The sequence below is a fragment of the Lepidothrix coronata genome, unplaced genomic scaffold (genome assembly GCF_001604755.1).
Source record: "Lepidothrix coronata isolate B3197 unplaced genomic scaffold, Lepidothrix_coronata-1.0 Scaffold144, whole genome shotgun sequence".
NCBI lineage: Eukaryota > Metazoa > Chordata > Aves > Passeriformes > Pipridae > Lepidothrix > Lepidothrix coronata.
The window spans coordinates 384,624-524,124 of NW_016690324.1; the positions used below are offsets into that span (position 1 = coordinate 384,624).

General features: G+C 50.7%; 6 protein-coding genes and 1 pseudogene across 9 annotated transcripts in view; 2 read left to right on the forward strand and 5 right to left on the reverse strand.

Moving 5' to 3' along the window:
- Window positions 1–6,922, reverse strand: part of SLC6A7 (solute carrier family 6 member 7) — a 14,180-nt gene extending 7,258 nt beyond the window's left edge. For 2 of the 3 annotated variants that reach the window (XM_017827846.1, XM_017827844.1), the window contains exons 1-2: window positions 6,220–6,559; window positions 479–659 (exon numbers count right to left, since the gene is read on the reverse strand). In XM_017827846.1, coding sequence (XP_017683335.1) covers window positions 479–659; window positions 6,220–6,252 — 214 coding nt within the window. In that variant the 5' untranslated portion in view covers window positions 6,253–6,559. Of the gene's footprint in view, window positions 1–478; window positions 660–6,219; window positions 6,560–6,870 lie in introns of those variants that run through there. The other variant, XM_017827845.1, reaches the window with a different exon arrangement.
- A 4,909-nt stretch (window positions 6,923–11,831) lies between these two features.
- On the reverse strand, window positions 11,832–23,860 carry CDX1 (caudal type homeobox 1). Its single transcript, XM_017827856.1, has 3 exons — window positions 23,388–23,860; window positions 12,378–12,523; window positions 11,832–12,146 (listed from the first exon to the last, which is right to left on the reverse strand). Exons 1-3 carry the CDS (start codon window positions 23,812–23,814, stop codon window positions 11,940–11,942), a joined length of 780 nt encoding a protein of 259 aa, XP_017683345.1. The 5' UTR covers window positions 23,815–23,860; the 3' UTR covers window positions 11,832–11,939.
- Window positions 23,861–31,710: 7,850 nt separating this feature from the next.
- PDGFRB (platelet derived growth factor receptor beta) lies at window positions 31,711–64,196 on the forward strand. Its single transcript, XM_017828006.1, has 24 exons — window positions 31,711–31,726; window positions 31,927–32,083; window positions 45,074–45,150; window positions 46,253–46,549; window positions 46,987–47,256; window positions 47,416–47,543; window positions 47,863–48,037; window positions 48,606–48,798; window positions 49,008–49,123; window positions 49,669–49,795; window positions 49,943–50,154; window positions 50,873–50,967; window positions 51,227–51,359; window positions 51,751–51,855; window positions 51,964–52,074; window positions 52,443–52,596; window positions 53,898–54,064; window positions 54,281–54,399; window positions 55,472–55,594; window positions 57,031–57,142; window positions 57,430–57,529; window positions 57,644–57,749; window positions 58,222–58,460; window positions 58,954–64,196. The coding sequence occupies exons 3-24, from the start codon at window positions 45,102–45,104 to the stop codon at window positions 59,102–59,104; spliced, it is 3,282 nt and encodes a 1,093-aa protein (XP_017683495.1). The 5' UTR covers window positions 31,711–31,726; window positions 31,927–32,083; window positions 45,074–45,101; the 3' UTR covers window positions 59,105–64,196.
- Window positions 64,197–68,262: 4,066 nt separating this feature from the next.
- CSF1R (colony stimulating factor 1 receptor) lies at window positions 68,263–87,640 on the forward strand. Its single transcript, XM_017827943.1, has 21 exons — window positions 68,263–68,448; window positions 73,095–73,340; window positions 74,142–74,426; window positions 75,166–75,302; window positions 75,988–76,147; window positions 77,017–77,206; window positions 78,205–78,320; window positions 78,568–78,688; window positions 79,309–79,499; window positions 80,097–80,209; window positions 81,624–81,750; window positions 82,237–82,341; window positions 82,665–82,775; window positions 82,975–83,137; window positions 83,681–83,781; window positions 83,926–84,044; window positions 84,779–84,901; window positions 85,021–85,132; window positions 85,444–85,543; window positions 85,666–85,771; window positions 86,246–87,640. Exons 1-21 carry the CDS (start codon window positions 68,400–68,402, stop codon window positions 86,375–86,377), a joined length of 2,907 nt encoding a protein of 968 aa, XP_017683432.1. The 5' UTR covers window positions 68,263–68,399; the 3' UTR covers window positions 86,378–87,640.
- Window positions 87,641–88,006: 366 nt separating this feature from the next.
- Window positions 88,007–108,383, reverse strand: HMGXB3 (HMG-box containing 3). Its single transcript, XM_017827942.1, has 20 exons — window positions 108,356–108,383; window positions 107,083–107,230; window positions 106,506–106,680; window positions 105,531–106,094; window positions 104,730–104,828; window positions 103,114–103,245; window positions 100,633–101,039; window positions 100,099–100,274; window positions 99,700–99,797; window positions 99,033–99,131; window positions 98,345–98,494; window positions 96,412–96,692; window positions 94,940–95,067; window positions 94,239–94,370; window positions 93,786–93,970; window positions 92,997–93,216; window positions 91,804–91,937; window positions 91,294–91,410; window positions 90,674–90,883; window positions 88,007–89,965 (listed from the first exon to the last, which is right to left on the reverse strand). Exons 2-20 carry the CDS (start codon window positions 107,226–107,228, stop codon window positions 89,495–89,497), a joined length of 3,924 nt encoding a protein of 1,307 aa, XP_017683431.1. The 5' UTR covers window positions 107,229–107,230; window positions 108,356–108,383; the 3' UTR covers window positions 88,007–89,494.
- An 8,821-nt stretch (window positions 108,384–117,204) lies between these two features.
- Window positions 117,205–118,026, reverse strand: LOC108503669 (annotated as a pseudogene).
- A 7,343-nt stretch (window positions 118,027–125,369) lies between these two features.
- LOC108503709 (neuropeptide Y receptor type 2-like) lies at window positions 125,370–132,893 on the reverse strand. Of its 2 annotated transcripts, none has more exons than XM_017827945.1 (2): window positions 132,830–132,893; window positions 125,370–126,698 (listed from the first exon to the last, which is right to left on the reverse strand). In XM_017827945.1, the coding sequence occupies exon 2, from the start codon at window positions 126,679–126,681 to the stop codon at window positions 125,497–125,499; it is 1,185 nt and encodes a 394-aa protein (XP_017683434.1). In that variant the 5' UTR covers window positions 126,682–126,698; window positions 132,830–132,893; the 3' UTR covers window positions 125,370–125,496. The 2 variants fall into 2 exon arrangements, with proteins under 2 accessions (XP_017683434.1, XP_017683433.1); XM_017827944.1 differs by lacking the exon at window positions 132,830–132,893 and adding an exon at window positions 128,244–128,408.
- Window positions 132,894–139,501: the final 6,608 nt, after the last annotated feature.

The following is a 139,501-nucleotide window of genomic DNA, read 5'->3' on the forward strand; positions in this document are numbered from 1 at the left end:
CTTTCTTTTCTCAAATACCGTGGCATTCTCCAGTTATTATTGTGTGAAACAAGCAATTGCTCTGGGAGTAGTTGAATCAGCACTTTGCGCCATCACCCCGGACTCTTGCCTTGCAAAAAGCTCCCTCCTTCGATAGCTGGGAAGAATTTGCTGACCCTGCTGAGTCCTGAAGGACACCAGGCCAAGAAACTGTTGGACACCAGGAGAGATGGTCAGGTAGTGTTCAGTTCAGCATTGAGCCAGGGATTTCTCTGGGTCCAGGAATACAGAGATGTGTTGGCACATCCTTTCCCACACAGGGGTACAGGTGGTTAATGCCCTAAACTAGCATGGGGGGCAGGAGGAGGCATCACCTCACAACAATGACTAGTGCTACTTCCCAGCCCCAAGAAGGGTAAGGGACACCTCTTTAGGGACATGTCCCACCAGCCCAGCTCAGTGATGGGGGAATCGGCCACTCCAAAGGATGCCCAAGTACCTCCTCCATTGGTGTAAGCCCTGTAAGGGAACCTCCAGACGTTTCCAAGGCCAACGCAGTATCCGATGCAGGAGAGGAGGAAATCCAGCCGCCCCGTCCAGTTCCCTCTGTCTTCTGGGCACTCGGAGCCCAGGTCCCCATCCTGGCTGCTGGGGCTTACCAGAAGATCTGGTGTCACGGGCTGAGCGAAGGAACGGGGTATGGGGGAAGGCAGGCAGGGGTCAAGGGGGGAATAAAAACAGAGAATGAAGAATGGGAGAGTGGGAAGGAGTGCCAAGAACTCCTGTGTGAATTTGTAACCCCAAGTCGCAGCACTGACACTTGTCCCTTGGGGACACCCCATTACAGCAGCTCTCTGGTCACCACCCCAGGCAATGTCCTGCTATGCCACTGAGCAAGGAAAGGGGATAAATGTAATCTCATGTGGCCAGAGCTTCCCTGGGAAAGGCAGGATGGTCCTGGTTCATGCTGGGAAGCCTCACCGGGACCCATCTTGCAATTCCAGGTTCCAAAGACATACTTTTAAGGGGCCACAATAAACTTTCCAGATATCCTGTAGAACATGGGCATGAGGACAGCAGGAGAACACTATGGTGTGCCAGAGAGTGTGACACCCCATCCCCATGTGCCACTGCCATGCCAGGCACTCAGCTGGCTGCTATTAAATGCTCCATATATTTTTCACACTTTTCCAACTGGCAAAACACTGTGGGGATTCTGTGATGCTCCCACTTGTCCCTAAGTCACCTCCTTCCAGCTTTCCTAATATGCCCTATATCAGTGCAGCACAGGCAGGGGATTAACCCATTCCCTTCTTTCCCACTGTCTCAGCTCTGCAAGAGGGAGGTGTGGGTCCTGCAATCCATTTAGGCTGGGGTGATGCACTGTGAGGACTCCTTGCTGTTTGTGTGTGGGTGTATATCAGGCCTGCAGTGAGATGTTTGGTCTGAATTTCCCCAGTCTCCTGATCTCGGGAGAAGGGGGAAGGCATCCCTACTGGCTTTCATCCCTCCAGAGCTGAAAGCCTAAGCCAGCAGCTGCTGGGTGAGATCCCATCATAGATATCCCCTCAGCAAGACCAGGCAGCAAAAAAGGGGTGGGATGAGGATCCTGTCCCTGTGGCACCATATGTTGCTGTGCCCTGGCGTGGGAGTATATCACATTCATATTGAAGCACAGGAAGATTCTGGGGTCCCTGCTGACAAGGCACCAGGACCAGGGCAGGAAAAACCCATTTGGGAACCTTCTCTTCTTCTTTGGCTCTCCAAAGAAAAAAGCAGCTCTCTCCACGTCCCTCTTCACAGTCCTAGGGAACAAGTCTATGGATGTGGTTGAGGGAGAGGAGTCTGGATTTGGAGGGATCAGCCAGAAGGAGTTGTGGGTTCCCTGCACCAGCGTGCATATGTGTTCAAAGCCTGCAGCAGATCCCAATTCCCCTGGAGACCAGAGCTGGCTGCTGAGCAGAGCTCAGCACTGCCCTGCCACAGCCTCCAGGAAGGTGGCAGCCACCTTCTCTGCTCTCCTCCTCCTCTCTGGCTGGACTGGACTGGGAGATGCTCTTGCTGCTGGTTCCCATGGAGACACTGAGCCGTGTTGTCAATGGTGAGGGCTTCCAGCTCCCATCCTTCACAGGGTGCACCCCAAACCCCCAGCCACTGGCACCACAGACGTGCTGCTTGCAGCCCAAAGGCACCAAATATGGAGGCGAACTCACCCCCGTCCCCACTTGGTGTGAAAACCCCCTGAGGGACAGGACAAGCCAGGGCAAACTCTTCCCAAAGCCAACCTGAAACACACAGCCCCAGCAAAGCCGTACACCAAACCCCTCCATGAAAAGCCCAGCCCCACTGGATGCCACCATCACAAGGCAAGGACCAGAAGAAAAAAGTTTCAGAAACACAGGCTGAAAAGTCAAAATATGACCCAAATATAATACTGTTGCTATAAAACTGTTGCTACCTGGCAGCCCTCCTGCAGCGGTTCAACACAGCTCTCTGGCTTTGCAACATCTCCAAGCCATGGCCATGCCTGCTAATTAGCCCAGCACGCACAGCAGGCGTGACCTGCAGCTGCCTCTGCTTGCAGGGGATGGACAGGCTGCTCCACAACACCTTCCCAAAAGTTTCAGCAGATAAAACCTGTATTCAAATATCCCTGCTTAGTGGGGACCATCACAGTTGGGTCTTTCCCCCCAAAATGCTTTCCCGTCCATCACACTGCCTCGGGGGAGCTTTTGATTTCCAGGTTTGCATCAGAGAAAACCAGCAAGCAGGGATGCTGGGAGATCATTAAATCCTCTGCCTGACTCCTGCATCTCTGTCTGAATCCTAAACACCTACGAGAGGGCACAGGTAGAGCTGCAAGAGCTGATTGCATGCTGTGCCCATCCATCAGATATAGCACAGAAATCAACACAGAAGCAACAACAAGGAGAGAAAGGAACCAACTGGACCTTTTCCAATCTGTAAATGGCCCAGTCCCCATCTCAGCCCTCTTTTCAAGGGCTGTAGGATGTAATCTGTCACCTGTGTCTCTGTAATGACTGTCCCCCTTATAAATATATTTAGCTGGAGCTCTGCAGTTTAAATTTGATACCCCACAGCAGAATGCAGAGACTGCTCAAGCGTCAGGTAGACCCTGAAGACAATGAGAGTGTGGTCCCCACTGGGGATGTTTGGGAGGCACAGGCCAGGAATGCCCCTGGAAAACACACAAAAAGGCTGCTCCATGACCAGAATGCTCAAAAACACCCCAAATCCCAGCCTTTCCATAGAAATCACAGAAAAACTGGCCTACTTGCCTGGCTTAAAATGAATTGCAAAGCACAGTATTTAAGGATTCTAGCCCATCTTTGTCCCAAATAGCAGACAAAAGCACACCTCCCTACTTCAGACTGCTGGAAATCTCACACACCGGTTCGATTCCAGATCCTTTTTTAAGGATTATTGCTCCCTTTCAGCCTCTGTCATAACAAGAATTTTCTTTTTCAGCAGCAGCTGAAGTGCTCCAGTGCTACAATATTGCTCTAGTGCTTTCCACCATCAACTGCCATCCTTCAAACCGGGCTCCCGTCTCGCGGTTATAAACAGACGGGGACCAACAGCTCCCTTGGCAACCACGGCCTCTTTGAACACGGCATCACTTTTCATTATTCACCAAAAGATGTTCCCGAAGAAGTCAGCAAATCAAAGGTCACCAAGAAAAAAAAAAAGCACTTTAATCTCTGCCAAGATAAGAGCCCACGTCCGTAAGAAAATCGCCCTGTGCTAATTATTTTCTGTAAACCAATTTACTTAAACCAGTCCAAAACTCAGCTGCATCCATGAAAAAACCAGCCAGATCAAAGTTACTTTTTCATCACATTTTGTCTCCTCTCAAGATGGCATTGTGGGATTATTTTGCCAGTGTTTCGTGCATGGATCACAGCCTTTGATAGGGGGAAATGCCACCCGGCACCAGATTTCTCCCCTGCGGATCTGAGCACAGCGAGTCTCTGAAGTGTGAGTCACTTCAGATTACCTCAAATTGCTTGTTAATCTCCGAGAGAAAAAACCAACAGAACAGCATAAAAATTAGTTCAAACGTAATATTGCTTAGAAAGTGAAGTAAATAAAGCATCGCTGTGGTGTGGGAGAGCCCCTCGAAGGGCTGCACTGACCCCAGGTGCCCCCAGCCCACGCCATGAGAGGGAGCAAGAGGTGGTGGAGTCAGCACAGGGGACTTTGGGGGCTGGAGATGGCTGAGGCTGAAGCAAACTCATGACAGTGATGTCCAAAGTTCAGGGAGTACACATGGATACAAATGCTTATGGTCTTTCATCCAAAAACCCTGGGGAAGTTTTGAGGCAGTTTTTGGCAGGCAGAGGGGGGCAGTGGCTCAGGCAGGAGGAGGATGCTCTGCGGGTATGGGGAGGGACAGCCCAAACCATGGCTCCCACCACTGGCTCCTGTGAGCTTTAGCCCATTTCTACCAAATAACCCTCCAAAGCAAATCATCAAATTAAAACATCCACTCATAAATACTGTTATGCAAAAGCCAACCTGAAGTCCTTAGAGCCTGGGAAAGATCTTCTCCATTAAAGAGGCATTTTCATATATCTAAAACATGTCTGGTGAGAAGGCTTAAAACTCCTGACTCGCCAATGGGAAGTGGATCATAATGAGAGGGAAAGGAGGCTCTCAGGGTCCTGGGTGGGTGCTGCAGTTGGGCTGGGCACATCTCTCCATCAGCCACCACCAGCTCCAGGCAAGCCCAATGCCAGCGTTGGACACAGGGGTCCCAAGGTGGCTTCGAGCACGGGATTTTCCCTCTGGAGCTCAGCAAGTGGTTTTGGGTAATGGAGGAGGGAGGGCTCTGAGCAGCACTGGGAATGGAGAAAATAACTCCAGAGACATCTGCTTTCCATACCAGCTGATTGCCATGGTATGAATTCCTGAATAAATGCTAAATGAATTCCTGAATAAATGCTAAACAGGATCACCAGCATCGAGTAACTCAGAAAACCATTGGAAGGGACAAAGACAACTTTTAGTGGATCTTGCAATCACAAAGACATCTGAAAAAGCAATTTTTAGGAAAGAGGAGGAGAGAGAAGAGGCCAGACAATGACTCCAAACAATGGAGAAACAGCAGAGTGCTGCTGGCTGTCACCAGGCCACTGCTGGCTTTTTTACGTCATGTTTCAATATCCTAGGAATTTCCTGGCAGTGATGAAACTCTCTTGGGTTTTCATTCATCAGGATGCTGGCACAGGTTGGAGTCACCCTGCCCTGTGGTTAATGGGCATGGATTGGCAGAGAGGAGAGCCAAAGTGGCTCCCAGCCCTGGGTGTCTGCCTGGGATGCTCCAGGAAGTGCTGACCCACTGGCAGCAGCAGTGCATTCCTATGATGGAGCTGTGGCTGACAGCCTCTGCCACCCTGCTCCACCATGTCCCCAAGGGGGACAGGCATGAAAAAGTCCCCAAAGTGGGGGGAAATGGGAACTCAAAGAGGCTGTAAGAGCAAAGTGGCAGCAGAGGAAAGCCTGGGATGGGAAAGCCTGACAGCTGGGTCTAAAAAGGGTTTCCAGCAGGATGGAAAAAGGATTTGTAGCTCTGTCAGCTCTGCCCTGAACCCAGAGTTCAGTGTTCAGCTGGCCCCCCACCACCCAGACCCCTTTAAATCCTGCGGAGGAGGATGAGGAGGCAATCCAAGCTGCAGGTGGGAAAGTCACTGCCCAGCTCCCTGTGTGGGACTCCTCATCCCTTACCCCTCACCCCTGCTCCGAGCCCAGGGGCTGGTGGGAGCAATGTCCCCGGGGTGCCAGGCTGCGGGGAGCCAGCTCTGCTCCCGGTGCCACCCCCGGCATCTGTCCAGACACAACGTGAGTCACCCACCGCCGGCAGCACCTGCTGGCACAGGAGGGTCGGGGATGCGGGCAGCGGTGCCTCCCGCTCAGGGCAGCGAGGCAGGAGCGGTGGGCACGAAACGCCCCACCCCTCTGCTCACAGTCCCGCTTTGGCCCCGCGCACGGACACTGTCCCTTAATATCCGACTAATCCCTGTCGGCTGCCCACGAATGCTCCCGAGGACAGGATGCAGGGCGATAGACATGCCTCCCCCTCTCCCCGCTCCGAGCCCGGGGGTATCCTTGCTCCCCGCTCCCAGCCCGAGGGTACCCTCGCTCCTGGCTCTCCTCTCCCGGGGGTAACCCCTGCTCCCCGGCTCCTATCCCCGGGGCACCCCCGCTCCCGGCTCTCACCTTCCGGAGATGCTGCTGCCGAACCTTCTTCATGCCAGACCCTGTTGCTATGCGCTCCCCGCTCCGACACTTTTCGTCTCGCTCTCTCCGGCGCTGGGGAGGGCCGAGGGGGAGAGGGGAAGCGACGGCCAGCACGGAGGGTGTCCCTCTGCTACCGGGGGGGAGCTGGGGAACAGCAGGAGCGAGGCTGGAGGAAAGGTTTGCCTCGAGTGGAGGATGGCTGCGTGCGGAGCAGGGAGGGAGGAGGGAGGTCTGTCTGTCAAACGCACTCCTGGCGGGGTAAGGGGGGCTCTGGGACCTCAGCCCCAGACCTGAGCAGCAAGGGGGAACGGCTGCTGCCTCACTCATGCCACGAATGCATCGGGTGTCCCTAGGGATGGACCTGACTTTGCAGGCACTCTGCCACTGAGCACCCCACGTGCCCCAAGCAGCGGTGGCAGCACCATGAGTGCAGATGCCAGAAGCTCACAGCATTTTCCTGCACAGTGGGTCTTTCTGAGCTAATATTTACCGATATTTCCCATCGGGAAAGGAGGAAAGAACAAACTACATAACCTAACAAACACCTCTTTTTACACACTCACAGCTTCCTCAAAAATAAAACGATCTTTGGGAATTCACCCAGGCAAGTTTTACCTGCCTTGGACTCACCCATCAATTCTCCCTCTCCCGGGATACTGGCTGGGAATGCTGAGCCTGGAGCTGGCCAGGCTGACATCCAGGAGCTGCATCAGGCACTGTCCCTGCCTCACCCTTCATGCAGGGCAGGGATGCTTTGTTTGCCTTTCGTGCCAGTGCAATCTGAATCAGCTCTTTGACTTTTTCCCGTGGGATCCACCTAAAGAGAAGCATCCCATGGCCATCTCTATGATGTGGGAGAGGAGAAACTAATGTCACCTTATTACAACTGTCTCAGCCCTGTGTCACCAGCATGGACTGAACTCTGTACAAACAACCCAGCATTCCTGGGTGGACTTCAAGCCCTTGTCTTCTTGTGTCCAGGGCAGTATTTGTCAGCAGAGACATCCAAGGCTGATGGTGCCCTGAAATGTCCATGTTGATACCGCTGCTGCTGGGATGCTCTGTATCTGGAGCTCCCTTTCCTGGTTTGTCTGGTGCTGCTCTGAGAGCACCATCAGCTCTCCATTGCCTGGGACCACCAGGGGGTAGAGGTCCCACCTCAGGCACCTGGGATGCTCCAGGGCCTCATTGCATGGCTGGCTCAAGTCTTGCATTGCTCTGGAGCTGGCAAAAAGCCCACTTCATGGAACAGCACCCCCCAGAGGCAGTAGGAACCAGAAAGAGCAGTGCAGTCCAGGGACCCCAAAAACCCCAGGAGAGCTCAAGAGGAGTACAAGGGTATTGCACAGCTGTTCCCATGCCCTGATCTTCAAGAAGCTGGCACTAGGGAGCACAAACGGGGCTTGCAAGCATTTTCTAGCAAGTATTGCTTCCTCCCACCCCACCTCTGAGCCACCCCTGGGACATCAAGTAAACCTTTCCCTTCTCCTGGGCCGAAGCACGGATACAGCAGGCAAAGCAAAGACTTGTCTCTCCATCATGATGCAGAACTGACAGACACTGGCACTGTCTGGTGGGCAAGGAGAGGGTGGAACACAGGCTGGGGAAACACCTTTGCCCACCCTGCCTGGGCAGCCCACCCACATATGAGTGGCAGCCACCTGGGAAGAGGCGAGAAGGTGGGTGACAGCAAGATGGGACTGTGCCCAGATCCACGGTGCAGACATGAGGAAGGCGACAGCGGCAGTGGTGCTCTGGTTAGTCACTGCTGGGAAGTGTGCCATGCTGTAGGACGGTGGTGTGCTCGGCCACCTGCTGCATGTGGCCTTATTTTGATGATGATTTCAAGATTCCTCTAAGGAGGAGTGAAGCTGGGCAGCAGGAGCTGATGAAAAGGAAGGAAGAGGAAGAAACTGTGGGGGCTTGCTGGGGACATCCCCCAGGATCCTCTGGCCATGAGGGCAGGCTGTCCCCATAAGGACCAGGCTTCATGTGGGATGTATGACTCAGGAGGCAGCTGCTGCAGGTGCTGAAACCAGGTGTCAGTCACCTGCCAGGGGTGCAACCGTCAGGGTGACACATGTCCAGGAGGTTTGAATCAAAGGTTTCAAAGCTGATGGGCACATGGTGTCCACCGACCCCTTTCCTGGCACAGGGGGGACCCTGCAGGGTTTGCCCATCCCTGCCCAAATGGCAGATGCAGGGCGGCAGGGGAGGACATGGGAGTGGGGACACAGCAGATGCATTTCGTCACCCGGTCAAGGGGCGTGTGTGTGTGTAGGGGGAAGGGGTGACTGGGTGTGTGGGCGCATTTATTGCCTCTTCCCGCCAGCGCCGGCTCCCTGTGCACACACGGGTGGCAGGGACCCAAGGGCACAGCCCACGGCTCCCTGGACTTTTACCCTGCTGTGCAAACAGGCAGGCGCCAGATTAGGGTATCAGTTGGAATTTCATCCTGTCAATGGCACCCGCAGCCTCTCTGGGCAGGCAACAAAGCATCTTCCCTCTGTCCCAGCCCCTTGTCTACCTGCAGGCAACCCAACACTGCAGGTGAATTTGGGAGATGCACATTTCATCCCCCCAGGACTCTGTTCCTCCCCAGGCTCGCCCCTTGCAGACAGTAGTGATGCCCATGCTGGGTTGCCATCACCCCATCCCCTGCCAGAGCAGGATCCCACTGCTGGTCTCCATGTGGCAATGACAAAATTGGATGTCAAAGGCAGCCAAAACCCACTGAGGGAGGATGATGAGTGTGGAGGAGCCAGCCCCTGGTATGGTGACCATGCTGGAGTCTGCACACAGAAATGGCCCCACTTTCCCCAGTCCAGCCCAGCTCTTCAGGCAGGTGGCCCATCAAGTCTTATCCCTTTCTTATGTGGCACCAACTCCATTGTCTTTGTCTCCCCCCCATTTTAATTCCTGATTCCCCATGTCTCCTTGCAAGGGTGTGGAGAGGTGGTCCCATGCCATGGGCAGCCTGGCACCGTGCCAGTGAGTGCAGGGTCACCAGGGTCAGCGGTATTGCAGCTGCTATTGCAATTGCAGGAACAAACCATTTGCTCTGTCCCTCCCTCTGCAATGTCACTTCATCCTGTTCCCATTCCTCCATCTCCTCCACCCTTTATCCTGCTTCAGGTGTCCCTCCACAGCCAGCTGCCCTGCCCTGGCACCTTGGCACACACATCTCCACCTCTTCTCAGGCAGTGCTTGGCACTGGGAGGAGTTTTGGGGCTGGACAAACCATATTGGGTAGGGATTTGAGGGCAACCCCTTACTCAGTGCTCTTCTGGACTGGGGGGACACTCCTGGGATGGAGAGGGGAGAGTGTTGGGCACCAATGCCAGCTGTCCCAGGCACTATCTCACATCCTCGTTCTCTGTTTGTTCATCTTGGACAAGGAGGATATTCAGCCCATCGACAGCCATAAAACGAGATTAGAGACCAGGAGGCGCCAATGGGAGCTGGCCTTGTTCTTTGGCCTCTGCCAGCCCAAGCATGGCCTCACCCTTTCCCTGCTGTCTCCAGAGTTTGCAGCCACTGGGTCACCCAGCATTGCCATCCCTCTTGGTGCCAAAGGAATGAGACGTGGCAGCGCCAAGCCACGATATGAGCCATGACACCGCCAGCAATGCCCTTGTGGGATGGGCACAGTGTGTTACATGGGCAAGGCTGCTGTCCCAAGGCACCCTTCCCAACCCTGGGTGCGCTCAGCGGCATCGGCGCCAGTGTGACTCCTGAGACAGCACCCTCCCCTGCCACAACACCGTGGGCCAGGAGGGACAGCAACAAACCTGTGTCACACAGGATTCCTGCTTATTTTTATTTTCACTGATGCCTAAAAATAAAAAGGAAAACCAGTTCTGCCTTATATACACAAAAACTGAGCCAAAGTCCCAAGGTGATGCAAACATTTGTCCTCATCACTGTGTGCACCTGGCAGCAGTGGCTGTGGGAGGTGTTGCCAGCTCCTGCAGGAGGGACACCCAAAGCCTTTGAGGGCTGGAGCAGAGCAGTGGGTGCAGTGGGATAATGGACCCACTTGTAAAAGCCACAGCACACCTGGGCACCTTGTGTCCTGGGGTCTGTGAGCAGTGTGGGGCTGGCAGTGGACAGGGCAGCCAAGGGATGTGAGGCACAGGACACTGTTGGGTGGGATATGAGGGCTTGACTGGGTACTCTGCAGGCAGCAGGGACATGTCTGCTGCTCCATGTTCATGGAGCTTGGAGAGATGATGCTGGGAAAGATCACACAAGCCACCATGCAAGGCTCATGCTCCCTAATCCCTGTCTTGGACTTCGGAAGCCGCAGCTCAGGAGCAGCTGGCTCAGCCCTGAGCAGGAGACGCAGACACACCTGTGCCCCAGTTGTGCCCCACTGGCCTTTGGGTCTGCTGAAACTGGGCTGCCCATTACCTGGGCCAATACAGTGGTCAGGGGTGTGGGATGAAGCAACTGCTCAGCTGCAGCTCACCAGCAGGAATAGACAGGGGTTAGTTACTGGCCTAGGGCACAGAGAGGGTAAAAGGAGGTACAGTGCATGGAGGAGAGGGGAGACAGGTAGGACGAAATCTGTAGTCCTGTAATCTGTAGTTTTAAAAAAAAAATAGGAAAAAAAAAAGCTTCTTTGTCTTTCTGAAAACCAATTCTCCATCCCCTAACTGCAGAGTGCATGCCAGCCCCATTTCTCACATGCCTGAGGCGGCTCCTGCCCACCTGGCAGCAGCTCCCGGTGCCTGTGGTGACTGTGATCCCTTGGACTAACACACAGCCCTTCCTGGTGTCAGCCCTTCTGGACAGCATGGGGCTGGTTCTTGCACCTTATCCCAATGGCAAACTTTCTGTTCTCCTCCACTTCCCCACAGGAAGGTGGTCTCAGGGCTCAGCAGGATGGTCTGCCTCCAGTGTGCCTGTGCCCGGCTCCCTTGTCTCCTCTCCCTGTGCTCCAGGTGGAGGATGGCTGCAGTGCTGTCTTGCCATGGCACAGCTGGGGGCACTGGGACTGCTGGACACATCTCCATATGGCTCTTTGTGTCTGCAGGGGCAGAGCTGGTGATGGGACAGTGGGCATTGCCAGGGTGGTTGAGGACATGGACAGGGCTGTTCAGGGACTCTTGCCAAGGATGTGCTCCAGCTTGCCACCATCACTGTGGTTTGAAGGACTCCCCCATCATGTCCTACAGCCAAGTGTCTTGCCTGGTTCCTGCAGCCCAGCTCGCTCTGCCCTCCTCACCCCACTTCCCAGGAGACCAGCTCAGCAGAAACCCATTTTGCCTTGAGTCCAGCCAGGTCTTTTTTCTACTTCAGTCTGGTTCAAACTGCTCAAAAGCACCAGGCAGCTGCAAAGCCAGGAGGACCAAAGGAAGCATCCTTCCAGTTCCACCTGGAGCACCACAAGAGAGCCCTCCTCCACCACCGCCCCCTCTCTTCTGCTGACATAAGGACCTTGCCTTGGGCTACAGAGACCAGAGCAGTGTGTGTTTCCCATGGGAGAGCAGTACTACCTAACCCATTTTTTTTACACAGCCCACCAGTCCCTTGGGAAGGTCCCAGTGCCACCTTGCCCCCTCTCTGTCTGCCCCGTCGGTTCAGTCGGGGACCATTGTGTCTTTGGGAAGGGGCTGTCACTCTTCCGAGCACACGGACCGGCTGGGCTCTGTGCATAGTGCTTATCTCTTGGTGTCTGTAGCTGGTGAAGGGGGTTAAGGCATGAATTCTTCCTTGATCGTCAGCGGAGATGAGGAGACGAGGTTGGGGGCACTGCTGTTGCAGAGGCCCCCGATGGGTCCGAGCGTGCTGACAGCCGGCGGGGTCGGCGTGGTGGTGCTGGTGGGCTGGCTTTGCTGCTGCAGCTTCTTCTTGTTCACCTTCCTCTCCTTTGCCCTCCGATTCTGAAACCAGATTTTCACCTGCAGAAAGGAAAAGATGGATATGCAGAGCTGAGGATGGATGCAACTAAACATGACCACCCTCATGGTGCCCCTGGGGCAGGGAGGGCATCCCTAGGTTTGGAAAGGAAGGGATTTCTGTGGAGCAAGGTGGGGCCTCTGCTAACTGCTTGGGCCACAGCCCTCCCCTAACCCATTCCCAGCTCCCTCTCCCCCTGGGACGTGGTTTTCCCAGGACTCTGCAGCACTGACCTGCCGCTCAGTCAGCCCCAGGGCAGCGGCCAGCTCGGCCTTGCGGCGGATGGTGATGTAGCGGCTGTAGTGAAACTCCTTCTCCAGCTCCAGGCGCTGGTGGTCCGTGTACACCACCCGGTACTTGTCTTTTGTCCTGGTCTTGCCTGGCAGAGAGAGCAGAGTGGGAGGTGAGCCGTGGGGAGGGGGAGCAGTGGAAGGGAGGGAACATCCCCAGGGGCATGGAGGAGATACACAACCACTTGCAGAGAGCTCAGGAGAAATGTGGCAATGCCCTGGGGACCAGTGGGAAAGACAGTCCTGAGGCTCCTACTGGATTTAATGTCCATCCTGGTTAGCACCAAGGTGTTTCGCCCTGTTGGAAAGTACCTGAGCTTTGGTGGAATTGCTTGGTGGAAAGAGCAGGAGGGATTCAGAGGCACCTCAAGAAGATGGACCATAAATCCCATGTGTTATGACGCACAGTCCCTGAGAGGAGCAGAGCTGCAAGTCCTGTGGTGGACTGAGGACAAGCTGCCTGGGATTGCTGGGGAAAGCCCATCTCTTTGCCAGGAAGCCCAAAACCAAGTTGTCATCACTTGAAGGCACATGGATCAGGACACGGGAAAGACAGAAAACCCTAGAATGACAGCATTTCTCTGCCACTGAGAGGGTTATTTTCCTTTTCCCTGTACTGATCTAAGACAGAGGGCTTTCCGTGCATTTTCAAAGATCCATGGGGAGTGACTCCACGGGCCAGGGACTTTTGGCCAATGCCAATCTGAATCTCTCCTTGGCACCCCCAGATATGAACAAAGGTTGGGGCCATCAAGACTCACATCTCTGTGCACAGAGATGCACATCCCACAGGTCTGCAAACAGCACCTGCTGCTTTGTAGCAGAAGAATATAGTCAAAAGACAGCCGTGCTGTCTCCTCTGTTAGTTCCTTTGCTAACCCACCAACACACAGGATTTGTGGAACTCTGCCTGGGGTGGGGGCCGAGGGGTGCAGGTGGCACTCCAAGGAAGGACAACCATGCCTGGAAGTTTGCTGACAAGATCCTGGTGCTTTCCTCTGCAGAAATGCCCATGGGCAGGGAATAAACACAGCTGTGAATATTTGCTTCTCCACCCAAAATTACAAAATCCTGTTCCAAGGAGTCAAGAGGGATGGTGCTTGATCATTTGTTTGCCTGGCAGACACGTTTGCCCATCTTCTCCTGAATTTCTGCTGCTGAGAGCAGTGCTGCCATGGGGAGGAGTAGGAGCAAGTGCAGAACAGCTCCATGGATTTCTCTGGGGCTGCCCTGGGTGTACCAGCATGGACAAGATACTGCCCATCACTGCTGCAGATGTGCAGAGAGGGATTTCTAGTGACCCAAGGACCTATATGACCTCACTTGCAGCCTGATTATGCCAGGAAGGGGGATCTTTGTGTGCCTGCCATCCTGTTCATCCATTCCCCCTAAAAAGTCTTTGGCACCTCAGCCAGTTTGGGCCAAATCAGATGGACATTGGACAGTCTCAGCAATACAATTAAATTCTGAGCCTCCCAGTGGAAGCAGGAGTTTGGGTGGCACAGAGCAAAACTGGGCTCTAGAGACACTAATAGGACATCAGAGAATCTCCACAGAGAAAAACCCCAACCCTCAGGCTGAAAATCTGTTTCTCGACCAACTCAGTTTTACTTTTGACAATGTCTCTCTCTTGCTTTCCCATTGCAAGGAGATGGGGACTTTCCTAAGCCACTTCTTACACTGAAACATAAATGTAAAAGAGTGTTGGAGGCAGAACAACCCACAGCCACTGTATATTCCAGGTCCGAGAGGGGCACCCTCAGGGTCATTTCCCTTGCAGCATCCCATGGGATGTACAAAGACAGCTGTTTTTCTACTAAATAAGCAAGATCCACAAACCCAGCTCATATCATTGACCACTGAGCAAACCAGGCGTGGAAGCACATGAGTGGGAGCAAGTGGGCTGGCACAGAAGGCATCTTGCCCTGCTGGGACTTGACATTGGCACTCCAAGGCACACAAGCAGCAGTCACCCAATTCAAGTTAGCACCTGATTTCCATGAGTGTGCCACCCTTTGTCCTGCCAGTGCTCCTGGAGGTGCTGGCTGGGGCTCAGCACAGCATGAACGGAGTGATGGATGAGGGTCCCACCACAGTACTCAAGAAGCACCAGAGTTCTCCAGTGATACCAGGAAGAGGGAGCGAACCCATCAAGGCTGCAACGTGACCAGGAATAGAACCAGAGAGTCCAGGGCTGGACTTCTGCCACTAACTTGTTTTTGAGGGATGTAATGAATTCAGTGACCACTTCAGAGAGTGGGGAGCCCAGCTCATCCCAGGGCTGGTCAGAAGTGAACACCTAATCCCTCCTCACCACTGCCAGGTCAAACCTGCCTCTGGACACAGAGGGTGACTCTGCAGGTCAAAACAGGGTAAAAAAGGTAATTTGTTTGAGCAAGATGTGTGTGGAATGTCTGCAGAAACACGGCTGAAACGCAGCAAGTCAGTGTGCAAGGGGTCTATGTCAGCTTTGCTGAGTGCTTGTCTCTTATTTGGCACATCAGCTGTGACAACTCAAAGCAAAACTGCCCACAGAAGATACTGCTGGGCTGGAGTGATGTTGGAGGCACCCAGCCCATGTAGGACCCACACTCTCCCCTTGCTCTCTCACAGGACCCTTGTCCTTTCCGGGGGTTGCTGCCTTCTCTCGCCACCCCACAGGGGAGGAGTTCACCAGCATGAAAAGAATTTCTTCACCCCAACCCAGCAGGGACCTGTGCTGAATTTGCAAACACAGCGATCCTGGGAAGTTACAGAATAAACCAGATGCGCTGGTGGAGATTTATGTGAGGTTTAGCAGCTCTGTGAGAAACTGGGCTCCCTTTGGCTGCTCCAGGCTCAGGGGCTCCTACAAGTTTTTTTTCTTTCTCATACATTTATCTTTCTTTTTTCATTTGAAAGCAAACACTTTTCTAAAAAGATAATAACTTAAAAATGATCTTATTGGAAACATTGCCGTTTGAATATCCTACCTAAAAACACCTGGAAAGTGAATGAATTGACAGACACAGTAAAAAAAAAAATAATTAAAAGATAAAGAATAAAGGCAGTTTGCGAATACCACATATGCCATGAATTTCAGTAGGAGTTATTATTTCCTGCTGCAGCTGTAAATAGATCCATCACAGCTTGTTCTTTGTTATTCCCTCTTCATCGTTCATCCTGGATGGAGGGCTGTGCTTTGCCTCAGGGCTGGCAGAGCCATTGCTGGGGGAGCTGGGCACCGGGCTCTCGCTGCCCAATGTCAGGTAGAAAAGACTCAAAACAGAGGGCTCACTACCAAGCCAGAGATGGAAAGTTATTCACCTTGACTAATTGCTGTTTTCGGATGTTTGCTGAACTCTGGGATGTGCTGTGAGTGATTCACAAGGAAAAGAAAAGGATTCGAAAGAAATACTATTGACAATGAATAATTCAACTGCCTTGAATATGAATGCCAGGTTACACTTAACTCTCTCCTGGAGAGTTTTTATGGCTTTGTGAAAAAGAAAGAGGAAATTCAGGATGAGCCAGCCTGGTTCCTTATGAGGAGCCCTCATGCCTATGGGGAGACCCTGATGCTGCAGAAGGGAGCAAGGCTGAGCAGAGTGATGGAGCTGCTCCCACATTTACAGCCAAGCCTGGCAAAGGTGTATCAGGCAGTCCCATGGCTGAGAAAGTTTGGACCTGAGGCTGCTGTCCCAGGAGGGAGTGTGACTGGGGTGCATGGGGTGCACAGGGGGTGCTGGTGATGTCTCCTAACACAGTTGCTGGCCACTTCCAGCCCTGCTATGCATTTACAGCTCCTCCTGCTTGTCCCCAAAAGACCAGGCAAAGGAACTGCTCAGGCAGCCAAATGGAGCCATTCATGGGGCCAGTGGGAATGGTTTCGGCTTTGGGATCAAGGCAGGGCCAATGGCTGTGTGGGGAGAAGGGATCGTTACTACTGTTAATGTATAACCCTAATAGCACTCACCTGAGTCATGATTAGATAAGGGAATAGCTTTAATGTGCTGTGCAAACCCCAAGGGACGCGCTCCCGAGTGTGCACACACACACACACACACACACACTTGCACAGGGGGATGGAGTCTTGATCCCAGCCTGGATCTGCTCTCCACAGCAGCCCTGCCCCAGAACAGGGATGCTGGAGCTCCTGCCCTGGGCTGTATCAGGAGCTACCAGGGTAAAGGAAAATCAAACTAGATCCCTGTGCCCACCATCCACGGCCACAGCTGCCAGGGAGGTGGTAGTTCACCCTCTCTCTGACCTTGGCCTGTCCAAAGGATGGCTTTAATTAAGAAACTGTGCCCCAAAATCCCTGAGACATCAGCAATATGGGACATTGTGAGACTGGTGCTGAGCGGCTCTAAAAACAGTTGGAAAGGAGCTCATTCAAACCAGGGAGCAAAGAGAGTGCACGGTGGCAGGGGCACCCTGGGTGGAGCTGGAAAACAGTGAAGGAGCAAAAGCTGGCATGTGCTATACAGAACTTGTCTTTTCCCCAGTCCTACCTGGTCTAACCTTCCTGGTGATGCTCTGGCCACACAATGGCTCCCTCTGTACAGCCTTGTCTGCCTGTCTGTCTGTACTGGGTGCACGGTCCCACACTATCTGAGGGCATTACAAAATTGTAATGCTGAAAAACATCAGCTGTGTGTAAGTCCCATTACCAGTGAGCACCTAGGAAAGAACTGGTCTGCACTGGGGTTAAATGCACAAAGAAGGGCTCGAGGCTGTCCCCTCTGTGTAGGTGCTTCCTCTCCATGAAAAAGCAGCTTTACTCTGAATGAGCAGTCCTTCCATCCCAAAGGAATCAGTGCTCTATCAGGATTTGGCATTTCTCCCCAGGGAAAGGATCAAGGAAAATTTCCCCTACCCCCGGCAGAGCTTAGGCAATGCTACAGATGGAGAAACTGAGGCACAGAAGCAGTTCCAGAGCAGAGTGAAGCCCCAGGATCAGAGCCACAGCTCTGCTTGCTGGTGGGACCCCCTGGACGGCTTAACCCCCAGTCCTTCTGTAGGTCCATGGGTGGAAATGGAGCTAACCCTACCCCACACCTAACCCACACCTCCACAAAGACAGAGACAGCCAGCAGAGTGATGCCCCATGACAGAGACCCCAAGCCCAGAAGAGGGCTGGGATCAGCTCCTGAAGCCTAGGAGACTCCAGGCTGGCTGGAGCCATCCTCATCTGGCAGCCAGCTGTGCTCCAGCTGCCCCTGTGTGGAGGGGTCGATGCTCCCTCTGCCAAGCAGCGGTGACGGGAGCCTCACTGCACAGTGGTGATACTGAGGCTCAGGACAGACAGCCCAGCTCATTTCACCATCCCTAAACTGACTGGAATTGGGAACCCCAAAGTCTGCACCAACAGTGGCAGGGGCTGAGCCTCTGATGCCCTCTCTGGGCACCCCCTGCCCCACACTTGTTTGCTCCCCTCCTTTCCCCTCCAGCTCCAGCAGCCGCTCCAAAACACCCACACTCCTCTGTGGCCTGGGAAGGGGGGATAAACCCGAGCCCCCCACCCTCCCCGAGTGCTGGGAACCAGCAGCTCAAGCTTTTCACAAGCCTTCCCCTTCCCGTGCATACTTCAATATCCTCAGCTATTTTTCCTCTGCCGCAGGAAGCAGAGGAGTGATGGATGGGACAACCAACACGGGGCGAAGGAGCAGAGCCATGTGGTTTGCTTCATCTCGGCCAAGGAGAAACAACCCCCTCCGGAGGGCAGTCCTTCCCGAGATCCCTGGGATCATTCCTCTGCCAGAATGCATCGGATTTTGACAACTGCTGGGTGTCAAAAACTGGATGAGAGGAACCACCCCCCCCATATTTAATGTCTCTGTACTGCAGAGGGAGGAGATGCTGGATGAATCCTCACCTAATGGACCCTGCCAAAGCTCCCCAGTCTCTACTCTGGGTTGAGAAAATGGCCCTTACAGACATCAGGGTTGAGGCAAGACTCATCTGTGCCACAGAGTGCTGCAGGCCCCTTTAAGGACCCCAGCAACCCTCCTATCCCCAGGGTAGTTCCTTCCAGGCTGTCTGCTAACATTGACACAACCTGGTTCCAAAGACTTCAGAGCAAACAGCAATGCTCCTGTGGGCACCCACTAGCAATAAAACCTGTTTTGGCTTGGTGCAGCATGCACTGGAAATGTTTCACTTGCCAAACTGCCCCACTTGACCCAATGGCTTTCTAGTCTCCTGCTCACAGAGGATCAAACTCTGTGCTCCCAAAAATCCTTTGCTCTAAGTGCAAAGCTGTGGCTGGGGGTTGCATGCTCGGGGGTTGTGGGACTGGCAGAGCTGTGATGCAGAGCCCAGGCTTGGTGCACGGCACAGCTGCTCAGGGCAGCCAGGCTGCTGGGAAAGGACAGACACACAGACACACCTGGTCAAAGAGCTGGATTTGGAGAGTACAGACCGGTGCACCGGAGCACAGGCTGGCCCTGGCTGGGCTCTGCACTGCTGGCACTGTGACCGGGCCAGAACTGCACCCACACCCTGATACATGGGAAAAGGCACCTCTCTTGCAAGCCTCATGTTCCTCCCAGGAGGTGCAAACACCACGGGGATGAAGAGCTGGTTCCTGGTGTTTGCAGCGAGCTGGCAGTTCCCCATCACAACCTCATGTTCTTGGGCACGGACAGCACAACTGGAGATGCTTCAACTCCAGAGGCAGCAGCCTGAAGCTGGGTTTTGGGACAAGTCTTTACTGGCCCTGCTGTGATTCAATCCTTTATTTTGGCAACTGGCAGATTCCTTCAGTTGTTCCCATGTTTTATGGGTGCCAAGCTGAGTGCTGCCAGCCTGGCTGCTGTGATGGGTCAAAGACCACACCAGGGCGGGAGGGCGAGGAGTGCCGGGGCGACAGCCAGCGCCTGTGGGATGGGAACAGCCTGATTCAGAGCACTGCCTTCACACCAGCCCCGATCCAGCTCATCCTGACCTACCTCCTGAATGGATCTGGCCCATCTGCAGCAGGAGGAGGACAGCAAGGCAGTGGGGGTCCCATCTGGGCACCAGGATTCCTATCCCCCTTTGCAGCCCCACAGGGCTTGGCCCATCTTACCGTGGGGCAGCACAGGGGGAAGGATCCAGCCCCTTATCCAAGTGATCACAAAGCTAACAGCACTGGAGTGGGTGTCCTTGAAGGGTCCCCTATAGGAAAAATCTGTCATTGGCCAGAGGTTTAAAGTGTCCCTCTGCTAATCCTGGGGTATTAGGCAGCCAAGCCCATCACGTAGGTACCGCCAGTGCTCCAGGGAAGCCCTTTTTGTTCAAGGAAAGTCAATTCTAGGGAAGTTTAAGAGGCCTGTACCTTGGCCAGCAGGCTAAGTAGACAACAAACCCCAGATGGGGCCAGGAGCAGGTTGTGGGTTAATAATTCAAGGGGAGAAGACTGATGGGGCCCAACACACGGACACTGAGAGTCCTGGGAGAGCAAAGGGTCTCACAGGGAGTGACCATGTCCTAAAGAGGGGTCCCCCATACAGGGGCTGACCAGGGAAATCCACTGTCCTCCAGCCACCACCATCATCCCAAAATATACCAAGCACGGCATGAACCCCAGCAGTCCAGGGGAAATGTTTCTTCCTCATTATTGGGAATTTTACACATGGGCCTCACTAGGAAAATAAACAGAAAACTGACTTAGAAAGAGTGAAAACTGAGATGGAAAACTGCACACCCAGCAAATCGCCATTCACCCATGTTCAAAGCACTACTCTTTGCTCTCCATCACCCCAAAACCTGCCCAGGCACCACGGGCATTGGTGCCACGTGAAGCCCTGAGCACATTTGCCTCCCCAAGGGATGCCCCAATTGCACTTTCACTTGCAATATTTAGCACTGCTGCCTTGGCTGGATTAGTGACCTAAAAGCCAGACCCAAGGCAGTATCTAAGGATTTGCATGACTAATGAGCAGTGGGTGAATTTCAAAGTTCAGCCAACCCCCTTTCCAGCCACCTTCCTGAGCTTTTTATAAACCCAGGGTGCAATTCACAGGGAAGTTTGCAAATGATTGTGAATAAGGAGGAAGCATGAGGCTATGACACGCTGCTCATGAAGATTTTATGAGCAGAAAAAGAGGTGACACTGGAGAGAGAAATGAGGCTTGGGGACATCTTCCAGCTCAGTTCCCTTTAACTCCCCATTCCCAGCAACCGGTGCTGCAATCCCTTGTGCTGCTGAGTTATCTCGGCTCAGCCAGGTGAAGCACACATGTATGTAGCAACAGGTACATAAAATCATCCCCCTGCAAAGCCTGACTCTCCCAGTGAGTCACTGGGAGATTTCTCACTGATTTTCCTCAGGCTCTGGATCACGTTTGCAGAAGTCCCCAACACACTCATATTCCCTGCGTAACATTCACTCTTACCACCACACAGCTCTTCCCCAAAAGCTTTCAAACTAGGGCCAAGGGCTGTTTATACAAATCAAGACAGAGAGGGAACTTTAATTTACAACTCTCTGAAGCATCATGATTTATAGCACTCACAATGAAAGTGTTGATATTTATAGTGAAGAAGTCTGTGTATTCATTTCCCATTCCCACTGTGGTGAGATGGGTAGTTTATCAATCCAGATTGATTAAAGTCCAGCTTATTGATTCCAATAAAATGATTCATCTAAGAGCTTCACCCTTATCTATGTCAAACCTCTCCCCTGCACTCTTTCAAGCTTAATGGAGACTTTTATTTAAAGGGTAGCACTGGAAAACACCAGCTGCATCCCACCATCTCCCAGCACATGGTCCCACAGTGGCCAAATCCTGCAGTCACTTGGCACCAGCAGCGCTGGGCTTGGACCCAGCAGAGGTGCAAGGACAGGTCCTTAATCTGTAAGTGCCTTAGAAAGGGACTGTGTCATCCATCCTAAGGAAACCCCCACAAGAAAGGGCCTTTCACCCCAGCATCCAGCCCCGCATCGCTGTGGTGAGGCTGGGGCAGCTCCTCTGTGTGTGAGAGGAACAAGGCCGATTTATTTGTTCCTTTGTATTTGATCTAAGAGATACAAACTAAGCAACTAATGATATTTTTCCAGAATTTAATCAACTCAATTGTTGTCTGACTCAATCAGAGGCACTTTCAAGCCCCTGTTTTATCTCAGCCCCACTGCTGGGTGTAAACCCATGCCCTTGATCCACAGGAGAGGTGTGCTGATGGCTTTCCCCTCTCATTAATTTCCCCTCCCACCTCTTTCCTCAAAAGAAACCGAGATGTTCAAACCTACAAAACCTGCAGAAGTGGCGGGGTCCCAGCTGCAGGGGAGGGCTGCAGATCACATCCCCCTTCCACCCCAGGCAGAGGGCAGCCCTCAGCTCTGGCATGCCTGTGGGTCTCCATCACTGGGTGTGGGGAGAGGCATTTTTCCTAAATAGTTATATTCAGTGCTTAAAATGGGACAGGAAATACCAGCCTGCCTCTCCCCTCCTCTTTCCAGACTGGGGCTGGTTTTTTCCATTTATCGGGATGTTCTGCCTGCTCCGCTGCAGTCACTGGTCCCCATTCCTGCCACATGGATCCTAGGAGCACAAGTAGCTATTTTCCATGCTGGAAGACCCCAGGCACCTCTGCACAAGGCCCTTACATGGGCCTTGGCCAGTGGGAATAGTGTGGAGCCAAAAACAAGCCAAAACCTGGAGACACTTTGCGAACAGGGAGCCCTAGCCCTGATTCCAAGGATGTGGGGCAGCAGTAATTGAAAACACAGCCACTCCTGCAGTGAGTTTGGCCTCAGCAGAGCTCTGAGGAGCTCATGGCCAGCACAGGAGAGGAAGAGGGGTGGCAGGTCCAGGCAAGCCCTGTGGGCAGAGGGTCCCGCTGTGGCAGGACAGGACCAGGCTGGGAAGATGAAAGGGTGAGGGTAGGTCAGGACAAAGGGCCCCCAAACCTCACCTCGCTGCCAAAGGAGCCAGCCACCATCTCCATGACAAAGAGAAGCCTTTGTCAATTTGGGCTGGCCCCAAGGGGGATCTGCCCACTGCCTTTGAAGTGGGCAGCAGGGTGGGCAGGGCACTGGGGTCGCCCAGACGCTTTCCCCAGGTCAGGAGTTCAGCGGGGACAGGACCCCAGGGACATGGGGACAGGACCCTGGGGAAAGCACAACCACTTGGTGCCCATGCCAGAGGTGACTACAGGAACCAGGGCACCCTCTTCTGCAGTGCCAAGTACCCACTCATGGCGTGCTGCACCTGTGGCACCCATGTCCACCCTCCACGTGGCACTGTCCCCAACACTTTGCACACACACACTGCCTGTCACACACACACCGAGCACAGCACCATCCTCCGCACACAACACCCTGCACGCACACACTGAGCCCATAAAACCCCCCATACACACCCGGTGACACTGTCTGTACACATGTACTGCTCAGGGTACCTTGCACACACACAGAGGCTGTAGCACCTCACTAAATCCACCTTCTGTACACACACACACACACACATGGCCTGTATTTATGTACAGTACCTTCCCTTCACACATACACACACACAAATACATGCACACAGCGTGTGCACACCCACCATGCACAGGCTCTCACACAGCCAACTCACACTCTCACATACAGACACAGCCCCACACACTCACCCTTGCATGAGAACCCCCACCAACACCCCTTCGGGGTCCTGGGTGTTTCTGACTCTGTCCATCCCTACCCTGTGACTGCAAGTGCAGACAGGGGTGCCAGGATGGGGAAAAGGACTTTCCAACCATATAATCCCAGGTGCCGCCAATGCGGAAGGACAGCACCCTCCCTGCCCATCCTCAGTTCCTGCCACTTTGGTGGTGGGGTCCTCTGCTCTTTGGGGACTGGTACCACGCCAAGGGCAGGCCAAGCTTGCTGTCCCTCTGGCAGTCCCCATGCAGGGAGAGCCACAGAGCAGGATCCGGCCCCACAGGACTTCTAGCCTAAAGATCCTGTGCACTGAGGACGGCACAAGTGTGCAGGGTTGGGGATTTCCTTACCGTTGTTGCTGGTGCTGGGAATGCTGCGCCTCATCCACTCATACGGGGTGCGTCTCTGGGCATTAGGAGAGAGCTGGGGGACAGAGCTGCTAATGGGTGGAGGCAGGAGTCCAGAGCCTGGGGGCTGGATGGGGTTAAAATCTGGGGGGCTGAATCCAAACTGCCCTGGGCTGGCAGTGGAAGGCGTCGCCGTGGTCCCGTAGGAATGCCAGTCCTCCTTGGCAGGGGTGTAGGGAGACCCCCAGGCGGCCGCCGGCTGCCCGTGGTGCAGGTCGTTGTTAATCCCCGGCACATGGTGGTAGCTGGCGAAGTCCGAGTACTGGGGCGGCCCCGGCACGTAATTCTGGGGGTTGAGGTTGAGGCTGGGATGCCGGACTGGGCTGGGATACATGTTGGTGTCCTTATCCACAAGATAACCTACATACATCTTCCCCGGCCGACCCTGCGCACATGCTGTGCCACTGAGCCGCGACTGCGGCCGGTTGGGTTTGGCGGGGAGGCGGCCGCCCCTCCTTCCCCGCCACTCACCTGGGCGCCTTGGGGAGCCTGTCCTGGGGCCAGGCACCTCCCTGCCCACAGGCTTTTATTGGGCCCAACCTCTCGCAGCATTTGCATTGAAAGGCAGGTTTGCATTTCAAAGTGCAGGAACCCCAGCGGGTGAGTGGGACTGAGTTCAAACTTCCCACCCCGGCTGCAAGGAGGATGAGGTGGTGGGTAACCCTGGGGAACACCGAGGACCCCACGTTCCCTCCGTTGTCACCACCCCACAACTAAGCCCATGCCACCAGATGTGGTCCCTTTGTAGAAGCCAGCTTTGGGGACACTGGGGCAACACAGGTGTCACCTATAAGGATGCCCCAAGGAGCCCACCACCATCTGCACCCCAGGAGCAGGATGCCTTGGGCTGAGACCCAGCATTAAAACCTGGCTGTGGGCAGGGAACAGGCTGGGCTGTGCCTGCCACCTGCCTTGTCTCCACGCTGGGGAACACTTAACTCTTGCTCTGAACAGGGCTTTTCTGTGCCCAGCGGCAGCGTTTGGCCTATTTGGAAAAGGGGGGCTGGTGGGAAGCGAAGGTTCTGGATTCCTATTTGTTCCCTCCATCCAGGGGCAAACCCACCCCTTGAACCCTGACAGCAAAGCTCGCCCCAGTATCAGAGAGCAGGACAGATGGACAGACAGAGTCTGAGTGCAGGGGGAATGCTCTCACCATGGACACAACGAGAAGTCCCTGGGCTCTGACACATCTCCAGGGGGCTCACAACTGTGCGGCAAGAGGAGTTTCTCACCTGTTTTCAGCCTTAAGGAAGCAAAAACATTCCCATATGTTTGGTGATTGGGAAAACCAAGCAGAAAGGGGACTCTTGTGGAGCCGTGTCTGCCATAGGTGGGAGGTGGCCACCAGCCATAAACACCCCAGCAAAGATTGCCCACTCATCGACTGTGAGGCCAGACACTCCTCCACTCCAGAGGGGACAAGGGACCAAGGACCAGCGTTGTGTCATGCTGCCAGAAACTGCAGAAACTGGCATCCAGGAGCCTCCTCCGCACCATTTTCCCCCACCAGTGTCACGCTCCCAGCTATGCCAGACACCACCACAGCCACAGTCATCATTTGCAGGATGGTTTTCTCTCCTCAGTCACAAACACAGCCCACAGAGGGTCCAGAAGGGTGTTTATCACCCCTCCCCAAGGCCACCTCTGTCCTTTTCTCTGCACGAGCCCCTTCGCCTGCTAGAAACATGAGCAGGACAAGGACTGATCCACTCTCACCCTCCTGGGGCTGAAATAGCCTGGAATTTGACAGTAGGAAGTAGGGGGGGAGGGAAGAGAGAGCGAGAAATGCAGGGGAAAAAAGAAATTAAGGATGAAGTTGAGAAGAGGGAATAAAACCTCCAGCACAGGGTTGTGGACCTTCAGCAGCTCTGCATCAGTCCTGGGCACCTCATCCCATTGCTCCAGCCCCAATTCCAGCTAAGACTGTGTCAAAACAACACACAGATACTGACTGCTGTGCCACATCCACTCCCTGCAAGGAGGTGGGAGCCAGGATGAGATGGAAGGGCGATGGGTAAGAGGTAAGGGATCTGGTTTGCAAGAAAGGAGAAGAGTAAAACCCCGGCAATGGTAAATCACCCTCAGAGCTGACACTGCTGGGGCTCTGCATCCTGAGACCTCTCATGGCCAGAGGCACCACAAGAGCTGAGCACTTTGCAGCACCCTCTCTGTGCCCCCGGGGTTCCCAGCCCCTTGCTCAGCTTTGTGCTGGCTCCCTCCCTTGTGACAAAGGTGACTGTCATCACAGTCCCACCCCGTGATGATCTCAGCTCACTACGCAGCTCAGACTGCTTGATGTGCCATATAGCTCCATCTATCCTGGATTTTTCCCAAGGTCTCAGTTTTGTGTAAACAAGAGAGCCAAGGCCACCTTACTCCTCCTCTTCCTCCAACCAGCGAAGAGGCTCTGGCTCAGGAAGTGTGAAAAAAGAGAAGAAAAGAAGAAAATCCCCCCTGAGTGGATGGTGGGAGGTACTGAGGGATGCAGGTGGCTGCTGGGTGTCACCCCAGGGGCGGCTGCAATTCAGGGACTGGGATTATTCCTGCAGGCAGTGATAGGCAGCCCAGACCCCCTTTCACTTTTCCCATCCTGTGGGGCCAAGGCCAAGGGCTCAGGAAGCTGCTGGGGACTGGGAGGTGAGGTTCAGGGGTCTGGGCCAGGACCCCACACCTGCATCCTGCCCAAGTGACAGCAGGTGACAGGCTCACTGGGGTGCAGAATCACCATGTGCCTGCCAACAGCCGAGCCACGAGCTCCCTTGGTGGGGGTGAAGGGGGCCAGGGAAGACAATGAGGCCATAAAGATCCACTGATGATAATTTCCCTCTTTTCCTTTTCTTTGACCCATTTATTACTGGTGGGGATTACAGCTGGCAAAGTTTACGCCAAGGAAGAGCCAGGTGAGGAGCCCTCCATGGGCTCCCCTCCATGGGCTCCCTGAGGAGCATCTCTGCTGCTCAACTGGGGCTAAAGGACGGGGATCCTCAGAGCCCCAGGATACTGCCTGCACTGGGGGCCCATGGCTGAGCAGGCCAGGGACTGCCAGGGCGCCTGTAAGTCCCCAGCTGGATGATAGGAGGTGGCAGTATCCCCTCCATCCACCCTAGAGACCCCCAGCAGCAAATCCAGCCTGGGGACCTCCTGCTAGTTGTCCATATCTGATATTCCTGATGGTAACTAGGCAGACACAGTGGAGAGGGAGAGCAGTCAGGGTTCCCCAATGCTCCCTGGGGCTCGGTGCTCCTATCCGTGATCGAGTGATGCCATCTCCTGGAAGCAGGAGGGCTGGAAGGTCCCCAGGGCCAGGCTACAAGCAGCTATCACAGATGGAGCAGGGAGACCATTCCTTCACCTCCTCCTCCCATGGAGGAGGCATTCAATCTGGGAAACCAAGTCCTGTCTTGTCACCCAGCTTGCTCTGAACCCCACCATGTTTTCAGCAGGAAAGGGAGATGCCTGCAGAGAGTCGAGTAGGTGCCTCTCCTCACTACCCTTTCCCCCTCCCAGCCTCCTGCCCCACCACTTCCCCTCTCCCTCCAGCTCCTATTGCCCCCACAGTCAAATCTGTGGCTTCAGACCAGCACATCCCAGAGCTGCATGGCCCCACACACACCCCAGCCCAGCCATCACCTTTCTGTCATTCCCTAGCTTCTCCTGCTGCCCTCCCAGAGCAGGAGGAAAGGAAGAGCAGAACATGTCTCCCATGCATCATTCCTGTCACACATCTTTGGAGCAGCATCCCAAAGGGCAAGGGAGGGATGGGGCAATCACAGATGCCCCACTGAATTACCCAAGACCAATTCCTCTTCCCTGGCAATGGAGAGACATCAGTGCAACCTGCTTGCAAAGGACAAGCCCCAGACCCATCTCCATCAGCTCCATGTAAACTCCTGTGAGCCCTTTGGCTCTTCCCAGGTGCCTGAACCACATCTGTGCTGGCACTTGTGGCCCTGTGCCAAGTAAACTCTGCAGAGCTTGTCCCTGGAGGGGATGAGTGCTGGGATAGCCTGAATGGGTGTGCTGCCAGCACTGCCATAGAACTCCCCTCTCCCCATCCAGGGCTGTGTTCCTCTTGGGGATCTGGAGCAGCTTTCCTGGGAAATGCAAACGCCACAAACTTTGGGACTATCCTCAAGAGGGCATTGGACACATGCTGGCATCCCTCATTGCTTTCCAGCACAATGGGGTCCCTGCTTTCACTGTGTTGGGATGGGATTCCCCCTGCACTGGTGGGGAGTGTCCTGGCTGTGCTTCACTCCTTCACCGTGTTTCAGGCACTGTGTAAGCAGAGGGTTAACGATTCCCAATTCCCACATTAAGTGGCTGCAGATGTGTGGGAAAGTCTGGGGCGGCCGGACGGCATCGCTATTAGTATTCACCCAGGAGCCTGTCTCTGCCTCCCGGGGGCTCTGCCGAGCACATTTAATACCAAGGTTCGTTGTGGGGGTTAGGAAGAGTGCGTGGGATGGGGGCGGAAAGGCCCCGAGGTGGGGAAAGGCAGCGGGTTAGAATCCTCTGCCACTGCCTCCTCCCCTGCCCAAACCCAGGGGATGTAGGGAATGGGCCAGCATCTGCAGGGACACAGCACCACATGGTGTATGGCTCAGTGCTACCTTCTGACACTGCTGTCACCCTGAAGGGTCCATGGCTGGTATTCCTGGTGCTGCAGGACACTCCCCATCCCAGGATGCTCCCCAGTGCATTGTGCTCAGACATATGGTCACTTTGGAAGAAGTCCAGCACTTTTTGCCTCCCCTTCCTCTGGGCAGTGCTGTCACCCACCCTGGCAAAGCAGGACCATGCACAGGGTAGCTGTTCCTCCGGAGGCCAGGGCAGAGCTCTGGAGAGGCTGGATGAAGCCTTGGTGCAGCTCCCCCAGGGCTCGAGGGCTGGATTCAGCCAGGAGCAAGTGTTGGCAGCTGCCACACCAGATGGGCTGCCCAAATGTGGTGCTGTGCTCCCTGGCACCCACTGCTCCTCTCTTGTGGTCTGCGGCTTGACACCACATCAGAGCGATGCTGAAATTCCTGGGCTGTCTTGGAGTTGATAGGAACTTGGAGAAACCAAAGCCAGGGCAAATCTGGCTCTCGTTAAGCCTTCGGAGAAGTGGGAAAGGCTGACATCTGTTGCTTCTTTCCTACCTACCTGTCACCTGCTGGCACATGGGACCTGTTGCTGACTCCAGCATGGCTGTTTCCACCACTGTGTTGGGTCATCCTGGCTCTGGTCTCTCTCCTTGTCAGATGTGGAAAAGGGGCTTTTTGCTGGGGTCCCAGTTCTGCCTGGGATGGGGCAGGAGGTCGGAGTGCTGCTTTGATCCACATGATGCCAAAGCAGACCAAACAACCTGGAGTGTGCCTGTCTCAGTGGCTGATTTCCCCACCAGAGATGTGGCACTATGTGATCCCAAGCCCCCGTTAGCACTTAATGATGATTATTGAGGCTGGAAATCCCAGCTGAGAGCGGTCTGGCATCTCACACTGCAGCTGTCCTGGCCCCAGGGGGACCACTGAGTCCTGCAGCACCACTGATGGGGGGTGCAGGCGCCAGAAATAGAGGTGAGCAATGAAGGAGTGATGAGGCCGAAGTAGCAGAGCTGCTGCCCTCCACCCACACACTTGCACAAGCAAGTCCCTCTGGCTTCCGTGCTTCCTCCAAACTGGCCTTTCCCAGGAGCTGCCGTAACCCCAACGTGCTGTTCCTAAACAAAGTGTGCAGTCCCAGATGCTCCCTGGGGATGTACAACGCAGGCTGGGGATGTACAACTGTGTGCTTGCCGGGATGCTGTGGGCTCTCCAGGGCTTTCTCATCGTCCCAAAACAATGAATCCTGGCCTTTGCAGACTTCTCCTGAGAGAGGGTTTTGTTTACCCTGGTTCTTCCTGCTCCCAGCCTAGAGTATGTTAGCTCAGTTGGTTAGAGTATGGTGCTAATAATGTCAAGGTCATGTGTTTGATACTCATATGGGCCATTCACTTAAGAGCTGGACTCAATGATCCTTGTGGGTCCATCCCTTCCAACTCAGAATATTTGGTGATTCTGTGGTGCCATCTGTTTGCAGAGGGCAGAGGGGGAAATATGTCCCACCTCAGACTACAGATGCTTTGCCCTCAAACACAGTCTGTGCTAGCTTTTCCACCCCCTGCTCACCCCAGGCAGCCTGTCCCTGGACCGAGGGGCCCACCAGGATTGTACAGCAGGTTTCTCCCTCTCCCGCTCTGTTGGGAGCAGTAATGTTGTCCTTGGAGGGGGGACACTGCCAGGAAATAGCTCTGCTGAGCAATTCCAAGCAGCCCGTATGTCCTCACAGAAGGACCAGTCAGACACGTCTTTATCCCTTGGGAAAAGTGTTGGGAAGAGCCGTGTGTGCAGCACGTCCTCTCTGCCGCCTGCCCCCCATATGAGCTGCTCTCACGCTCAATGGCTCCATTTCTGCACAACAGATTGTCTTGGCTCAGGGGCAGCTGACAGGACCCCCTGACACATGGCCACCACCTTGACTGGAGTGGAGGAATCCATCTGCCCAGGGCTGCATCCCCCCTGCCCTGCCCGTGGCAGTACCTGCCCCTGTTCCAGACGCTGCCAGGCATGGAGCCAGCACACCAGCCCCATGCTGAGGGCTGCTTATCATGCATGGATAACCAGGGTGCTGCACCCCAGCTCTCCTCACCCTCCACAGCTGCACAGAATAAAGACCTTCCCCTTTGGTTTTCCATTGGTGTAAAGGAAACACGGAGATAACGGGTGATAAGCAGCAAATATCGGGCTGGTCCAGCTGGGGAATCATGAGCTGTGGCCATTGTGCAGGCATTCCTTCGGGAGGCAGGAGGGGATGAGTCTGCCTTGCAAACAAGGCAGGAACATGGATTTCAGCGGTGTTGTCTTTATGGGGAGGGCTTTTTAATTCTTAGAAAGGAAAACCAAGGAAAGATGGACAGGTATCTTTTTAAGGGAGACTCGTTTTTCAGGATAGCCAGTGCACTTCTGCAGTTTTCCATGTTTGGATCAGGGAGAATCACAGAATTGTTAAGGTTAGAAGAGACCTTTAAGATCATTGAGTTCAACCCACCACTGCCATCCTCACCGCTAAACTCTGTCCCCACGTGCCACATCTTGACATTTTTGAACAATTTCAGGGAGGGTGATTCCACCACTTCCCTGGGCAGCCTGTTCCAATGCCTGACCACTCTTAAGCGTCGCCAAGAAGAAAACAGTGGCCAGAACTGATGGGTCAAAAGGCGGTTCTGATCCAAAGATCATCTGCCCCTTGTTACAGTGCTGAAACAAACTGAAAAAAAAAAATCCTCTTTTGGACAAAAGATGTTTTGCCTATTGAGGGAGTCTCAGAAACTTGATTTGAACTCATCAAGGTGTGGGGAGGATTTAAAGCTGGTTCATCACCCCTCAAGGACAGGAGGCATGCGGGACATCTGAGATGATGGCATGGCCAAGGTGAAAACTCCTGCCACCTCTCCCAGCTCTGTACCTCTTGTCAGCCCCAACAGCCCAGAATTCCCGAATAAACCCACCCACCGCCACAGCATCTCAGTTGTACAAGACCTCTTATCCCCTCTTCCAAAAAGAAGAAGAGTTGTGAGGGTGCATTGGTGGTCAGCGGGGCAGGAGGTGCCGTGCCGGCACAGCAGAGCACTGGGAGGGATCCAGGGGGAATACGCGGAGCTGGTTCAGTACAGGCCTTCTTTAATAAAAACATGAGTCAGCTGCTGGCGTGGGCAGCGGATTTTCTAAACATCCCCTCATATCCTGAGAAAGGGGGGAAAAAAAAAGAAAACGGCGGGGGGGGGGGGGGGGGGGGGGGGTGGGATTTGAGGGAAAAATAAGAAAGAAAAGAAAAGAAAAAGAAAACAGGGAAAAAGGCCAGAATTGAAAGCAGACACAGGGAGAGAGCAGCTCCTTCCCTCCAGTTTAAGGAGGCGATAGTCGAGCTGGTCCGGGCTCCTTTTGTTTCCCGTTAGTCGAGCCCTCACCGCTCGCCCCCATCGCAGCCCGCAGCAAAACTCCCCTCTCCTTGCAGTCACTTTGGCTTCTCCTCCCTTTAAAAGCTTTTTTTTTCACCCATCACACTCGTCCGCCGGGCGTTAATCTCGAGTTCTGCTCCGCAAAGGGTCCCCACAGAGGGTGGAGGGAGGAAGTCGGAGGAGCTCCGCTCCTCATTGGTGAGGCAGCCTCCCCCCTTCTCCTCCTCCCGAGGTCTCTTTTATTTATACACGCACACACACACGCGTGCACATCCCTCGGCCCAGGGTTTTGCTCCACACTCAGGTCCGAGGCGGATGGACCCCCTCCCAGCTGGGCTGGGGCTGCCCGGGGCACTGCTGAAATGCACTAGAGGAGCAGAGCAGGGGCTTGGCTGCAGCCCAGCCCTGGCACAGCCTCGCCTCTCCTTTTGATTTTATTTTCTTTTTTTTTTCCCCTCCTCCCCTCCACTTCATTTCTTTCTTTCCCTCTCTTTCGCCTTTAAGTGGAAAAGCCTTGCCAGCTGGGGAAGGCTGGGAGGGCAGGGAGAGCCTCAGCAGGCAGCAGACAGAGAGTGCAGAGGAGGAGATCAAGGAATTTCGGGGCAGCCAGTGCCCGTGGGACGTACGGCACAGGCACTCGACCTGTGGGACCCTGCCCAAGGTAAGCTCCCGTGTCGCCCACCCCGGTGCCATCTCGCCTTCCCGCTCAGCTCCGGCCCTCCGGATGGGAAACCTCGCATGGGAGCTGGTACAGTCCCCATGGGCCCTCTCCCTGACCCAGCACAGTTGCTCTGGAAGGGGCTTTGCTCTCCTGCAAGGGGCTGACACCCCAAAAGGCCCTGCCGAGCCCTGGGGAGGTGGTATTTGGTAGAGAGTGGATGAGCTCTGCAGCATCCCACGGCAAAAGCCATCCCATCAGCTCTCACCATGTCCTGGACTGGGATGGCTGAGAGGAGTCAAGGGGATGCTGCGGCTGTAGGGCAGGAAGGGGAGACTCCACTGCAGCGAGAGTGGGGCCCAGGTGATCTCTGCTTCTCCCTGGATCAGGGGGTTGTCCTGGCTCTCCCTGCTCAGTGACTGTGGGAGGGCTGGGGTGTGCGTGGGGAAGAGGCTGCTCAGACTCTTCCAGCAAGGCATCCTTTGGAGGCATGAGTGTGCCCCACTGCAAAGCAGTGTCACCCTGTGTCAGCTCGTCAGAGCACACCCATGGTCATCTCTGAATTCAGGGTGCTCCGAGGACCACACCACCTTGGTCTGTTCCCATGGCAGGACTTGTGTGCCTGAGGGCCAGGCCAAGGTGGAGAGGGACATCTGCAAGCCCTGCCGAGGGTCTGTGCCCTGGTGTGCCAGGTACTGGAGGGGCAGAGTCTGGTAAAACCCTTCTAGGCATGGATGTGGGCAACAGCTCTGCTATCCTGAAAGCACTGGAGCTGAGGGCCTCCAACAGGATGGAGCTGGTCTGGATTGAAGCTGTGCTGAACTATGTAGCTCTGACAGCCTGGGAACAGGGGTTTGCATGATCTGCAAGGCTTTGATGCTCACACTGGGATCACTGTGGGCTCAGAGCTTCTGCCTCCTGAACTCACTTGCCAACTGGGAATCATTCAAAGCAGAATTTGTGGTGGAAAGGGGTTCTGTGTTCCTCTATCCTTGCCTCAGAATGGCTGGAGTTTACACTAAAGCATTGGGCAAATAGCTTAAAGTAGTTGGCCTGCTGTGCAAACCCTTGTGCAGAAGCTTTACATCCCCAAATCTTTTCAGAGGGTCTCCCGTCTGAAGGAGGACTAGCAATGTCGAGACCCAGTGTCCCCAGGGGCCATCAAGAAGTGGGTTGGAGGGTCATTTCCCCCTCAGCACCCTGCAGGACAAGGTGCCTGTGCACTCCATGCTCTCAGAAAAGAGGCAAGTTTCATTTGGGCAGGTGGTGCCAGTGCCAAAGACACAGCTCTGCCTGGCAGAGTGCAAGTGCCAGGCTGGCTTGGATGGGGAGCCACCAGGCAGCCACCCCAGCTGGCAGCCAGCCCTGGGCAGGGTCTGACATGAGGCTTGAAGTCACTCTTTGACATGGATGTCACCCAGGCTCGGGTGTGTTATGGCTTTTATAGCAGTCACCAACCCCGAGCAGTGTTCCTGAACCCAGGGAACACCCTCGAATCAGTCGATGCATCAAGAGAGGTCAGTGTTTTAAAGAAGCACAAAGTCACAGCAACCCACTTGCAGTATGCAAAGGACTTTTCTCTCTCCCTTAAGCCAGCTCAAGAGCATGGAGAGTCCTTGCTGAAGGACTCTCAGCTTGTCTCCCACATCCCTACACAGGACTGGGGGTTTGGGGTGCCCATGAATGGAGTGTGAACACAGGCACAGACAGCTGCAACACTGCAGTCAGGGAGAAGTTAGCCATGGCTTATTGTCCAAAGCCCTGGGCATATCCTGTGGGGTCCTGCAGGGCTCTGAACCATGGGCTGGAACCGAACTGGGTGGGCAGCCAGTGTGCACTGGAGCACAGGGGCATCCCAAGAGCTCCCGGTGGAGTCTGGCACCAATCAGGAAGTCTATAGTGGACACAAACCAGATTGCAGCATTGAGGCAGGAATCCCACAGCTCTTCCCAAGGGATATGCGGAAAGGTGCATGGCTAGAGGCAGCTCAAACAGGCAGGGTGGAGGGGCAGGTCCTCCCCAGCAAGTGATGCTGAGCACTTCAGCAGGGATGGATGTGGAGTGGAAAAGCTCGGGGAGAGCAAGGAGGGTGATGAGAAGCTCAGAAGAGGCTGCAGAGGACCAGGAGATGGGTTGATGGGGCCTGTTGCTCACTGGGTGTTGTGGGGAGGTAACACATAGTCTTCATGCACAGGAAAGGTCACCACAGAGAGAAAAGAGATTTTAGGGGAAATGTCTGTAGGCTTAAAGACACGAGGCTGGCTTCCTTCAGCCTGACAGATCTCAAAGGACATGTCAGGCAAAGCTCTGGGTGGGAAGATGTGGGCACTGTAACAGGACAATGACCCCATGATGTCTTTCAGCCTCATTTTTGATGGGTTTGTGACAGGATTTCCAAGGTGTTCAGAACAACACTGGTAGGGAGAGGAGAGCACTGAGGACTAGGGCAAGACAGGAATGTCTTAGTGAGCACCAGAGGAAAGCTGAGGTTAAGAAATGCTCCCTAGCTGCAGGAGTGATGCTGTGCAAGAAGAGACCACGATGGCTGGCTGTGGCATTGCCTGAATGACTGACTGCTGCCTGAGGGTTCTGTGCCTGGTCCCCAAGGTTCCTCTGGTCCCAGTGTTTGATGCCGTGCTGAAGTGGGATGGGATTGCAATGGTGTCCATAGGGACAGGCTCCAGCAAAGCATCTTCCCGGGTTGGAGTGGCAAAGGGCAGGGAGCAGAGGAGCTGTGTGGTGGCCAAACCCCGTGGGAGCACAGCCACTGGCGCTGGCAGCTGGGGCTGCCTTTGGCCCAGAGCTGGAAGGAGCTGGGGACCATGAGGGCTTGGGGTTGGCTGGATGTATCCTATCCCTGCGAGGGAGGATTGGAACTGAACACTTCTTGGAGTTTGTTTGTTTGTACTTTAACCAAAGGAAAGAAATCCCCTGGAGAAGAGCTTCAAGGGGAGGGTATAGACTGGGTATTGTTTCCTGAGGGGCTGGAGCAGCTCCAGGGAGCTCCTTCCGCTTCGCCACACAAATTGGACATAACAAGGCTTGTTTTAGGGGTGGTTGTTTCCCCTCCTCCTTTTCCCTGTTGCCTAATTAGGGTGCCCAAGCCAAGCACACCTCTGTTGTTCCTCTCCCACTGGGACACCTCCTCCTGAAAGGGCAGCATGTTCCTGGCACCACAGGGGACACAGAGCAGCCCCAGCTGTGACAGGGACAGGGACACGTGCTGGGGATGTACAGAGAGGTGCTGGGATGGGTCATGTGCTGAGCAAGGGGGTCCCATGGGTCCATCATCCCCTAGCCTGGCAACACAAGCCATACAGTGACGTGCTGCCCCTCACACCCTGCTTTTCCATCATCCCTGGGTGCACAACAGGCTGTGGCATGCCCTGATCTGTGCTTGTACTTTTGCCTTGCAACCACTGACGTGCAGAGCCAGAGGACAGTGGTGTGCAGAGCCTTTTCAGGGAGCAGGACCTCACAAAACTCCCACAGAAAGGCTGGTGCCAGGACAGCCAGGGTGGTGTAGTGTGTGGTATCTGTCCTGCACCCATGAATGGATTCATCCTCTGCAGGCCATGCCTGCAGGGGCACATCCAGAGCTCCACTAACACCCATCCCCGGGCTCAGCAAGAGCCAGTGTGTGATGGGGCTGGCAGGAGGCTGTGGTGTGCAGGAGCTGGAGCAGGGAAGGGTTGGAGAGTGCAGGGATGTATCAGGGTGCTGTGCAGGCTGTCAAATGGTGGGCTGCAAACCAGGAGACAGATAGAGAAGGAGGCACCCTCTCCCTGCTATGGAATGGTCCCCATGGGCAGCACAGGGCCGCTCAGGGGGAAAAGGCTCCTGAAGCAGCAGGAGGTGGGCCAGTTTTCCCCTCAGCCCCATCCTGCTGGTCCCTCTGCCTTCCCCCTTCCGGCCCATCTACCATGCGAAAGAGTCTGTGACTGAAATCTTAATGCTACTGAGACACAGCAATTGGCACCAATTAAATTGCTACATTCATGTTTGAATTGCTTTAACTGGCGAGACACACTGTCTTATTTATACAAAAAAATATGTTTGCTTGTGGGTTTCTCTGAACCGCTGCCAGCAGAAAATGCACCATTTCGAGCCCTGCGCTCTGCAAGCTCATTCTCACTCCCAAACTGGAAGTCACCTCGGTTTCAGCCTTTGCCAAGCAATGGTGGCAGAATAGAAACACTGCTTTCCTTGGGGCCAAGGGCTGCCAGCACCATGAGAGGGGTCCCCTCCTCTCTCCCTGCAGGCAGCTGCCAAGTTTCCTTCTCCAGCCTGGGAGCTGTTTGAGAGAATATGGTCTGATTCAGGAGCAGGAGTTGGTGCCCATTTTAAAGCTGGGCTCAGGGGAGGGCAGGGGGTGCTGGCAGCTGCTGATGCCAAGTCCTGCCTCTGCTTCTCCTCTGGAGGTTCTGTCGGGCTTTGGGCATAGTAGGGGCTGATTGCAGAGCATGGGTGCAGATGGGAACTGATTTCTGCTCTGTGACTGAGAGGAGAGGTTATAAAGGACCCTGCAAGCAGGTTAGCAAGCAAGGCTCGTGCTGCCTGGCCAGAGAATGTAGGAAGAGGTGATCCATTTCTGCAGTCCTGGTGCCAAGTGCCACCATCCAGGTCTTCCTGCCCCACATGTAAGCCTATGGAGGAGGGGGCAGGATCAGCCCATAGCACCAAGAGCTGCACCAGAAGTTGCATTTTGTTCCCTCTTAGAAACCCAGAAGTAACAGGGCCAAATAAACAGCCCCCTCTCTGAAAGCGGCCTTTGCCCTTTATGCCCAGATCTAGCAGCCCCCATCCTCTCCCACCCAGACCACAGTGCCAGGCTCCTCTCTGGATCCAGCAGACAGGCAAAAAGTGCCCTGACCACAGAGCTGGCGAATGCCTAATCCCAGCCACGAGAGCCTAAAACCCCATAACCAAGCAATTAAGCTCGGGTCCCTCACAGGAAGCTGAGAAGAGCCAATGCATCCACAGAGATTATCTCCTCCTCCCCCTCCTGCACAGATCCAAGTCTCAGGGAAGTGTTCACAAGAGGATCAGGTTGCTTGTTCTTTGCTGGTATGTGGGGCTCGTAAGACCACAACACCCTCCCTGCTCCTGGGGCTCGGCAAAGCCCTTACATCCTACTAAGACTCGGGATGGCTCCTTTTCTCATCCTGCCTCCCATCCCAGCTGATTAGTCGTTAATTAGAGCCATCTGGGACCTTTGGCTCCAGCCCTGACCCCACCATAGCAGCCACCCTTGACCAGCAGCCATGAGCAAATGATGGAGATGCCAACTGCTAAAGACTGTTTTTCTCCCTGTTCGTAACTTAGGAGAGTGCTTCCCTTGAATCACTACAGGAAGGCAAACACAGCTTTCTGGCAGCCATGGAACAAGAGTGAGGAAGGCCCTGTGGGTGCCAGGACATGGGATGAGCAGCCAAGATGGTACCTGACCTTGGTCCCATATTCCCTGCTTCTCCCATTCTCCACTTGGATGGGGAAAAGCAGCAGGTGAGCAGATGGGCTCTGCTCAGATAGGCAAGTCCCATCCAATCCCACATGCCCAGGAGCTGGGACCCCTGAATATGCCAGTCTGGGGGTGGAGGAATCAGAGAACTCTTTGAGTCACTGCTGCCAGCCAGCTCCCAGGTTTGGAGGGGCCAGCAGTGAAGCGATGCAGGAGCTGTGTGGGTTCTGGCCTGCAGTTTGGGTGCCCTGCAGCCACATTCATAATTCACATTGCTCACATGCTCATGAAGCAGCATGGTGTGTTCTCCCAAAAATGTCTTTGCTGTCGGGGCAATGGCAAAGTTAGGGGATAGTCATAGACAGCCCTGTCTGGGCTCTGTTGAACATCCTGCTGGAGAAGAGCATTGGGAAGGGCTTAAATGCTCCCAAGGGGCACATTTGTGCCTCCCCCAGTGGGTCATCACACTGCAAGGGGTGAGCCCTGAGGCTGCACAGAGCCCTGCTCCCCACACCCGGCATGAGCACCCCCAGCCGTGCGCAATGACAGACTTAGGGCTGTGATCCAAAATGCTGGCCAGCCCCCAGCACCACCACAGACCACTCCCAGTACCATCATGAGCCAGTCCCAGCACCACCAAAGACCACTCCCAGTACCATCATGAGCCAGTCCCAGCACCACTATGGCCCTGGCACCCACTGCCTGCCCTAGGGAGAGCAAGGCGGGCAGGATTTGACCAGGGCGAGAAGCGGAGTGCGCAGCAAGGGACAGGCAGGCATTGCCTGGCACGTGGCAGCCGTTCCTCCCAACACCCCCATCCCTCCTTCCCCAGTCCCAGGTGAGCCCTGGTCCTCACCCAGGGTTTTCCCACAGTCCGGGCCAAGCTTGCAGGCTCCAGGGAGCAACCCCCGGGGTCTGGCCTTTCCTCCGGCAGCGGAAGCGGGGGAGCATGCGCAGCCGAAAGGGCCACGAATACCATCACTGGGGCTGGGGGATTATTTATAACACTGGCACCTCTCCAAACAGATGTTTCTTTTTATTCTGAACTTGCACTAAATGGGTCACTCGTTTCCTCTGTCTCCCATGGGCTTAAAGCAGAGGGGGAAAGCAGAGGGGATTGGGTTGAGAGTGCAGGGCTTGCCCTGGTCCCACGTCCCCCTGTGCCGGCTCCTCACAGCGACGACGTGTTGCGGAGAGCCCACGGCTGGAGATTTGCTGAATTGTGTGTGTGGACATTTTGGTCCCCCCTCATTTGGAGAGGGAGGATGGCCATGGTCAAACAGGGCTGCGTGGGGCTCGCCACCCCACCCCATTCCTCACATGGTTGACCCCCGGGCTGCTGAGTCACCCTGCTGAGGCTCAGGATGGACTTGTCATCCTCCCCAGCAGCCTCCCCCTGTGCTTTAGGGTCATGGACCTCATTTTCAGCTTTCTGTCAGATGCTGTCAAAGCCTGTGATATCCCGTGGCAGGCTGGCCTGGAGGAAGCTGCTGTGCCAGCTCAGGCCCTGCCATCAGCTGCAGGACCCTCACAACCACACAACCACCTCCTCCAGGTGGTACCAAGGCTGGGGACCAGTACCTGGAGTCCTGGGCAGGGCCTTTGGTTGTGCTAGCCCCACTCCCTGCTGCAGAGGCAGGCAGAAGAGCCATCCCCAGCTGTGGTCACAGTGTCCCTGGGCTTGTATTGCCCCAGAGGTGGCTTCTGCCCCTGCTTTACCCGTCTTCTAGAGAGCTTGGTTCATACCAGGGCTGTGGCTTCAGTTACATCAGAGTCTCACAAAACCACTCGGAGTGTTCTGGCATTAGTGACCCTGCCTGTGAGTGCCTGCAGAACCTCAGCTTTCCCTGACTGAAACAGACCCACAGATCCAGCACGCTGCAAACAGGTACCCAGGGCTCTCGGCATCCCTTGGTTCCCCCAGTGTTTGGGTAAAGCCTCAGGTCTCCCTTGGCACTGGCACGTGACCAGGTGAGGAGGATTTTGCCCCCAGGGCAGGGATGGTATGTGGGACACAGGGACTCCCCAGCCCAGCTGCTCCTCAGCCTGGTTTCAGATTTCCTACCTCTGCGTTTTATCAGCAGCCCTTTATGGGCCTTGAGATGACAGGCTCCCCATGTGTGTGCCCTGCCTAATTCTAGGCATTTGCTGGGAAAAAGAAAAAGGGCTCTGTGATGATAATCTGGCCTGTGAGTAAACACGGTGTCATGGGAGCCGAGGGACCCCAGAGGAGAGATGTTGCAACTCCAGACAACTCCAGCCAAGGGGAAAAAAAAAACAACCACTCGGTTTTATTTAGATTAAAGGGTGGGAAAGAAGCAGTCATAGAGGCTGGAGGGAGGGTGGCAGAGGAAAACAGGACAAGCCAAGGAGTTTCACTGCTGGACAAGCAAGGCTTGAGTTTCAGGGGTCACCAGCCTTTGCTTGGGGAGGTTTTTGCCTTCAAAAGCAGGGGGTGATGTCCCCTTCCCCCTGCCAGGAGAAGCCTTTGCTCCCTGGCTGCGAGGGGCATTGATCATGGGATCCATAGGGGGAATTTTTCATTACATACGGGCACCCATGATCTCACTTAATGACTCAGATGCGCTTAGACAAAGAAGAAATAAAGTGTATTTGACTTCCCGCTAATTTGCACCAGATGTCCCTTGCCTGTTTGGCAGGATGGTGGGACCATTGAGCATTGTGGGAGTGCCTGGAAGCCCTGCAAGAAAAGGGGCTACAAATAGAAATCCAGAGGAAGAGAAAGGATTGGCGGCTGTGTGAGAGGCCTGACTTTGCCTCTCCACTGCTTCGTGGTCATGCTGCTGCCAGATGAGATGCCCTCATGGGCAGGGCCGGCTCCAGCAACTCTGCCCAGTGTCACAGGAGTGGGGAGGAGAGCAAGGAGAGCATAGATAGGAAGAAGAGCAGTGTGGGACAATATGTGCGGGAATTGCCCCTGGAAATGCAAATAGGATTTTCTGACAGGGGGCTGTGCACCCTGATTTCCAGCTGACAGCACACCCCCTTACTGGTGATCGATGGTCTGTAGGGACCAGAGCTCCTTGCAAGGTGGTTGTCACAGCAGCTGTGGCTGCTTTCCTGTTCCCCAGCATGCTGAGCTATCTCTTCCTTGTCCACCAGCTCTGCAGGCTGGTTCCCAGCTCCCACAGCTCTAGAGGTGCTTGTGGGACCTTCCCAGTGGTTCTGCACAGGACATTGGTTGTGGAGAGGCAAGAAACCTGGTCTAGGCATGCTGGGGAGGATGGCAGAGGACTGGGAGGGCATCCTTGGTGTGGATGTTCCTCTGTGTAGATCTCCCATGGTTTAAGGCATTTGCAGGGCTGGAAATGACCCTGTCCCACACGATCCATGATTGGGGACAGGCAATGCCATGCAATGGCTGCCACGTTTGCTGAAAGGATCTGCCAGGAGCCCTGTGCTGTACACATGCTGGGAGCAAGCACAGAGGGAAGAGGGCTCGGAGGTGTGGCACGGCATGCAAAGCAAAGTCAGAGGAAATTCTTGCCTTGTTACCCAAGAATAGTCAAGACTGAGCCCACATAACATATTTTGGCCATTAGCAAAGGCATCTTTGGCTTACTAGAATCCTTAAAGAGAGAGGTTTGGCATGGGGGAATATTAATAAATCAATAAGGTTTGGTGATGCAAGGCACTGTGAGGTGCAAGGAGTAGCAGAGGTGACTGAGGGAGAGGTCCTCCTCAGACAAAGGTGGTACCATCCCCAGCAGAGGCTGGATACTGCTCTTCCTTGTATCAAAAGCCCTGGGCGTAGCCCTGCTCCTGCTGCAGAAATTCCTGTCCAAGTTCATCAGCCACAGAGGCATCAGCCCCCATCCACACGAGCGAGGGAGTGGGAGAGGAGGCGGAGGAGAAAGCTCAGCTGTCATCAGATTTGGGATGCAGGAGAAATGGGAGCGGGCTGCTCTGGAGAAGCTGTGAAGTCATGAGATGGGGAATCATGAGACTTGAATCCCGGTCCTGGCGCAGCCGTGGCCCTGGCCGTGCTGTTTGACCTCTGCTCTGGCCCTCTTGCCTGTGTCCTGTCTGTGGGATCCCAGGCCATCAGAGCCCAGGGTGCTTTCTGCTGCTGCTGCTCAGGGATGTCAGGGTGACCCCATTTATTCCACTGCCCCATGAAACCCACTGCTGGAGTACGAGGCTAGAGATGCTCGAACACACACGCTTCCAACAGTGTCTGGCCCCAGCCAGCCATGGGACACTTTCCTTCGCCAGCGCAGCGGTGGGCTGGGAAAGCCGGCGGCCCCGGGGTTGTCTCTGATCTCTTCCTCCTGGCTGCAAACTCCACTCTCCGCTCTGGATGTCCGGGGGAGGAGCGGCCGCTGGGTGCATTCCTGTGACCACACGTGCGGCCAGGCTGGTGTGATTACAGAGGGGAGATAAGGACAGTGTCTGTGTCACCGAGCAGGGACAATTGCCTGTATCTGTGTCTCCAAACCCTCCCGGCGGTGCCCAGCTCTGGCCTCACTGGGCAGCAGTGTGGGTGCAAGCAGGGACACGCTGTGTTGGTTGTGGGGGAGCTGGCGCTCCCCACAGCCCCCGGCCGAGCCCCAGTCCGGCCCCTGGGACCTGAGCCCCCAGGGGAGCACAGCCACCCCACAGGCATGTGGGGCTGGACGTGGCGTGGATCTGTGTCACCCAGCCAGCCCGGCTGCCCTGCGAGCCAGCCGACCTCCTGTCTCCTCTCCCAGCCAAATTCCTCCTTTAGAATAATAAACAGTGCAGCTCAAGAGAAAAGCTCCCTCCCCTGCTTGACCAGGACCGGCTTAACCTCAAATCACAGAGACAGAGAAGGGTGGAGAGAAGGTCTGTACCTGTGCTGGCAAGGGACGGGAGGATGGTGAGGGGTATAAGGTGGGGATGGAGAGGTGGGACATCACCTCGGTGGCAGCAAGGGGGGAGGCTGCTGCAGAGCTGCAGGGCGGAGTGAAGGGTGCTGGATACGGCATTGCTGTGGGAGCTCCCTGGCCTCCAGGACTGTGCCAGGATGGGTGGAGGCAAATGATCCCAGGGCTTGAAAATACTCAGGTCCTGGCCTGTGGGAAGCATATAGGAGTCTGAGGGGTCCGTGGCACCCTGCTAACCTATTGGGGTGGGAGGAGACCATTCAAGGCAGCTGAGCATTGTGTAGGTACTTGTGTTTGGGTCCCTGGGTGGGATAATGTCTGCTTTTGGATCACTAAGTGGGGTTGCCCCTCCTTGTCTGGCACTCATAGTGGCACTTACAGTTCCTGCTGAGAACAAAAGCTGGGATTGAGGAGAGAAACAAGTGCTCTCCAGGTTGGCAGTGAGCTTGGGTGCATTTGCATCCCTTGTGAAATGCCTGCGTGCACTCACAAGTGCAAGCACATGTGTCCCCGTGACAGGGCGAGAAAGGCTTCTCCCTTCTGCAAGGCAGTCTCCCCGTGCGTCCTGCAGGGCTGGCAGAGCTCAGAGTCTCCGAGTCTGCCTCTAGCCCTGGCCGGAGCAGAAAAACAAGGGAGAGGTCACCACTCTCTGCGAGACGTTGCCACCCTCCCACTCTGCTTGGGAAGCATCTCCAAGAGAAATGCCTTTCTGCAAAAGCTGCAGCTTTATTAAAACCAGCTATGAACACAGCGGAGGCGGCCAGAGGCGGCAGGCGGAGGCTGTGGGGCTCTCACTGCTCGCTGAAGCAACACCCCTGCCAGCCCAGGACCAGCACACACTCGTGCCCGGCTCCCCAGCGCCGGCAGGGCAGGGGTTTACCCCATCAGTGATCCTGCAGAGATCACTGGTGGAGTGAGGGACCTGTCTTTGTGGGAAGAGGAAGACAAGATCTCGCCTGCAACAGGAGTAAGTGGCAGCCATGAAGCTGGACAGGCAGCTAAACGCTGGGCATGGGCTTGGGAAGATCTTAGCTGCTTACAGGAAGGTATTTGGGGGTTGGGGAGGTGAATACACCACCTGGCTTGTGCATGCAGGCAGGGAGGGGTGAAAGGAGAGGATCACAGTTGTCCTTACAACCTTGAACGTTGAATAATGGATGAATCACACACCTCTGTAAAGGAGAATTGGAAAACGAAGGTAATTGTTCTTCAGTGCCTTGGGGGCAGAGATTAGGTTGTCTATTCTTCTCCTCTCTACTGCAGCTTGGTGCTCTCTGAGGGTGGGTGCAGGGAGGTCACATTCATTTACAGCCTAAATTTCACCTCGGTCCTTTCATCCTACCCACCCCCAGCTCTTCCCCTAAGTGCTCTTATCCCCTCTGGCAAATGCAGAGAGAGAGAGTCATGGAGGGGTTTTCTGGCGGGGCGGGGGGGAGAGAGGGAAGTTGCTGAATAAGCTGGAGACCTGGAAGGATTTGCTGGTAGATCAGACTTTTGTTGAGCCAAAGTAAGAGAATAATAAAAACATCTGACAAACGCACGTCATTTAAAAACCATTTCCTCCTTAACATCAAGCAGACCGGGAGGCCACTCCAGGGCCAAGAGGCTGCAGAGAGCTCAGTAAGAGACGGTGCCTGGGGCCAGGTCAGCGAGTTCAGGTTGCCACTAAACCATCCTCGAGCCTGGTGAGCGGCTCCCCAGAGCACTGCTGGCACCGCAGGGGGCTTCTCTCGGGGTGTGTCCTCCCAGGGGCAGGGCAGGAGCTCAGCCCTGAGTTGCGGCGTGGCTGAGCCGTGAAGTTCAGCTCCGTGCAGGAGCGTCCCCAAGTTCAGGACCACTGAACTCATTTTCCCCCAGCTTTGCCCAGGCACAGAGAAAGCCTTTCCCCTCACTCTTCCCCTTGTTAGTGTGTTCATTTTGCTTTTCAGAAATACTCATCGCCACCCCTGCAGGCATGAAAAGGAGGGTTACCCGACACCCCAGTACACAGGGGACAGACTCCTGCTTTTAGGGAAATCTGGCCTCGTCTCTTCTGGGCTCTTGGTTTGCACCAGGAAGGGCTGAAAAATCTCTGTGGAAAAGATTCCTTGAGAAATTGTGATGAAAAGGATTTTTAACAAAAAAACCCTCTTAAATATTCTCTTAAATGTATAAATTTAAAAGTTAAATACAAGAAACTAATTTTTTGTGGGGTTTCTTCAGGCTTGTCATGTTTTAACAAGGCTTCCTTTATTTCATTGGAAGGAGCAAACAATGTGGGAGGGTTGGAGTGGGATCTGTTTTCTAGCAAGTTTTATCTCAGTGGGACTGAAGGAAGAAAAACTAAGGGAAAAAAAGGCAAGTGATAGAGCAGAGGGAGGGAGGAAGGGGGGAGAGCGGCATTTCCAGCAGAGATGAGCAAAAATTTACACAACTGCTGGAGCCTCCAGCAAAATCCCTGTTTACCAGAGGGAGATGCCTTAGAAACTGCTCCTTGTGGAGATCCAGTGTGAGGGGGAACCAACCAACCAACCACCCTGACAGGAGGGAAAGGCTGAAAACTGGAAAGAGATGGGAGGTTTCTGAGGTGGAGGAGGGAGCCCAGGGCTTGGGTGTGGGCTCAGGGATGGCTGAGGGACCCCTCCTCTGCTGAGTGCTGTGCTCATCCCACTTTGTTCTTGACAGGATTCAGCCACCAAGCCTGGACCCCACCATGCTGTGCCCTGCTCCAAACACAGGTCTCTGGCTCCTCATCCTCACTGGTGAGTGCTGTGGCTGGGGAGGGTGTGCAGGATCAGGGGATCCCTGGGGCTGTCCCCTGGCAGCTGTTCTGCCCACCCATGGGGACACCAGGGAGGAGCACATGTCCCAGCCCCACTGGGACATCTAGACAAAGGGTGAAGCAAGGAAGCTGGGAGAGACACAGGGAGCCATTCAGGAAGACCTTGCCTGCTCTATTGCTTCCAAAGGATTTCCTGCAAGGTTTTGCTTTCATTCCTTTTTCACTCTCTTGTAAACTGACATTGTTTCAGCCTGCTCTGTGTCCTGTCTGACACTGTCCCTGTGGAGAGGCAGCTATCAGTGCAGGGAATTGCCTCCTCTCCTCCTCTCATCCTTGCCTACTAAATGCATGGCCTTCCCAAACCTTTGAGGGTGCATCTGAGAGGTGCATACTCTGCTTTTACAGAGACAGGCTCATTTTGGGGTCAGCAATATGATCATATAGATTGTCATCTCCCTGGGCCATGTAGACCAGATCATAAGATGTATAAAAGCCAAAAACGTGAGAAATATGTGTGGGAGGCCCATGTCCCACCCATTTCCAGTTTTGTCCTCATCAAGGATGCTCCTTGGGCTGGTCCGACACCCAGCATCAGAGCATGGCTGCCTCCCTGACTCTGTTCAAGGCCCCAGCTTAACGCTGCCCCAAGTCCCTCCTGAGCCATCCTGATGACACTGGACAGCAGCACTTGGTGGCACTGAGGGTGCAGTTACCTTGCAGAAAGGTTGGATGAAGGCAGACTAGTTAAAGCATAAAATGGGAGGTCCTCCACCCAGCATTGCCACAGACAATATGGGCTACTTTGAACACTGCTAAACCTTGTCACGTCTTATTTGTTCTCCAATAAGTGTTGCAGGAGGTACAAGGAATGAAGGGTGAACCTCCAAGGTCTAGGCTGGCTGGACGTTTCTGAGGAGGGCTTGGTTTGTCAATGATGACAATGCCAAGGAGGACAAATCCAGGAAGGTTATTTTTCAGTGTAAAGGCCGACACAACAAAGCAATTACATTGGCATGAGGTGGTGCTCCAGCTTCCTTCTGCTTGGATTTCGGAGGAATCATCTCATCTCCCTCCTCTCTCAGGTCTGCTGGAGGTGACGTCTGGGGGCAGCAGGCTGCACATCGAACCCACAGACACTCAGCTTGAACTCGGCCTCCACAGCACCTTCTCCCTCTTGTGCTACGGGGACGGAGAGCTGGTCTGGGAACGGGAGGGTCAGCCCCTCTTTGCCTCACTGGAGCACAGGGATGGTGTCTTTGTCAGCAACCTCACCCTCAGGAATGTGACAGGCCATCACACCGGGGAGTACACGTGCACCTACAGCCCTGAGCAGGCTCCAGAGCCAGCAGAGAGGAAATCCCTGTACATCTACGTTCCAGGTAGGGAACAGCACACCCGTGTCTCTGCATTTCCACAGGGTTTAGCAACCAGGAGAAAGAGAGTTTTGAATTATTGTCTTATTCTGTGTCCAAGCACCTGGCCTCCAAAATCCCTCCTCCAATTGCAGGAGAGCCCTTATGGCAGGTCTTTCTAGCTGTGGCATGTCTCTGGTATGCCAGCTCTTGGAGAGACCCATGTGTGGTGTGCTGGGACAAGTGGTGGGGGACAAAGGTGGTTCTGGGTCTCTCTCACCCTTTCAGGAGAGGTTTGACAAGCCCACAGCATACAGGTGTACTTTGCCATGGGGTGTATGTGAAGAAGCATCCCACTAGTGTGGAGACAAGGCCCTGTTTTGGAACATTCCAGGAGGAGCAGAGAGCAGTCCTGGTTAAACTTCAAGCAGGTTTCTGTAACCAGTATTCCCTCTCTCCCACAGATCCCTCCCTAGTCTTCCTCCCTGCAGTCACCTCTGAAGAGGTTTTCATCTTCATCACGGGCTACACAGAGGCTGTCATCCCATGCCGTGTGACCAACCCACAGATGCAGGTGACCCTCTATGAGAAGAAGGTGGAGAACCCCATCCCAGCTGCTTATGATCCACAACAAGGATTTAAAGGCTTCTTTGAGGATAAGACCTATTTCTGCCGGACATTTGTGGATGACCAGGAGGTGGATTCAGACACCTTCTACGTCTACAGGATCCAGGGTGGGCTGCCATTGTCTTAGCACAGCTGTGTGCCTGCTGTGGCTGTTCCTTCAGCCCAATGGCAGGGGACACCAAAACTCTCCCTCTGCTTCCTCAGTGATGGCCCTGATCAGTTTGGAGGCTGGATTTAGTCCTGTCTTTCTTCCACCTTTCCCACAGTGTCGTCTGTGAACGTCTCCATCAGCGCAGTGCAGACCATAGTGCGTCAGGGAGAAAACGTCACCGTGCTGTGCACCGTGAGTGGCAACGAGCTGGTCAACTTCAACTGGGATTATCCCCGCAAGCAAGTGAGTGCTCCAGACCCACAGGATCCAGGCAGCAGCGCCAGCCTTTGCCCAGATGTCCCATGGCAATCACTCATCAATATCTCATGGCAGAATCCCCATGTGGGATGATGCTACAGCTGCGTAGGGAGGTTTGATGGGGATATCCTTGGATTGAGGCTGTCTCAATGGCCTCTCATCTGTGCATGTTCCCCGTCCCTGTGGCAGCCAGACTGGGGTACTCTACCCTTTTCTGATCCCTCCCTGTCAGCCCAGCTTTATAGCTCCAGTGGCAGAACATGCTCTTCAGTCCTCAGACCATGTCTCCTGTCCCATTGTGCAGGCAGGGAAGGCTGTGGAGCCGGTGACCGACTTCCTGCCCGGATCCACCCACGAGATCCGCTCCATCCTCATCATCCAGAATGCAGAGCTGGAGGACAGTGGGACCTATGTCTGCAATGTCTCCGAGGGCTACCATGAGAAAACAGACCGGAAAGACATCACAGTCCAAGTGATCGGTGCGTTGCTGCCCACACGCCCAAAGCCAGCAAACCATGTGGGCGTCCAGGCAGGGAGTCCCAGTGACCCCCTCTCCTCTCTGCACACTCTTCCCTCCCCACCTCTGCTCTAAGTAACCATGGCAAAGAGCAAATCCTCACCCCATGTCACCCCTGCCCACTTCTTGGCTTCAAAACATCCCAAATCTCCCATCATGGCTTTTGTGACCCTTTAAGGCACTTGAGGGTATGGGTAAGAGCTCTTCTGCACTGCACAGTGCCAAGGTAATGTGAAGACATATTGTCACCTCCCATCTGCATCTGTCCTCTTTTGTGTAATTTGAGGGAACCTGCCCCATCCCTTTTATCTCCCAAGGCAACACCCACATGCTGCTGCCCTGTGAGAACCTCTGCTCCAGTGTGGCTCTGCAACCACACTCCCCTCAGACACAAGCTTGAAGCCTCGAGGGATGGATCTGGAGCTGCTGGGTGTTCAGAGAGTTTTGTTCCAGATCCATGTTTGTCCAAAGGGATGGAGAGGGGTTTATTTCTCGATCTGATCCCCCTTATCCCTCTTGCCCCCTCTCAGAGCGTGGCTTTGTGCGTTTCCACACCCACCTGCCCAGCACGGTGTACGCCGAGGTCCACAAGAGCCGTACCATCCAGGTGGAGGTGGAGGCCTATCCCCAACCCAGCATTGTGTGGCTGAAGAACAACAAGACATTGACCATGGAGAGCAGCAGCGAGTTCACCATCACCAGCAGGAACCTCTCAGAAACCAGGTTGGAGCCCATAATTTCTCACCAGGGTGCAGGGAGGGGATATTTCACAAAGTAACCTCCAAACTGCTGGTTGGACACAGTGGTTGAATGCTTTTCCATGGGTGGATTTCAAGCACACCTCAGGTGGGTGGGAGCTTGGTTGCCTCCAAGCATTATCAGTCCCCAGGTACCTTCCCACACCCATCACTCCGGGACTGTGTCTCCCCCAGGTACCAGACAGCTCTGGTGCTGGTGCGGGTGAAGCAGGAAGAAGGAGGATTTTACACCATCCGGGCTTTCAATGAGGATGATGAGCAGGAGCTGTCCTTCCATCTGCAGATAAATGGTGAGGACTGGCATGGAGATGCCGGGCTGAGGAGTTTGGGAGCAATCTCAGGTGGTGGCACCGTCCTTTGCTGCAGAACCCTCAGGCTGAAGCCCTTATTCCTCTGGCTACAGCTCCAAAGTGGTTTTGGTTAAAGTAAGAGCATTCCAGCAAGAAACATGCTCATTTGAAATATCTCACACTTTGTCTCAGAGCAAGGGGGACAGGGAGATAGCATAGACATCAACAGCTTGACCTTCATGCCCTGGCCCAAGGCAGTAGATGAAGAGATGATTGCACAGCTCTGATGTCCAGGACTTTCCTCACACTCACCTATGCTTTCCAAGCAAGCTAGATGGGGCAGATCTCCTCCACAACCCCCTCAAAACTTTCTCTTTTTGCTGTTGGCTTTCAAAAATAAACCACAATTGATGTGATGAGTCCTGCCTCATCCCTAGGCTATGGCAGGGATGCAGTAGAGTCACATTCCCTAGTAGAATCACTTTGCCCTTTCATCCTGCAGTCAGAAAGGAGGATTAATTCCCACCACTGTCTTTTGGTTTCAGTACCAGCCAAAGTGGTGGATCTCAAGGAGAACAGCAGTGCCAGCAGTGGGGAGCAGACTGTGACATGCTCTGCTGAAGGCATGCCCCAGCCAGAGATCAGCTGGTCTGCTTGCAGCGACATCAAATGGTGAGTGGAGCGACGGATCCCAAGGGAACAGCTGGATTCTTGCATTTATTAGAATAATAGACTATTACTTACATGTATCCTGCTGGCCTCACACCTGGGCGTGGTCCCAGCTGCCTCTCAGGTGCCTTTTATCTTCCCCTGGACCAGGTGCAGCACCAAGGGTCAGCCCACCCGGCTGCTGGGGAACGAGTCTGCCGAGATCGGGCTGCAGACCAACGCCACATACCACGCGGAGCGGCAGGTCTTCCGCGTGAACAGCACCCTGCAGCTGCACAGGGTGGACGAGCCCATGCTCCTGAGGTGCACCGTGCAGAACTTCCTGGGCACCAACTCCCAGGACATCACTCTGGTCCCACACGGTGAGGGCTGAGGGAAGTGGGCTTTTCTCTCTGTGGCTCCAACTTGGAGGTGCTGGGAGCCAGGACTGCAGCCCTCAGAGGCAGAAAACCTGGGTGTTTCTGACCAAAATGAAGCCTCCTTTGGGTTGAGCAGAAAAGGTTGTTCCAGGGGAAGTCTGGAGCCCTTATGTCCACTGGCCACAGATATCCTCTTCCCACCATTGGCAGGGTCATCTCTCCAGGCAGGCAAGACAACAGACCTGAGCAGGTCCTAGGTGTCTTGTTATTAGCCCACGAGTCACTAGATGGTGCCAGGGACTTGAACATCTGTATGCTGAACATCCCAAATATGAGGAAGGATGGTCTAAGCCCAGTCCCAGGGCTGCCAGCTCTCTCCCAGGCAAACCAGCCCCTCTAGCTCCTTACACCCTCCCATGGCCAAACCCCTCCTGCAGCAGGCCCTTCAACAGGTGGTAACAACCTATGGCTCCATCATCCCTGGGGAGCTGGCCCTGGAAATGCCGGGCAAGTCTGCCCAGGAAGAGAGTCCAGAGACAGTCCCCACACAGAGGAGAGCTCAGGGTCAAGACCTTGGGGGAAAGAATGTAGCAGAAGGGGGGCAGTGACCAGAGGGAGGGAAGGTGAAGGATGTGGGGACACCTCTGTGTTGCTGTCCCCTCCTTTCCCCAGAACATGCAGGAATAGAGGAGTCTGACTGCTGTCCCTGTTTCCATTGTAGCCTTGCCATTCAAGGTGGTCATCATCTCTGTCATCCTGGCCTTGCTGGTCCTCACTGTCATCTCCCTCATCATCCTGATTGTCCTGTGGCAGAAGGTAAAAGAAGAGAGTGTTCCCAGGCTGACACAGTGGTACCTCCACGTTAGGGTGGTTGGCCTTGATGATGTCCCAGCCATGCCAGAGGCCATGGGCTTCCATCAGTGCCTGTATGCCCCTGACATCTCCAGACTACATGGGAAATGAGGCAATGGCTGCAGGGATCAAATATTCCCTGAAAAAGCCCACTGACATCCCCCATGGCTTCTCTGACCCTCAGCCTCTTAGGTGTCTCTTTTCCCTTTGCTCCCTTTTCCAGAAACCTCGTTATGAAATCCGCTGGAAGGTGATTGAGTCAGTCAGCTCCGATGGGCACGAGTACATCTATGTGGATCCCATGCAGCTCCCTTATGACTCCACCTGGGAGGTGCCCAGGGACAAGCTGGTGTTAGGTAAAGGCTCTGCAGGTCCCGCTGATGGACCCCTGGGGCCCTGACTGTCTGGGGGTGATAAGTTTTGATTTGTGATCTCTAAAACAGACCAACCCAGAATAGACACAGAGATCCCTGGAGATATGATGTGGTCCTTGAACAGGGGGACCATCTGGGACCATGATGGGAGGCCAGCTGCCCACTTAGGCATGCAACACTGGCTACCCTTTCTTGCAGCTGGTAGTTATGGAAAACAGCCCCATCACAGCTCATGGCCATGTCCATGCCCACCAGGACAAACTGCAGCAAAACTGGTGTGGTTTCAGAGAGGGGCCTTGTCTTTTCCAAGCTCCTCTCTTCACCTCTCCTCGAGAACCACTGCCACCTTCATCTCCGTGCTGTTTCCTTGCAGGACGTACTCTCGGCTCTGGTGCCTTCGGTCGCGTGGTGGAGGCAACAGCCCATGGCCTGAGCCATTCGCAGTCCACCATGAAGGTGGCAGTCAAAATGCTCAAGTGTGAGTTGTCCCCCCACCATCCCTTTCCCCCATCCAAAAGCCACAAGGCCAAACCATGCCGTACACTTCCCTCCTTGCCCTGCCACTCACACCAGCTCTCCCCAACAGCCACAGCCCGGAGCAGCGAGAAACAAGCCCTCATGTCTGAGCTGAAGATCATGAGCCACCTGGGACCTCACCTCAACATTGTCAACTTGCTGGGGGCCTGCACCAAAGGAGGTAGATGAACTCTGAGCACCCTGTCTCCTTTTCCTGCTATCCTGGGCTGTGCTGAGGAGAACTGCCCTCAGACAGAATAATTCCTGTTTTCTGGTTCATAATGATTCACCCTTCCCTAAGAAAGCCTTGTGGGGCTCCAAATGCCTTTCTTCCAACCTGATTGAAACTGAGAAGGTATGTGTCAGTTAACCCCCACCTCCCTCCACATACACAAACTTCAAAGGCCAAAAATACTCAATACCAGAAAGGTGGCATTTCCCCTGGCCCTGCCTAGGCATTCTGCACTCTGATAATGTCCCTGTGGGATGAAATTCACTGCTGTGGTGGCCAAAGCAGGGCTGACACTGGTGCTTTCTCCCTCCCTCCAGGACCCATCTATATCATCACCGAGTACTGCCGCTATGGGGACCTGGTGGACTACCTGCACCGCAACAAGCACACCTTCCTGCAGTCCTATGGAGAGAAGGCACGGCGAGAGGCAGAGCTGTATGGGAACACCCCCAAGGAGGACCATGTGCACAGGTACCTGCAAAGCAGCAACCTCCTCTGCCCTGGTGCCTACCCTACCTTGACCCCATAAATGAGGGAGGCTACCACTACCAGGAAGGATACCTACATTTCCTCCACACCAGTGAAATCCACACTGTGCCGGCACTGGGACACAGCTCGCTGCTCTGTTGCCTTGTCAGACCAGCTCACGTGCTAACCAGCCACCTCCAAACAGCTCCTGGCAGAGGGCAATTAGCAGAGGCAAACTGTGTGTCCTGGAGACTGAGTTTTCTAGCACACATGCTCCATGCCAGTTGGGAATATTCCCTCGCACCATTAACTTTATTGGCATAGCTATAGCTATGCATTGAGTACAGAGACACAGGGTTTTCCAGCGTGTCTTAATCATTGAAGACCTCTACTCTGCATTTTCAGGGCAGTTTGTGCTGCTACTGAGCCCAAGAGAGAAGTGTTAGAAGGAGGGCAGTTGCACAAGAGGAGCCACAAGGAAAGGGTCCTTCATCTGGTTGCCAGCTGTAAGGGGTGCAGGCACAAACAGCGCAGAGAAATAGTCCCATGGGAAGTTAGAAAGCAGCATTTCCTTCCAACATGCCAAAACAATAGTAAAACAGAGCAGTGTTACAGCTCCCCCCTGCCTTTCCTGCTTGAAGGCAGCTGAGATCCTCCTGAGCACTATGCACAGTCCCCCCCACCTGTGGGGATGTGCCCCACAGCTCTGGCCATGCTGCATGTTTCCCTTGCCCAGCACCTGCATCTGGAAGGCCTCAAAGTGCTGCTTCCCAGATGCAGTTGTTGCTCAGCCATGGGAAAGGTGCTGATCCAAACTGAGAAGATTTAGCTGTGGACAGAGGGTTATATCCTGCTAACTCATGTCAGCCTTGTCCATGCAGTCCTGGCCAGCCTGGGAATGTGCACAGACAAGGTGGAGGTTTTGCCTGCCCACCCTCCTGCCCTGAGGGCACCTGTGGACCTGTGTGGCCGTGGTTCACTTTCCTTCCCTACCCAGTGCCAAACTCTTGTGCTGAGCCAAGGCTATGGTCCATGAGGAAAGGTGAGCATGAGAAGGTTCAGCCTGTGGGCAAGGACATCTGGAGACCCTCAGGGGAATACCGCAGGGCTGTTTAAAGCCAGCACTGTGTGTTAGGTGGTAGGAGTTCTCCAGTGCCATTTGCAACATCTTTGCATCTATACTTCTTTCCCTCCTATGTGGGGCATTTGGGTGCTGGGGTTGAGGACTCACAAATCATTGCCCCCATCCCTTGTGTCTCCTCCTCTTCTCTGGATCTGAACAGCCTCTTTGCTTCCCCACACAGTCACCTCTCCATGTCTGTCGAGAGTGACGGGGGCTACATGGACATGAGCAAGGATGACTCCCTGGACTATGTGCCCATGTCTGACATGAAGGGTGAAGTCAAGTATGCTGACATCGAGTCCTCTAACTATGGCACCCCGTATGAGCTGGACAGCTATTCCCCCTCAGGTAACAGCTTGGCCACAGCCGGAGGGAGAAGTGCTTTGGGTGCTGGATACCTCTGGGATTAGTCCAGTAGTGGTGGCAGATACCCTCACAAATGAGAGCTCCTGGCTCTGCCCCTTTGTTGCTGGAGGCAGAGCAATCCCCAGTGTGTCCTTACACTGGCAGGAGACCCACCAGTGTGCTGGGTAACAACAACATCCATCTCTTCTTGCTCTCCAGCTCCTGAAAGGACAGACCGGGTAACACTGATAAACGAGTCTCCGCTCCTCAGCTACATGGACTTGGTGGGCTTCAGCTTCCAGGTGGCCAATGGGATGGAGTTCCTGGCTTCCAAAAATGTATGTATGCTGGCTGGTCTGTGGTGCCTGCTGTGGTCAGCTCTGCTCGCTGTCCCTCTGTCCATGCCAAACTCCTCCTGGGAGAACTGGCCGTGCAATTGAAGAGCTGCTGACCACTTCCTTTGGAAACACAGCCCTGGGGATCAGCATGACTACATTTGCACGTGACAGCTTGCCCTGGCTCACATCGAGCTTCAGACCTCAAATTCCCTGACTCTCTGCTCCTCCCGAGCTGTGTTCAGCACAGCTGTGGCATTATATCATCCGTATTTACTGGGATGACCAAACAGTGATAATCTCCCTGTGCTACAGTACAAGGCACTTTGCAGCAGACTATCTACTCTTACTGGACAACCCTATTGCACCTCATGCTCTGATCACCCCAGAACTCATCAGAAGTGCTTGTTTAGTGGAAATTAAGCCACCATAGAGGACTAAGCTCTAAGGTCTGGCTTAGCCCAGGGCAGGCAGTAAAATAGGTGGATCAGGTGAAGCATCACACAGGGCAGGGCTAAGAGAAGGCATCAATGCCATCAATGACATGTGGAGAGAAATTCCTGGCTCTTTGCCTCCAACCAGACAGTTTGATCCCTAAAAGAGCATAGTCAGTGCTCCCCCATGGAGCAAACCTCGGGACTGTTCATACAGAAACTTCCAACATGGTGGCATACCAGGAGGCACAAGCTAGGCTGGTGTAACTCTGATGTCTTCAGACTGCTGGGTTGGATTATCCAAACAGACATGAAGACATCCCCTCCTTGCCAGCCCACCAAGTCCCCTTGCTTGGTCAGTCCCTGGCAATTCCCTCTCTGCTGGCTTGTTCAGATTCCCCTTGCCAGATCTGTGTGTCTGTTGCTGTCACGGGGGCAGCAGTCCAGGCAAGCAGTGAAAATGTGGTAGCTCTGCTAGTGGTTGAACCATGATTGTCCCTAGAGGTGGAGGAGATGCCTGAAATTATGTAAGGTGACTCCTGTGCCCACAGCCCCAGGAATGGGCTCGTGCTGGAGCTGGGCTGCTTCCTCAGGCTGTCTGGGGACCCCTCGCAGTGACAGTGCCCTCTCTCTCCCTGCAGTGTGTGCACCGGGACCTGGCTGCCAGGAACGTCCTCATCTGTGAGGGGAAGCTGGTGAAGATCTGTGACTTTGGTCTGGCAAGGGACATCATGAGGGATTCCAACTATATCTCCAAAGGCAGTGTGAGTACCAGGAGCCATGCAAGCCCCTTCTTCCCTGAGCTCTGGGCCTGTCACCTGCTACATGGTCCCCCTGTGAGCTGTTCCCCTGTCCATCCTTTTGCCCAGAGGTGGTGACAGAGCAGGACTCCTGGGAGATGGTGTCAACAGCCAACCATCCTTCACCTCACATGCTCTGCACACTGTGGAATAGCAGAGGTGCATGCCCACATCTCCTGGCTCTTTACAGAAGAACATGAGCAGCAGCAGTAGCAAAACCAGGGGTTATCCCCTGTACACTGTCCCCATCACTGGCAGCAGTGCTGCATCCCTTCCCTGCTGGCACTGAGTGTGGCCCTGAGCTGCAGGCAGGAGGAGAGCAAGGTTAGGCAGTGTCTCAGGGCTGCAGTGAGTCACTGGCCACTCTGGGAAGAGGTTCACAGGAGTCTACTTTAACCACTAGACCACAGGGTAGGAGGAAGTGTCTTCCTGCAAACAGCTACTTTCCAGAGAGTTGTCTCCAATCTTTCGAGGCAGGAGAAGATGAGGCTGTAATTGAGCTTCTCCAGAACCTCCCCTGTGACTTCAACAACAGCACATCCACTCCAGCCCTGAGGCATTTGGGAATCTGCAACCCCAAGCAAAGCGGGCCACGTAATTCCCCGAGAAACTGAGGCTGGGGGAGTGGAGAGTGGAGCCAGGCCCCTTAAATTCTAGTCTCTATCTAATCTGTGAACTACTTAACTTCTCTCATGCTTTCTCCCATTTGCATGTGCTGTCAGACGGGCACTCAGGGCCTGGGCAGGGAGTCCCTCCTGTAGAGGGTCTGAGGTTTTTGGTCCAGCCTGAGCACAGCTTCTTTACTGTCCAAAATGGGAAATGAAACTGAGCCCCTTTGCAATCCTTCCTGGAGATTATTTTGGTATTCATTGTGCAAGCGAATCCCAGGAACAGCACAGCCAGTGCTGCATACAAGCTGGTCAAGTGAAGTCTCTTTTTATGTATCACTTTGAGTAAGAACAGAAAAGAGCTGGATATATCCTTTGGCTCTTTTCTAGTTATCCCTTAGCCCTCTTCAGCCTGGTCTCAGGTTTCCAAAATCCAGATAGGCCTGGACTTCCTTCAGGAGTCTTTGGTCGTGTTGTGCAAGTCAGTGGCCTCCTCAAGAGCTGGGAATGCACACAGTGACGTGTGTGCATTAATCACGGCAGGTTGTGATGGAAATGGATGTAACACACCCACCCTTTCCTCCTACCTGCTGGGTCCATTCTGCACAAAGAAAGAGGCAACTGGTCCCTCTGAGAACTTGCTGACAGCAGATGTCAACAAATGTGTTAGGCTGACAGGCAGCTCTGAAGGGTCTTTTTTCCTTGTGATTGGCTGTCAGGCTCTTACCTGTTTAAATAAGTGCTGTAGATGCAGCTGACTCTCTTCTTGTTTCATTTTTTATTCTCTCTTAGACCTTCTTGCCCCTTAAGTGGATGGCTCCAGAAAGCATCTTCAACAACCTCTACACCACCCTGAGTGACGTGTGGTCTTTTGGGATTCTCCTTTGGGAGATATTCACTCTTGGTAAGTGCCTTGGAGACCATGGTGGTGTCTGTAGGTCTGATAACATGCTAGCAGGATCCCTTCACAGAGACAATAAAAATCCATTTCTAATCCTGAAGTCCCAACTTTACCAGCCAGAGTAGCACTTCATTCCCTGTCTCCTTCTTTCCCATGCTGACATTGCCATTTGGAAGTGCAATGAAACAGAAAAGGTAAATTAAGAAGGAAATTTTCGTGTAAAATGCATGTTGGCATGAGGGTGGCAGGCAATCCACCAGTCTGATTTTCTGCTCTCCCTTTACACCCAGGAGGGACTCCATACCCTGAACTGCCTATGAATGAACAGTTCTACAACGCCATCAAACGTGGCTATAGGATGTCCAAACCCACCCACGCCTCTGATGAAATGTAAGTGCCATAATTTGTTTGTCCTAGACCTGCCCTACACAAACTACAGAAGCATTTTTGCCTCTGTTTTCCCCACCTGCCAATTCACCAGTGCTCTCCTTTTCCTCTTGTCAGCTATGATATCATGCAGAAGTGCTGGGAGGAGAAGTTTGAGATCAGACCATCCTTCTCACAGCTCGTGGTGCTTATGGGAAACCTCTTGGTGGATTGCTACAGAAAGGTATGCCCAAAGGACCCTGTGCTGGAGGCACAGAAGAGGGTCAGTGCTCTGAGAAGAGTGCTGCCTTGGTGAGGGCACTCACTCAGGCTTTGGAGACCAGTGTTCAGTGCTGCAATGCCAGTGAATTGCTGTGACTAGTTGGAACAGCCAGTGAAGGTGGTTTGGGCATCCTGGGGACATTGCTGAGACAACCAGCACCACCAGACAGGCAGCTGGTGTCTCAGCAACCGCGTAAATCAGAACTGGCAGGAGATCAACTGCCTCCAACTGTTTGGTATTTTGGAGCTGTGAAGTAGTGCCACTGAGCTCTCCTTAGGAAATGTCCATGACCTATCTTTGGTGGCGTCAGGGTAGCCGAACCCAGCCCCTCTCAGAAAACTCTGGCAGGCAGGGAAAGCAAACACAACACAAGTGCATTTTCCACACTCACAAGACCTTCCTCTTTCTTTGTCAACCTTCCCTGCGAGAGCAGAGGTACCAGCAGGTGGATGAAGAGTTCATGAAGAGTGACCACCCTGCTGTTGTCCGCACAAGACCCACAATTCCTGGGCTGAACAACGCCCGGCTGGCTGCCAGCTCCAACCCCAGCAGCATCCTCTACACAGCCGTGCACCAGAACGGGGGCGAGAACGACTATATCATCCCTCTTCCCGACCCCAAACCCGAGGCAATCTGTGAGCTCCCTCAAGAGGCCTCCGTCAGCCGGGCCAGGTAAAAACGTTGCTTCTGAATGTTGCCCTTTCCCCTGACTACCCAAATCTGAAATGGGGGCCTCAAGAGGAGAGGGATGCTCTGCTGAGGGATAGACTGGTGGGAGAGGAGGAGGATAGTGTCACCCCATCTGAGGGGCTGTGACCTACATGAGCCCACAGGGATGGAGATGAACCAGAGGAGCTGGAACATGAGCTAAGGTAGGGCACCATGTCACATCCCTATACATCAGTCAGCACAGCTGGGGACAAGTGACCCCACCCACAAGGAGGAAGGCACACAGAGGACCATGTTCTGCAGAACCTAACCAGCTCTATGCTGTGTTTGAGGGCTGGACAGATCCAGCTAGTATGGCCTATTCCCCTGTGGAAAGCTACTCAGATAGAGTGCGGCTGCTGGGAGCTTGACATGCTTCTCACCTGCTGGGAATCCTCTCCCACCGGGAGACTTGGGACAAGACACTCACTTTTCTCTCCCTCTTGTCTCCCTTCAGCTCTATGCTGAACGAGGCCAACACATCATCTACAATATCCTGTGACAGCCCTCTGAGCCTCCGGCAGGACGAGGAGCAGGAATCTGACCCGCAGCCAGGCTGCCAGGAGCCAACCACAGGACACCAAGAAGTGGAGGAGAGTTTCCTGTAGTCAGAGCTGGGCTGACTCTGCATCTCCTTACGGAGAGGCCAGATGAGGGGCTGACCCACATGCCACAGAGAGCCATGCTTTACACTCCTACATGAGGACATCCCCTCCTGTCCCAGCATTCCTTCTTCCCTCCCGTCTCCCTGTGTTGGGTGGGGAATTAAAGACTTTTCCCCATTGCCATCCCCTTACCCCTTATAAAGACATGGCTCAGTGCCAGAAACCTTGCAGATCACTGCCAAATCCTCCTTAGTGATCAAACCACTGCAGGAGGGAAACATCTCACAGACCAGCATCTTTTCAAGTGGAAGATGGGGGTTTGATCTCCACAAGAGACGCTACTTTCTGCATTGCTAAGATGATACTCCAGCCTCTTCCCCCTCCATGGTGATGAGTTTCATCTCCTCTGCACCAGCACTTCTCTGATGGTCTCAGCACCAGCCACGCCGTGGTTCTGTGAAATGCCACTTGGACAGATGATTTGCCTGGAGCCCAATACTGGGGTGTAGAGAACCTGCAACACCAACCTTCGACTGCTGGAGGTCAAGAGTACATTGGATTCTCCTCCAAGCACAGCCAAGTCCTGAAGAGGCCAGCCAGTGTCTCGGAGGTACTGAATTACCATTCTCCTTTCTTGACAGAGCTTTCTTGACTTTGGGATAGAGCATCACAAGCACTACAGGTACCCACGGCTCTGGGGAACAGCTCTGCACCCACCTACAGGCTGTCACACCCTTTTGTGGAACCCTTTTGTGCCCAGCATGGCACCAGGATTCCAATGCTCTCACAAGACTTGATTACAGAAGCAAAGAGGGCAGTTGATGTTGTTTGTGTTGTCTGTGTGGACACTAAGCTAATTATTCTCCATTGAAGATTTAAAGGGAACAACTATATTAATCCACTAGCCAGGGCCAGTATAAGGAAGCAATATGGCTATTCATTAATCTACTGCCACTAAGCCCAGCTCATCTGCTGGGAAATCATATAACCACGCCAGCTGCAGAATCTTTGTGCCTTATCTTTGGGAAGCAAGGGCTCACCTTTGATAAACTGTTCACCTGAACACCCTTTCTCAGGATGGGAGGTCTCACTGTTCCTTCCTGACTCACAGCAAGACTATCAGGATGCCAGAACACCAACCCAGGGACATCTCCAAAGAGAGAGAGGGAGAGAGGCTGGGAAGATCTTTGGTCAGAGCTGAACTGTCTCGTGCCCTGCCACCTTCTGGGGGTCAGGCATACCCAGGGCTGTGAAGTGTCATAGGGAACCAGGCAGAGCAAGACAAACTGGGGAGGATTCCACTCTCTTGGAAAGAGTTTTGAAGACAAAACGGGCAGAGACCTTCCTCCTGCTTCTCATCTGCTTCCTCACTTCTCAGGCAGGCCTGGGGCTTCTTGTGCTCTCAGCTGCACTTGAACAAGGAGACTCAAAGCAGGAGGAACACCAGGCTTTTGAAATCAGTTGTGAACCCCAGCTCTGCAGAGATGAAAGCTGGACCCTCAAAACCAGAGGTCTGACACCATTTACACTAGCAGGTTTTTCTCTGTTTTTCTCACAGTTTTTGACTGTGACCAGAGCTCTGTTTGCTGCATGTCCCCCACTCCCATTAACCCCTTCTTTACCCTACTCATGCACATATTTCTGTGCACCCTACAGAAACTGCACAGGCAGGTTTACAAAATCAGAAATTCAATCAGCATCTTGCTGGGCTTCTGCCACCTCAGAGCCACTGCGAATTTTTTTTTTTTTGTCAAAATATGAAACTTCTGCCAGAAATCCCCAGCCAAACAGCTTCTGTTTTATGTTGTCTACCATTCCAGTGCTGCCATTTATGTGGCTAAAAGAGAAGTAGGTGTTTTGTGGGCTGATGTCCTTGGTAAAATGTGAACATAAGAAATAGCACTTTTATTGGCAGCCACCAGAGTATATTTTCAGCCTATGTGGTCAGATTCCCCACCATCCATAGGAAACACACTGTGAATGACAACTGTTTTTCCATGCTCTGTTCCTCCTGCTTGTAATGAAGGAGCCATCTTCTATGGCCACAGTTCAGTAGATGATCCTCACTGAGGAAAAGCAGTAATTTATGAGATCCTTTGGGTCAGACCACTTTATTTTTCTACATATAAGGTGCTTGGCAGAATCTGTGTCACTGCAACTTGAGCCCATAGGATGGCACATCAGATCATCCTAATAGCCCCTGTCTGCACCAGCTCCATTTTTAATTTGTCCTTCTCTATCAAAGGTGACCAGAAGTATCCAGTACTCCAGAGGAGGTCAAATCTAGACCTCACAGGGCATTAATAGTTCTGGTTTGTGCTGGTCTTGACTTGCCTGGTGTAGCTTTGGGTAATGCTGGCCTTTTCCCAGCCACAACATACTGACAGTTTGGAGTCATCCTCTGACCAATCTAAGCACCTTCGTCTTTCTACACTTCCAGCATTTCTAACCAAGATACTCCCTGCTGTTCCAGACATTGGGTCATCAGCAAATTTTGTTTAAAAAGTGTTATTTTTGGGCTGGACTGACTAATAAAAATATGAAATACTCCTAGCATCAAGAGCAATCTGAGAGAGCTACTTTTACTACCTCCATCCAGCCCAAAAATTTCGCCATCAATTAACCCCTTCTCACCTTGCCTTTGGCCATTTGCTTATTTACTTACAAATCCTTTTCTAAACTCCATCTTGTATCAATTTAATTGCTAATTAAATTACTAATTTCCCACTATCAAATAATTTCTACAGTCCTGAAAGAGGAGATCTTATTCCTTCTGGGGGAACTCAAGTATCCTGTCCTATTAGCTGGGCATTAGCTACACTTGGATGCCTGTGGCATTTTGTCACATTTGAAGATTTATTGCAATTATTCTTTGGATCAAAGCCTGTTCTGGCTGCTGATGGGATGATAACCCCACCTCCCTCTTCCTTCTTAAAGTAGGTACGCCAGACTCCTTGCAAAATGGTACCATTCTCCCCTCCAGAGAGATATGACCAAATATTTGTCCTTGGCCCTGCAATTTTAAGAGCCAAGTCTTGCACTTTGTAGTACTTTCCTATCCTTACTCTATTCCTGCATCATTCCAGCTATTCCCATCACCATTTAGCAAGCTGCAGGGAGCAGACCTTCTCAACCCAGCACAGGCTGGCAGCTGGGCAAAGCCAACATGTTTTGCTAAGCATCCATCAAAGAAAGGGCTTGGCAGGGCTGGGACTTACAGCATCCCCCAGACAAGCTCTCTCTCCACATGGGGAGCCAGCTCCAGCCCCACGCTCCCTCTGTCTCTGCTGCCAACATTCCAGTCTCTGCATGGCCTGGAGAGTGAGGGGCAGGAGAAATGGTTGGCTGTTCTGGGCCCATCAGTTTTTGTAGCCCTACTTTTTCCAGTGAGACTCTGAAGGGAACTGGTCCCTCTGGGTTTTCAGTTTTGATGATCAGCATTTTCGTTGGGGTGTGTTTTTGTGTTCAGAGGTGGTCCCAAACTGAGCCCCCCATAAAGGAACACACGCCACAGCTTGGGCCCATCTCTTGTGCAATATCTTTTTATTTGTAGATTATATTTTACTCTACAGCTGTTACATTGTTATCAGCACCAGTATATGCATAATCCTACTGCCAGTCACTATTTCATACATACCTAAGTGTATCCCAGAAACTAATGTGTTACTCTGGTGTCTCTTTCCACATTTAAGTTGTTTCTCAGACTGATGTGTGCACAGGTTTTAATCCTTTTGTCCTTCTCGGTTTGAGCGTGTTATTTTTTTAAGCAAGAGTGTCACGTTTAGTGTTTGTTTGTGTCGTGTTAAGAAATCTATAGCACAGCGGACTTTACTTGTAACTAAATTGTCTCTGTTCACCTGCCAAGGAGACTGTGGTGGAGTCCCATGGGGATGGGAGGCAGAAGTGCAGTGCAGATGTGCAGCCAGAAGGAAGTCAGCCAGAAGTGAGAAACGGCTCTTCCCCTTCTTTCCAGTCAGGGCTCTGGGCTGGGGGAGAGGCAGCACCTCAAATACAGGGCACTGGGCAAGTAGGTTTGGCCTGTGGGGAAGCCCAGGGTCTGCCTTGGGTCTGCAAAGCTGGCAGATCTGGAGAAGGGGATTTCACAGAGTGCTAAGGAGGCAAAACCCCCTGCTCCAACACACAGGCACAAAGGAGAGCTCTGGTCAGGCTCAGTGCTTAGCTCAGGTCCCAGGACCGATATGACCAGCTCACAATCCAAACCACAGCATCTTCCACATGAGCAGGAGAGCAGTGGGCTGCTAAGCCAGACCTGGGGAGCCTGGATGCAGCCTGGCTGTGCTCCCACTTGGAGAACACAAAGGTTGCCCTTTGGTGGCCATCAGTAATTTTTTGGCATCCTTTGCCTCAGGTGGTTGTCCAAGCAGGGAGCAGCCAGGGCAGCTGCAGGTCCTCCCTAAGCGTTGGGCAGCTCCTGGACCACACACAGGTCCTCCCTGCAGCAAATCCCAGCCCTGCCCAGATGCTGAGTGGCCAGCACTGCCTGTAACAGTGAGACACCGTGTTTGCAGACCTGCCCAAAGTGGGCCAGATATTGCTAAGAACCAGATTTCCTGGACCAGCACATGGGTTCCTGCGGTCCCAACATAGATCCCATGTTACTCTCAGAGATCTGAAGTCTCTGGGAGATGCCAAGATGGATCTAGTTGGCTTTGGCAAAGGCAGGGGAACTACTCCAGTGCAGCTCCAGCAGCACTTTGGAGAGATGACTCTTGCAGGGGTAGGAGAGAAGCCAGCTTGTGCTAGGAGGCGTGCAGCATCCCATCATTCCTGTCTTTTCCTCCTTCATGGATTGATTGCACCAGGACTGCAAATCTTGCCCAAAGAGTGCCCTTTCCCACTTTTTCTGAGCTGACTTGCTGTTACTCTGCAGCATCTCTGAACAGCTGCAGCACCTGCCTCCACACTCTGTCAGAAACCATCCAGAGGGCAAAGGGAAAAAGCAGAGCACAGACTAAGGTACCAAAGAGTTAACGTTTTTCTAGGTTTACAGATGTATTTTTAGGATTTGTACTATGTCACATCTATAGCCGTGAGATATTATTTTTATGCTGTAAACTTTTACAAATACGTTTTAAAAAAAAAAGAGTTTTAAAAATAAAGTTGTTTTTCATTTTGCAAAGTTCCATCTCTTCCTTTTATTTGCCCCGTTTTGGTTGCTCCCACTCAGGCAGGGCTGGGAATACAGCTTAACCATGTCGTGGGTGAAGGCTAAGCATGTTAATACGCTGTGCATGACCCCAGTGCTTAGTGAAAGCCAAGCTGGGAGCCAGGCAGAGAGAAGCACAGCAAGGAACAGCTGAGCCCAGAGACATGGTAAGGAAAAGGGGCTGCAAACAGGACAGGATCTGCCCCACCTCTCTGGTAGCTGACCAGCCAGTGGGTCGTGTTGCAGGTGCATAGAGGGAGGGATGCTGGGAGCTGTTCCTGTGTGTATCCCCAGTGCCAGAGTTTTGGGCCCCAAACTAAGGACTTGACATGCTCCTTGGGTCTGCGCTCAGAGCAGGGTAGAGATGCAGGAGATGCCAGGCTGAACAGTGGCGGGGCTGAAGGAGATGGGAGACACCACAGCACTGTTGATTTTTCCTCATAGTTTAATATCTCAGGGCAGTGGGAGAGACTGGAGGTAGCAAGGGGGCAGGGCACAAGCAGGACATGGCAGTGCACAGGGCTCCCCAAGTCCAACTCTCCTCCCCTCCCTCTAGGACTTGCTGATAACCTTAAAAGATGCAACTCCAAAGTACTGGCCACTCCCTCAGATCCACAGGTCCCCCTGCTGCCCTCACCTTTCCCCAGTCACCCCTCCAGAGACGCTGAGGTGCCCCAGCCCCACGACAGACAGGCATCTCCTGAGTCCAGTTTTCTCCTCTCTCCTCTCCAATTAAACTGCTCCTCCAAAAATGACCCCAGGCTGCAGAGCAGAGCTGTTTGCAGCTGCTCTGAGCCATGTGTTTGAAAAGCACAGGGTTGCTGTGAAGAGGGATTTTGACCTGGTGTTCAAACATATTGATGTTGACTCTGTTTTCAGGCTGCATGATGCAGCTCCCACTGGCAGAAATTGTGCCTCCTTCAGCTCCTGGAAACCCTTTGGGTACCCCAAGGGCCCAAGGTATGCACTGCAGGAGTTTGATCCCAGTCCCAGCAAGGCTCCCCTTTCCAGCACAGCCTGTCCTGGGTTCCTGCCTTTGTTCATTTTGCCAGAGAGGAGGTCTGCAGGCTCCCTGACCAGCTCAGGCTGATTCTCCACAGATATGCTCTGAGTCACCTGGCACAGCTCGGTCAGGGCATTTTTCTCCAGGAGCTGAATCAGCAGGGGAAAAAAATCACCTCATCTTCAGAGAAGCTGCAGCAAAGGCTTAGGGTGAAGCAGAGAGGGGGAATTGATAGACCTCAGCCCTGAACCCAGTGGGCTCCCACTGCCCGATCCCTGCCTGGCAGGCCTTTAGCATGTTGGAATGCACTGAGGAGGGGGTTATAGGGCTGGAAAGCAGTAGGCAGACATGGGGACCCCCAGCAGGGCATTTTCCCCACCCCAAAATAAGTCTCCTCTCCAGTGATGAGACGGGCATCCCATGGAAGAGCTCAGGGAAGCAGAGAACCTCAGACTGCAGTGTCAAACCCTGGCCTGCTGTAACCAGGGTTTGTAGCTGTTTGGGCACTGACAGCTCAGTACTAACAGGACATGGATGTTCCACACGTGTCCCCAGACTGCTGCAGGGCAGTTCAGGCAGGCTGTGCTCATTGCAGGGGAATAGCCCAGCCCCGCTCTCAACCTGGGGAAACAAGCCTGAGCTTTGAGTGCTCCCAGCCAGGGCTCACAGCAGCCTCCACTCCCCTTTCCACAGCCAGGCTGTGGTTAACCAGGCACTGAGCAAGTCTGTCCTGGCCATCAGAACCTCCACAGACATCCCTGGGCTTCAAGTGGCTCAAAGTAAGGCTGCAGCTCCTCTGAGAACATCCCTGCCCCATGCTCAGAGCTGCCTGGGCACATGAGTCCCATCAGCACTCCTGTGGCTGAGCTGCTGCTTGCACTGATAGGATTTGGAGTGCAGCCTGCATGCAGGAAGAGAAAGCCACCAGAAAGAGAGGGACACCCAGCAGACAGCTTGTCCCAGTCAGAATCCCCATGCTCAGTCCAACCTGGGGAACCATGAGTCCAAGCTGTTCCCTTGGGACCACTGCCATCAGAGATGCTCTGCAAGGGACCCACTCAGAGAGAAGAAGGGAGGCTGAGAGATTGTTTCCCTTCTCTGTATTAAACCTGTCTGGTTTAATACTTGTTCACACTGGTGAGTCAGTTATGTCTGAGCTGGCATTTGTTCCTGGAAAAAAAACAAAAATAAAAGAACGACTTAAAAAGAAGAAAGAGGGAAACAAACATCCTTTAAAAAGCCCCTTTGGCTTAAAAGGAGGAAAGACTAATCAGGCAGATGTCTCCTGTGGCCCAGCTGCTCCACAGCTCCCAGCTCTGCACAGGAGCCCCCCAGAGCACCACTCTGCCTCCAATTGGTGTTCTTCTTCCTTGCATCCTGCCAGGAAAAACTGCTGAGAGGAAACGTTCTATGGCCAAAAGCTGTCTTTCCTTCTCCCTGGACTCCCTCACACTCTCCAGCCATTCTCTGGCCAAAAACAAGAGCTCTCTCCACATCCCCATGACTCTTAGTCATCTCCAGCACCGTCAGCCGTGCTCTCATCTCCTGGCCCCAAGACCTTGTCTTGCTGGTGCCTCTCTAACTGCCCCCTTTGGAGAAGCCCGTTCCCTGCGGTTTGTGGTGTGGGAGTGTGCAGGGCGTCCCTGCTGCCTGGCACCTTGGCACTGCAAGTGCAGATTCAACAGCCACCTCTGTGCATTTTGGAGCAGCATTTCTCTTTCTGCCCACGCCGGTGTCCCGGTCACCTCCCCGCTGCCGGGGCTGCAGCTGGGAGCAGTTGGGAGAGCCCCCCTGGCTGGACCTTCCTCCCCTGTGCTTCCTTCCCAGCACTGTCAGGTGGTGGCTGTCACTTCCCACCCCAAAGCTGCTGTGAGCAGCCCGAACTTCTGCTGCAGCATGAGGTTATCCAGAGACAGAGCAGAGAGCAAGGGGCACCCGTGCCTGACTGGACCTGCTGATCCTGTTGACTTGAGTGTCCCTGGGAGAACTGGTTGGCCTCAAGGCTGCCTTCACCCCTGTCTTGGAAGGGCCATGGTCTAGTGGAGGGTTAACGAAGTGTCTAATTTGCTAATTACTAACACTGCTAATTAGCTTACTAACTACCTAATTACTGATTGAAAGTGCCTGCCAGGATCTCAGTTATAAAACAGCTTCAAGCAGCCTCCTCACCAGTGAAGCAGGAAGGCTGGGTGGGATGGGCTCTGGGGGAGGAAGGATCTTTGCTTTAGCCCTGGGACTGCCTGGTGGTGACAGGGTTGCTGTGAGCTCCAGGGTTGGAGGTGCTGAGAGGTTCCCAGCTCTCCTGATGGGGTCCCCATGTGTCCCCCAGCCCAAAAGGGAGGGATCTGCAGGCTGGACTCCAGCATGTGATCCTGTTGGGGAAGGTACTGGAGTTAGCATGGGCATTGGGGATGATCCTGTGTGGCCACAGGACCCCTGTCTGCACTGGGAATCACACTCTTGGCCAACACAAAATAATTTGGCGTCTTCACAGGGCTTTTCCCACCTGGGAGCTGCTCTAGGCTGAATTGCATCTGTGTGCCTGTTGTGAGGGAGTCTGCCATGTTCCGTGGGGGTCCTCAGGTCCCAAAGCCAGCAAGAGCCACTGGGCCTGAGGTAAAATGTGTCCTGTTGAGGTAAAATGGAGTCCACTGCCCTCAAGGCAGGTCCCAGTCAGGTGCTTTGTGTCCCCATGCAAGTGGAAAGGGTGTAGGAGTCCCTGTGTTTTGGGGTGGCAGTAGCCAGAGCACATTGGGATTGTCCCGAACCCCAGCATAGTGCAGTGGTCCCTGCCAGCCCTGGGGACTGGAGTGGGGTTGGACCCTTTTCTGAGGCTGGAGGTGACCCCAAACAGCAGGGGGTCCCTGCAGTGGGGTGCATGCATGGCCCCACCTCTGCCACGGGGGTGTGACACTGGTGACGTATCAAAGCATTGCCTGCTTTTTTTTTTTCCCCCCTCCTGTTTCAAAAACAAACAAAATAGGGAATTTGTTAACTTGTGGTCAACTCAGAAAGGAGAAGCTCCTGCCAAGGGAGTGCTGGGGACGCAAGGAGAGGCACCCGCTGCTCGAGAGGATCCTTCAGCTGCGTCCCCCCTCCACGCTGGGGACACCACAGTCCCTGGGGACATGTGTCCTGCTCTCTTCCTGCTGCTCAGCACAGCTGGCTTCTGGCATGGTAGGTACCCTGACTCACAAAGCCCCCCAGTGCCTCCATGTCACTCCAGGGGTGTTTTGGGGTGTGGTGAGGATTTCCCGGGTGTCTGGTGCGAGTGCTCCATCCCTCCTCAGGTGAGGAGTTGTGACAACCTTGGTGGGGATGGAGCAGTGCTGAGGCTGGAGTAACAGGTTCCCAGCTCCTGGAGGTGGGGGGTGAAGTTGGGCTCCCAGTGGTGTCTCCCAGGAGGCTGCTGTGGGCTGGGACAGTCCCTGTTTCCGGAGGCTGCTGCATGAAGCAGCCACTGCTGTGGGCAGGTTCAAGGAGCCTCAGCACAGGTAGGGAGAACGTGTCTGCTCTGTGGCACAGAGTGTGGTACTTAGTGCAGACCTGGCTGTAGCAGCTTTCTGAAGGCCATCCAGGGCTGGCTGCAATTACAGAGGGAAGGCAGTGGTGGAAAGAGGGTGTGTTGCTGCTCTGTGTTGCCTCTGGAGCCCAGCTGTGCTGAGGGCTTGCCCTTGGCTGCCCTTGGCCAGGGTAAGGCCAAGGAGGATGAAAAGGTGCACGTAGCATAGGAAGAGCCTTGGCAGTGGGGAGATGGGAAAGGGAAACTTCTCTCTCTTTGGGTCTGGAAAGGGTATAGGATGAAGGAACAGTTCAGCAGAAAGTGTGGCCCGAGGGAAGCTGTCTCTGAAATAACCCTTTGCTTAAACAGGGCAAGAGCTGGAGGTGCTTGGTCTGCAGGTGAAAGAGTCAAAAAAATCAGCTGCATTGGCACCTCCCAAAGCACCTCATGCCCAGCTGGAGTGTCTGAGGATTGCTGATTTCTGGTGGTGCTGGCATGCACAGCAGGGGTGCAGGGCCAGGATGTGATGGAAACAGAAAGTCAGACAGCTGAGAAGGGAAAGGTGAACACGTCTGTTTTTTGGGGCTGTGGAGGTGGCCAAGAAGTAATAACCCATCAACCTCAAAAGTCACTTAAGCCTGTTTTGAGGTTTGCGACCAATCAGATGGAAACCAGTATTACTAATCTTGCATTTTGAAGTGCTGGCAGCTTCTCAGGTCCACTGTCCTTCATTTTCCTTTTGAGCTTGCTTGGGGAGACAAGGAGACTGTGGTGTGAGGTCCTCCCTGGAATGGGCAACCCGGAGGGAAAGAATTCAGCATGTAGCAGGGAGGCAGTGTATCCCTCTTGAGCCACTGCAGTGCCCATATTTTCAGCCCAGGAAATTTGCATCCCTCTCACTGTTGCACTGCACGTTGTTGCGGTTCAAGTCCTGTCTTCAACATACTGAGCAGGCTTTTTCCAGGTCTGCTGTGCTGGGAACTGAGTTGTGAAGGCTGCGGAGTTTTTAATTTTTTAATTTCTGAAGTGTTTTTTTAAGGTTATAGGAACTAGACAGGTCTGATACACATTTGTGAGAAATCATAACAATAAGCTGTCAGGATCTCTCCAAAGGTTTCTTGAGTCAGTGGGAAATGCAGGTCACCAGCTGTGACATCTTCATCAGGAACTGTCTGCCATGTCAGGCTGTTGGACACACATCCGTGTGAGTGCCAGCACTGTTGGCCACCTGCAGCACAAAGCTGCATCATTCCAAGGTTCTCCACAGTAATAGCCTCAAGCTGGAGTCAGAGCCTGACTTCTTTCTCCTACCTTTTGGATTGCAAATGCATCTTCTGAGAGTACCCAGGGCTGATGGGGTGTGACTATTGTGATCTGGGCTCTTGCTAAGCAAGTGTAAGGGGCCGAAATCCCAGATTCAGATCAAGCAGAGAAAAGATTTTGCACCTGATCATCTCACATCTGTGTTATTGGTCATCTCGAGAGGTCTTCCCGGGGTTTTTGGTTTCTTTTTGTTTCCTTTGATGATCTAAACCTCTGAGGTAGAAAACCCAAGCAGAGCTGTGATGAGCACACTTTCCTTCTCCCCTGGCCCCCCAGATACTGTAGGTCAGTCTGGCGAAGGGGTCCTCAAAAACCAAACTTTTCCTTGCCATCTTTGAGGGTGGGACCGGGGGAGCTCAGCTCTCGTATGGGTCCCTCTCAGGGCCAGACCTTAGGCCAGTGATTCCTCAGGACCAACTCAAGATCCTGATGACTGGATTCCTTGGTAAAGATCTTGAGCATTTCTGTCTTACCAGCCTTCACTTCTCCTTCCTCACCAAACCCTCAGCAGAGGGAAGCAATGTTTTGGCTGACATGGGAGAGGCAGGGACAGAGCCTGTGGCTGTAAGGAGAGGTCAGGGTTACACAACCCGAGTGTGGCAAAACCTCTGGCCAGCAGTTACTGGCAGTGCTGCGGAAGCTGCTGGAGAGCAGCAGAGAGACATCCCTGGGCTTCGTGCAAGATTGCACACTGGTCAGCAGGGAGAGAGCCTCCCCAGCAGCCCTGCTTCCCCATTCTGGAAAAGGTCCTGCTGGTCTGACTCATCCCCCAGCACACACAAAGGAGTGGGTGCTTGGATGACGTTCACCTCACCTTGTCCTGCATTTACTGTCTCTGCTTTGTCTGTCCTCACTCCACCTGTGCTGGTGGTTGTGTTTTTGATGGGAGTCTCCAGTGACAGCCTGAAGGTTTCATCCTCAGTATTCAGGAGAGCACCTACCCAGAGCCTCTTCTGACCACAGCATCTCAGTAGTAAGTGTAAGTTGATGACAACAAGGATGCAGAGTGATATGACTCTTGTTTGTTTTGGGTTTTCCTGCTGTGGGCAAACCAAGGATCAGTTACAACACAGTCTTTCCCTGAACTACTTTGAAAGCAGCCATGAGTCAAAGAGCTTGGCTCTCCATTAAGTGGTGCTGAAGCCCTGGATGCGGAGGGATAGCCAAAGTGGAGAGTAGGTGAGGGAAAAGGATCCACTGACAGAGAATCAAAGCAACAGAAATGTCGAGTCCCAGTAGAAATCACAGCTTAGCAAAAAAGGGGAGGAATGTTGTACTGCAGATATGTGGAAAATGTGGCTTTGCAGATGATTCTGGGATATGTTTTCCTCCACTCTGGGAATAAATGAGGCTTTTCCTCTTTCCACAGGTAGATAAAAACATCAAAAAAAAAAAAAAAGAGGGCGAGGGAGATAAAATGTCAAATATTCCATCCTCTGAAGATCCTTGTCCTCTGCTTCTTCCCAGAGGGCCAGTGAGTTTGATCCAGACCTTGTCTGAGTTCCCCCGTGACAGCTGTGTCACTGTCACACACCAGCAATGCTCTCCAAGGCCTTAAGTCTTATATTTCCAACCCTTTGTTGCGTGGAGGGAGGCATCAGCCCCAGATAGCTTAAATGATGTTTTTGGGGCTCTGATGTGTGGGCTCTGGGTGTTACAGCCCTGAGCACAGCTGGTAGCACAGGACACACTTTTGTACCTTGGCTATCATAGTCTTCCTCACCAAATGAGCTGTGAGCAGGGATGGAGGAGGACAGGGGTGTGCTTCTGCTGGCTGTTATAGGGGCAGTGTCCATGGCAGGAGGATCATTGCCTGCAGTGACCTCTACAAAGAGCAATGAGTTGATAAATTCCACAGCTACCTTTATGTTTAGTGTAATTTGAACCAGGGTGTATGTCCCTTTAAGATGTGAGGACGGGTTAGCAACTGGGAAGGAAAGCAGAAGTGGGAGAATAGCCCTGGATAGGGGCTGGAGGAGGGTGCAGAGCCCCCCGAGCACAGATAGCCATTTGCAATGTGTTTCCTGTCCTCCCTGAAGGCCTGGCGTGGGGGTGGCAGCACCACTTCTTCCCTGGCCCCACGACACTGATTCATTTCGCGCTTCCCCCCACCCTAAATATAGGTGGTGACTCAAAGAACTCGCTGACACGGCAAAACAAGGAAAAATATTTCCTTCTGACACTGAGGGCTGGAGTAGGATTCTGGTTCCCCTTTATTCAGCCAGCAGAGAAACCATCTTCAAAGTGGAGTTGGCATCAGAAATCCAGCTGGTTGTGACACTGGTGTGCTCCATGAACAACTGCAGCCATGGACTTTCCTCAACTGTTTAGCTTTTCTGTGCATCAGTTTCCTCTCCCCAATATGAATAATAATGCTGACTCACTTCATAATGTTTTGATGGTATCTGTGAGGAGAATGCTGTGTGTGATTCCATGACATACATAAGATATCCTTCAAAATCCAGCACTTGGTGACAAAAAGCCAATCTTCCCAAAGTACATGCACTGATCTCCCACTCTGCAGATCTGCTCTGGCTCATCACAACACCACTGCAGCAGAGACCCCCATCCACCAAACTTGACTTAAACTCCAGCAAATGGTGCTGTGGGCTAAGCTAGTTCATAGGGCAGCTCCAGCTCTACCACAAAAGGAAAACTGTTGCAAGAAGAGGCAAAACCCAACAAGAACAATTTCCAAGCTAACATCTGCCCTAATCAGCTCCAGATGATTATTTTTCCTGTCCCAGAGCTCTAAACGTTCACATGGCAGGGAAGGGGGAAGGGCAGGGGGATGGTGTTTCTTCCCTGAAATTTGTTCCTTGGAATATCAGGCCATACTGGTCAGGTGGGAGAGAGAATGGGTGGAGTGATGTGAGCCAAAAAGCCAGTCTGAATGCCAGGCTTAGCCTTTTCCTCATGCTGAGATACTCTGTGCTCAGCAGTGTGAACTCCTCTTTAGGGATCATTTTTGCATCCTCACTCTCTCTTTCCCTTGCAGGCTCAGCATCCCCAGTGATCAGCCCTGACCTCTCTGCTCTGGTTGTCAACACGGGTGATCCAGTCATCCTGCGCTGCTCAGGAGAGTCTGAAGTTGAATGGATTAACCAAAGGAATGCATTCAGTAACCACACCATCAGCACACTCAGTATTCCCAAGGCCACTTACAAGAACACTGGCACCTATAGTTGTGCTCATGTCAACAGCAGTGACAAGGGCATTGCAGCTGTCCACCTGTTTGTGAGAGGTAACCATGCTTCTCTCTTCCCACATCCAGAACAGCCTCCTTCCAGGGAGCACAGCCATTACACAGGTCCTTTCCACAGCTCTGGCTGTGTGTGTGTTTGGGGAGCAGTGTAGGCTCCTGGTGGGGCAGTGGCTCACCCACAACCATGTAAGTCCACAAAAAATGGGGCCCATAGCTGAAGCACTGGGTTGAGCTGCATCTCATTCATATTTGGGAATGTCCTGGGTCTCTCCCTCTATCTACTATGGCTTCCCTTCCTGAAAAAACAGGGATAAAAGTCTGTTCAGTGTTGTAATGAGCTGTGAGATCTGCAAATCAGAGAACTATGTAGCCAGCACCTCAGACAAGGGAGAGAGTCACATGGATCACATCCTCACAACATGACCTGAACTGAAAATATTATTTTATCCCAGAAGAATTTTATGCTGTGGTGGCTCCACCACTTGACTTCATCCCTTCCCTTGTACCAGAGGTTCTGTCCTGGGCAGGGAAGCTGGAGGTCTGATAAATAAAACTAACACCATGGTGAAAAGTTTAATTAGAGGTAAGCATACTTCTCAGCCTCTCCTGTCTATGTACATTTGTGAGCTGATTGCTGTGACCTCCTCAAATGGCTTAGCTGGAATTGGGCTTGTCGTGTGAGTGTTTGGAGGCTGAGTCAGGCAGGCGTTGAGCAGGGCTGCCCCAGCATCAAACTCCCACTGGGAAGCAATGCTGGAGACCTGCCTTGTCTGGAATGTGTTTCTGAGCTTCAATGCGTTTTCTGATCCCGTTCTCAAGCCTATCTTGTCTCCCCCGCAGATCCCGATAATGTGTGGTACACCCCGGAATTCCGGGTCCTTGGGGCTGAAGGCAGCAATGTTGATCTCCCCTGTCTCATCACGGCCCCTGAGTATGGATCCAATGTGACTCTGATAATGGATGATGCCTCTCATCTCCCATATGGGACCAACTACTCTTTCAGTGCTGAAAGAGGAATAAGACTATACAATGTACAAAGCAAGCATAAGGGTTATTACCGATGCCAAGCAGAGATAAATGGAAAAATAAAGAAGTCACCAAGAATAAGACTGGTTATGGAAGAAGGTAAAGGATTGGGGTTGTTGCTGTCCTCAGGGCCACCAATAGCTAAGCTGGTCACAGTAGATAGTTAAAGAAAAGCTCCTTACTGGTGGCAGGAAAGACCTTCTGAACCTGCAGTTTTTAAAGTATTTAATGGAGGCCAAATTCCATCAGCCTCTGGCAAATTGGTTCCTTCAGTTGAGTTTCCATGGGTTCAGCAGTCTTTAAATCTTTGCAGGCACTATCACAAACCAGAGAAAAATGTCCGGTGTTCTGCAAGTCCTCAGGCCTTGATGTTCCATCTGTAATCACAGCAGAAGCTTCCCTTCCCTTCCCTTCCCTTCCAACCCACAGTGCTGACTGCTGTGTTCCCCCCCACCTGTACTGCTCCCCACAGACACAAGCACAAAAGGGATCACTGGGGAAGGAGAAGGCCGGGGGTAAAGAGATTGAAGAGAATGGAAAGGAGAAGGTAGAATCATGAAGTAGAATAATAGAATAGTTTGGGTGGGAAGAGACCTTAAAAATCATCTCATCCCAAACTCACTGCCATGGGCAGTGATGCCACCCACTAGATCAGGTTGCTCAGGGCCCCATCCAACCTGGCCTTGAACACTTCCAGGGGTGGGGCATCCACAATTTCTCTGGGCAACCTGTGCCAGTGCCTCAGCATCCAAGGTAGCCGGGTCCTGGGGAGTGTCCAAAGTACATGGAATCACTGGACCAGCTGATGTTGAATCTTTCCCTGCTTGCCTTTCTGTAGCACTGAAGAAGCCTGTGTCGGTGGTGATGGACCCTACAGACCACGTGCGAATCGTGGGCGAACCTTTCCAGGTCACTTGCAGAGTAACTGCTCCTTCCTACAAGTATAACATCAGATGGGTGACAGCAGCAAAGAGGGTAAGTTGGGCAGCTTCAATGGGGTGTGGAGCTTTTCTGGAAACTGGGGGACATAGGGTGATAAGAACTGCCCAGATCCATGTCACCTGCAGCAAAGCCATGAACTACCCAAGCTGTAGAAATCTGAATATCCTTTCCTCGGGATGACATTGTCAGGATCTTGCTGCAAGAGAGGAGGAGAATATGTTGTTTCAGCTGAGTTCATTGGACAGGAGCCACAGTACCTTTTAAGGCAACGTTTCTCCACCCAGTCCTGCCAGGGCTTATAAACCAGCAAACGTGTTCAGGACACACAATTCTCCAGAGAAAAGACACGGGTGAAAAAAGGGAATGCATTTCAAAATCTCTGCTGACTTTTAACTGCTAGATGGTTAGATAAGGTTTGCCAGAAGTCCTTATTGTGTCTGATGTCTTTATTAAGGAGTTGAAATAACACGCAAGGACTGTTTGGATCACAGAGTGTAAGGCCAAGTTGCAGTCAGAGGGCTGACAATAGCTATAGCCTAACTGCTGTGGAATATCTGCCCTGGATACTTAGGTTTTAATATACCTCTGGATCTCCACACAGTTTGCTCTGAGTGATGTACTCTCTAGCCCAGAACAAGAGTGAGTGTGCATGGTTGTCTTAAATGTTCAGTTCATCCTCTGCCCTTCCAATGTCTGATGTTCCCTCTCTGCCTGACAGGTTGTGAGGAGTAAAAACCTTGACTTTGGAAATGGTAACTACTTCATCAACGACACCCTGTCTGTTCCAGCTGTGACCATGGAAGACGCTGGGAAATACATCTGTATAGCTAACAATTCAGTAGGATTCAGGAATGCCTCAACAGTGCTTCAGGTGGTAGGTGAGTGTTTCCCCAAAAGACCAGGGACACTGAATCACACCTAGCCTTGAGTATTTACTGCTTCTGCCTCCATCCTGTTCCTAGTTTTGTTGTTGGAAACATAATTCTCACTTGTGCCTGAAGGCTCATGTGACAAGCATGGAACTGCTAGGAAAGGAACTGGTGCTCCTTTCACATCTTGAGGAGCAGGAGGACATATTTTGGGTTCTGGATGAAAAATTAAAGTGCTCTTTTCAGTCTCTGTGAGTTTATAAAAAGCTTTAAAACAATAAACAGAGAATGAGGCAAGGTTGTGCTGAAGACCAGGAAAGGCTTAGAAGGAAGGGCAAGCCATATGAGCAAAGTATGGATCTTTGTCACTTCCAGTCACAGATCCACATAAGAGGATTCAGGTCTGTTATACACTTGTTTGTATCTCAAGATGGAAAATTCATCCTCACAGTTTGCAGGCTGGGGTTTGCTGATCCAAAGCTGCTGCATACCATGGCTCAGAAAGAGGGCTTGGAATGAGTAGTTTCCAAGTGGGAAGCCAGGATTTTAGCTAAAAGGGCCTGTCTTTTATGAACGATTAGGAGATACCGTTTTAGCCTCATCACTTCTTAGGATACAGCATGTAAAACCTCTTTCCCCATGAGAGTTCACTAAGGTTTTCTAGCTCTCCTCAGGCAGTGTAAACTAGGCTGCCATGACAAAGAAGCAGTTTAAAAGTACTCCATTGGCAACATAACCTGTGTAGTGTCTCATTCCCTCCTGCAGTCTCTTAGCTGAGGCTGCCCTTTCCAATAAAGATCTGTTTATGAAGCTGGTATAAGCTTGTTCCGGGTCTCTGGATGTGCCTGCTGATGTTCATGCTCTTCTCCACCCTGCAGAGAGAGGTTATGTGTTCCTGACCCCAGGGGACACCACCAGCCAGGAGGCTGCTTTGGGAGAGAGTCTGAATCTGCAGGTCCACATTAAAGCTTACCCAAAACTTCTCCACTGGGGCTGGGAACACACAAACCCCCTGAAGAACTCTGGGAGCACCATATTCAAAGGCCAAATGATCTCTGGAAACAACTGGTATGTGCTCCTGGCTATGGCATGTTTCTAACAGTGCTTTCCTTGAGACAGGCAGGCCCCATTCTACAGAAAACTATCAGGTTTTGAAGAGGGGAACTGTTCTACATTTCTGTCTTCTCTTTTCAGTATCATTAGCAAATCACACTGAGGAGGTATGATCAGGTCAAGGAGGACACCACCCTTCTCTAACTTGGCAGCCTTCTCTTTAGAAAACCTTGTGGAATTCAGTATCACATTTGTGATCCGGTTGTTCAAGTCTGCACTGTCCTTGCAGGAAGAAATTGCAGAGGTGGATGATCAGTACAGAAAACTTTAATTCCCTCACTGCTCCTTGGACCTGTCCCATGCTCTGAGGTCTGGAGAGTGTGTACTGAGTGACACCTAGGCCCATGTCTAGAGAAGCCAGAAGCATCATTATGTGGATATGATCTAACAGAGGGCACAGGCCTTTTTTCAAAGCCTACAGCCAACTGAGACCAAAAGGAGACTGAGAGAAAATCATTCCATTTGTTGGGGCGTTTGGGCAATTCCCCTTTCATTTTCTTAGAAACCAAAAATAATCCACAAGAGGAAGTGTGCCACTTAGCAAGGGTGATAGCTTTAGGGTGAACACTCTCATGGGGGGCTGAGAAATGGGCTGAGAGCAGAGGGGAGTGGGCACTAAGGGAGCATGACTTCATGGAATAACTCATTCTGCCAAAGGCAGGACAGGCATCCCCTGACCCTTCAAAAGCAATGATTTGGATGTTAAATTATTTCTGAGCATTCACCCACCTGTAGCCTTTCAGAAGTGCTGAAGTGCACTTGATGGCAAAAAAAATTTCCTCTAAGGAAGGTTAGTCCCTCCCTGCTTCCCCTGAAAAAGGAAACAGCAGGCTCCCTCATGGGCTGGGGTTAGTGCTGGAAGTGTTCACTGCTCCAGAACACAGGAAGCAGCAGCATCTCACTGAGCACAGCCTGTGTATTCTTCACTGGTTTTGCTCTCTCTTGGTGAGCAGGTACAACAACACACTCTTCCTGAACCGCCTGCAGGAGGGAGAGGGAGGGCTCTACACATTTCATGCCCTCAACAATGAGACCAGTGCATCAGTTACCTTCAGTATCTTTCTGAAATGTAAGTGCTTGCCCATTCTTTTGCCCTGCTTGCCCCCGGGGCTGCTTCCCAGCTAGAAGCAAATTGAGTGAGGTACCAGGGTGCTTCCAGCTCAGCACCCATGGGACACACAGCCCCAGCCCAAACCTGACAATGAGTAGGGGTTGCTGCTGTTTTATTGTTGCACACGTGGAAAGTGAACCAGAGCATGGGGGATGTGCTCTTCCTCTGGTCAGAGCATTCACTGCTTATGTGACTTCCCCAACAGCTTCTCCATCGGTCTGCAAAATCAAGGTGCCAGCCAATGACTCCAGCATCCTTCAGTGCTTGGCCCTCGGCTACCCTGCCCCACGCATTGAGTGGTACCAGTGCCCCGTGCACTCTGACAGGTAAGAAATGCCCAGGAGACTGAGCAGCTCCAAGGTGGGCACTTGCCCTTGCCATGCTGGCATTTGCTGAGCACCACCACGTGTGTAACAGCAGTAGGGATGTTGCTCTGCTAAAAGAAGAGGTTCCCAGGGACTGCCTGAGTAGAGGGGACACATTCCACTCCTGAGTGTCTTGAGCTTGAAGAGACTGGCCACCAGTGATTCATGTTCTTCCCATGGTTTTCTAAGGAACATGTGGATTCCTTAGATAAGTGCCCTGGTGTACATTGCCGTAGAGCTACATCATGACTGGTCCAGTCATCTTTCTGGGACCTCCAAAGGTGTGAGGCTCTGCAGAGCACAGGTTCACTGAGCTACAGCATCATGAGAAGCAGCCTGGACACAGCTGTCGTGTCTCAGTACCAGCCCTAGTGAAGGGACTGCTGGCAGAACGCAGCTAAGGCTCTGTCTATACAGGGCTGTGGTGTTCAGGGAGAGGAATTTAGCTGGGGAGAGAGCAATGTATCTTAAAGCTGCAACCCTAATTGCCCATATCTCCTCTCTGGTTTGACACAGACAGTGTCTGTGAGCTGCTGTGCTGCAGGGGAGCACTCATTCTCTCCTGCTCGCTGTCTCTGCAGATACAATGAGGACTATAGATTGCTACAGAATGACTCCAGACCCCAGGTGGTGAGCATGCTGCCCTTCCAAGAGGTGGAGGTGGAGAGCAGCATCCCCTTCCAGGAGCTGGATGCCAATTTCACCTTCTGCTGTGTGGCCATTAACGGAGAAGGCAACACTTCTGACATGTTTCACTCACTCACCATCACCAGTAAGATACAAACTGGTAGCTTGGCAGAGTGGGGGAGAATCTAGGGGCTTTGAGGGCCCATCATCCTATACGTATATCTCCACTGTTTTGCAAGAGAGGTGGAATAGATTCCACAAGCCCTGTACCCTCACAAGTGGTGGGAGGCTTTGGCGTTTGCCAGTCTTAGTAGTCAAGTGGGAATTTCTGGCTGGGCTGTAGCCTGGGACCAAAGGCTCAGCCATGCCATGAACATCTTATTACTGCAGGGCTCGGCTCCAGGGCACGGTGCAGCCAGCAGTTGCTCAGCCCACCAGTGTTGGGGTTGCATCTTTTGATGGGACTATTCTTGTTGCACAAATCTTGGCCCCCAGACAGTCTGACCTGCACCTGGTGCTGTTTGTATGGAAACTGGGGTGCATTGGGGGAACAATTGCGGCCTTGAGTTTGGCATCAAGAACTTCCCTCAGTTCCCAGTAGATCCCAAAAGGGTGTCTCTGAGGCCAGTGCTGGGGTGTGTTGCATATAGGGGAAGCTGAAGTGATTAGCTGGGCAAAATGTTCCCAGAGATGGGATTGAAATGGGACTGTTTTACTCATTCTTCTTTTCTTCCTCTTCCAGGAAGCATCATGGCCCCCCCAAACAAGCTCTTCAGCCCCATTCTCTCCACCTGCATAGGTGCACTGGTGCTGCTGCTCCTCCTACTCCTCTTCCTCCTCTACAAGTACAACCAGGTCAGATTCCCTGTTGCATTGCAAGGGCTGTCCAGCCTCAGAGGCCACACAGCCTGCACTGGCAGGAATCATTCAGCTTGGAGGTACCAGGCAAGCTACCTCCCACACCTCCACTGCCTCCCAGCTTCCCCCAGGAGTTTCCTGCTGCAGGGCAAAGCTCATGCACCAAACCCAGTGTGTTAACACCTCTCCTGCCCTGGTCCCTCAATCCTGTAGCCCAGAGGTCAGTGTGGTTATTGTTTGGTGTCAGACAAAGGTGCTCATTCTGTGCTGTCAGTTGCAGCTGGTTTTGCTTTGGTCACCATAAATCCATGGAGTGAATTAAGGAAGTAAAAAAAGTGGTTTGCAGTTTGCATTCACTTTTTATTCTCCTCACTGCTTTATAAAAACTGTCTTTATGGGGAAACAGGATGATGTTAGGAGGAGTTTGTCTCCAGGAAGACTTGGTCACTATTTTTATATAAGAACTTGGCCCATTTTCTCTGCAAGACTCATTTTCAGAATTTGGATTCCTTCTCTGTTGTTTCCATAAACTGAACCAATCAGTAGCCACCTCTGCTTCATCAGTGGGTGAAAGTCACCTGGTTTTCAGCTCTCCCTTTTGGCACCCTTCCTTTGACAGCCTAACAAGGCTGCAAATTTTGCAGCAAAGTTCTGGTGCTGGTTGTCAGACAATCCATCAGATCCCTCTCTCAGACAAGCATCTACAGCTTTGCAGGGAGAGTTGCCTTTGGCCAGTGGTCCAGAGGCAGAGGGAGAACAGTCAATCAGTGTATAAGCACATATCTGAAAAAAATAGCTTTTAGGAAGGGCTTGCAAGCCCAAGAGAAGCAGGACATGGTTATAAATAACATGGTTACCTATCTCAGCCATGGACTCAAGAAGCTTCTCTGCTCCAGCACTGCCTTGCCTGCTTACTTCTGCCATGAGATTCTTAGAAAAGAGAAGAAATTTTTACTTCTCTTTCTCCATTTCTTTTTTTTTTCCCCCCTGGAAGGGAAGTGCGGCTGGGCCAGCTCCACTGTTCTGCTGTGCTCAGCAACCAGGGTACCAAGGAAGGAGACACAGTGGGGACATCTCCCCCCAGCACCAGCTGGGCACTGGCAGCCTCTGCTTTGGTGGGATGTGCTGGCTCTCCCAGCTCTGCCATTCCAAATGGAATGCTTTCAGTGAAAGAGGCAAGAGAACCTCCCCCAGTTGTGAGTGATGACCTGGGGGAACTTTGTAACAGCAAAGGGACCAGCCTGTCCAGACGAAGGCTCTCTCATTCAGTCCAGGTTCAAAGCAAGAGCTATTTGCTGGGCTGAAATCTGTATCTTCCCTCTGTGCCTGCAGAGTGAGAGCTAGAGGGGGTGCTGGGGCTGGGGAACCCTCAGACTGGAGTAACTGGAGTCTCTTCCTTCTCCTCCTACAGAAACCCAAGTACCAGGTGCGGTGGAAGATCATTGAGGCCTGTGAAGGGAATAACTACATATTTATTGATCCCACTCAGCTGCCATACAATGAAAAATGGGAGTTTCCCAGGAATAACCTCCAGTTTGGTAAGAAACCTTCTGTGCTGCTTGCCTGGGGGTGTGAAGCTCATCGCAGAGCTGAAATGCTCCAAGGGTCAGAGCCAAAGCTCTGGGCAATACCCAGAGCTGCATCCAGGCATTAGAGCAACATCCTTAACCAGGCCTGGCTGCCCTCTTCCCCACAGAGTGGCAAATGGTAGGGTCCAACCTCCTTCCATCTTCCATTGCTCCAAGGAAGGTTGTCAGGGGCCTATCCCTTCTCTTGCATATGGGGTCATTCCCAAGGCATAGAGCTGGTGAGGCATGTTTGGAAATGGCCTTTTTCCCAACATTTTTGTTCACAGCAGAGTTCCCCATGGATGTTAGCCAGCTCCTGACTAAGGGATGTGTCATCTTCTCTGGGCCCAGCAGGAATCCCCACCCACCAAACATCCTCCTCAAGGCTGTGTGCAGGACAACTGCTCAATCTTTTTCTATAAAGCATATTACAAGTACCTTTTTTTCTCTCTACAGGAAAAACTCTTGGAGCAGGAGCCTTTGGAAAAGTGGTAGAAGCCACTGCTATTGGGCTGGGCAAAGAAGATTCGGTCCTCAAAGTGGCTGTGAAGATGCTAAAGTGTAAGCACAGAGCAATTTGTGAAGGTTGAAATCCCCCAAGCCCTTTGGACAGGATGTATTGTGTGTTCACCATGTGTTGGTGCCCCCAGTCTGCAACATCTACTTTTTAAAGATGTTTCTGTGACAAGTACCAGGTGCTGGAATCACATTACTGTCATTTTTGTGGACATGGGAGGCCAGAGGAACAGAAGACAACGTTTCCTCTCTGAGTGTGTCTCCTCCTTTTTTCCCAAATATCTGTCTACACATTTTTCCATCCTCCCCCTTCATGTCTTGCTTGTCCCTCCCTCACTCCTTCACAAAGACCTTCTCTCCCCTTACAGCATCAGCAGACACAGATGAGCAGGAGGCTCTCATGTCTGAGCTGAAGATCATGAGTCACTTGGGACACCACAAGAACATTGTTAACCTGCTGGGAGCATGTACCTATGGAGGTAGGATCCAACAGCCCTGCTTCCCCCATGGCCCCCTACCATGGCCTGCTCCTCTGAGGCTCTTACCTGTCCTCACCTGTCACACCACAGAGTGAGCTGATGAGCTCTCTGGGTTCTGCTGCCCACCCAGGGACAGAAATCCTCAGGACAGGTCACAGTAACACCATTTCTTAATGAACCCTTTCTGCTGCTCTCCCAGGCCCCATCCTTGTCATCACCGAGTACTGTCGCTATGGAGATCTGCTGAATTTCCTGAGGAAGAAGGCTGAATCCATAATTATCCAGGATTCTGCCCTGGATACCTCTTTAGACAGTGCTGCTGATTACAAAAACATTGACCTAGAGAAAAAATATATCCGCAGGTAAGAGCAGAGCTCGGGGGGCCACAGGGCTGAGCAACACAGGGCCTGGGTAGAAGTGTGCAGAGCACTGTGCTGGGGACAGATCAAGGACTGGCAGGATACCAGGATGTAAAAGTCACTGGGGTTGCATGTGTTTAGACCTGGTTATAGTTCTGAATTTTTCAAAGATTTTGACAGCAGTCATTGAACATCCCACAATAAATCCAGGTTTTTGTCCAGTCTGTCCTCTCACAATCTAGAACCAAAACTTTTGGGCTTCCTTCACTGTTGGGCACGTGGGTTTTGTAGGATGATGCTCCCCATCAGCCAAGAGCTTAAAAATGAGGAGCAGTACTTGGAGCCCCATAACACAGGGCACCAGGGCCAGGTTTTTCTCCCCTTTCTGAATCAGCTCCAAAACTTTCCCTTTGCCCTTAATCCTCTGGCTAAGTCACCTCCTGCAATCAGGGATGTGGTTTTTCCTCTCAGTGGATGTGGAGCAGGCAAAAGGTACTGCTGGAGGGTGCTAACAGCCTGCCCCCATCTCTGTTGTTTCTCATTCAGCGACAGTGGCTTTTCCAGCCAGGGTTTGGAAACATATGTTGAAATGAGGCCTGTGTCATCATCATCATCTTCAGTAGCATCAGATTCTGCGCAAGTCAGGGGTGAGTCAAAGGCTCGTTTCTGAGATTTCATGGTTCCTTTCTTTTGGCCATCCTGTTTGGTTTAGCTCTGGGAACCACAACACACCACAGCTTGTGTTGCTCGCCAGGTTTGCAGCAAGTCTAAATCTCTGCTTTGAATTTCAGGGAGAAGCTTGGAGGAGGACGATGAAGCCAGGGAGGATCTCCGTCCCCTCAATCTCTCTGACCTGCTACAGTTCTCCAGCCAGGTGGCCCAGGGCATGGCATTCCTTGCATCAAAGAACGTGAGTGCCAAGAGGACAACTGCCTCAATGCCCCAACTGGGAAACACCAGTCCAGCCGAGCAGGAGCCAGCCACCCTGTCTGCAGAAAGCTTGGGATGTCTTTGGATGGGGTGGCCAAGCTCAAGCAAGCTGCTGCTGGAAATGGGCCTCTCTGCTCTGTTTGTTGGGTTCAAACAGCCTGGGCCATGGTGACTGGTGTCCCCTCCAGAGCCTTTGTCTCCCCCAGCCATCACAGAAGGGCAGTGTTATAGGGGGAACCCAGGGCTGTCCATCATGCTAATCTCAACATTTTCTCCCCTGCTTTTACATGAGGTCAGGAATTTTGTTGTGAAGCTTTCTTGCTTTGGCAGCATCCCTGCTGCCCCAGGGACAAGGAACTGAAAGTGGCCGTTGAGCTGTCTGCCAGAGCTGGCTCAGAGAGTCACCGTGTGACTGCTTCAGAGATGAGGACACAGTGTCAACAGCCCCTGGTTCTGAGCCTCCTCAACAGCCCCATGAGTGATTAAAGGACATGGCATGAAATGTCAGTGTCTTAACATTGCAATTGAAGTGCTTGCAAGAGAGCCCATATATTCTGTACATGACACGGTGCCTCTGACAGGGGTACTGTACTACTTTCAAGCAGTACTGCCAAGTGTTCTCCTTGCTCCTACAAGTTTTGGTGACAGGCCTGGACTGCAGGGAGTTATTTGGGACTGCTGCCTGGGTCTCAGTTGTGGTTTTTTTCTCCCCAGTGCATCCACCGTGACTTAGCAGCCAGGAACGTGCTCATATCAGATGGACGGGTAGCCAAGATCTGCGACTTCGGCCTGGCCCGGGACATCATGAATGACTCGAATTACGTTGTAAAAGGCAATGTAAGTGATTAAAATGGGCACAAGAGAAGGTACAATGGCAGGGTGGGGCTGGAACATGAAAGACAGGGTATAGCATAAGCTGCCAGCTTGTCCTAGCCTGCAGGACTCTGCTCTTCCAGGCCCGCCTGCCCGTGAAATGGATGGCCCCAGAGAGCATCTTTGACTGCATTTACACAGTGCAGAGCGATGTGTGGTCTTACGGCATCCTGCTCTGGGAGATCTTCTCCCTTGGTAAGAAAGAAGCAAGCTTGCAAACCTATTTTGTTTACCACGGCTCACTACTGCCCTAATGTCTCTGCAAAAAAATTTCCAAGAAACGAGGAAGGTTGACAAAAATCTAGGTTTATCAGGGCTATAAAACACTGTGTTATGCTTCCAGAGGGACCATTAAAAACAATGGATTCTGGATCATCTGCTCTAACTTAGAACCCTCTGAGTAGCACCTGCTCAAGTGATGATCCAGGCTTTCTCTTCCCACCCCTCAAGCCTGGAGTGTTAAAGCCTCTGTCTGAGAGCCACCTCTGCTTGTGTTACTGCCACAGGGAAAAGCCCATATCCTGGCATGGTGGTGAACAGCAAGTTCTACAGCATGGTGAAGCAGGGATACCAGATGGCCAGGCCTGACTTCGCTCCCTTGGAAATGTGAGTGGACAAGGGCCTGCTCACTACTGGGCCCTGACACACAGAGGGCTGCAGGGAAGAGCCTGGGGATCAGGCCCTCCAGCAGCACCATGAACCTGCTCTATCCCTGTCTGGCCCTGCAGGTACAGCATCATGCAGGCCTGCTGGAGCCTGGAGCCCACACGGAGACCGACCTTCGACCAGATCAGTTGCTTCATCCAGAAAGAACTAGAGGAGCATAAGGAGCAGGTGAGGACCTTTGGAGAAGAGAAGGGGGGAGATGTGCCTTCCCTCTACATGAATACAGCTCCTGGACAACTTTTGTGATGTCTCTTACTGTTAGCTGATGGGAGCAGTGTAGTGCTGGTGGGAAGTGCAAAGAAGCATCCAGATTTCCCCTTGATAAGGGTAAAGTCACTCCCCACCATGATCAAAGAGAGATGGGCAAAGAAACATGGCTGCTTGGCAGAAACCTCACCAGGGCAGTGATCCACTGCCAGCACAGCACCCTGCCCCACTCCCCTGGCTTTGCTGTGCACTCCCTTGGGACTGGCTGTCCACAAAAGCACAGGCACATGCCTGCCCTGCCAGCTGGTCGTGCCCTGTGGGCACCGCAGAGAGGGGCAGTGTGGAGTGAGCATCCCCAGCTGGTCACCCACATGGAAACACCGTCAAAGGGACCAGAACAACTTGGGGTGATGTGTTTTTTCCTTTTCTTTCAAGGACTACACCAACCTCCCCTCCACTGCTGAGGAAGACAGTGGCTGCGATACCTCTGGCTGCTGTGAGGAGTCCTGCGAGCAAGAGGAGAGTGGGCAGCCCCTCCTCAAGAGCAACAACTACCAGTTCTGTTAGCTGGGACCATGACCCTGGGGTTGATCCTTGTCCTGGCTCTGCAGAGCTCATGGTTCTGCTCTGCCCTAGGACCCAGATGCCTTCTGCTTTGGCCCTCTCTGTGCTTTCTGAAGTGTGAGTGTTACCGACTCCCTCACCAAAAGGAGAGCGAAGAAGTGACTAAAAACCACAACTCACCATGGGGTCCCTAAGGTCTTATCTTACCCTACCCATAGCATAGGTAGGATGGTAACAGGCTCTACAAGGTACACAGAGGTCCCCATCACCTGCCTCACCAGTCCCCAGAGGAGGCTGTGGGAGTTTGAGTTTTGTAGGGTTTTTTTAAATACCAGTCACAGCCAAGTAAATCACTGACTCCTTGTGTTTTATAAGCACATCTTGAAGTAAGTCCTGACACTGGAACTGCTCCACAAACCCTTTCTTGGTGGTCCTGCTCTCTTCCCTTTGTCAGTGTGACCCTGGATGGTGCAGAGTGAGTGTTTAGATATAGGTGAAGCTTTTACATAGCATTAAATATGCATTAACCCCTACACTTCCTCATGAAATCGACCTCTCTGCAGCTGATGCTTCTGCAGGGAGTGTTTGGGTGAAGTGAACCATGGAGCCAATCCCAGGGTTATGTGAACTTGTGCCCCAGTAACAGGACAGAGGGGCAGCTCTTTCTCAGGTAAAATACAGCAAGAAACCAGTGCTCTTTCATGTGAGCACTGAACACAATCCCAATCCAGGAAAGAATGGCAGCTGAAACAGGTCTGAAAATTATCAACATAACACATATCCTACAGAACTTCTGAGTTACTGAACATGTAGCAATCACTGCCTTTGTTACGATTACAGACACACTCTTGTATGTAATTTCCTAAATGTATTTTTAATAGAACAGCTGAGGTGATTTTTCTTCATAAGCTAGGGCCTAATGCCCTTCAACTTACTTCTCAGCTAGCTCTTGCTCAGGGTTACTACGGCCCCATCCACCCAGTCTGGTGTAGCTACCAGAAGTAGCTAAAGAACCTTCTCAGCTTCACCTGCTCGGTGGGTAAAGGATCCGTATTCCAGGTACAAGCACTGACAGGGCTCAGGCAAACTACAACAACTGCACTGCAGGTGGCCTTTGTCACACTGTGAGCAATTATACTGTGGACCATTTCTGATTATATTAAACCTGGTTTTATGCTAACACCAAGTGATTCATTCCTCCTTACTAAACGAAAAGCTAATGTAACTCTATCTGTCAGCATTATAAAAAAAATAAAATACTTTAAAAAATGAGTCCCTTCCAGGGCTCTAAGGACTGTTCTCAGAGGGGAATGGCTCAGGGCATGGGTGATGCACTGACCTACCCACTCACCCTGCAATTCTGCTCCAGCTCCTCATTACCAGTTCTCAAAATCACTCATTCTTGTGTAATGAAAAAACTTATTAAAAGCAAGGTTTTAAAGCACTTTGCTCTGAAGCAGTCCCTGTGCATGGATGTAATTTCAATTGTGATGACGAGACATCTGACAATGGTCACTGGGGTAAGTGCAACACCGAGGGCAGGGTAAATGCAGCAGAGACTCTGACAGTGTTTGTGCCCGTTCCCACTGCAGCCCTCTAGAGGTCCTGTACACAAAAACACCAAGTCACTTGGCCACAGTTTCACCCCAAAAATTGGAGATAATTTATTAAACTTTATCACTGACTGAAAAAGTCACTAACGTCTCTTATAATAAGTTAATGTTCTTAACAGAAAAACCCCAAGCCGTGATTACTGCATTTGCTCAGACTTTAACATTTACTTTAACAGTACGGTACTCGATTGGTTCCCCTTCACAGAAGGGAGTTTTCATCTACACCGCAAGCCTTGGAATCTTCCCCACTGCTCACTCAGGCAAAACAAACTCCCAAGATGGCAACTCAGCAGTCTGGCATCCTGCTTCTCTCCTCTGAGGGTCACAGCAAACATCCACCAGCCTTCACCACCAGCAACGGCCAAAGGGAGCTGCAGCAGGTCACATGCACAGATTTCTAACTGCAGGCCAAGGTGTTCTTCGGGTTTGTGCTACAGCAGCAGAGGTCTCAGCCTGACTCCTCTCAAGGAGCTGACAAGGCAACCTGGGCAGCAGGAGACTCCTCTAACCCCCAGAGTGCTGGGAGGACATGGGCAGGGCAGGTTTGACACCTGACAGTGCCAAGATTGCACATGTGTGTGCAGCTCTCCCAGTGCATCCATGAGGGTGGAATATGGAACCCTGCTTGCTCTGGTGACACTGCTTTCATTGTTCCTCCTTGATCCTAAAGACAGTCTTCGAGTGTCCTTCCCCTTTCCACAGCCATCCCTTTGGCACAGCACTCGTACTGTCCCCCAACCAGCACAGCTCCCCTGGGGCTCACCTGGTCAGTTCTTACCTTACCATACAGAACACACTTCACTCATTGTATGTTTTGGCTTCTAAATTATTAGTGCTCATGTGAAGGGACAAACAATTCTCAAAACTTTCTGCAGCTGAAACACCCACAGTCTGGGACCCAAGAGAGCAGCCTCCAGGGAGGCTCCCCAGACACAGCGTGTTAAAGCAGCATGGCTCCTTCTCCTCCTCACCTCAAGACTCCTGGCAGCCAATGCATATGAGAGCTATGCAAGATTTCCAAGCAGGAGTCAGTGTCCTAAATTAATCTGTTCAGAATGTTTTGGGGGGAAAAAAAATCTTTGTAGCCATCTGCTTTTCATGCCTGCTCCCACACCCCCAGCCCTGCCACCAATATGCACAAAGTCAGCAAGCAAGATTCAGAACTAAAAAATCCTGTGTGCTTGACCACGCACACTCCCTGCTACCAGCAACACCTCTCCCTCCTCCAGCTGCAGGGAGGGCAGCATCCCACACCCCTGAACAGCAGGTCCATCCCACGCCTCAGGCGGTTGCAGCCTTCAGCAAGGGGGGTGACAGACCCACACTCACAGCAGCCATCACAACACTACGGAAGCACAGAGCTCTTTGGTCAGTAACAGCAGTCAAAGCCACCGGCGTCACATCTCCAACCTGTAAAAATAAACTCTCAAGCCAGACAGCTGCAGAAGCTGGCTCAGCCCACCCATCCACGCGACCAGAGAGAGAAACCAACAGGCTGTTTTGTTACTCAGCAACCTCTATCATCCTCCTGCTTCCCCTCTTCATCCTCTTCCGTCTCAGTTTTGATCTGGGCCACCCCGAGCCGGTACAGCGCATCGCGGATCACCACCTCCCCCGGCTGGCAGCTCTGCACCACCTCCTGGATCTGCCGGTTCACGATTTCCCTGCTGGTCAGGAAGTCCATGAGGCGGTTGTAGAGGTAATAGTGCGTGGGGTTCTCGAAGGTGATGGGCCTTTGGCGGATGTTGCTCGTTTTGCTGTCGTTGATGGCGGCGATGATGGTGCCGTAAGGCTCCAGCTCCCGGCACAGGGAGATGCAGTGATGCCCCGCTGTGGGATCCCGGGAACTGCTCTGCTCCGAGCCCGTGTGAACGATGCGACGCGCCGACGACTTGGTGATGGGGTGCTGAACGGAGTGCTCAGCCACCGTCATGTCCACGCTGTAGTGCTGGTCTAGCAGCTCAGGGCAGGACACGTACTGCGGGAGAGACACACTCCAGGTAGAACAAGAAGCAATTTGCTCACAGCTAAGAAGACAATACTGGTTGGCTGAATTCAACCAGCACTATGATTCAGGACAGAGGCATGGCTAAATGATCCAGGCTGACCCAAAGTGCCACAAAGGTGGTCTGTACACTCCCTCCTCACTTGTACGCCCTCAGAGACAATCCCAAGGCACTAGCATCCCTCTTCCTCTCCCATTTCTCAAGAAATAGCAGTAGTTTGAGAGAAGTGAGTTGTTGTGTCAAAATAAGTTATGTGCTCCACAGTTCATGACCTGAACTATTAAAATGCACTCCTAGCACAGCTCTTCCTGTTAAGGACCATTAACTTAACACAGTGCCCCAAGCAACAGGTAATGTGTTCTGCTATGCTCAAAAGTGATGCACTGGCAAAGCTTAAGTCAGGAGACACTTATCAGGTCAAATTCATCCCTGGCAGTGTTCAAGGCCAGGTTGGACAGGGCTCTGAGCAATCAGGTCTAGTGGAAGGTGTCCATGGCAGGGGGGTGGAACTGGATGATCTTTAAAGGCCCTTCCAACCCAAACCATTCTGTGACTCTACGAAATGATCTGGAGGCACCATGCAGGTTATATATGCTTTTTTAAAAAAATTTTTAAATCTCGCTTCAAACTTTTCCATACTGGACTGGCATAGCAGAGAGCAAGGGTAAGACATAACTAACCGTTGGAGGATCCATGGGGTCAGAGAAGCAGCCCTGGTTTTTCCCCCACATCTGGGAAGTCAGGTCAGGCCAGCAGAGGTCTGCACACAGTGCCACTGAAGAGGCTGTATCAACAACATACACTGGAGGCCAGTGACGTGAGGAAACCAGCAAGTCCACATGATCCCGGGCACTTTCTCCTCTTACTATGTACTTTGAGCCACACACAACCTGGAAAGAAAAGGATTAATAGCATCAGCACAATAAAACTGAAAACTTACAGAAAAAAATTTAGACTTAAAAAAACTGGGCTTCCTTTCAGATATTCCAGACTACACAGTAACCAGACAGTCACTTTCTCTAAAGATATTCTGTTTCTTCCTCATATACATTCACTTTATCTTGTTCAGGAAGAGATGGTTTTAAATTCCACTTCAGTAGCAACATAAAGACCAGGCTTCAGATCATGAGATCTCCTGCAGGACTGCTCATACTCCAAGCCACAAGGCAGTGTGTTTCATTCCTAAGGCTCAGAGAAGCCAATTCCATTGCTTCTATTTAATGAGGAAGTTCCATGCTGGCAAGTCAAATAGTGAACAGCAAGGTAAGAAAATAGCATTGCTGACTCCAGCCTTCCTTACCTGATGTGGACACATTTTGTAGATTTTCCCTCCTGTGTGATGAGCAGAGGGTGGTGTGATGCTTGTCCCATTCTGTACAAACTCATAGAGAGCAAGGAGGGAGTAGCAGAGTTGGTCCTAGAAAAGACAGGCCCCAGAAAAAGTCTGTATGTGCCTAACATTAATGAACTCCTCCAGAGAGGGAGAAGGCTGCAGGCAAGGTCTCCCAAATCCTAATTGCACTTCACCCAATAACTTCCTAATCCCACACTGAGCACCATGAGGATGACAAGCAATTACGCAACACTGAGCCAGTGACAAGGTAATTACAGCCTTCCTTTCTTCTAGCCCACAAAGGTTCAATTTACTTCACCATGTGTAAATTATCCTATAATTTGCTGGCACCCACCCCTGCCCTTAGTGCAGTCAGATGAGAAGTTAATTACCTAAGATGGCAAGAGTGGATGAGGGAAAGACAGTGAAGAACAGCTCCACTCCTGCAGGCTTGTGTGTGGGCAAACAAACCATTACCTTTGTATTTGAAGCCTCCCAGGGGATGCCACACTGTGTCAGAAAGCCCTGCAGCTCTTCCTCACTGTAAGAGTTTATCAGCTCAGGCCTGAAGACTTCGTCCTGAAGGAGCCTCACCAAGGCACTCCCATTACCTGCAAAGGCAGGAAACAAGTCTCAGCGCTCATTCTCAGGAAGGGAAGTCACCAAAATAATTTCTTATGAAGACTACAGAAGCAGAGATTGTACAACCCACTGCCAGCGTGAGAAAGCTGTGAACAATCCTACTTCCAAAGCACATCACAGCCCACACTTGTCTCGAGCCCTTCATTGGTGAGGCCAGCAGACTGAGCCCAGCAGAGCTGCAGACTCCACAAGCACTTGCCTATCTTGTACTTTGTAACCTTTAGGTGACTCACAGAAGAGCACAGAGAAATGTGACTTCAGCCTTCAGACTGAGCAGCTCCAGGCTTACCCTTCACATTTCCTCCCTGGTTCCTTCTCTGGAGCTTCACTTCCACGAAAGCTCATGTAGCCCTTCTGCAGCTAAACTCTCTAGAACAGCTGCAGCTCTGCCTGCAAAACCAACTCATACACTTGTTAAGCTTGCAAAGCCCGTTTTCCTTCTTATACCTCATACCTAAATTTTTAAGGGAACTAAACTTAGCTCTCATACATCTGAGCTTGTTCCTTTCATGGTTTCTGGTTATATGCAGTCAATATGCAGCAGATATACTAAATGTTGACAACACTGATAAGGACTAGCACATCCCTCTCCTACTCTTTTCTCAAGTTCTGTAAAAACTTATTTACCCTTTACTGAGATTGTAACATTGAGATACCAAGCACTACCTGTAATTTTCACATGTGAGTATCATGAAACGACATGAAACAAATCCTGACTGGCATTCAAGACGTGCACATATCCCTGTGCAGTCAGACCCTATCTCATTTGGGGTACAGTGTTCTGATGTCCCCCATGTCTCAAATGTATCAAATCACATCAGTGAATTCAAGCTTCACAGGACAAGCCAAAGCTCAAGCAGCAAAGTAGCCTGAGAACAGCCAAAGCCACCTCAGCATTCTTGCCTTTTCTCAGCAGCCATAACTTTTAAAGAGACATGCAATCATCAATTCTCAATTCAACATGACCAAAAGACTGAAGTCACCAACACAGGAAGCACTCCTTTAACAAGCACAACCCGAGCTGTTACCTGGCACTGGCTGTGCATCCAGGTTCTTGTCCTTCTCTGTATTGATCACCACTGCTCCTCTCATTAGTGGAGGGAAGAAAGGAGCAACAATAGAGGCATCAAACTTTGTGATGGGGATGCTAGAAGGAAAAGCCACCTGCTCAATCACCTCGGTCTCCATCGTGGACCAGAAGTCTTCTACATTCACTTCACTTGATGGCAAGTATTCTGGCCAAGTAAACTAGAAAGAGCAAGGAATACAGTGGTCAAATACAAATAACCACAGTTCATTTGACAGTTCTGTGTCAGCCTCAATTCAAGGCAGGAAGACAACTCAGGAGAGTGCTCAGCCCAAATGTAACAAGATGATTTCAGTCTCCTAAAGTTCCCTACAATCACTTTTTGTTGGAAAAGCCAGACATGTTGCATACTCCTACTAGGGCTTTTTTCCCCATTAGAGAAGACAGCACCTCAAGGAAACTGTTATTGGGGGGAAAAAAAGAATGCCTTCATGTCAAAGGAAGAAGGCCAAGTTCAACCACTTTCATCCAAGGTCCCTACTGTCTGAGGCTGCTGGACAAAAGCTGTGGCCCAGGGAGAGAGGATCTCCTTTTCCCCAAACTATACATCAACACCTACAAGAAGAAGCTCAGGCATCACACTCCAGCCACATCCTCTTGTCAGGCATCAGCAGAAAACCACTCACAAAGGTCTCGTGTACTTATCGTGCACCACGAAGACCAGAGTCAGCAAAAGTCATTATGATCAGCTTTGAACACAAACAGGATGTGAAGTGTGGGAAAAGCCTACCTCTATGTTTTTCAGTGCCAGGACATTTTCCACATTCCTCTGGGCTATTTCCACCTTAGGGGTTATGCCACAGATTCCACAGATCATATCATTGTAATCCCGGACTGTAAGGCATTCAAAGGCCCAGTAGCCATTGCACAGCAGTTCCTGGAGCTGAACCTGCTCATCAGGGCTCAGGTTTTTTTCTGAAAAGAAAACATGCCACTGTTACTGCTTTCACTTTCTAAAGTCAGTGGAGAGGTAGTAGGACTCCTGTGCAGAATAAAACCAAATCTGTCCTCCAGAGAATTGTTACAAAGAACTGGTCATGGAGGTACTGTTGGATTTAGGAAGTGATTTCATAGAAACATACCACAACAGAATAGGTGAGGTTTGCCTTTTTATAAACTAACAATCATCAGCAGGTCATAATTTGGTGTGTTATGGTAAAAAAAAAACAGAAGGAAAACCCACCAGTTTGCTCCTGAACAGAGTCGAGAATATTGGAAATGGCCACTCTGGGATCCTCTCCAAGTTTAATGTGGTTTCGGATTGCAAACAGAAGATCCAAGCTCACTAGCAACTTGTTACCCACATTAAAAAGGCCTGCAGTTAAAACAAGACAGTTATTGTCTGTAGGGTTCCAGATCTTTCTCACAAAGAAATATATTCCTTACTGATACACAAAACACTCATATGAGTACTGTTCAGAGGATAACGGAAACACAGATAGTACTTCTGTACTTCTGAAGTGCAAAATTTCCTGCTAAAAGATGAACTCCTTTCATGGACTTGCCTTTGAATTTAAAAAGCTACAAGGAACAGCAGCCAATCCATCTCCTCACTAGCCAATGCTGAGAAACAGCACTCTCCAAGGATATCTCTGACTATGACCTCAGGGATTGCCTTGCAGAATTCGACATTCACCATGCACACGGAGGAGACCAGTGAATCAAGGCACCATCTTCCTCATCAGAGCATTCATATGTGTTTTTCCTCACGAATACAGATTTACTTGCAGAAGAAATGGAAGAACAGTGCAAGTAAAAAATAATTCGAGTTTAGTACACTGGGGATGGGAACAAGCCCTTCTGTGCAAAGACAGTGCCCTGATACAGTCTCAAGGCTTCAGACTGTAGTCATGCTGTAGGTTGTCAGGCTCACATCTTTCCTACCTGTGTAAATATCAGTGAAGCTGTGGAGGGCCAGACACTGCAGGTTCAAGCACACTTTGACCTGAGCTGTAACCACCTGCAAGCGGTTAGCTGTCAGCAGCCAGCACTCCTGAGGACCAGCAAGGGAACTGTAACAGACAACAGAAGACCACTCTGAGTCAAGCCAATGGGTTTTTCAGTCCAGCCCTGTAGTAACTTAAATAATTCTTGTTGAGATGAGTTCATTAGTATGTCAGTCTAAGCCAGTTCACATCATTTACACCAGAAAAAAAAAAAGTTATATTTTAAAACAGATTCCCCTGGCAGAGTCGGGTCACTGCTCAAATTCTTTTAAGAGCACTACAGCATCCCTCCAGCTCCATATGCTGGGCACATAGTATTTGAGAGGTGGAGAAAATCTCAGCTGCCCTGGGAGAAGTGTCTGTCCCATTGCTGTGGGACAACAAATGGTGATCAGTAACACATTCCACCCGACAGCCTGTCCCTGCACACACAGAGCTTCTGAAAGGTCTGCTCCTCTGCAGTGCAGCTGCTGAGGGGGAAGTTCAGACAGGAGAATGCCAGTGGCAGAAATACAGCTGTCCACCTGACAAAACAGGAATCAAAGTCAAATCCACCTCCCTCCCACTGGCAGGGGTTCAATTAGAGCCTGAGCAGGCACATGTGAGAGTCCCACATGCAGAGCACTGCAAAGCAGCCCAGCATAGACAAGGATTTACAATGCACAGGCTGGTAAGTCACAAGGTGAAGGACAGGGTGCAAGACAGCTTTGTTCTGAAAAAATTACTGAGTGTAAAAACTATCTCTGCTGGAAATATCTCAATTAGTTCTAGCCTGACCAAAGCAAACATCCATCATTTGTATCAGGAAAGTATTTTTTATGGAAGAAAGAAACTACTTTAAACTCCCCAACATTTTGCAGTGGGAACAGGAGGATGTCTGGCAGACTCAGAGAGGAGATACCCTACAGGCTTTTATAAAAACCTAGTTAAGGTAATCTAGCCAATGCACTGGGAGTTTCTGAAAATCCTTCAGGTTTCCATTTGGATACTTGTTACAAAAAAGGATTCACTCGAGCACACACTAAGTCATGAAAAGAATGAAAACATCATAAGCAAAAAGATCCACACAGGAAATATTCAGATCAGGAAGAGAGAAAAGGGAAATTACATAATGCACTGTAATAACCTGTAAACCCACACGTTTTTCTCTGTCAGTCTCAAAACATCAGAATGGAAAACAAAGAGGGGATGACTAATGAAAATACTCTGTTTCAGTTTAAAAAAAAAGTTACACCTAGACTTAGCAGCCACTCTTTGAACCTGCCAAACCCTTTCCATGCACCTGTAGGTCAGTCAGTGTAACTTTCACCATCCTCAGTGCAGGGGCTAAAGCAAATATTTCGGGCACACTTGTAACACACAAAATCAGCACGAGGTGGAAAGAGTCACAAGCCTAAAACAGAATCTTACTTCTGTCCCCCTTTGAACAAGGGGCTGTTACAGAGGAGGCACTGTGCAGATGGAGACTCGTAGTAGTTTGACCAGGAGGTCTGCTCAATGGTGACTGTCTCCTCGCTCACGTTGGACAGGATGAGCCGCGAGCTGTTGAGCTCGTGGATGAGCGTGAAGATCTCGGGGATCTGCATCACCTTGCGCAGCAGCTGCAGGGTGGACTGACGCTGGATCTCTTTTTGGGATGGAGTTAGGGGCTTGCTGGTGTTCAGCACGTCATTCTGACCTGGGCTGACCTCCTAGAAAGCAAGCAAAACAGATATTCAACTCAGCAAGCACAGGGATGAAATACTAAGAAGACCAAAGAAGTCACAAAAGGTAGTAAAAACACAGTAACCTTTGCACTCTACTGCTCAATCACTGACTCTAGACAAGAGCTTCAAGCCCAAGATACTTCACCAAAAACACATTATTACACCCCAGCCTTTTGGGAACTCCTACTCTGCTAGACCATCACAGATTTGCCATCAAACTGGAGTGTTAGTGCAGGGATTGGGGATAGGGTGAGGATAACCACCAACAGGTATATAAACACTTCAATAATCCTGGCAATCATCACTGCCATTCTCCATAGGTTACCAGGCACAGTGTCCTGTATAACAGGCTCAGCCAGCCATGGCAGCCTGCACACCTCTCTAGAAGCTGGAAGAGACAAGTATTAAATGAGAACTGAGGGCTGTGATATACAGAACACACTTATCAATTACAATTGATCACCTACAGTCCTTCAATACTTTCCTCTCCAACACACAAACGCTATCAAGACAAAATACACGAGCACAGGAGAACCAAACTCCAGGTGTCCCAGGAGAACAGTGAGAACACAAACAGGCTGACCTGTTTAATCACTGAAACTCTCCTGCCAGCATTTCAACCTGGTTTTCTGACTAGTCTAACAATGAGGTAAATGATCAGTCCAAAGCCCAGAGACAACAACAACATGTGTGACAGGAATGCTGAACACATCTAGAACCAGAAAATAAGAAAAAAACTAAATGAGGAAGGGACAAGCCACATGCCTCTCAAAATGCAAGCTGAGCTAAGCACACTGCTGTTCCTTACACAGCTGTTCTGTGCTCACACAGGCCATCTCAGTTTGTTTGTGTTTTTAAAGAAAAACCAAAACCACTAAACAAAATTATGTTCTTCAGAATAAAAAAGGCAAGGGGAAGAGTCATATTACCATACAGACTAAAATTCTGTCTCTATGCTGAGTGGGCATTTCAGCTTAGAACAGGACAGCTCCTTTTTTTCATTTATTTTCTTAAAACATGACAATTCTGTATGAGAAAAGCTAACCCCTGAAACTTCAAAGGAAAATAAAATAAACTCAGAATTAATTATTTACATCCATGCAGAAAAACAGACAACTGACAAACATATTTCTGCATCAGAGAAAAACACAACCTACATACAGAAATAAGTTCAGGCAGGAAGCAAAGTTGCACTACAAACCCTTAAAAATAGGAAGCTCTAATACAAAATGTACTAACTTAACTGACACTAGCCCCAAACTGATCACAAAGCACAGCATACTTGGGAGGTTTTTGATGAAGTCTGAAGTTCAACAAAGCTGACACAACAAGTGTGACTTCAGGGGTGATTTCCCCAGCATGTACCAACATACCAGAAGCATTTACAAGCTAAGGAGACACCCAGTGGTAGCATCGAGTGTGCTCAGACTCATTCTCAGCCTGAAGCACCACTGCTACAGGAATTTGACAGTTCAAACGTTATCACAAGTATTTTAAAATGGACATTATTCTGTTAGAAAAGATTACCACGATGAAAAAAAACCCAAACCATGTTCCCATGGGCACTTGCAAACTAAGGTACTTCCCTGCCCAGCCCACGAGAGACATTTGATAGAACAAACCAGCCTGAACCTTACCAGGGATTTTGCTGTTTTCTCAGTCCTGTCTTTGGCAAGGTTGTATCCACAGCTTGGACAGATACGTGGCTTGTGCCTGTTTGTATACACGTAACTGCAAGAGGGGTTCTTGCATTTTCCTCTGCCACGTGATGTCGCCAATCCCAAATCCTGAATGACACAAGAAAGATGTTTGCTGACCTTGACTTTTAACAGTTGGACTCCATAATCTTAAACCTAAATGATTCTATGATTTTATGCCAAGAAGATTCTAGACAAAGCCTAAAAAAGATTATCATTCATTTTTTCCCCACTTCATAGCATCTTGTTCAAAGGTCAAACAGCAAGCCCTGTCAGTTTGCACAGAGTACTTTAACTGGCACTTAAGTATTTTTTGGCCAGTTCCAGAGACCACAAGCACATTAAATTCATTCAGAAACCCCTGATCCTCCCTGGAGGAACTCAAGGAGGGGGTTGGATATTATGCTAGGACATGAATGAAAATCCAGCTCTTAACAAGGTCCCAAACATGACTGCAAAACAGAGCACAGTCACCTGGGATTAGGTCCAGAGATGACACACAAAATACAGACTGTTTCATGTTAAAAATGAGATCTATTTCTGCAAGTTAGTAAAACAAAAGTCACAGAATGTTCTCATCCCAGAAAGGACACTCCCCACAAAGTCACACCGTTTGAAAAATTCTCACCAAAGTTACGGTGCAGCTGTACTTGCAGGAAGGGAATATGTCTGGTTTGACCTCCACTACTTTAACCTGAGATGCCCTGCTGGCCACAGCACTGTGGAGCTAGAGATTGAAAGCAGAAAAAAAACCCATGAGACACCTACTGCTGAATACATGTATACATCCTGTAATCAATATCTATTAGCATTCCTGCTCCCAAGAAATTAAATAATGTTCATTTAACATCAGAGTACTACAGGACACTGTGTTTTGGATGCTAAGGCATCAAAATTAACACAGAATTAACACAAAATTAACAGCATCTCGGCATACTTGGTCATATTTTACAGGTGAAGAGCTCAGTATTCAATACTGCGTGCCAGATTATCAAAGCACCAGCAGATCCTTAAAACATCTTCTGGAAGTAGCTGGGAGGTTCTTAAAGCAGCCAACAGCAGGACTGTTCAACAGCATCTCTCACCCACCAAGCATTTATGCTGCTTCTCAGCCATACCATAAAAACTGCAAGTCACAGACCTCATCATCATAAGGCTGCTACCTTTTTATGCTCTGTTTCTTACTCAGGTCGTATCACTCACCTGGGAGAGAAAAAAACCCAATATGGACAAAACCCTCCCCCCCAAAAAAAACAGGAAAATAACTTGCATTTGAAGAACAACCCATTAAGTACCTTTCGCTCCTCAGCACTTGGTGGATGCAGAACTGACTGGCCCAATTGTTTCAGTGTACTGGGCTTCAAGCCTGATGTTCTCACAGGGGAATGCTTGTCTAGAAGGAGGAAAGGGATGCAGCAGGTTAAATGTGATAAAAAAGGCACTGTTTCATTCTGACATATTTCGTAAATGCCACCATAGTCATGTGAGATCTTTCCTCTGAACTTGAAATGACCCAAGCAGGTGTTTCATGGCCCATTTACTGCACTCTCAGGCAGAATGAAAGTGTGTGGGGGGGTTTTCTAGCATAGGTCACCACCTCCCTTCAGACCTATCTTATTATTTGACAGAGATGAGTTCAGTGTGGTGAGGAAAGACAACAGCTCCCAAAGTACACCAGAGAATGCTGCTTTTACCAGTACTGGCAAAGGCCTGCCTGCTGCTCGGCTGCTCAGTGCTGGCCTCTCTCCCCACGCTGGCTGGTGCAGGCAGAATGGCTCTCATGGGTCTGGCTGCAGCCAGCAAGGAGGGCTTGGGTCTTGGTTTACTCTTTACTTCTTGTCCTTTGTGTGTAGCAGTTGGTGCATCAATTCTGAAAGACAAGAGCTACAAGTGGAAAAAAATTCCATCGATTCCTCCTCAGCTTCAGTTTTCTTCTTTTCCCTGAACTGTGCTTTATTAGCACACTGATCACAGCTATTGCAATAAAAGGAGAGAGACTGCTAAGGATACATCTGTCCTGTGACTGTAATTTAGTTGTCACTTTAAAAAACATTAGCTCTCACGGACAAAGTCTCAAAGGAACAACTCTGGACTGGCACAAAGCACACAGCAAACAGAACAGAACAGGTCTTACAGGAAGCACTGCCAACTGCCTTCAATTTCTTGCACTGATTCCATCAGCACACAATAGACATCATACACTCCCATAACACGAAAAACTGACTCACCCCACTGGCTTTTTCACACCTGCACTTGGCACCTCAGAGGATGGTGGCACCCCCAGCCCCGCGCTCTCTTTCTCCGCCTGCTCCGAGGAAGCGTCTCCTTGCCGCTGGCTCTCCTGACCCAGCACCACTCCAACAGCACCCTGCCTGTCTTCAGCAAGCACGTTGTTTGGAAGAAAGTGAGCCTCAGAGATGATCACTTCCTCCCACTCCATCTCTGGCATCTGCCCTCCCGTGGGCACAGCGTTCAGCAGCTGGCTGACGGCTTCAGAGCTCTCCAAGGCACACTTGGAGGGACTCTCGCTGACGGCTGTCGGCTCCGTGAGGACTGACTGCTGACCTCTTTTAGCTGCTGGAGTTTTAAGAGAGGTGCCTGAATTTGGCTCAGGTTTGGTTTTTGGTTGTTTTTCCTGGAAACAAAGACAAAGTCGCATTTCAGAGCTTTAGGCTTTCGCAGATAAGTAAGTTCCCTGCACATATGCCATGTTTCCCATGGCCTATTTAATGCTGGATCAAAACAGCAAAATCCCAAGCTGTGAATTGTACCAGAGCAGACAGACAGCACCTCCTACAACAGCAGAGGCCCTGGTAACACTTCATCTGGCCTCTTGACCCTTCATGTATTATTTTTAGGTACTGTTTACTTCGGAGAATCAATCTTCCTTAAACTCCCTCAAATATCACCATTAGCATCAACATCACAAAGTCTCCCACCACCTTCCCTACCAAGGCCCCACCTCCTACGCTCCTCTTTCATGGCTTCAGCTCTCTGATGCTGTCTGTTCTTCCACATTATTGAGAAACAAGAGGAAGTTGGACAGAGAATTTGCAACTTTTGGATATGTGCATTCAGAAAAGCAAACATTTGAGCAAGTCAGGAAACGGGACTACTTAGGAAGGTTTTTTGACTTTAAGAAAAATGTTACTTCCACGACTAAGGCTACAGAAGTCATTGTACTGGGGACAACGAAGGTACAATGAACACTGAATTGCTAACATGCAAAAACACATCAGAAATGAAATCCAGAGTTTTTGGCATGACAAACACACTAATTCTAAGCTCACTACAGAGTTCATATTCAGAAGAATAACCTAGTTTTTTCAGAAAAGGTATCTTAGAACCTTTCTAAGGAACAGGAAGCTTTGCATATATTTAGTTTCAGTTTTACTGATACTATTATTAGTTAAAAAGAAATTGCTAATGCATATTTTTCCAAAGGCATGACACCATGAAAACCAGTGGACCTGTTTATGCAAATGTGTTCCCAGCAAAACAGAGTAAGCCTGAACTACAGAAAGAAAACTCCCTCTGAAATGTTTCAGTTCTAATCAATGTAGGACTGAACAGGAGCAGACACGCTACATTCAGGCAGAATCCAGAAACACTTTTTGCAGTCAGCCATCTCTCTACTTCAGCAAACAAAAGCTTTACCAAACAAAAGTGAAGACACCACCATCACTATTTGTATCCCACCACACAGGAAGCCCAGCCATCAGCTCAGACACCACAGAGTCTGTAAGCTGCCTAAAAGAATTCTTGCACCTCAATGTTTAATGGATCCAGACACAAAACAAAGGAGGTCCAGAACAAATCCACACAAAGCCACCGAATTTCAATGCCAATTTTCACACTAAGAACATCCTTTAAATTGTGCCTGAGGAGCCTTGTTTCAGACAGAAATTTATTTAATGAACACACATCTTTTCAGAGCTGACTAATTACCATGACAGAGCCAAGGTTTAAGCAGCAAGTGGGTTTTGCTGTGCACAGTTAATAGAGATGCCAAAAACTTAAGCAGAATAGGTATCATGTCCACTCAGACAAGCTTCCCAACTCCACCAACGTCTGGGAATTTCCTTCCAGCCAAAGGTCGGAACATCGTGAATGATCAGACACATTGCCATGAGACAACAATACTCAACAGCACTTCAGCTTCCACTACATCAACTTTATTAACAAACTCCCAAAGGGTCATACATCAACTATAGCTGAGAGCTGTTCTTCCTTTCTGTCGAAAAAACAATGCTGAAAGACCCCAGGAAACCTAAACTTGTAGAAGAACTCCAAACACAGAGAATAAATTGCCGCAAAACAAATCGTTCAATGAATTCCTGAGCTCAGCTGGGACTACAGCAGGAAGAACAGGCAATGCCTTCCAGTCACAGAAACTGTGCAGGCAGAGGGCCAGAAGAATGTGTCTCCTCTCCATGAAAGAGTTACCAAATGCAGCCCCATCTGTTCTAACTGATGCCCTTACAAGCAGCATCTTTACCCAAGGTGTGGTGATTTCAGATCTGTCCCACTTTGTGCAAGTGTCCTCTGCAATGGTGCCTTGCTCCAGCACATGCACTGGAACACAAGTGCAAGAATCAGTTCTGGTATATCTGACCTCCTATGCTAGATCTACAGGTCTAGAAATACCACAGGCACTCACAAAATCAGCACTTTTTGTCTGAAAGTTAGGAAAGGAAAGATAAATTTACCTTTGGGATCCATTTCCCTCCCAGGAAGTTCCCACATGTTGGGCATTTTGGTGGCTTATGCCTGGTGACATAAGTGAAGGAACAGCCAGGATTGGTGCAATTTCCATGTCCCCTGCGAGTATAGGTGGTTGTCTGAAACAAGAATTGTAAAGAATTTCTCTACAGATCTGGAAAACACAAAGCTGTGCTCATCACTCCCTTTTTCCTCCTAAGCACTTTACAAACGTTATTCAGCAAATCACCAGCTTTACACTATTATTCCTTTTACTGAACAACCACCACACAGCTGGATCAGGGTGAGTCAGCACCATAACTACTCCAAGTCTAAACTCTCAGTCTACACAAGAGCCTTTGGTATAACCAGAATTAAGATCAACCTGCAGAGTACAGATGAGCAATGCACATAACCTCTGGAGAAGCTACTCTTGCATTTACAGTGATGCAACAGTTCTCTTTGAACATGGAAAAGTCATAATAAGATGATATAAAAATGATTCAAACAGCAGCCCACAGTGAGACGAGATGTGATTAATACTCATGACAACGGGGTTGTTGTATGCGGTGGTTGAGTACTCCCTGGTGCTTCACCAACTTGCTATGAACTACTGAAACACCAGCAGCACCACCAGGCAGTATTTATAAAAACAACCAAAGCAGAACCTGCCATCTTTGCCAGGACAACTGCACCAACACGTGGGAGTTTTTGTCAGCACAGCACTTCCCAATATCCTGTTCTCAACACTCCCGAGCGAGCTGTTGTCCTGTAACTCCTTAACTAGGTACGGATTTTTCTAGAAATGCAAGTACTGCTGTCAAAGAAATGAGCCAATTTTAGCCTGACACACTTCTCAGGAACAAAACCCTGAGGTACTTCCATTCTCCCCAAGACACCTGGAAGAGTATCTCGCTATGTACCACTATAAATATCTGCAGTATAGAGAAGCATAGAGAAACTGGAAAACAGCATTTGATGCTAGCTTATCCAACACAAGGAGCTGCAGTGCTGACTGTACAATGAAGTCCCAAAATTACTACAGAAACACAGGTGGCTGGAGTGGTTTGATTAGAGAAGTAATACTATTCTTCCTCATGCAACAGGCCACGCAGTCTTTTATATGTCTTTAAAACCTCAGGTCACTGCTCCTCTCCTGTCACAAGGCCCAAGTGACAGCCATCCACGAGACTGAGGAGTTCATGTTTTCCTGTCACAAGAGCACAATCTTGCCCTTAAAGGGATGGACACCAGCTGGGATGAAGGGATGAAAACAAATATGCACTCAAGTAGAGCATGTAGATGGCTACATACAAACTGCTGTTGACCAGATGTTTTGTGATAGCTTTATCTACTTTGCCTGTTTCCAAGAAATTCCTTGAAGAAAAAGGCAGCAAAAACAGGCCCCTATGAGACACTCTAGGATGTCAGAGACCCCCATTAGCTTATGCAAGACATAAAACCAGGGACAAAGAAATATATCAACTGATATGATGACTCCAAATCAGATTATCTTTAAGAACTGAACCAGGATCAAAGCCCTCCCGTTCCAACATCTTCAAGACAAACCTATGGCAATACATCCAAACCTTAAAATACCACAACAAGACTCTGAACTTCTTACCAATTTAATTGATGCTGGGTTCTCCACAACAGAATGAGCTGGCAAAGGTAACATGATGAACTGTGTTGCAGGTGTGGAGGAGCTACTCTCTTCAGTATCCTAAAAAGAAGTAAAAGGGAAAATACATGCAGAAAACAACAGACATGGTGACCCATATCCCTCCCTCTCATTAACATTATCAATAAACACAAGTCCTAAGGACTGATGAGACCAGAAGGCAGGACAGAGCAGTGACCATTTCAAAAGCAATGGCCTTACCAGGTTCACTCTGGAAATTACCAAACTCTTCACACTTTGAAATCAAAACAGTGAATCCAACTCTTCACTGACTAAGGTTTTCCATAACTGATCCCTATCACCTCAGCTTAAAAGGACTCCCTTCTACATCTCTGCAACCAAGAAAACACCTATCAGGACCACAGAGACAGCCGTTTTTTCTCCCCAAAATCTTGTAGTCCAACTGCAGAACTCAATTACTGGCACTGCAATACCACAACTATTGCTATAAGAAACAATTAAAAAAAACTCAAGGAGTCATCTTGAGGCACAAGTGATCCCAGCACATGGCTGATTCAAACTGGAAGTAGAGACACTGTGGTCACCAAGTTACTTTTGTATCACCGATTACAAAAGTTGCTGTTTTCCTCAGCACTGAGCATCCCCACCCTGCTGGGCAACAGAGGATCTCCTGCACCCACCAAGGATCTTAATGTAACATGTGACAATGTGCACAGACAAAGAGGCCTCGGACATTTCAGGTGAGACTCTGGCAGGAGCCTGAGTGTCACTAGAAAAACTTACCCTCCCTGTCACCACAGTCACCACAGACACCCCATCGGGCACCTGGGGACGGGCCACAGCGATGCTCCCATTGGAGATGTCCGTGGAGCTGCTAACAAGAGTCTCCTCAATAACCACCCGGGCCGTCTGATACGGCTGTCCTTCTATTTCCAAAGAAGCCTCATCCAAGAGGATATCTCCAGCCACTTTTTCTGTCACAGGGCCAACGTAGTGAGAGAGAACCTCCGAGGCAACGGCTTCCTCAGCAGGCTCAGGCTGGGCAAAGGCTGCAGCCTCCTCTGCCAGCCCCTCGATGGCAATGCACTGCTCCGAGACACCGGCCTGGCCCGAGTCCACGGAGAGGATGTTCTGCACGGCCTCACGGGACACACCGGAGATGTTCCTGGGAGCTGCTAACCCCTCGGGGGCTGCTGGGCTCTGTGCCACACATAGTTCCACTGACTGCCTGCTCCTGTCCTCCTGAAGAGTGGTTTTGGGAATAATTATATAGTCAGAGCGAGGGAGAATCTTGCGGAAGCCTGGAATGTCTGGGACTACTGCTGTTCGCGTGGACGCCTTGGAGTTCTGTTGGGAAAACCAGAGGATGGAATAAATGAATATGAGAAGAGGAAGAGATTCAGCTCTCAATCCTGCTATTTTAGTGCCTAAAGTTCACATGTTTTCCTGAAGCAGTTTGCTGGGAATTTCTCCGCGCGACAGAGCCTGCAGAATCCCTCTCAGTCCTGGTTTTATCACCCACTTTCCCATCACTCACTCTGATGACACAACACAAAAATAACTACCACAAGCGGGTACTAGACATATCCATCTTGAATTTCCAAATATTCTCCCTTGACTGAACAGAAGGCAAAGGCAAGAGGCAGTGGCCTCACACAGACTCTTTACAGGCAGGAATACAAACTGGGATCTGCAGTTAAATGACACACAGTCCTGTGTAAGCAGTGAAGGTCTTCAGCTGCCACAAAGACGACTTACCGGGTCCAGTCCCTCTTTCTCTAGCTTGGCTTTCTCCAAGTAATAGCTTTTTTCAGCCACACTGAGCAGCCTCCAGCTCTCACTGATCTTTTTGTTGATTTCAGACTGAGGGAGGTGCGGGAGCTCTTGCTGGACTTTCAAGTAAATGTCATAATAGTAGAGAAGGTAAGCAGATCTGGAACACAACCAGAAATTGAAACATAAATTCCTTAGGAAAACATAAATCCACAAGGTTTATGTTTGTCTTGAGGTCATTTTTCATTCAATTTTACTTGTAAATCCATTTTTTAACTAAATGAAAAGTAAGATTCTGGGGAGAACCTCTGAAGGAAAAAAGGGGAACCTCCAAGAGAGAGCCTCAGGCAAAATGTTCTGGGGTACATAAACCCTAGACTGAGCAACAGTGGCACCTGTAAAGAACATCAGAGCAGGCCCAAAGTGTCAAGCTGATGTTTCACATATGATGTTTTACACTGTGAAGTGTTCCAAGTGCCCTGCAAAGTTCGCTCATATCAGAAACAAGGAAAACTGCTGCAATACCCTACTCGGGAGCTGAATGAAGGCAGAAAGGACTTACCGAGGCTTCTTGGCTTTTTCTCCATGATCACCAGCACTTTTATGTTTCTTCTTCTTCTTGCATGGCACTGGTGATGCATAAGTGTAAGTGCTCTCTATCTCCTCCATCACCACAGTCACTTCAGCGCCATCATAAGGAGCCTCCATGGCTAAAACACACACTCTGTGTTATGCTCTTGACAAGTTACACAACGTTTCTACCAACACAGACTTTTTTCATCACCTTAGCAAACTGGCAGCATCACTGGCACCTAATTTTGACTTTAATTAAGCCAAGGTAACTGCGTGTCACCTATTTACCTACTTCTAGAAGAAAACACCTCCTTTTCTATAACCTCAACACCATCAGCTCAGTGCAAACACACTGCACCTGCACTTCCAAAGCTGCGGTTCCACAGGGAACTCTGGGGTAAGTTTGGTGACCCAGGACAAGCCGTGCACGCAACAAGCACCTGCCTGGCTACAAACGTCACACCAGGGCCAGAGGCTGGACAGGCAGGAAGCCTCACAACCCTCTCACCCACCGACACATCCCCGGGGCTCCTCCCTTGACAGCAACAGCGGCTGCAGCCCCTGGGGCGTGGGGAGGACATGGGAAGTTCTGGGCCCCTCAGTTCAGGAAGGACATTGAGGTGCTGGAGCAGGTTCAGAGAAGAGCAACGAAGCTGGGGAAGGGCCTTGAACACAAGTCCTATGAGGAGAGGCTGAGGGAGCTGGGGTTGTTTAGCCTGGAGAAGAGGAGGCTCAGAGGAGACCTCCTCACTCTCTACAGCTCCCTGACAGGAGGTTGTAGCCAGGTGGGGGTTGGTCTCTTCTCTCAGGCAACTATCAGTAAGATAACAGGGCATGGTCTTAAGCTCTGCCAGGGGAGGTTTAGGTTGGATATTAAAAAGTTCTTTACAGAGAGGGTAATCAGACAGTGGAACTGGCTGCCCAGGGAGGTGGTGCATTCTCCGTCTCTGGAGGTTTTAAGGTGAGACTGGATGTAGCCCTCAGTGCCATGGTCTGGTAACCACGGTGTTAGTGGCTCAAGGGTTGGACTTGATGATCTCAGAGATCTTTTCCAACCCAGCTAATTCTACGATTCTATGAATAAAGGCCCCACGCACCGTGCCAGGTGAAGCCCTGGCGTGACCCGCACCTCGGCCCCGCTGACCCCGGCAGAGCCGCAGCCCGGTCCCCGAGCCCGGTCCCCCCTCGCGGCCCACGGCCAAGCGGAGCGCCCCGGCCCTGCCGAACGCTTACCCGGCCCCCTCCCAGCTGCCCGCACTCACCGGGCAGCCCCGGGGCCGCGCGGGCGGGCGAGCTGTGCTCACGTCCCCGCCGGGGCGCGGCGGCGCGGAGGAGGCAGAGGCAGAGCCGCGGGGCGGTGTGGCGGGGGGCAGCGGCGGTGTCGCGGGTCGGGCAGCCCCGGCATGCTGCGCCGGCTGCGGGCCCGGCCCGGGCGGAGCGCGGCACCGCCGGGGACTCCGCGCCGGGGCCGCCGCCGGAAGTGGCGGCTGGGACGGCGTCCGGGGCAGGGCGGGGCGGGACGGCGGCCGGGAGGGGTCATGATTCCTGCGCCTGCGCCGTTTCCCGAGAGGGCGAGGCGCAATTAGTGCTTAATTAGCGAAGGGCTCGGCTGTGGGAGCGGCGCGGCGTTCTGAGGTCTGTCGGTGGTACCTGGCGGGCGTGTACACCGAGTTCTCGCAGCGTTTCTTCCTTCACAGCAGATGCCAGCCTGGCTCTCCCCTCATGGGGGGGGCGAAGCTCTGCTCCAGGCTCCAGTGATGTCCCAGCAGTCAGAGAGTCACAGGTTGGGAAACACCTCTGAGGTCATCGAGTCCGACCAGTGACCAAGCACCACTGTGTCACCCAGACCATGGCACTCTCGTCCTGTCGCTGGTTGCCTGGGAGAAGAGCCCCACCTGGCTACAGCCTCCTGTCACGGAGTTGTAAAGAGCGATAAGGTCACCCCGAGCCTCCTCCAGGCTGAACAACTTCAGCTCCCTCGGCTGCTCCTCATCACACTTGTGCTCCAGACCCTTCATCAGCTGTGTTGGCCCTCTGTTGCCTATGGCAACTTTTAACCTTCAAAACTCTGAGGGAAACGCTGATAAAGTTTCCATAGGCAACAAAGTAATTGTTTTCTGTTTTCATGAACACTAAAACTTTAGTGTTTTGCTCCCCAGGGAACAAACAGCCCCTCTGGGCTCTCTACCCGTCACCCTCTTCCTTTGGACCTTCCAGGAAGTGGGATATTGTGCAGTTCTTGCTTGAACACGTTTTTCAAATTACACATTTTGTCTTTTTTTTTTTTTCTGTATTCATGTCTATTTCTGAGTTTTACATCATGGCTTCTAAGTTTAGAGAAATGTAAACCACATCTATTCCGTGCCTTCTCTGATGGCAGAGGAGCAGAACAAGGGCTCCTCTTGCTGAGTAAGTCATTAATAAACCCCACAAAGCAGAGATACGACAGGCAGTATTAAATCTGCAAGTGGTTATTTATTCTGCTAAAGTCCTGCGGCCTTTTCTGGGCTCTGTTAGTGTTTATGTGTGATAATTGCTGGCAAACTGTCTGTTCTTCATCAAACACTGCACAACTCCATCCAACTCCTGCACTTTTCTGAAGCTCCATGCTTTTATTCAGATCAATACACAACCACTAGAATTTTGTTGGAATTAACACATAGCCAAATATTTGGGTCAAAATGGCTGATTGGCTTTGCAAGACTAATGAACAACTGAAAATAATAAGAGAAAAAATGTTGAAGGAAAGCAGTCATGTTTCCCTCATCATTCATGAAGGAGTTTCTGAAGACGTGCGTGCTGTCAGTGGCATTAGAAACTCAAACTCTTTCCTAAATTGGGCATTTTGACTCTTCCATGGACATATATATGGCTTTATCTCAGAAAAAAATTATATTAACAGCATGTAAATTATTTTAACTATGCTGTAATAGCACTTTGAGAATCAGGGGAAGCTGCTGTGTAGGGGTGTCTATTGTAAGCCTGAGGAGGGTTACAAAGGAGCCCCTGCTGTGACACGGGAGAAAGGTTCTCTCCCCACAGGACACTTTATGCATCATTACATCAGGAAATGAAAAGTAATGATGGAGATTACACAGGGATCTCCCTCTTCATTTCCCTGATAAAGTACAAGAGCCTCTTTGAAGGAGTTCAAAAGGCAGGCACACAAAACTGCAGCAGGTACCAGCCTTTACTTCTGAAGAGCTGACTTCAGAGCCTGCTTAAATAGATGAGAAACTAATAGATTATTGTTAGTTTTATCCAGCTCCAACTCCCTCATCTGCAAAGCCTTCCAAGGCTCCATCTCTGCTCCTATTCAATCAACACAATGTTGCTGTGTGAGTGCTATGGAGCTGTGCCATCGTTTCAGAGAGCAATTTGACATCCTCTCCGTGTCAGCCCTCAAACAGCATCAGCTTCCAGGAGGTTTCATGACCCCATCCCCTGAAACAAAAGCCATGTGAGATTAAGTCAGCAAGGAGGAACACACTGCCAAGGGTTTTGGTGGGTCATGTTCACCGTGGAGGTGGAGGGCTTAAACCCCCGTGGGACCTGCTCTGGTGAGGGAGGTGTGCAGGTGGACCTGCTGTCACAAATAGTCACCAGGGACAGTTTCCATTGGTCCTTCCAAGTCAATTTAGGCCTCCCAGAGATTTCCTCAAACACTACAGCGAGGGGGTCTTGCTTTCCTCTGAGAGTAAAACCACGCTGGGGAACAGCCCCTGTGGCTCTGCACCATCAGCTCCAGCTTGCAGGACACTCTGCCCGGGGGGGCTTGGTGCTGACAGTAACTGCAGCAGCTGGAGGGCTGGAGACAGAGAAGGAGCGTCTGTCTGTCTGTCAAGGGGTAAAGGAGCCCCTTTCCCTCAGAGATGTTGGAATAAAGATGTTACTATTTTTAAAATGGCACCAGGGGAAAAGCAAAAATGAACTTCTTGTATTTCTGATGAATTCTGGTCTGTTTGGGAACTGTTTGCAAGAACAAACATCAGGAATCTCAGAAATGTTAACATTTTTAGTGTTTCTAGTTATATACACGGGTTTTGGAGGGGTGGGAGTTACAAAACAAAACTTGGGCTCTTAAATGTGGCTGACTTTATCGAGCAGGTAACTCACAGCACAGAACCAATAAGAAAAGGGACCAAAAGTGATACATTTAATTTGGGCAGCAAAGGGTCTCTTCTTGTTTTATCCAAAACAAAGCATTGTTAAACCAATAGTTAGTTATTCCACCAACCTCTCATTTAATCTTCTAGGAGCATAAAAATTTCAATTTCTCTGTGAGGCTGTTCTAGCCATACACAGCACTTGGGATTTCTGTGTTTATAAAACAGAGCCCATCTCTCTTTGAAATTGCTTTGGCTCCTGAGCTACTATCCAAGCAATCTGTTCCACAGCAGTCAAACAAGCACATATTTTACAGCCAGTGAAATACATTTCTTTTTAAAAGGTTACAGAAAACATTTTCTAGACATTTATTCATTTTTTTCCTAAATAATAAAAGAGGAACAATGATTCATATTACCTCTCTATTCCAGTTATTTCAATAAAATTGTTAACAAGGCTTAGAGGTGACCTTCATATTTTAAGCTGAAATTTGGTCTTTATGCAGTTTTCTACTAAACGAGTCATAAAAGTATTATATGTTAGGTACTGAAAATAATGAAAGCTATGAGAAGAGGCATAGTTAAAAAGCCTATCTGTAGAGACTTCACGAAGGAGAAGAGAAACCTGGTGATACATTTGTGTAAAATAATGAACAGTACAGAACAGGCTAGGCAAGCGTTCCCATTTCTTCTTTACTGCTGATAAAGGAAAGGGGAGAGCTTTTGAAACTGAAAATTCTAATTTCGTTCAGATTTGGAAATGGAAACTTAACCATTCAAAGCTCACGGGAAGAAATACCTCCAGCTTTACTGACAGTTGATCACAGAGCAGCATAGGATGTCAGCAAGTATCCAAAACCCACTAGAACTTCCAATGGATAATGCACCCATCTAGAAAATTGTGTCAGGATAAAAAAAAAAAAAAAGGAGCTAAACATCTTATGTTTAAAGAATAAACTCACCACTGTCTAAAGGACTAGGAAAAGTTCCCCGAGGCCCTATATCACTGTAAGAGTCTATTAGAGAGGATTGAATACAGTGCTGGTGGCCATTAAAGGTGAAGCCTTGGCAAAGTCTGACATTTTATAGGGTCCTGAATATATTTTCTTTAACTAAACATTTCTGTCCTACTCATTTCTTTCCCCAGGAACATCAGGGATAATGTGGTGTTGTCCCTAGTTTAGCTGGACCTCTCCCCAGTGAGCCAGAAAAATGCCTCAAGAAACAGATTCTGAGTTTTCTCCCAGTGTCTGTAAGTTGTGTTCACTATTTGCTTGCACAAACCCCAGTGGAGCCCTGAGATGCTGCATGGTCTGTCTATGGCACACTCATGACATTTTTCTGAAACCACTGCTTCTCACTCCCTGTTTGAATGATGAAAAAACTGAAGTGAAGAGATTAAAAAGAATACCTGAAGATGGATATCTCACAAACCCAGTGGAGTCACTGTTCTACACAGATGAAATCTGATCCCATCTCTGTCAGCTTGGGGCTGGGGAGGGGGTAAGATTCCTCAGGAAGACTGAGCCTCACCATCTCCCAGCAGTGCTGGTCCTCACCCCTGCCTGATTAAAGCTTCCTCAGAAAGGCTGACAGAAGTTATGGAGGCACTTTTCACTCCAGCATGGACAAACAGCAAAGGGCAGCACAGTGTCAGGAGTGAGAGCAAGAGCCAACAGCTCCTCTCCTGGTCCAGCGCAGCTGGTCACCTTAATAAAATGGGTGGGAAACAGCAGAGTCTTCTCAAAGCTGAGGTGGGAATGCAAAATGAGCTCCCTCAGTACCTGGGATCCATGATAAATTCCATTAATTTCTGGTCCCAAAGCACTGAGACTGGTTTTTCAATCTTGCCTCCTATGAGATAATTAAATACATATTTTTTAAGAGATAGCCACCAGAACAAACCACTCCTTGCACTCACATCTTCCCCTGGAGATACGATGAGCAACAGGAGAGATGTGAATCACTCAGTGCTACATTGGAAAGAGCTCAGATACCACTATAGCTGTTCTGGGATATATAGAATACACGAGTCCCTCCAGAGTTTTGTTCATTCTCCTACTCCGCAGTGTATGTGAAAACTAAGGAGGCTCAGGTGTGCTGTCCCATGTCATGCCTGAGTATGTCTGGGATGCTGAGAGCATTGCATCACTGCTGGACTGCTGAAATCCTCCAGCTTCCCTTGCAGTGGGAGCTGCTGGCTTACACCACACTGCTGCTCTGGGATAAGTGCTGAAATGCCACCCCAGCAAGGAGGCACTTTACCTGAAAACAAAATCCAGCTCCACTTGTCAAGTATAAAAGGTGCAATCCTGGTCTCGGATGTTAATCTCGTTTCAAACAGACCAACTGAGTGGAGAATTAAGTACCCCAACAATTCAGAACAACTGCATCTCCTTGTGTTTTGAGCAGCATAATGCCATTACTGAGCACAACGCTGCTAATCTCGTCTCTGCTCTTTCCTCTGAAGGGGAAAACATCAAAGCTTTAACATTTGCACCTCCTACCTGGTATCTATCTACTGTTTCTCTACTCTTCCGCCCTGTTCCCTAGTCCATTTTGAGCTGAAATCCTTGCCTTATCACATTCAGCAGTTGTCTGTTGACTGCAAGAATTAAAAGGACTTGGAGCTGTGTCTCAGTTTGTACGACAGCATTTCTAAATGTCTGCATGTCTCTGGCAAGCAGGACTCGGTGCCAGGGTCTCTTTTCATATAATACCTTGGGGTGACTTGGCATATTCATCACTCTGGAGGGTCCCTGAAACAGACCTGTAGCAGCACAGTTTGCATGCACAGTCAAGCTGCCTCCAGCCTTCAGAGCTCCACTGTCTTAGAGAGGTTTTGTGGAATGTAAAGTAGGATGACAACCAGGAATGAAGTCACATCCCTATGCTTCCTTCTAACAAGTGCTGACTTGTTTCTACAGTCCCCTCTGATAATATACTGCTGGAAAGTCCCAGCCCAAATTGTTTCCTTGCACATGGTAGGGCTGCACCTGTTTGTTAATGCCAAAAGTATCTAACTTCTATTTATTAGCACAATGACCCAAAATAGAAGGGATGAGCTCTGCATAGCATTGTGCTAACCATGAAACTCAAGAAGTCCTGGATGTTACAAGGGCACTACAGACATCCAAGAGCCAGTTTATTAACCCAGCAGGTTGAGCTATCCCAATGCCTGCAGTACAACAGACATAAGGATTTTAAAATCAAAATAGACTGATGAAAGAGTGCACACCCTTGCAACTCTGGATTGAAAACATCAAATCTGCGCTGCGTTACAGCCACTGCAACAATGTTATATTAAAGTCTGTTATGAAACCTCATTTTTAACTTGCTTTCATAGGTTACCAGTTATCTGAAGGCAGAACAGGAGAATTTCTGCCACAGGACTGTTTTTTGAGTGGGCACAGAGAAAGGTGTACATGCAAGGAAGGAGATTATTCATTTATTTCTCCTAAAACCGTGCAGGATACCAGAAATATCAGAACACATGGGGGCATGACCAGACCTGGTAAGAACACTGTAACAAAGGGGAAATATGTGCTGAGAAACAGAAAGCAGCTGCTCATTCATGTGTGGAATGGCCCCATAAGGATGCAAGGGGAATCCGTGACTTGAAACAGAACTTGAAGAGACAAAACAGTAACGAGTGCACTGGTGGGAACAAGGAGATTCTGCCCCAGCTCTTCCATTTGACAGGACACCCGTGTGGCTGATGCCATGAGAGTTACTGCTTGTTAATGATAAGTCTCAACAAGAGCTCAGACTTGTGATTTGTCTTCAGTAGTGAAGAAGTGGGTTAAAAGTTCCAGGTGGGGGACAAGACACATAGGAGCATCTAAGGAAAAGGGGACATCTTTTGGGCTGTCCTGTGGTGAAAGGTAACTTTAAGATATAGTTTCCTAGAAAACCAATTACCCTCTTGCCCCCTGGCTCCAAAATCCAAAAAGTGCCAGTGGGGGTAGAAAGCCCCACTGAGCTTTTAAACCACTTGATGAATCTCAACAAAATTCATCAGAGGGGTCAAGGTCTCCGTGATGTTGTGTTTGAAAAGTTTTGTGCAAGAACCCAGCAGGCAGAGAGTTGTGTGAGCTGCCAAATTGTTAGACAGCAGAGAGACAGGCAGCAGGCATGAGGCCGTGAGGAAAACTGGCTTTCCTCATTCTGTGGCCGACTGAACTACTTGCAAATATATTTGCTATGGGTTGCTTCCCAGGAAAGACCTGAATCTCTGAGGAACATGAGCTGTTTTGAGACCCTTGAATACAGGAGTCACAAGTGTGTGGAGGAAGAATTTTGTTTAAAAAAAGATAAATGAATCTCTCCACTAATATCTGTGGATCACAAATTACTGAAGACATGACCTGATCATAAAAGCCATGACAAAAGGTTGCTTTCTAGCTTCCTAATCTGGCTGTGATGGCTCTTCTGCCTACGAGATCACCTCTGCTCTGCTCCTAAATTTACTTTTCTGCCTTGCTGCTTGCCAGGGTATGTGCACAACATTGTAAATTTGCCCTGCACTCAGAGTGCACCGTCCTCCTCTCCAGGCTGTTCACAGATGCTGCAGCCCAGAGCTTGTCCTCTTCCAAAGTGGTTTCAGCAGAGGAAGCTCCTTCCTTGCACATCTTAGCGATCATCAGGGAGGGAAGCACAAGACAACAATAAAAACTGGCTAAATACTGCTTATTTTTAATTAGCTTCCTTGGAACAGAAAACAACCATGTTGATATTTCTTTAGAATCATTCTTGTCCAAACAACTCAGAAATGCAGTGGAGCAAAGCCTGTGGTCGTTCTGCAGTCAATACTCATACTCCACATTGAAAGCAGTAGATGCAGCCAGAGAATTACAGGCACTGTCACCATTAAAAACCCTCCCACACCTGGATTCAGAAATCATTACTTAAATTTTGAGAGCCTGGAATAAATATTTATCCCTGAGAATTCAAAATTTGCTTTTCGCTGAGTATTTAACAGCACTTTCCAAGTAAAGTCTGCCTCCTCAATACACAACTGATGACAACACAATTACTGTAACATGTGTTCAATGACAATGCTTTTTGCTGCAGCAGCACTGTTCAGCTGGCACAGAGGACATGTTTTACAAGCCTCTGGGTGCTGCACTTGTTCTGTGTCACAGAAGAGGAAAGCAAGGCTCAGCAGTTTAAGATCAACTCAACTAGGATTTGACAAAGCTGGAACAAAGAACTAGCTAAAAAGAGCTATACTTTCTATCCACGAGGAAATATGGTATAAGTGCTGTTCTTCAAGGCAAAGTGGAAGAAGTAGCAATTAAAGTTTTCCTGAGGGACAGTGAGAAGTGAGCGCTGCCCCTGTGTTGCTGGTCTGCTGGTAGAGCTGTTTGCTCAGGCACCTCAGTGGGGCTGTGGACTGAGACCTCTGGAGACCAACGGTGCCACTGGATCCAAGAGCGGAGGTCCAGCCACAGCCTGAAGGTTTCTTGGGCTTGTTTGTAAATGAAAAGGGGTAAGCAAGTGACTGTTGCGCTCACAACAGGGATGGGGGTGGGAGGCAGAAAGGTGCTGGGCAGCACAAGAAATAGTCCTGAGGTTGACTCAGAGAGAGACAATTTGCGAGGCACCAGATCCTTGGGGAAAGGCAAGTTTGGACATGATGATTGTGGCCTCCTGTCACTTGTGTCCCTCTGTCCTGGAGAACAGGATGACAGGCATGGTCATACTGTGAACATACCCAGAGCTGCACACACGAGGCAACACCCACAAGGTGAAAAACCCCATGTGACTGATGCAACTTTTACCTCATAATTGTTTTCACCTGTGAGGGCTTGAACAATGCTGCAAAGTGCTGCTGCTTTTACCCATGCAGAAACAGCCCTGGATGAGTCAGAACATGGAAATAGCTCCACTGACAGTGAAACAAAGACCCTGGTCTCCTGCCATAGTGTAGAGTCAGTCACTGTGTTTGGAAAAGAGCAGTTCCAATTATGCATTTCAGTATACAGAGTGATTGCTCAGAGAACCTAACATTTCTGCAGAGCCTCGTTACCTCCTTCAGCCCTTTTGTTCCCTGCAAAACTTCCTTCCAAAGACACTTCCTTTCCTTTCCCTTGTTCAAAGTACTTGCAGGGCTTTTTCCCCACTCTCTGCTTAAATGTGTTAGTCTGCTCGTTTTATTTCTCCTCCTCTTCTACCCAGTACACACTGGGAATGACAAAGCTGGATATAACTTGAATGACAAACATGACACTCTGGGCAGGACTTGATGATGGGTTTCCTGAACTGCTCGGCACATCTCCATTGCCAAATGCAGGGCAAGGAGCACATGTCCCAAACCTCCTCTCCAAGGCTGATGGTTTCTCTTACACAACTTCCATGCAGATGCTGCACACCTTGTCCTGACTGGCCTGGAAGGTGAAGGCCTTCTCCATGTCGTGCTCAAGTGCACATCATCTCGTGAGCCTTCCTCTGCTCTTGGCTGAAAGACTGAAGCACTTGCAGCCCATATATCTCACACATGTCCCTGTGGAGGTCCAGGCAGTGCTCTCCAAAGAGCCACGCTCCTGCATACGGACATGGCTGCTATCACCATAGGAACTTCCAGCCACTGGATCTTCCAGTCCGCTACAAATGGACTGGAAGTAGGAATAGGGCTTCACTTCCAGGCTGTTATTTTGGTCACTGCAGCACATCACATCACTGGGGGCATCAGGCTTCTGCTTCTCTTCATTCAAGCCACACGAGTTTCTGTACCTGAGCACCAGCATCCTCTTCTTTGGCAGTGGGGCCGCTCTTGGGGGGCTGCCAAGGGCTGTGGGGGCTGCAGAGGGAGGTGGGGATGTCATGGGGAGATTAACTGATGTCCTTTTAATGACATAGTTAGAAAAACCAGGATTCCAAAGAACCTCAAATCTCACTGATTTTACATGAAGCCAATTGGAATTTCACACAACAGACTGCAGTGCCAGGCAGACCTTACAAAGACTGATGAACCCTGAGCTTTAATAAGGCATCTTTGCCTCTGTAGCAATCTCGTGTTATTGCACTCCTTGAAGCAACAGACAGTTTCAATCAGTTCTTGCCATGCTAGTTTTGCTATCTTAGTTCTACTTAATTGGTTACTGCAGGGTTGTCTCGGACAGTTCAGATCTGCGCTTTGAAACCACTAGATTCTTATATCCAACCAAGGAAAAAGAAATGGGATTTTACACAGCAAAGTTGTCAGTAACAAAGCTGGACCAAAAATGCTGAACCACTGCATAAATGCATTAGCTGGGGTCCACTGACACAACCATCTGCTGAGTTCAGCCTTGGAGGCTGGCTCCCAGCAACTGAAGCCCTAAGTTATTATTTTAATAGTCATGTCAGAATTCTTGTCTGAAGTCAACTGCCAATGCAGAAGGCAAGTCAGACTTTACTGTGGCCTCATCATGTGGGTTTGTTGTCCCTGTGAGTACACCCACCAAGCCCTCAGGTTTGACTGCCCCCTCCCCAGTTTTCACATGCAGATCTCTTGCTGATTCCTCTTTTGAAGGTTTTCGTTTCTGGTGCTCAGATCTTGGCTGACAGGAGTGCAGCCATGCTGTGTGCTGATTGCAGCTGGCAGGTGGATTAGAGGCCATTCAGATGGCTGTGAAATGCCTCTGCGAGACAGAAATGGCAGAACAATGGATTATTTCACCATGAAGAGCCCAGAAACTGATGCAGACAGTCACGTTGAGGAGACAAGCTGAGGAGCATGCAGACATAAATCAATTTTTGCTTCCACAAGCCTCAAGAAATCTTCCCTGCTCAAAGTTTTGGGGATCTGCTGCCAGTTCTCTTCCTCCTCACCTAAGCCGGTTCATTTCTCTGAGGTACAGGATGTTCTCACAGTTTTCCAAAATATGTGGGAGCTACAGTTGCCAAGTAACAAAACCTCATCACTCTTTTCCTGAAATGCATAATTCCTCATTTTTCTGCTTCATGGAATGGACAGATGAAGCTGTGATTTAGGACACTTTTCCGGGATCAGGATCATTTAGACTCCTGTCTTGCCCCTGGATAAATCTATTGGATACAGAGTTCAAGGTGAGGAAGGGATCTGACTGCCCTTTTGTCTCCTGTCTTCAAAAACAAAACTAGGGATGCATTTCATGATTCACTGAACTGACTCAGTGACCAGAGTAATGAGATTTCATTAGGAATGCAGCGATGCTGCAGCCAGGGAGAGGCAGCCTGACATTTTTTCAAGAGGTGTCCTTCCCCCTCATGGTTGATCTCAAGCAAGGCCAGAACAAAGCTGATAGATCCCACTCCTTCACAGGAATTATGAGCAAAATTCAGCTCATTGTGCTATTTGTGGAACTAAAGGAGGTCCACAGAAGGACAAACAAGATGATGAGGGATGACAAAGCTGCCTTTGGTGACTTGAACCAGGAGAGGAGAAAGCTGTCGAAGGAGGACAGCATCAAGATTTACAATGTGAAGAAGGCCCTTGGTAAGCTCTGGTTCAGCTGCTGTTCAGGAAGTCCCGTAGTACTGGAAACAGTGGGAATTTGCTGAATCTAATAGGGGTTTGGTTTTAACAGTTAAAAGAAAGTGCTTTTTTACACTGTAGGGAGTGAACTTCTGGAACTGGCTGCTGCAGGAAGCAGACAGAATTGTCAGAGTCAGGGAACAATTAGACAAAATCACAAGCAAAAAGTCTAGAGAGGGACACTAAATGTCCCGGACAATTATGTCCCCTCTGACATCTCTAATACCACAGTTGTGGCTGCTGTGATGAGTATGAGGGGAATGGACCACTAAAGTGACCAAGCAAGTGTGCTTTCCCTAAATAGCATTTTTTATTGCCTGGATCTACAACAAAATACTGGACATGATAGATCCATGTTTGCTGTTATTTCTTACTTGTCTCTAGTTTGATAGAGGCTCTGTTCTTCCTGCACCATGGCAGAGTTCATTCCCCTTTTGATGTGACTCATCCTGGTCCCAGTAGAGCCAAGAAACTACCCTAGGTTCCATAAAGAACTATATTAACCTCCAAATTTCATCTAGAGGCTCATCCTCTCCTGAATACCTTGAAATCTTATTCTGTGTCCTACTTTCCTTCTTCCTTCCATGCAGCAGCAAGAAGCATCTTGTAGCTGAACTGCTTGTGAATCTTGAAGATGAACAGTGTCTGAAAGTTGGTGACACATCAGCAGGTGACACAGTGACAACTCCATGCTTGTGCACTTCAATAAGCTAGTTATAAACAAGAGGGATTCTGTTCTAATGTTCCCAGTCTTTGCTACCACACTGGAGAGGATTGGACTAATGAAGATCTCCTCCTGTGAGCTCCATGAGGCATCTGCACTATTCCTTCTGCACTCATTACACTGAGCAGAACATAGACCAGAAAAAAGCATTCTTTGCTGGCTATAAATCATGAGTGACACTAAGGTATTGCTATTAGCAGCAGAAAAATGCCTTCCTCCCCCGACCTCATCCAGCCTTGTATACATACAACACTTTGGCAAAGGGTGCTGGGGTGTCTGAATGGAAAATTAAATAGAGGTTGTGTTGTCTGAAGATAAATTGGTACCTCCCCTGGTGTGAGTGACTTTGTCTTTTTCTGATTTGTCTTTTAACTTACAAAACACTGAGGCTAGAGATAAGGATGTGCTTTAGAACCCTAGGCTTCGTTCCCTCCCAGGCCCTCCTGAGCAAATCCCATCTCTGAAATGAGCTCAGACAGAAGATAAATGTTCTGGCAGTAATATGCAATATTATTTTTGGCACTCAAAGAATCTCAGGCTAGATAAGGGAAAACTGAAAGGAATACAAAGCTCTGATTTTTTCAGATGCAACAGTCCAAATTCTGCTCACCCATATGAACTCAGAATCCTTTCTATTTTTCCGGATTATTGCAGTAATTCCTGATGTTCACCAGAGTAGCTGGTTCCGGGGCCTTATTTAAAATCCAGCACATTCAGAGACCCTGGTGAAATCACACAGTAACAGCTGAAAGACAAAGGCATGCACAGACAGCACCAACTCCCCAGCTCCTGCCCAAAGGCTGATTTGGTTTCAGACCATTTAGCTGTAACAATGATAAGATTAACACCTGATATCAAGGGAAAGGCTGAGCTGTCTGTGACCTCCTTCAGCAGAACAGAACAGAGCTCCAGCCCCTCTGGCATATTAGCATATATTAGAGAAACAGCTTCTTTCCTGGCCTAGTATGTATTTCCCTGCAGAGCCTTTGTGCAAAGCTCAGAGCAGTGTTTCTGCCGATACGTCTGTGGGTATTTTGAATAAAACATGTGCCATTTGACATTGTTTGCCTGGGCTGCCATGGATAATGGGAGAGGGCACCTGTTACTGCAGGGCAGAGAGCCACGAGGGGCTGGATCTAGCCTTCCTAGGAACAGGATGCAGCACAGGCAAACACAGGAATGTGTCACGTCTTTGATTCTGATTGAGCCCTGAATGAAGGACCCCGCTCACCCCGCATTCATCTAAGTGCCAGCTGTATTTATTGCCTTAAGACAAGCAAAACTAAAAAGCCCAAACCTTTGCTCTCTGTGCTTGCATTACCTTGTTATAGACGAGTATGCTTTGGAAATGAAATGGGGAGGGCTTTTCAGAGCAAACTAAGTGGTTTTGAGGCAACGTTTCTAGTGCTCAGAGAGGCTCCTGTGTCCAAAGCACAGCTGTGCCCTGCAAATTTCCACGTGTTTTGTCAAGTCTGGAAGTTTGATAAGATACTCTCAGTCTTGAGAGCTCTCAGAGCAGCCTGTCATAGGGAACAATTATTGAAGCTGCTGGTTTTAAACTACAAAGTTGCCACATCTCAGCAGTTCTTGTATTTGAGTGGCCTGTGAGAAATGGCTGCATGGAGTAGCTAAAAGCATCCCCACCTGTGGCGTCTACTGGAAGTTAATAATTTGCTAGGGGTCATTTGGCAATTAAGAACTGTTCAGTGGTACATTTCATAATACAAGATTTGTATGATATGACCAGAAGGAGTGTCCTAGCATAAGAAAGGGAACTCAGAATCTCTCTCCTAAAAGCTGTGAAATATCTTCAGGTCAGTTCAGTGAAGCAGCATTTTGAGAAGGATGTCAGGAAGAATCAGGAAGAGCCCTTAGAGGAAATTCATTTGGCCACCAGGAATAAAAAAACTGTCTGTCACACCAGCTTTAATGAAACACTTGTTCATTTTCATTTCTGTCACTGTGTTTCTAACTGTAATGAAATAACTTATCCCTGTCAGCTGTTGTGGCAGTGACAGAAGTCGCTCATCCCGTGTCAGTAACACCAGGGTTGGCTCTGCAGAGAAGAGCCCAGCCTGGTGGGCATTCCCTGATGCACCATTGGCAAGGAGCAGGCAGTGGGAAGATGACTCCAAGATTATCTGTAACTACTAAAGGATCTGCCTTTGACACCCATAGACCAGGGTCATACCCTGTCCTGAGCTCAAAAGAGTTCAAAAACTTAAAATGCTGCTGGTCTTTGGTTTCATGAGGCTGATCATGGCAGCAAGGCCATCTTTAGTGGGGTGTAAATATTCAGGGAACCATCTTCTCCAACAGATTTCTGTTTCATGGCAACAAATTCATTCCTGTCCTCTATGCAGTCACAAAAATCCATATCATACTATTTATTTGCTCTGATCACCCTTTGGTATGAAGCTTTGCTTCCTTGCTCTCCACCTTCTCTTATTCTGTTTGGCACTGGACACTCAATAACCATCATGGTTTTCCACAGGGACATATATACACAGCTGAGAGCTGGTTTCCTTGCTCACAGTGGCTGTGGAAGGTTGTAACTTCTTCCAATGGCAAGGAAAAGACAGCAAGCTCACAGGCACATCTATCAGTGAAGCTGCACAAATGTATTAAACAGAGCAAACAAGAACTTCGCTGCTATACTTCAAGTAAATAGTTTCTCCTTCTCAGTTTGCTCCAGGATAAAAACCCTTCTGCCCTGTAAATGCCACTGCCAGTATTTATTTGTAAAGAGCTTGGATCTGTTTATTTACTTATCCATATTTAGTTTAAAAGTCTGGGCTCAAAATTAAACAGTCATTCATTATGTCATTATCTGCCATGCTCTGCAGTCAGATACTGTGTGTGGTGTCACAGGACAAAACCTTTGGCAAGGGCTCTAGAAGAGCAATTTAGCTCCTCATCCATCTTGGCTGGCAGCATGATTGGCTTCCAAGCTTGCACTGCTAAATTTGTTATTTTACTCTGACATTATTGAGTGTTAAATCATTTTCTGAAGTGTTTATTGGTAATAGTTGAATTCTTTCCACCCATTTAAGCTTCTTTTGAAACACAAACATTTCCTTGTATCTTGGAGCTTGATGGAAAGGTGGGGAAAGTTCCTCAGGAGGATGGATTGTAGAAATGACCAGCTCATTAAGTAGGGACAGAATTTACCAGTGCTGTGGAGGAGAATATCCTCCTCCTTCCACCAGGATGAAACAGTAAACTCCCACTTCCACTCCACAGCACTCACACGAGAAAGGTTAACTTGTGTCTTGGTTCTCCCATCAGGAAGCAGATCACCCTTTTACTGGAACATCAATGACTTCCTGACAGGATCTTCGTAGATCCTGAAGCTCCCTGAGAAGAAAGACAGGCTGTGATCTGCAGGATCAGATGCTGAGGAGGTTATTAGTAATCAGTGTACCCACTGTGTTATTAGTAATCAGTGTGGAGTGGGGTCTGCAGCCTCCACTTGGCATTGATGTCTTTCAGGAAGGAACCAGAAACCACTTTCTTGTACCTATATGGGAAAATGGAGCAGAGGATCAGAGAGCAGAAATAAACAGAGAGATTAAAATCTAGTGTGGCAGTTGGAAGCTGAGCTGGAGAACAAGGGCCAGAGGCAGGTCAAGCTTAGGAGGAGGCAGAAGAGAGATTTTCAAATAAACCCTTTGGCAGTTGATCTCTTGAGGATACAGATGTGACAGCCCAGCAGCCTGATCCAGGCTGATGTACTCAGTACTGGAGGTCCTCTTACCTCTTCTCCTTGCTCCAGTGAAGACCCACAAATCAAAGTTTTTCTTTTCTTTTTATTTTTAATGAGCATGTCTATTGAGTTTCTTTCCTGCATCTGGGAGTTACTTTCCAATCTGATGAACACTGACTTTTAGAGACAACACCAATGACTGGCTGCCGAGATCACAGTAGCAATCAAGGCTCCTTTGATGGCAGAGCTAAAAATACGCTCCCCAGCTGACACAGCCTTCAGGAGGAGAACATATAGTTTGGTTTGAAAGAAAACATCTTCGTCTCCATGTCTTCTTCTGCCAGAGGACACCACATCTGTGGCCACCATGCAAGCAGGTTACATCTGTGCTCTGAACTGCAGCACCCATATACAGACCCATACAACCTCCAGCCTCAGCAAGAGGAAAGCTGTAAACCTCTGAGTGCCTTGGAGAATGGTGTCATTGGCAGTTTTGCCTCTCTGGTCATGTTGGCACCTATCAAGTTATTGCAAGGCAGGAGCCACACCTTAGGGTCTGGAGCAGATTGCCTTTGCCAATCCCTAAGGTTCAGTTTCAGTCCTCTTGATCAGCTGCCCCAGCTCTTCCCTTTCCTTTCCTATCTGCTTCTCTGCCTGCTCTCCTCCTCGCTAAATCGAGGGCCCTGGCTCACAAGCCCTGGCTAATGAGATATTCCCAAAGCCCTGCTTCGGCATTTGTAAAGGAGACAGTGGTAAGTAGTGCCACTGCCACCTCCTGGGCTTTCTGAGGACTAGAGCTCATCCCTGTGAGTTGCAAATGCAGATTCATGCCAATGCTGGGCAAGAGATCATGGATTGCCCAGCTTCAACCTGTGCCAGCCCTCCCCCTTCCCAGGCCAGCAGAGTGCTCTGCGTTTGCAGATCTCCCTCCTCCTGGAGGCATTAGCTAAAGATGGGTCATTAAGGCTTTTGGGTAGGAGAGGTACAGATGAACAATCACACACAATAACAATTCCACATTTATAACATGTAATGTGTCAGGGGGTGAAAGGTTGAGCAACCCACTTTGGCAAGAGGAAATAGCGAAAAGGGCGTATTTTTCTGGCTAAATGAAAGCCTTCTCTCCATGTTATTTTTTTTCATGCGTCGGTGTGCATAACTTGAACGCACAGAAAGGAAAAATTCATTTGTTTGTTCAGGCAGAAGTACACCAGATTTATTGTTCTGAGAGGTACAGGGGGTATTTTTATGTGGCTGTGGTAGGTATAATTGGCAGCACAATATTCTGTCAAAAAAAAAGGCATTCACCCAAGAATGTCTCTGGGCTCAGTCCCAGAGCCTCAGTCCTAGAGGTGGATGACCCATCCCTAAACCTCTGTGGGCAGTGATCCATTGCCAGGAGTCTGTTTGATGCTCCCATTTAGAGTATTGGCTCTGAAGATGTATGACCTCCCTCTAACTGAGCCTTCAGTGTGGAAGCTTTCTGGCTTGTCCTGGCAACGGAAGAACATCAGGAAGCCATTCCGGTAGTTCTTGTTCATCCATCCATAGAGCAGGGGGTTGACAAATGTAGAGCACATGGCCCCAACATGGAAGACAGTGTACAGGAGTTTGTACTCATGGAAGATAAGAACCAGATCAAGATCAATGGCAAGCTGGAATATGTGGAAGGGGAGCCAGCAGACTGCAAATACCACAACTACCATCACTAGCATTTTGGTGGTCTTCCTCCTCCGGCACTGGTTTTCATTCCTAGAAGTGGGACTGACATGGTTTTTCAGCTTGAACCAGATCCTGGTGTAGGCATAACAAATAATTGCAAGAGGAAGAACATACTGCAGGAGGAGCATGGACAGACTGTAGATGGTGGCATCTCTGTTGTTACCAGAGGGCCATTTCTCTGAGCAGACAGCCATCTTGAGGTTGATGGATGGGATTTCCTCATATCGGTACTCTCTGAAGATGGCCAGAGGGCCTGCCAGGACAGCTGCTGCCAGCCACATGACAGCTATGATGGTGAAGCTGAGCCTCTTGGAAATCCTGCTGTCCAGGTGGAACACGATACACCGATACCTGTCCAGGGCAATCACAGTTAGGGTGAGAGTGGACACGTGGACACTCAGAGCTTGAGCATAAGGGACCAGGTGACAAAGAACAGCTCCAAACTTCCACTCGTCCAGCAGGGTGTACACCAGGGTGAAGGGCAGACAGAGTGTGTCCACCATCAGGTCTGCCAGGGCCAGGTTAGCTATGAAGAAGTTGGTGACAGTCCTCATGGTCTTGTACTTGACTATGATGTAGATGACCAGGGAGTTCCCGATGAACCCCAGCAGAATGATGAGGGAGTAGGCAGCAATCAGGACCACCTGGACCCCCAGGATCTTGGTGCTGTCCATCATAACACTGCGGGACCCAGAGAGATCCTGGGTAGGAGTGACAAAGTCCTTGTCATGCCAGCCCTCTGGCAGCTTCTCATCTAATGCCGTCTTCTCCAAGGTGAAAGTGCTGTTGGCTCCCTCAAATGGTCCCATGCCTGGCCTGAGACTTTTCATCAGGAGGAGAAGGAGGTCTGGAACACAAACACAGCAGAATTGAGAGCACGGGAGATAGGAGAGAATCTGCAAGAACTGAGGCTCAAAGGGCGTGTCCCACATGGCATTTTGGGCTAAATAGCAGCAGCAGTGGCATCTTCCCTCCTTCTCCCTTCACACTGAATGGCCCCCTCACTTCTCTTACACCTCTTGTTAGAGTCTATGATCAGCTGAATGCCAGTTCCCCAAGGAAAAGTCAGCAAAAAATGCAACTTTTCACACAAGTTTCTGAGATTCTGTTTGTTTGAATTGGACGGGGAAAAAACCCTCAACCAGCCAGAGCCAAACTGGAAGGTCCTGAGAAGATTGCCTGCGTGGAGCCTCTTTGCACACTGCCTTTTCTGTTCTTCAAGCCAGCCTTTGCAAAACAGGCCAAACATTTGGAACCTCTTGGGGCTGATAGAAAAACTTAATGATGGTGTCACTCATCTTTGATGAGATTTACTTGCCAAAAAAATGCCCTGAGTTCTAACTCCTTAAGAACTAGGGAAGGAGAAAAACAACAAGATGCTCTCAAATTCAAGATGTTTTTCTCCATCTCCCCATAACAATTTGTTTCCAGATTGTGCACCAGTTTTTTTCAGTCTCTTATTTCTCACCTCTCAAGGTGAAAATATCTGTTTCCCTGTCTCTGCATGAGTCTCTGCCACTGCTCCTGATAGTAATGCTGCCACCCAATCAACCCAGTACTGCCTGCTCTCCTGATAATATGGGTAGCACAGCTAACACCATTTTATCAGCCTCCCTCTGCGACCGAAGGTGTCACATACTCATTCTCTGACCCTCATTATCAGGCTCTCAAGGTCCTGTGAACCAAGTAGACACACCAGTTTTCTTTTTCCTTCCCCTGCCAATCTCAAGGTTCCTGAGCACCAGGCAATTATTCCCTTCTTTGCTGACCTTGAAGGTCACAGGCACCCGGTCAGGCAGGTGGTGTTGATGTCCCCATCACAGAACAGGGAAGTGTGAGAGCCCACAGAGCACAGTTACAAGGCCTAAGTAGGGAACTACTGGACAGTGAGACCCATGAACCCTGTGGCCAAGGACACCTCCACTGTCCTTTGCTTCTTTCGAGGATTCAGTGAGTGACTCATTTCTTCTATAGGATTTTTGAGTCTAGACTGATACAACAGGCCGTGTACTAGGATTTGGCCCAATCTGAAGAGGGTCCAGGTGATTATAAATAATAAGCTGTATTATAAATTCTGTATTACTTAGGTGATTAGAAATCATAAGTTAAGTTGTTTATAAATTCTGTATTTTGCTACTTATAGACTGTACTATGCTGATTCTGCTTGTAGAAATCTTGTGCTGCTCCAATCATGAATTCTGTTCTATACTAATCCTAATAGCCTGATAAGGAAATAAAGCTTTAGTTGTAACCACAATTTAGTGCCATCAGCACTGTGCCAAAGATCCCTAAAAGAATCTCTCTGTCCCCTCGTTGTTGGTCACACCCAGGCATCTGCTGGCTTTTAAGAGGAGGGAGCTTCTGCGAGGACAAGCACATGCAGGGCACAAACCACTGAAGCTGTGAACAAGCCTCCAGTGGAGCTGCTGCTGAGCATCCAGGCACAGATAGGCCCGAGACCCAGAGCCCCAGCATCCATCATCATCCTGGTGCTCAAATGCCTGCATGAGATGGCTTTGGGAGCAGGAGCCTGAGAGCCAGAACTGACTCTGCCTGGAACCCCTGGCTGGCGTTCGGTGCCATTGGAACAGCAGAGTGTTGTCACGGCTGGGTTTCCATCGAATCCAAACACAGCAGGAGAAAAGCCAGCTTTGTTACTGGCTCCTCCTCAGCCTCTGTGGCTCAGAGCTGATGCTGGGATATGTGGAGGGGGTGGAAACAGCCCCTCACATATCCTCTGTCCCCAGCACCGTGAGTGGGGCCCCCATTCCCACTGCAGACTTGAACAAAAGTGAGCAAAAGTCATCACCCTGCCCAAAACAGGGAGGTTTGCAGAGCATCATGTGTTTGCAGAGAGGGAAGAAAATACCCTTCCACTAAGGGAGGAAGGCAAAGAGCTTAAATCAAGTGGGAATTAGAGGCAGACTGCTCGATACCTTCTCAGCCTCCTTGAGGAAGAACTGGTCTGGGTTTGTACCAGGAGGGGCAGGAGCACTGCTGACTGGGTGCTGGTGGCCTTCCCACAAGTCTTGTGCCCTGCAAGCCAAAATTTTAAGGACAGCCTGTCCTTGGGAAGGGAGAACACTTTCTGTGCAGAACACCTGCATTTCAGCTGGTTACTTAAACAAATTGCTTAAAATAATGGTGTTGAGGTACTGGGGGTGACAGCAATTACATTGCAATAAAAAATAAATGGCTGCTCGTTCTGTCTTTGCTCCTCAGAGCATAGGTTGTGCTTCCCCCTCAGGACCTGCTTCCAGAAATTTGCCCAGCCAGCTGCAAAGCTGAGACCCTGCAGAGGCCCAGAAGAAGAGCTGCCTGCAGTAAAACTACTCCTGCTTGCACCCTTTCTCCTACCCCCCTCAGTGTCTGATTGCTTGCCTAACATCTCACTCTGCAGACCAATTTATGTCAGTGGTTCCTGTAAATGAGGTTGTTGGGCTCAGATACCACAAGAGTGGAGACCACTAGGGAAGTAGAAAGCTGGGGGGGAAATGGGTGGATCTTCTGGGGTGAGGGTTTGCTTAAAGGGTGATCTCAGACCTCCACAACATCACTGCAACAGCCCTGGAAAGGTAACCCTAAAGACCAAAGAGAGATCCCGACTTCTAAGAAGGGAGAGAGGAGTTCAGAGCCATGCCATGCAGTGGATGCAGTGGAAAGGGGAGCCAGGGAGCAGGCTGGGAAGGTGGCACAGCCACAGCCTTTTCGTCAGAGCCTAACCCCCAGCAGCAGCAGCCCTCAGCCACCTGTGCTGCAGCTGAGCAGAGCAAACCCTACTGCCAGGAGAGCAAAATCGGGGAAGGAAACAGAGCAAGTGCTGGGCACACTTTCAGTGGCTGTGCTTTCCCTGCTTGCTCTCTGTCTGGCTTTTATACCTTCCAGATTGCCCAGCATTACTTTATCGCTTGTTATCCCCTTTTCTGTGGCTTGCCCATCCCATTCGTCTTCAGTACCCAAGTCCTGGCACAACACCAGTGGGCACTCCCTTCCTTTTTTTCCCATCTCACCCACCACTGCCTATTTCCTTTCACTGGAGACTGGCAGCTACACACCATCTGAGAGGAGCCAGGAACATCATAACTATTGGAGCTGTTTTGCTTCCTAACAAAATGGCCTTAATGGAGTTACTATTTGATTTGGTTTGTTTTGTTTTTTTTTTCCAGAGGGGAACTATTGCAAATCAATTAAGACATTTTAATTAAGAGACAAAATGGTCATAATAAATGTTCCCACTCCAGGGGCTGCCTGGAGGTCGCTGGGATGCTGCTAGGACTGGACTGAGGTCTGTTCCAGCAAGTAATGGAAGTCCTGGCATATGTGTAGGCAGCTGTCAGGCACACGCTCCCCTGCCTAACAGGCCTGCCAGGCTAGATGGAAAAATCCTTGGAGCTGAGAGCCCACTACTTTTGGGACAACAAAGCAGCAGGACAGACCATGAGGAGGCAGAAATACTACCCTAAGCCCTTTCCTTTGTGCTGAGCTGCCATGAAGGGATGCAGAAACAGGGCGCTGCCTGTATCAGGATAACCATAATCCTCACCCTCTCCCCCAGCTGAGGTTCAGCCTGAGACAGGACTGAAGCTCCGGGATGGCTCCCAGTGAGGCAGAGGGCTGTGCCAGCAGGCTTCAGCATTTGGGAAGGGGAGAAGCACAGAGGAGCCATTCACTCAGCACTCTGCTGTCAATGACTGAGAGGGACAGTGACCAGTGTGACAGGTCCAAAATCCATTCCTACAGGGGGCCTGCAGTAGGTGCCCTGGGACTCATGCACTTCTGCTTCCTGGGATGCCCCAGCTCCCTCCATGTCCCTGCTGCAGCCCCAGGCACACAGCCAGCCTGGTGCAGGTCCATCAGGGCACATCCAGGCCTGGAAGAGCCACTTTCAAAGCCTGGCACGGTTCAGAAAGCAGGGCTGGAGGGGTGGGCAGAGGGCTGGAGAAAACAGAGCTTGTTAATTAGAATTTCTCTTTTTGTCCAAATAGCAAAACTGATTGGTTTGATTTGAAAGGAGGTAGTGGAGGGACTTGGGGCAGCCTCTGCTCGCTGGCTAATGACAGCTACAACCTTCTTTTACAGCAGAGCTGGAGTGTGTGAGGGCTGAGGCTGGTGGATACTTCTATCACTTGGCTCACTGGTTTCTTCCACGCTGTGTCCTTCCTCCAAAGCGGCTCAACTTCATGAAATCCCTTCATCTCCACCATCCCAGTCAGGAGCACTGATTCATCTCATCCCCAGACCCATATTCAGACAGGTGTCCATGGCAAGGAGGTCTGAGACCATCCCTCACCACTAGAACCTGGTAGTCACCCTAGGACAAGCCACCTTCTACCACCTTCACATTCCCCTCCAGCACTTGAGAGGCAGCAAAGTTCAGCCCTGCACCCCACAGCACTTAAGGGAGGAGAACACAACAAACTGAGATATGGAGGTTAACCAGCCTGCCAGAGACCACACAGCACATCCACGATAGGGCTGGGAACAGAGCCCAAGTTTTCTAACTCCAGCCTCCTGCATTTACCACCAGAGAAGACTCTGCATCTCTCAGCATAAAACCTGAACAGAGATTTCAGGAACTATGTAAAAATGGAATATGTGACTGAGGAAGGGGAGTGGGTTTTGCCTTCTCTGTGTGGGCAGGTTTCAGGACAAACAGCAGCTCTGGGATGATTTCCTGTAGCCAAAGAGAAATCATCCCAGGTCCTTCCATCTCCAGTAAAGGGGTGATTGTCCTGTTATGACACTATGGCAGAAGGCAAGACCCTCTGATCTGCCCATCCTCTGTTCCAGCTTTGCGAATTATCTATCCAGCTCAGGCCCACTGGCACAGAAACCTCATGGCATCAGACACTGATTGCCACCCAGAACTGCTCCCGGAGAGCCCCAGCATAGAACTGGCACTGGGAGACAAAGTGCAAGGAGGAGGAGAAGCACCAGGGATTTCTTGTGGTTCCTCACACTAAATATTTTCGCATCCCTGCCTAGGCTGGAGCCATGGAAGACTCTGAAGGAGACGAGGCAAAGACCCAGCTCAGGACAGGATGAAAAAGAAGGGGGTGAGAAGAGATCTGTTTGGCAGGGATGCATGCTTTTTCATGGGAATTTATTCTACAGAAAGCAGGGGGGAACAGTGCAGGGCCCTCTGCCCTGTGGGACGTGCCACAGGAGCAGAGCAAGGCTGGCTGGGAGAAAAGGCTCAGCAGGTGACACTGTGATGGAGACACACTGGTTGTTGTGGATGCAGAAAGGCAGAGACACCTTGGTGGATGGATCCTGGTTAACCAGGGGAGCCCGTTACCTCCTGAAATTTGGATGAGACAAGGGAGCAGAGGGAAATAACATCTCATTAACACAGAGAAACCCCAGTATCCTGCTTTGGGACAGACCAGAAACTCTGTAGGTGAAATGCAGCTGCAATGGGACTATAAGAGGATTTCTCTGTTCAACAATTAACATCAATGAGTGCAAAGAGAAAGCATGCACCGATTTTCCTCCTGCAGTCCCCCTATCTCCCTTTGCATCTCTCTCTCTGAGGGCACTGATCTGTGGCAGCACTGAGTGCCAGCAGTGCGTGCAGTCCCAGCACGGAGCAGCTACGGGAGGTTTGTACCAAGCCACGAGGAGGCAAATTGCGAGAGAGATCAGGATTTCTCGGACAGCCACACACTCAGCCCCACACCTGCAGTGCACTGCTCCGAAGCTGTACGTGCCTGGGTTCTGCAGCCCCCTGGAGCAACCTGCTCTCCTGACTGTTCTCACTCAGCATCCTGCTTCCCAGGTTCCCTGCTTCTGCTCGCAGACCTTTCGAAGCTCTCCTGCCAGTATTTCTTGTTCACTTTATTCCAGCTCTCAGGGCTGTCAGTCCCCAAATCCACTTTCCCAAAGATGCTCAGAGCTTTTTTTGCCTGAGCCATGTGGCATGGCCAAGTCCTGGCCCCATCTCAGCCCTGCTGCTCAGATAAGCCCTCCCCGACCTACCTGCAAAGGCCAGAGTGTCCTCCTCCTTCAGGAACTGAGCTGCTCACCACCAGTTACTGCCTCATTGCTGGCCAGGACGGAGCACTTGGTCCTCTCCACTCTCTGGAAGTCAACCTGTGGCAAAGAGGTGAAAGGCACTTTTCTGCAACTGTCCTCGGAGAAGCGTGGAAGTCAGGAGAGGATCTGGGTTGCCAGAGGGTGCTTCATTGCCAGGGGTTGCTTTGGAACCCCACCATGAGCATCTGGAGAGCCCCCTCTCACAGGATGACTGACAGCCCCTGTCTCACAAAGCTGGATGCTGTGTTCGCTCCTGAAGGAGAGAAAGGCAGAGAGCGTGTGTTTAACAAACAGGAATGGAAAGGGGGAGGGAGCCTGCTGCTGCTGTTTATACAGTGTTCAGCCACTGAGGGGCTTCTTGCATCGAGCAGAGAGAAGCTTTTCCACCACATCCAGTTTCCTCTCTAGGGAGAAGTGGTGGGAGCTGGAGATCTGCAGGCTCCTCGTCCACGCCACTGACCTGGGCAAGTGTTCATCCGCCCTCACTCCGTAGCTGTCCCATCTCCTCAGACTTTAAATTCGTTGGGACTAGCATAGTCCTGTCCAGAGATGGATCTCCCCTGCAGCAAGAGGTCTGCAGGTCCTGCAGTTCAGCAGAGCCTTCACAGACCTCTCTCCATCCTCCTCTGCCTCAGTGTTTAGAGCATACCCTGCACAGAGAGATCTGCTGCTGCGGGACAGGCCTTCAGGTACTCCTGAGATGCAAACAAAAGTAATGCTGAAAAGTTTTAGCCACTTGGCAATGGCTCAGTCTGCTCCAGAGCCAGATTCAGTGTGAACATGGAGCTTGAGTGAATTCCAATTTTAGGGTGCTGTCCACACACCTGGAGCAAGAAAGAGGGAGAGGCACAAAAGCAGCAGCATCATGTCCAAATCTGCAAAATACAAACTCACTGGAGCCCAGGAAAGCACCCTAAGATCAACACATGGATGCAGACAAGCACAGCTTCCTACCTGTCCAAAGGCTTTGCCTTCAAAGAGAAGTCATGTGTGTTCTTAGCATAGGATTTCCACCTCAGGCAACGTGTGAGTTTGCAGCTCACCTGGGCTAGGAAATGTTCCCAAAGCCTGGGGAGAAGGACACCTCTCCTCGGCTTCAAGTACCTACAGTTAGAATTTTATCAGAGAAGTTTTGCTCTTTACCCCCACAGTGGACTTTGGTGTCCTTGTCTTTGTGAGAACGGAAGCAGGGAGGCTTTTCAACCGATGTTTTATGCCACAGAAGTCACAATACACCAAGAAAAAGAAAACACTCCAATGGCTCAGCAGAAAAAGGTGAATTAGAACATTCCTGAAATCACATAGAAAATGACACTTGAACCCAAGACTTGGACAAGGGGCCTCATGAGTCCCATCCTCCCCCTTGCTCTCACTGTTTCCCCTTCAGAGAGGAAAGAACTCTGCATAAAATCCACCAGCTGTGCTATTTGGATTTTTGTGGGAGTTTTGTGTCTTCTGCCCCTTCGTTTTCCCTGAGGCTGTTGATTTAGCTGCTAAGGAAAGCTGAGAGTGGAGGGAAGCAGGACAAGACAAAGCTGCTTGGAAGGAACCATTGTTGTCTCCCAGTGGTCTGCAGAGAGAGGCAAAGAGCAGCTAATGGGGAGTGGTACATGCTATTCCCCCCATTCCTGGTAAATGGATATTCCTCCTCTCCAGGGTCCTCATCAGTGGATGGTTGATTTCTGCTCAAGTGAGATTTTTTCCTCCTTCTCTTCTTTGTAAGACTTTTTTTGCCCATTCCCCAGATTCCTTTGCTACAGCTCTCTACTCTTCTCTTCCCGGGGCTGGAATAAGATGCCTGAGGAGAAGGCAGTGATTGACAGGAGAGAAATTTGTGAAGCTGTGAACCTTCATCAGGACCATGGGGTGAATTCCAGCCATTTTTGGCACGTGGTGCTTGCTGGATGACAGCAAATGCAAACTCTTAAATCATGGATTAGTCAGTGCAAGTCCCCAAGACATCCTCTCCCACAGTCTCAGCGGTCCAGTGGAGGGATTAGCACCAAAACATGCTGTGCTCCAAAACATCAGCTCACCTTTTCTACCAGACAGAATAGTGCAGTGAGGTACAGTCGAGCCCTCAGCTGTCACCCCAACTGGCAGCCACCAAGCCAGGGTTTGTCCCCACTCCCTCCACACTCCCCATCCCTCTCCCTGGAGCCAGGCTCCTCTCACGGCACTGCAGACACGGGCTGCCTGCCAGTCTGCCTAATCTCACCCAGCTACAACATAATTACTGCCGGCAATGAGAGCAGCACAGCCCTGGTGCTGCCTGGCCCTTGGCTTATCCACAGGGAAGGGACACCCAGGGCCTGTAGTGCCAGAATCCTCACACTGCTGGTGGGTTGAGAGGAGCAGTCACGGCACAAGCTGTGGCAACCTGAACACCAAAGTGCAAAACAAGCTCCCCCCACAGCTGACAGATCCCAAAGCAGCTGAGGGGCTTTCCAAGCTTCAGATGGCAACTACACCCCGAAGGAGGTGGATGGAGAAATACGAAGCTGGTGCCTTGCATTGTCCTGGGGCGTGGAAGGCTGCGCAGCCCTGAGCAGAGGTGCCAGGGCCCACTGAATGCACTGTTGTAACCTCAGACCCTGGGGCATTTGCACACACAGGCTGGATACGCACAAATGCCTGCACAGGTGTCCCAGGAGTCTCGTGTCCTTTCAAACATGGGATCGTTCAAAGGATCTTGCCTTTCCCGGTGGCTGGGCTTTGATTAGGCAAAAGCGAGTCTGCTCACCCGTGCTTCTGAGAGTACAACAATGAATGTTGTGCTCCAGGGAGCAAAAATTATGTCAAAAGGCTGAGAAATGGGGCAGAGGAAAGGTCTGCCTTTAGGCCCATGATCTGCTCTGCCTCAGTGAGCAGGCAGGTCCTCAATCTGATCACCTTGCAGCTGTAAACCATCCACTGTAGCTCAACTTCTTTCAGAAAAGGAAGGCAGATTATCTGTTCACTCCCTGGGAGCAATCTCTAAGAAAACTGTTACCAAGGCTTCCAGATGCTCTAGTTCATCCTGCTTCATCTGGAGCAGCAACACTGACACACTTTAGAAAGCAGCTTTTCATTTTTTAAACATCTGTTTAATTCCACCTGCATGTAACCAAAATATTTCCACTTCTCCTTCCTGTGGTGTCAAGCCTGTGTTTTCCTGAGCAGCCTCCAAAGCATCAGCAAGTTGTGGTAACACAAAAGCCCCTTTTCCATTTGAGCCCTGGAGTTCACGGATGCAGTGGATTTGGGAGTCTGATGCATTTTGGAACTAAATTAGCCACAAAGAAACTCAGGGGTGGGAGGGCGGATAGAAAGCTGTCTTCATCCTCTCTGAATTTAAAAGCAGGTTCTCATTTCGTAACAGCTTTTTGTCCCCACGTAAACATTTCTGGAATTAGTGAAAGAGCAGAGACAGCATCAGGGACAAGGTTTTGCTAAAATACCCGAATGAACTGTCACCACAATGAGAGGCACTGGAGAAGCAGGAGGAGAGATGAACTCTTCAGGGTTGTCCTGGGCCTGCCACAGCTCTGCTCTCCTTCAGGGCAGGAAGAAGTCAGGGATGCTGAGTGTGTCTGCAGGATGAGGGTCAGTGAGTCAGGAAGGAGGAGATCATATGGAAAAAGATTAATAGGGTTTGTGTCCTGCTAAAGTGGACACACATCACCACACTTCAGCTCCTGCCCCACTGGGGTCAAACCCACAGGGCTCATTTGATTAAGTTGATTAATGCCAAGGAGGGTTTACTCCTTCCATCCCCCTCCCACCCCTGGATCTTCATCTGACACACAAAATCCCCTTTATCATCCTCACATCAGGGCAGAAGGACTCCAGGCAGCTCAGCAGGGTTCCTCTGGGCAGACATCAGTGCCGCTGAGCCCAGAACTGGCCCCTGGATTTAGCTGCTGTTTCTGCAAGTCACGGCACTCAGAGCTTTGCTAATTTATTAGAGGGTTGTTGCTTGTTGTTTGTGTACCAAGCCAGGTAGAAAACAGCTTCTGCAGAAGAGGATAATTGCAGTCAGATAAGCGCTTCAGAGCCAGGATTGCAAAAATACGATATGTTGTGGACCAGCAGTTGTCTGGATAAACTAGAAACATGGATGAATTTTTGGGTCCAAGCCTGTTTCCCCATCTATCACAGATTCCCTATCTACCTTTGGGCAAATCACTTGATGTGTCTCAATTCTCTGCACATAAAAAAAGTGATAAAAATGCTTAACTCTGGCAAACTCACTCCTGGATCGGTGGCCTACATGCATTACGAGGGACCTGGTGCAGCAGTGGCAGCTGTTTTCCCATGTTGCCTCATGAGATTTCTTTCTAAGTTGCCCATCTCATTTAGGCAGCGTGTTCTGCAATCAGGGTCTTGCTCTCCCAGGCTGGATACTCCTGTTTCATAGTCCCACAATGAAGTTACAAATCTGTGCCCAGTCTGTCACTCACGAGATGACAAACAGTGCTATAAATGCTGGATTGTGTGATGGGAACAGGCAGAGCTGGATGGGTTGATGGCAGCCCCAGCCTAAAAGTGTCATGACTGAAGATGATGCAATTTGCTGGAAAATTCAGGGCATGATGTGTCTCCTGTGGGCTTGGTGCTGCCAAAAGGCACCAGGTTTCCAGGAGCTGAGATCCAGTGCTCAGCACCACCTCAGCAGCAACAGGATTGTATTTGCTACTTCACTACCTCACTCCATATTTCCTAGTCCTGTGGGGACCCCCATCAGCTGTCAGCAGGGAGCAGTTTGCCCTAGCCACACTTAGCTCTGTGGTGACAGGCCAGCAGCAGTGTCTGAGCACACCAGCACTGCTGGTGGCTCTTCACACCAGAGCAGGAGGGTCAGATCCACTCCTGATACAAATCCGGGGATTTGGCTGGGAATCTGTTTGGCTCTGTGTTCCCTAGAGACATGACTCACAAGCCTCTGTCTGACACCAAAAGATAGGTATGATGCCAAGTGCCCCATGGGAGAGAGCAGCACCCCCAGGGTACAAGCAGAGCACGCACAAGCTGAGCAGAGACGGTGCTGGAAAGCACAAAGCCTTATAAAGGCAGTGCTCCAGGTTTGTCCTTCTCTCAGCTCTTCCAGGCGATGAAAAGGACAACTCACAGCCCTAATTAACTGGAACATGCTAATACCACTGAGCTTCCCTGGCCAGCAAATTTGGCACAAGGCGTATGGGACACTTTCCAAACAACTGCTCAGGGGAGCGCGTGCCTGCAATGTATTATTCGATGAGCAGTTTCCTCTCTGCCTTCGCTGAAGAGCTCAGACCAGACACATGAGGGAGGTGAGTCTGGAGCCTGCAAATCCACTTTGAAAGCTATTTCGTGCCGGAGGGAAAAGAGACTTATTTCTCCCCAGGCATTTAAAGTATTTAAGGTACCAGGGGAAATATGGCTTTGTTACCTCTGGGAGGGCTCAGGGCTTCTGAATGCTGCAGCTTGTGGTGCTCAGCTTCCCATGGGGAAATCCACATTCCTTCAGGGTGACATTCACTCTGGGCAGAAGATGTTCAGCTTTCCACAACACTCTTATTCCAGGACCAGAGGGTGTGCATTGTCATTTTGCAGGGTGGAGCAGAGGAGCCAGCCCAGGTAGCCAGAGAAAGGGGAAAGGTGGCAGGGGCCCTGACACTGTGTGTCCAGGATGGGTTATTCCCTCTTTTGACAGCTATCCTGGGCAAGGCAATGCTCTGGCTTATCCCCCTGAAAAAGAAGAGAGAAGGAGCCTGCCCAGCTCCTATTACAAATAAATCAGTTTGTGAGCTTTGGATGGGAAACAAAGGGCAGGGCTCTGAAAAAGATCAATTAGTCCCCGTGGTAAGATCATCACTCTCAGCATTTACTGTACTTTCAAAACTGGAGGTAGGAGCTGCAGCCTCCTGAAGACCACAACGTGCCTCTGGCCTTAGTTTCAGCCTGGCTGCCTCCCAGGGCAGTCCTGGCCCCAGGGATGTTCAGGGCAGCTCAGGCACAGGGTTTGGATGGCAGCAAGCTGTCCAACCAAGCACTGCCACAACCTCACCAGTACAGACACCAGGAATATCTCAGAAGGTTTGTGCAGTATTCCCAGGACCATATTGGTTTGACCATTCATCCTTCCCCCTCCTCAAGGCTAAAGGACTCCTCCTCCCCATCACCAGCAGCCTCTTTCATGGCCCTGCATTCCTCCTCCTGGGCTGACCTGCCCCTCATCTTTGGCATCTCCTGTGGCCATTGGCTGTGTGGCTGGTCATGACACCCTGTGCTCACTGAGGGCACAGCTCTCCCCCCTGCCTCCCCATCACATCCTTTGCAAACATTCGTTGTTATGGTGACAGCTCCAGAAGGAAAATCTTTTTGAGGATCTTTCTGAGTTTTTAACAAAGGTACAGCTACTTTAATTATTTTCTCTAAGGGAGATGGTTATCTTGCTCAATGGCAACTGAATTTCTTTCATTTTGTTTCTGGTGACCACTTTGATATTGCTCAGGCTCCGGCTTTCGCTGTGTGGCTGTAAGAAATTGGAAGGGGGAGAGGTAAAACCAGGTGCAAAAAGCTGCTTCTAAATCCTGCTGGGGGTCACAGGAGGTGCATCCAGGCTGAGGCTGCCAAGGTGCAGACAGTGTGGAG

What these genes read in the sequence shown, in the direction of transcription:
- CDX1 (XM_017827856.1), bottom strand. Translation starts at nt 23,814, where the DNA reads ATGTATGTAGGTTATCTTGTGGATAAGGACACCAACATGTATCCCAGC. An exon ending in TCCCAGCACCAGCAACAACG is followed by an intron (nt 12,524 to 23,387) that starts GTAAGGAAATCC and finishes TCTCTCTGCCAG; the next exon opens with GCAAGACCAGGACAAAAGAC. An exon ending in TGGGGCTGACTGAGCGGCAG is followed by an intron (nt 12,147 to 12,377) that starts GTCAGTGCTGCA and finishes TCCTTTCTGCAG; the next exon opens with GTGAAAATCTGGTTTCAGAA.
- PDGFRB (XM_017828006.1), top strand. Translation starts at nt 45,102, where the DNA reads ATGCTGTGCCCTGCTCCAAACACAGGTCTCTGGCTCCTCATCCTCACT. An exon ending in CTACGTCTACAGGATCCAGG is followed by an intron (nt 47,257 to 47,415) that starts GTGGGCTGCCAT and finishes CCTTTCCCACAG; the next exon opens with TGTCGTCTGTGAACGTCTCC. An exon ending in ACTATATCTCCAAAGGCAGT is followed by an intron (nt 55,595 to 57,030) that starts GTGAGTACCAGG and finishes ATTCTCTCTTAG; the next exon opens with ACCTTCTTGCCCCTTAAGTG.
- CSF1R (XM_017827943.1), top strand. Translation starts at nt 68,400, where the DNA reads ATGTGTCCTGCTCTCTTCCTGCTGCTCAGCACAGCTGGCTTCTGGCAT. An exon ending in TCCTCTACAAGTACAACCAG is followed by an intron (nt 80,210 to 81,623) that starts GTCAGATTCCCT and finishes CTCCTCCTACAG; the next exon opens with AAACCCAAGTACCAGGTGCG. An exon ending in GGCTGTGAAGATGCTAAAGT is followed by an intron (nt 82,342 to 82,664) that starts GTAAGCACAGAG and finishes CTCCCCTTACAG; the next exon opens with CATCAGCAGACACAGATGAG.
- HMGXB3 (XM_017827942.1), bottom strand. Translation starts at nt 107,228, where the DNA reads ATGGAGGCTCCTTATGATGGCGCTGAAGTGACTGTGGTGATGGAGGAG. An exon ending in ACCCAGCATCAATTAAATTG is followed by an intron (nt 103,246 to 104,729) that starts GTAAGAAGTTCA and finishes TTCTTGTTTCAG; the next exon opens with ACAACCACCTATACTCGCAG. An exon ending in AGAAAACAGCAAAATCCCTG is followed by an intron (nt 96,693 to 98,344) that starts GTAAGGTTCAGG and finishes CTTGCTTTCTAG; the next exon opens with GAGGTCAGCCCAGGTCAGAA.
- LOC108503709 (XM_017827944.1), bottom strand. Translation starts at nt 128,358, where the DNA reads ATGCAGGCATTTGAGCACCAGGATGATGATGGATGCTGGGGCTCTGGG. An exon ending in GCTTGTTCACAGCTTCAGTG is followed by an intron (nt 126,699 to 128,243) that starts GTTTGTGCCCTG and finishes TTTGTGTTCCAG; the next exon opens with ACCTCCTTCTCCTCCTGATG.